The sequence below is a fragment of the Telopea speciosissima genome, chromosome 7, assembly GCF_018873765.1.
Source record: "Telopea speciosissima isolate NSW1024214 ecotype Mountain lineage chromosome 7, Tspe_v1, whole genome shotgun sequence".
Lineage (NCBI taxonomy): Eukaryota > Viridiplantae > Streptophyta > Magnoliopsida > Proteales > Proteaceae > Telopea > Telopea speciosissima.
The window spans coordinates 56000156-56141707 of NC_057922.1; the positions used below are offsets into that span (position 1 = coordinate 56000156).

Sequence of the window (141552 nt, forward strand, 5' to 3'; positions counted from 1 at the left end):
CTGAGGTTAGCAAAACCCATTGGAGAAACAGACATGTATCTCTGTTGGACTTTCTTTAGCAACTTGACCCCACGTAGTTGACACGGCGTTAATTGTGAAGCTAATAGAAGTTGCTAGCCACAAATCATTCCACGGTCCTAAAAGTCTGTTAACTATTTGGGATTGGGACGTCGTAGGTGTGATTATACTTTCATAAAAAAAAATAAGGGCGATATTTTTGGGGCGACTTGACCCGTAGTTGTTATTATAAAAAAGAAAAACTTGACCCGTGGTTGACACGATGTTACCTATAAAGCTGTCGACATCAATTATTAGAAATAATTTACCCATTCATGATGTTATCTATCCATCATGACTTGAAAATGGAGACTTAATTGGTACTACCTAGTGGTAGAAGATTCTACATCCATCATATCACTTGTTAAATTTCAGCTTAGAACAAGTAAGGTAATTAATGTCACTAGATTATGATAGCACCCTATTATTTGATTCCCAAATGACATTTATAGGATCAGATGTTCAGATTTATTGCTAGTAAATAAAAATATATATATATATATAATGGGCCATTACATGTAACAGGTCACAAACAAGGCATGCCAAGCCTACTTTGAAGTTTGAAGACCCAAGCAATGAACTTGGAGATGGAAAAGATAATGTTAACCTCACAGGATCAGCAAGCTTTATTTTCCAATCACTTGCTAGGAAAAATAATTTTTATCCTGCTACCCTTCTTGTCCAGAGGATAATATCTTATGTGATTTGCCCTCATTGGGTGGTGGTGACGGGTGAACATACAACGTCTATGAGGTTAGCAAAACCCTTTGGAGAAACAAACATATTTCTCTGTTGGATTTTCATTAAAACGTACCAGTACGACACCTTAGGACTTTCTTTAGCAACTTGGCCCCCCCATAGTTGACACGGCGTTAGTTGTGAAGCTGACAGAAATTGCTAACCACAAACCATTCCACAGTCCTAAAAGTCCTTTTGGGATTGGGGTGTGGTATGAGTGGTTCACTCTCATTAAAAAATAAAGTGGAAATTTACACATACCCCCTGAGGGTTAACGAAAGGATATTTTCAACCCCAAGGTTTGGAAAATTCTGCGTACCCCCCTGAGGTTTGCAAACGGTAACAGATAGGTCCATTCCGTCAATTCATGACTAACACTGTTAAAATTACGATATGAAGTGACCACATTGCCCTTGTAAGAAAACAAAAAAAAAAAAAAAAATCTGCAACTCATCTTCCCCAAATTGTTTGGGGGAAGATGAGTTGCTAGAACAGAAGAAAACACAAATAAAATAAGGGTAAACTCCTCCTCCAGATCTGATGTTTCTGAAATTAAATAATCAAAACAGATAAACAGAAGAAACTTCTACTTTTCATTAAAATTTCGTTTTCATTATCACAATCTATTCAATAATCGTGCCAGAGCACCATCACTTCTCCGTGTTAATTCGATTCGCAAATCCTATCAGATCCATGAAAATGAATTTTAATCCGAAGTGTGGGCATAGGATCTCCGCTGAGTAAGGGGAAATCAATTTTCTTCGCTTCGTCTTCAATCTTCGAACCATGATCGGGTTCACCTAAACCCATCATCACCAGCCATTAATCACAGCCAACTCTTAAATCCCAAATCCATCTCTTAGCCAACGAAATCCACAATCCCAAAACCATTACACCATTTCTTCTTCCCACTTTCTAAATCCACCGAATGAAGTTCTCTTAATTTTCCATTTCCATCCCCACTTACCCATTTTTTTCTTCTTCCCTTTATTTCCTTCTAAAACCCTGACCGAGAATCCCTGTTCCTATTTTCTTTCCCTACCATCAAAACCTACAAGAACTCATCATCCTCGATCTGCTTCTTCTTCTTCGGATCCATGGCCAGATTACGGAATGTGGCTCGGTGTTGGAAAGCAACATAATCCTAGAATGTGGAGTACTACTGGCGATGAACATGAACATCCGATGATGGAGATGGATGGAAATTTCGATTTGGATTTTTCCCCAATTTCAAACCCAAAATTTCTAAACAGTTGAAAAATGTTTTGAAACCCAATTGCCTAGGGTTTTCCAGTTTAAAACCCACTCCTTTTATTTCTTTTAATCATAATTACAGAAACAAAAGAAAAATCCTTATGGTTTTGAAACCTGCATTGCAGGTTTTTTTTCCTTTGTAAGGGTAATTTTATCCATTCACCTCTTATTTTTTTTGGGTTCTTCTTAGAAGGGCAATTCCGTCAGTTCAAGTCTAATTTTTAACAGTGTTAGTCATGAACTAACGGAATGGGCTTATTTGTTACCGTTTGCAAACCTCAGGGGGGGTACGCAGAATTTTCCAAACCTGGGGGATAAAAATATCCTTTTGTCAAACCTCAGGGGGGTATGTGTAAATTTCCCAAAAATAAAAATAAAAATTTAAGGGCGATATTTTGGGGTGACTTGACTCGTAGTTGACACGATGCTTACTTGTAAAGCTTTCGACATCAATTATTAGAAATAATTTATGCAATCAACATCATGATGAATTATTGAATATGAAATTATACATTAGAGATCATGCTACCCTTTTTGTCCAGAGGATCAGATCTCATGTGATTTGCCCTCGTTGGGTGGTGGTGACTGGTGAACACACAACATCTGTGAGGTTAGCAAAACCCATTGGAGAAACAGACATGTATCTCTGTTGGACTTCATTAAAACTTACCAGTACGGCACCTTAGGACTTTCTTTAGCAACTTGACCCCCCGTAGTTGATATGGCGTTAGTTGTGAAGCCGACAGAAATTGCTAGGCACAAACCATTCCGTGGTCCTAAAAGTCCTTTTGGGACTGGGGTATGGTATGTGTGGTTCACTTTCATAAAAAAAAAAAAAAAAAAATTGAGGGCGATATTTTGGGGGCGATTTGACCCGTAGTTGATGTTAGAAAAATACACCTTATACACTCCAAAGCCATGTTTTGATGATAACAAATAAAGCCTCTTGGACTAACATTTATTTAAAGTGTTTAGATAAGAGCATAGCACCAAGTGAGGGGGAGCATATACAAGAATAAACACAAGAGTGTATACAAGATGATTCTAAAGATATGGAAGTCAACAAGTCAAACTTTGAAGACTAAAGAAGCCTATTGAAGATTGAAAATTATTGAAGTTTTGTAATCTTGTATTTGTAATTTTAAGTCACAAATTGATGTAACGCACACACGCACGAATACATCCATTTAGAATGCCCTTAGGAGGTATTTTGACCCCTTAGACATGTGACTATTTAGGTTTGAAAACCCCAAACCTAACCCTTAATGGAATTGAGGTATTTCCACTGAAATTACCCAATCCGGCATACCGGTTCTTAATCTGACATACCGGATTAATGGGAATCTCAGGAAATCACTCACAGTAGCTCTCCTAAGTAAGTTGGATAAGGATCCAACATACCGGATCCAGCTTTGGCTGAGTTTTGCCCTGATCTGGCATACTGGATTCCCATCCAGCATACCGGATCAGTTTTTTACTGTTACTTTCTAACCATTATTCCCCTGTTCATATGAAAATTAGGTGATCCGGCATACCGGATTATATATGGCTTGTAGAATCCGATCCTTACTTGAATTCCTAATCAATTCAAGTCACCTAGCGTATAAATACCCACTTGTTTAAGGCTCTAAACACTACTATTAATCACAATCAAGAGCCTCCATAAACAAGTTAATCTCAAGTGAGAATTCAAGCACCAATCCAAGGCATTTAATCTCACTTAGCTCCTTTCATTCATATTTGCATCAAAGCTTCTTAGTGTGAAAGGTAGCACTTCTCTACTAAAGGTTTGAGGTAACTCTAAACCCCGTAGTACCACTTTTATTTTAGATAAGTTGGTTGAGTTCTCTTGCTCGGAATCAAGAATAGGTCAAGTCCTCTTGCTCATTTAAACAAGAGTTGTTGTTGAGTCCTCTTGCTCTTTGTTTCAAGATTTGTACGAGTCCTCTTGTTCTTACTCAAGATTCGAATTAGTGAAATTCTCTCTAAGGTGAGAGGAGTGATCGTAGGCAAGTATTGGCCAAACCACTATAAATCTCTTGTGTCACTTGTTACTTATTGCTTATATTTGCTTGTCTTTACATTGGTTATTTGGCTATTTCCGCATAAGTTTTTATTTTTCTATCATTCACCTATTCAACCCCCCTCTAGGTGAATTCACAGTTGACACGATGGTTAACTGTAAAGCTTTCAACATCAATTATTAGAAATAATTTACGCAATCAACATCATGATGAATTATTGAACATGAAATTATACATTAGAGATCCTGCTACCCTTCTTGTCCAGAGGATCAGATCCCATGTGATTTGCCCTCGTTGGGTGGTGGTGACTGGTGAACATACAACGTCTGTGAGGTTAGCAAAACCCATTGGAGAAACAGACATGCATCTCTTTAGACTTTCATTAAAACTTACCAATATGGCACCTTAGGACTTTCTTTTGCAACTTGACCCCCCATAGTTGACACCGGGTTAGTTGTGAAGCCGACGAAAATTGCTAGGCACGAACCATTCCACAGTCCTAATTAAAAGTCCTTTTGGGATTGGGGTGTGGTATGTGTGGTTCACTTTCATTTAAAAAAAAAAAAATTTAAGGGAGATATTTTGGGGGCGACTTGACCCGTAGTTGACACGATGGTTACCTGTAAAGCTTTCGACATCAATTATTAGAAATAATTTACGCAATCAACATCATGATGAATTATTGAACATGAAATTATACATTAGAGATCTTGTTACCCTTCTTGTCCAGAGGATCAGATCCCATGTGATTTGCCCTCGTTGGGTGGTGGTGACTGGTGAACATACATTGTCTGTGAGGTTAGCAAAACCCATTGGAGAAACAAACATGCATCTTTGTTGGATTTTCATTAAAACTTACCAGTACGGCACCTTAGGACTTTCTTTAGCAACTTGACCCCCCGTAGTTGACACGGCGTTAGTTGTGAAGCCGACGGAAATTGCTAGGCACAAATCATTCCACGGTCCTAAAAGTCCTTTTGGGATTAGGGTGTGGTATGTGTGGTTCACTTTCTTAAAAAAAAATAAAAATTTAAGGGTGATATTTTGGGGGCGACTTGACCCGTAGTTGACACGATGGTTACCTGTAAAGCTCTCGACATCAATTATTAGAAATAATTTACGCAATCAACATCATGATGAATTATTGAACATGAAATTATACATAAGAGATCCTGCTACCCTTCTTGTCCAAAGGATTAGATCCCATGTGATTTGCCCTCGTTGGGTGGTGGTGACTGGTGAACATACAACGTTTGTGAGGTTAGCAAAACCCATTGGAGAAACAACATGTATATCTGTTGGACTTTCATTAAAACTTACCACTATGGCACCTTAGGACTTTCTTTAACAACTTGACCCCCCGTAATTGACACGGCGTTAGTTGTGAAGCTGACAGAAATTGCAAGGAACAAACCATTCCACGGTCCTACAAGTCCTCTTGTGATTGGGGTGTGGTATGTGTGGTTCACTTTCATTAAAAAAATAATTTAAGGGTGATATTTTGGGGGCGACTTGACCCGTAGTTGACACGATGCTTACCTGTAAAGCTTTCGACATCAATTATTAGAAATAATTTATGCAATCAACATCATGATGAATTATTGAACATGAAATTATACATAAGAGAGTAACTAAAACTCCGAATCAAGAATGGAATCAATCAAGTTGATTTTGATCCAAATCGGTTCAGAAATCAAGAATCTAAGCTATTTTATAATAAAACTTCAATTGATTCGGTAATCAAGAATCTAAGCTATTCTATGATGAAAATCGAATCGGTTTAGGAATCAAGAATTGACTCATGAATCGGTCTAATTCAAGGTGGATTATAAAGAAAATGACTAGGAATCGGCCTATTCGGATTTGATTTGGCTGATCCGATTCTGATTCAGGAAGCAACAATTAGGAGCGATGGAAATCAAGATCGGTGTTAGCCGTTTGCAATCTAAATCAAACAATTCACCGATCCAATTCTTGAATTTTAAAACCATGTCAAGAACAAAACCTTGTACTTGAATCCATAATGTTTGATGAAGAATTCTAAATTGCCGCTTCCTCTCCTTTTGTTGATCTTATCTACTCTCTTCTCCGTACAGTAATTAGGGTTAGCAACTAATTGGCATTGCTACCATAATGGGCACAGTTGTTAATAGGCCAACACATAATAAAACAAGCTTTATACTTTTACAATTGGTTAATTGAAACCTCTACTTATTAAGGAGACCGCCTCCCATATAGGACTTCATCCATTATTCCATGCACAATCAACGACTAGATGCTAACCCCACACATTGTGAAAACATTACACCAATGACTAAGGATACCCCCTGCATTTTTTTATTTTTTTTTTGGTAGGAAAGGATACCCCCTACCTACATCATACACTACCTAGAGTACAACTCTTCCTTTTGGGTCCGGCTAAGTGTCACCTACCTGGTGACAAAATGGCTTGAAATCTAATTCAATTGCCCACTGATTTTTGTCATGTTGTAGGTGATTTTTGGGTTAAAATTTCACTTTCTGTGACAAAAGTGGTTGAAAAATAAATTCTATCGCCTCTTTATTCTTGCCACGTTTTAGGTGATTTTTAGGTTAAAAGGGACATTTCCTCTAACTTTTGAATCCCCCTTGAGATCCTAAACAATTCGATCAATCTAGTGGTATGGAACGGAATTTTATGCTCTAGCATTCTACTGACCATTGGATGGAATAGGAAACATCTTAACCATTCAATCCATTCATAGTTATATCTGTCTTCCTCCACCTCCACTGTATCATACATCTCCCCCTTCTCTCGATTTCTCTCTTTCCCACCCACCGCTGCAACCACTGCCTCTCTCTCTCCTAGACTCACCCCACGCCTGCCCCCACCGCCTCCCCTTGTCCCTGCCTCGCTCTTCCATACCAACCGCCCTGACCCCCCACACACACCCCTGCTGCCCCTACCTTGTTCGAATGAACATTAGATTTCCATTCCAGTGCCCATCCCTGCCCTCTGTCCCCTCATCTCCCTCCCCTCTCTTGGTAGGCGCCCCCCCCCCCCCCCCCATAAAGGAAAGGATGAAAAGATTGGCATTTGGAGGGAAAAATCAAAAAGAAGGTGAGGAGAAAACTCATGTTGGGGAATTGAAAGAGTAGAAAACCTCAAAAGGAAAGAAAAAGAGAGTAATTTACTCGTATCTCCCTTGAGGTTTGCTTTAATTACATTTTCACCTCTCAGGTTTGGCAATTTTTCCTGTTTTTCAAACTAATTAATAACTAAAACCACTCTGTTAACTTGTGACTGAAAATATTAGAATTATATACTAGATTCCCAAAATGCCCTTCTTGCTAGTGATTGGATCGTTAACAGGAATGTTGGGGGCAAAGAAAAGCAAATGTGGATCATTTGAACAACATTTGGTTGGCGGGGTATTATTCTTATTCCTTTTCATATTTAGATGGAATGGAATGCCTCTAGGCTTGAGAATCAGTGAACACATCACAGATTTGTGTTCATACAAGTTCAAAGAGATTTAGCTGATGCGCCTACCATGATGAAATGCAAAATTAAATATGTGATGGATCTTATGATTTCTAAAAAACTAGGAATCAACTTCCTCGATGCATCTGCAATGTATATCAGGGATTTGTATTGGAGCAAACCATTGGAGGCGTGGATTAAGATCAGCATTGATGGGTGCTCCGTAGGAAATCCAGGTCATTATGGTTCGGGTGGAATTTTCAAAAGTTATGATCGACAGTACTCCAATTGGAATTTTCTCTTACTATGTGGGTATCAAACCTAATTTTATTGTTGAATTTCGAACCTTCTTCTATGCAGTGAAATGATCGATTTAAAGCAGCTGGATATACTCACATATGGTTTGAAAATGATTCTCAAGGTTGTATCTTCTATTTCAAATGCATTAATCCCTTGGGAATTACAGCAATATTGGAGGAACTCAAGTGCCTTTCTATCATCATTCAGGTGGAAATTTTCCCATTGTTATAGAGAGGTGAATCAAGGAGATCCTAATTTTGGATGAGGTGTCCTAATTATGTGAAAGAAGACATTGTATATGATGCAAATGAAAGACCTAGATACCGATTTGGGTAGTCTATGGATCAGATTCACTTTTATCCTTGAGGGTTTTTTTGTACAGGGTATTGGATATCCTTATGTCATTTATTGTTGAGTTGGGATTTTTGCTGATGGCCTTGCTGATGATGGATCCCCAGTTTGATCCTGGGACTCTCCTCTCTGTTGATGGCTATGTTGAAGGTGGAGTTGAGGGGTTTCTAATGTATTTTATCCCGTCCAAGTATGTCTGGACGTTAATCATATGCTTTTTGCCTCCTTTGTTAATATACTCAGTGTTGACCTTATAGCAGGAAAGAAAAAAAAATTCGTAAATAGGATAATTGGTTTAGACGTCGTCGAGGTAAGTGGAACTTGGCATAATCACATCTATATACATTTGTGTAACTTTACATGTTTTGGTATGTGTGTATCATTATTGCTACGTTTAATGAGTTTTCATTCATGGAGTATTTGAGCATATGAATTATGTGTATGGTGTGATATGTTGGAATGTGGGACTGTTTTGCATGGTATTGGACTTAACTGCAACCCTATCCAATAGGGGATTATGTGTATAAGCCCTGTGTGTAGGATACCTGAGATGTGTCATATACTCTCGCCTAACCCATGAGATGCCTCGCTTGACCAACAGGATGCTCCACTTGGGGTGGAAGTTGTGTAGCCTCCGGAGATGCATATCCGACATTGGTTAAAGCTTGTTTTGACCTTAGATTTTGTTTGCAGGAAAGTTTTAATTTTTAGCATTTTTTTTGCTTGGCATCTTAAGGTGTGATTAATTTTTTTTTTGGGTTGGGGGTGGTTTGGCATTGAGATTGTACAATAATTGGGTTGAATCTTCCATCTCTCTCATAATCTTTGATAATTATGTTCTGTTTTGTTTATTTAAGCAGGTGGAAAATTTTGTTAAAGCCATATTTACAGATTCACCATTGAGAAAGGAATGTTTATGGAGGATAGATAATGTGAGTTTTTAGAAGTCAATATCCAGGAGATCGTCGGAGTATCTGTGACATCAGTATTTTGTACTGACCCAACCCATGTTGCCAATGAAAATTGTCGAAAAGAACTTGTAATTTTCCAATTCTAGTTTGTTGTATTTAGTCCATAACCAGGATACCTTTCGTCTCTTAAGCGTTTTTTTCGGTAGAACTGTCTTTTAAGCTTTAAGATAGCTTCTTTTGAAGGGTAAATTCTTGTTCCACTTAACAATGCTTCTTTCTTCTTTTTTTTGGAGAAGAAAAGAAGAGAAAAGATCGGTTGAAATGATATTCAGTAGTGGTTACAACAGCTTCTAATTTGAGATTAGCTTTACTATGAGTTAAGCTATCAAAAGTCATAAACAATCATAAAAAAGGCATTAGATGCATTTGTGAGAATTAAGAGAATGATAGTATAGTTGTAATGTTTATACCGATATAGAATAGAAATTAATTTCGGTGCACCGATGGCAATGTAGCATGAAGAGTATGTGAGATTTATGTATCCCATGTCTGATAAAGGCAATTCAAGTTTGACAAATTTAACGAAATTATCCTAATTTAATCAATATCATTATGAATTAATGTTCACAAGTTTAACCAAGGTGTATAAACTCTACCTAATTATACCTTGTTAGGAAATCATGGGATCATCTCTTGATTCAACCCATTCTATGTAGATGGGAGAAACTCGAAGTTGAATTTTTTGATATAATAAAAATTATCAAAAACATCTCTTTCCATCACATGAAAAGAGGAAAACTTTCTATACCTGAATGCGTAGCGGTAAGAGATCGATGTGGGTTTTCTTTTGCATCTCATTGATAACAAACAAAAATATAATTAACCGTCAAGGAACTAATTAGATTTGCTAATCTGTTGTGTCTCAAGTGTTGCTCTTTCTTCGATAGTGGTTTTTCCTCCAATGAGAACGTTAGGTAAAACAAACTTGAACCTTCTTTGGTGCAGCCAAGATTTTCCAAGTCAAGCCAATGATCTCTTCAAGTCTTCAAGCAAATATCAAGGTTTTACAAAACCTTAGCTCTCAAAAAGCAAGAGAGTAAGAAGGAGAGAGAAGAGATCACTAGGAGAGAGATAGTCTGGAGTTTGGCTAGGTGTGGGAGAGAGAATTCGGCTAGCATTCTTGGCCGGCTCCCCTTCCCTCCACTTGGTGTTTATACCTATGAGGCTCTAAAGAGACCCACTTAATATTCCCAATGAGTCTGACTGTCTCTCACCTCCTTGACTTGAATCTGTTTAAACTCAGTGTGTTTCTAATTGGTGAAGAAACAAAATCTAAAGAGAATAATAACACGACATCCATTAAATTAAATAAACTAACTAATTAATTAATTAATAAATTCTAAAATTATCATTATATAATAACAACTTATTATGTATCAACCCTCCACTAATCAACATCATCATTATGAAATCTAGGGTATGTACACATATACTGTCAAACCCCATTCGATAGTACATGTCTAAATCAAAGCATCTGTGTATGTAATCAGAATCGACAAAACAGAATCAAACATTTTTAATCAAAATATACATATAATCTATCATTTTATGTGAAAATAAGTTTTGGAAAAACCATTTTCAAAACGGTATTGGATCCAGATTCTGATATGACCATCCACAGATAATTTCTATCTTGATGTTCCCCAATCGGGCAGTGGAGACCATGTTGAGTGATTCTTTCACTCACAAAATATTTGCACATTCCCAGAACATCGGCTTTGGTTCTAAGAACCTCAATTATTGATGATCCAAAGAATGTGTTCACACTTTACAGTGACAAGTCCCTTTCTATCCCAAACCTATATCTGGCAGTAATACATGAGGGAATTGACATATATAGATTATTCATCAAAGTACATCATTAAGTGCACACGCATTCTTACCATGACATTAACATGTCTAGGAATATCCAATGCAACGATCATATGATAAGTGTGTCCAACCCAAACCCTAGTCGTGACTACCATTTTTAAGTTAAATTTACGGACACATAATGCTCAAAAATTTTATATCTCATGTGATAATATTAAACAAAAATGTATAAACGGTTCAATACAAAGTAAACTAGAATGAACCGGAACAAACCGGGTTTGGTGGATACATAAATCCAACATTCCCAACTTTACATCTATTCCCAATTTGATCTAAATATCCCTATTAATAGCACAATTATCATTTCTATGACTTAATTACCATAATCTTTCAACAAAGTCACTAAAATTTGTCAAAATTGAGAGCAATATCCTAATTCAATCAAAATGTCTATTAGTTTGACCTAATTTTTGCAAGTTCGACAAAAACAAACTTTATCGAAAGGGATTATCTTATAGACGCCCCTTAATTTGTACTTTTTTTGTCATTTAGGAATATCACATTTTGTATTGAGGGTAAATTTAGTCATTTAATATGTGTACTTGATAAGTGTGCAATACAATGACACTTTTTAATAATGACAAAATAATACATCACTTTCAAATCATTTTTGAAAATTCATTTTTAACCCCGACTTAAAAGAACTTTTGAAGATAAGATAAGGGGCAATTAAATGGTGCCAAGTTCTAAATACTCCTACAAAAGGTGTCATTTAGGGAATCATTTATCTAAATATCCAACTATGACATTTTCTATTTGATGCTGATAGATGGCTTATAAAAGGGTTGGCGCATTAAACTTATAACCACCCGTTTTGTTCGCATGTTGGCCCAGGAACTTTTTATACTAACAAATAGGGAAAATGTTATGTGGAGACAGTGGTGGGCAAAATGATCGTCCCATCCCCATGAAAAGCCAAAATCCCACCCACACAGATGCCACAACGCGTGCTCATTGGTTGTCGTGCGCACGTGACCCTTGTACTCCCCCTGACAAATATTGCCCTAATTCATTTTTTTTGTGGGAATTTCTATATTATCCATACTGCAATATTAGTGCCAACTATAGCAAGAAGTAGAAATGCACCACTAAGAGAAAATGAGAAGAGAAGAATTGTATGTATGTTATTTCCCAACTTAAATAAAAAGATAGGCAATATGTTGTTATAATATGACTACCGTTGAGTCCTCTTAGTCCTATTGATAGAACCCCTAAGTTTTATCAAGAAAACATCAAAATAAATAAAAGAAAAAGAAGCAGAAAGACAGCTTCAAGGGTGATCACCTCCCAAGTCACACAAGGCAAAATCTTATTGATCTCCAAGATAGGCAATACAACATCTACAAGTCTTTGATTTATATCTAACTTCATTACGAAAATCAGAAATCAAGGAAGAAATTAAAACATTCAATTAGCACCATCAAAGGTTGAGCGGTAATAAACTCTGGAAACTTGTCTTGCAACGACTAATATAACTTCTAAGTTGCATCTTCAACTGGCAAATTAACCCTTTTGGATGAGAACTTCTACAATAGCCCTATTATTGCGCTTGATAATCTTGGGGTCCAAACTTCCTTTGGAATAGGGAATGGCTGAAGAAGGTCTGGGCTTGCCACAGTTTCTCCTTTATGCTGCTAATAAATATCACTTTCTGCTATATTTTTTTTGGGAAGCAGTTTTTTGTACGGGAGTGTGGCCTATGTCAGCACTGCCATGAGCCTATCTCTCTCCTCCTGAAAAGAAGGTGGTAGAGGTGTCTTGTCACATGGGGAGGAGAGAGATAGATTCATAGGAGTGTTGGCGTGGGCCACACTCTCGGACAGAGATCTTTTTCCTATTTTTTTTTTTTATTTCATTCTTCATTCCTCTCCAATAAAATTCTTGAGATATAACGCTTATAAGTCCGAAGGAAACCAGAATGGTCCAGTATAGGAGATGCACGTAGCGCTTGTAAAATTTTGATTTTGTGAACAGAATTAACCACTAATACTATTCGCCCCTTATAACACAAAGTGATAGAATCCCAAGTGTAGTGAGGAACTGAAGAGGGATCTTCTTGCAACTTTAGAATTATACATTGAATTACTGAATCCCCAAACCATTAGTTCCGAATTTGCTCAAGGTTGCATCTGTTAGGGTTTAGGGTTTAAGCACAAGCTAAGGTTGCTTAAAGCATTACACCCTGAGAATCTAGCTAGTTTGGAATACCCAGACTGCTGCCTCCGGCTAGTATATATAGGGAAATTAGGGTTTAGGTCAGATAGACTAATTACTAGATTGCCCCTCACAACTTGAGTATTAATACAAGTAGGATTATATTAGAACATATGAAGGGATATTACATAAATACCCTTACAGCATCTACTACCACATTTTTGGTCATCTTCTTATACAATCTCGTAATCTTAACCCAACAGCTTCCTGACCCACTTTTGTTGTTCGATTAAAGAAATCCGTTGTTCCAAGAAATACTTCAAGCTCTTATAATAGATTCATATCTAAAAATGTCAACAATTAAATATAAGCACCATTTTGTAACGGTGTGAACAATGGTTAACATCTCCTTGTCATCTATAGCTAGCCATATTCAAATGAGATTGAGACAAAGCCTTGCCAATAAAATCTAAAGAGACGCCTTCTTGTATCAATATTGTGCCAATACCCACTCCAGAAGCATCAAATTCAATAATGAAAAGCTTATTGAAATCAGGCAAGTGGAAGACTGGCTTGGTTGTCATGGCAAGTTTGAGTCTGATAAATGCTTTCTTCCATTCCTTACTCCACTTAGAATGTATGCTTCTTCAACAAAGCCGATTGATTGGCCCAAAAGGCATCACCAAAAATTTATAGTGACCATCATTTTTCACACCAGTAAAATGAGAGAAGAATATGGGCTAACACTAAGCCAAAAAATTCTGTTATGTAGTATCTCTTGTACTATCTTCCCAATCCCTGCCTTTTGGACATAACGATATGGTCGAACACTAGTTGGTGCACTTCCAAGCAATAGAGGGATGCGATGATCATTTGAGCAATGAGGAGGTAATCCCTTAGGCTCCGCAAAAATATCAGAAAATTCTAAAAGAATCAAATTGATCTCGTGGTCTTGGATTGGTTGGGGTACTGAATCTTCTTTACCCCGAAACTGAACCAGGTATCCATGTCATTCCTTTTGGTCTATCTTCTCAATACGATACAATTCTTAATTTATACCAAGAACACAACAAAATAGAGAAAGAGAGAACGAAGCCGAAAGGCCACTTCGAGGGCCGAAAAGCTCCTGTCCAGCACTCTGGCTGGGCTGCATGTGCAGCGTCGGACTGAGGTATGAAAAGATCGCCTCACCCCTACTTGGGCAAGGCACTTGGGTAAGGATGAGGCAATCTTTTCACGCCTCACTCGATTCAGCGTAGCATGTGCAGCCCAGGCAGAGTGCTCCAGGGTGATCACCTCCCAAGCCATGTACGGCAAAATCTTATTGATCTCCAAGGTAGGCCATATGGCATATATTTATATATATAAGGCTTTGATTTATAGCTAAGTTCATTATGGAAATCAGAAATTAAGGGATAAATTTATCCAAAAAAATCAGTCACAAATTATGGGTAGCACCTAAATAGGGCTTAAATGAGCCATAAGAAACATATTGTGGCTCAGGTTTTGGTAGCCACTAAATGAGATGTAATAACTTGGACAAAATGGAAAACAGTGTATACCCAATGCATGAGGTTCCTGTCACTGGAGGGTATGGTCTAAGGAGGTTCCTAATGTATTCAGCCTCTCCCACTTCATGGATATGTTGTTTTGCGATTCGAACCTGCAACCACTAGGTCGTAATGGAGCAACCTTATCATTGCATTGAGGTCCACGTTATATACAAACATTTGTCAAAAATTACTATTACACCCATGTCGTTAGCGTCGGTCTATTTAGTGGTGACATGTTTTAGTAATATTTTAAGTAATCCCCAAACTAACATTGGGTCCTTGTGAGATGAACCTTTTACCCTTTTGATTAAAAACGAACATAGAGGCACTTTCCCTTTCTTTTTTCTCCAACTTCATCTTCCACCTCTGTCCCTTGATATCGTCGGCGACTAAACTCACTCCATTGCCTGATTAAACACTACGTGTAGACCTTGAATTTTGTCATCCCCTCGGCAATGATGACAACCGGACATGGATTGACGAAGTTTCTCTCTCCAGAAGGGCTCAATCACCTAACCTTTTTTTTTATTTTTACGCCGATATGGTTTAGACAAATGTTTTTAAGTGCAAAATACTCAATGATAGCCAAGGATGCAGAAGCAGTGATCGGAAACACTATCGGCAATTTTGTCGGCACCAAATTAGGGATAAACATTTTATTAAAAATTAAAATACTTTTTCCTTATCTTGGGTGAAAAATTATAACTTTAGATAGTGCTCGGAAAAACGAATCCAACGTTATATTTTGTGTCAAAATCCGACACCTGGGCGTGAAGTAGGGTCCAAAACTGGCTGAAGATTCCATTTCGGACCATATGGATCAGCCCGGAGCATCCCATCGAACTTTCCAGGGATCCTTGTAAGCTCCACGGATCCGTGGAACCCAAGGGTGGTTCCTTGGACCCGTGGAAGCCTTGGATAAGGTTTAAATAAAAAAAATCAAAATATTAAAAATCCTATCTATAAATATTTCCCTCACGCATAACTTGAGATCAGTTTTCAAAAAGGAGATTTTGAGATTAGATTTCAAAAAAAGACTTTGGATCAGATTTCAAAAGGCATGAGTTTTCAAAGGGATTGAATCAGATTTTGAAAAAGCTTTTGAGAAGATTGAAAATCCAGAGGATTGAATTCAAGAATTCGGAGAGAATTGAAGAGAAGGTTTGAGTTTTGAAAAGCCATGGTTTTGTCCTCTGCTTTGAGCTTTTGAAAGAGAAAGAAGTTTTACAGAGAGGTTTTCAAAGAAGTTTTTTTTTTTTAAATCTGATATCCCTCCTCATCTTTTTTTTTTTTTTTTTTTTTCCCTTTCTTCTTAGATGCTTTGAGTAAGTAAGGTTTGTTCCTCTACTTCTCATTCTTCATCCTCTTTTGCCGACATGGCTTTGTCCCCCCGATGCTCCATTACTTTGCGAAAAGTCACTCGATAAGTCCCTCGAAGTCCCGAATCCGCAGATGATAGGGATTTTTTCAAACCCTACCCTGTCGGAGGTATAGCCCTTCTAGTAAGAGAGAAGAAGTCTTTTCCCCTCCACTGAGCCGAGGTTGTCTAATTTTTGTCGATAAATGTTTGTTTGATACGCCAGGGTTCTGCCCGCATTTCATCGACAAACCCTGATATAGAGCGGAAGCATTGCCAAAAGTTCTTGTACGAAGGTCGTGTCCAAGTATTTTCACCTTCTTGCTTCATTCCAACTTTGGCATAAAGTAGACCGGTAAAGTGACCAGGTTATGGCATATACTAGTGGGTATTTTATGTTATTTCCATGCATGTGGTATGCTCATTGTGCATCATAAAATCACATAAAATATCATTTCAGCCTTTCAAGGGCATTCCGATAATTATCCAAAAGAGCCCAAAATAGCCATCCACCATCACTAAATTGGCTTATTTAGTCGTTTTAGGATATTTGTCATCGGGCATTTAATTGCTTTTCAGAGTTTTGGTAATGTGTGTGTGCATTATTTTTACTAACGATTTGATTGACGACATTTTGGAACACACCTACCCTCATTCATTAATTGCTTTTCGGAGTTTTAGTGATGTGTGTGTGTGTTATTTTACTAATGATTTGATCGATACTGTGAGGCTGGTACCTATCGTGTCGGTCATTACTGCTTTCTAGAATAAATGATTCTGGCATTTGACAGAATCTTACTGCTTTACTATGGTCATTCCCAAATTTCAGCTTTCCAGTCATTAATGCTTTCTAAAATAAATGACTTTGGAATTTGACAGAATCTTACTGCTTTATTCTAGTCTTTCCAGAATTTCAGTTTTTTTTTACCCTTACGTTGTCATGTTTTCTAAAAAGACCTGTCGATCCCTATATCGTCACGGTACCAACTTTTTCTAAAAATACATCTGATCCCCCCCCCCATTAGGCTCGAAACGTTATGCCATACTTATAATGCATTCTAACCATGGTTTTTAATCAATGGAGATGCCCAAATATGATATGATTTTATTCGCACTTGTTGCATTTATGCCCTGCGGAGGGAATTTTGGTGATTACTATCCAGTATATTTGGTCATCTTAAGTTGATCAATATCACGTTTGATCTTTGCAACCCCTCAGAGTGTCTCTTTTGACACCCTTTTACCATTATGCCCTCGGGGGCATTTTGGCATTTTACAGCCAAATTTTGTTTAGGACCCTGGATGGACTCCTAATAATTGTAACATATGCTTTGACATTAATAAACATGTTTCGGGACATAAGGCATCATTTCCATGCATCTTTCTACCTTTATGCCCTCCAGTGGCATTTTATAATTATTGTCACTTCATGTTGGATTGCACTTTTAGATATTTAGAATATTTCATATATGTTTTTTTGACATATCTAATCATATTTAATATCATTGGTGATGCTTAAACATGCATTTTCTACAATCTTGCCCTCTAGTGGCATTTTGGTAATTATTATTATTTTTTGTTGGATTGCACTTTAGGCGTTAGGAATATCTCTTATATGTGTTGTTATCATATCTGGTCATGTTTGATATCATTGGTGATGTTTAACTATGGTTTTATGCCCTCTAGTGGCATTTTGGTAATTATTGTCATTTTGAGCTAGTTTGCCTTTCTGATATTTGGAATGTCTCACATTTAGTGCATTTAGTCATATTTAGATCAGTGGTGATGTTCAAATATGACATTGTTTTCATCTTATGCCTTTATCCCCTCTAAGGGAATTTTGGTAATTTTCATTACTTTATGTTGGTTTGCATGTTTAATGTCCTATGATTTACGATCATGATATTTTGACTTTAGATTATTAACTTTGAATATTGTTATATGAGATCTTATTTAGAGAGAATTTGTGAATCCCAACATCCAACACAAAGGACCAATTCCTTTAGGCGGAATGGGGTGCGGAAAATCTTCCCATCTCCGTAACTTGACCTCTTACCCATTCTCTGGCCAGATCATATGGAATCAATCGTAGCTCTATCCTCTAATCAGGATTTCGGCTACCTATTTAGGGTTTTAGGCCCTTCACAACCTAGGTGGCGACTCCCTTCTGTTATTGTGCTTTCCCCACACCCACATCATCGGTTTATAAGAGTGAACCACAACACGCCTTTCATTCAATTTGAGTCGTTAAGGGAAAAATGAACTGCATCCAATGCCATGAGGCATCATCATGACGACGGCAACCCCCGCGAGAAAAAGGGGTGTTTGTCATCGGTCAACGATCGTTGTGAAAGAGATTAATCTGATCTGGAATTCTCAATACCGTTTTGGTATATGAGGATGTGTATTTATACTTGAAGTTTACATGAGTTTACAATGCACATAACTTGAGGATTACGCAAAATAAAGATAAGTGCAAGAGCCATGGCTATACTTTAGGAGTTATCCAGAGATAACCGTTTAGAGTTTGTATCCTTTGAGGATTCCTCTTGTGGCGTGGATGACCTATCTTGTAACGACCGAGTTGTTACTCTATCACACCCCCTCAAGCGTAACAGGAGTTCTTGAACTGTGAGCTTGTCCCTGATGTGCTTGAACCGTGAGTGTGAGAGCGGCTTAGACATAATATCTGTCGTTTGATCTTGCGTATTGATGTATCGAACATCCAGGACCTTGTTGGAGACTTGATCACGTACAAAGTGATAGTCGATTTCAACATGCTTTGTCCTGGCATGAAGAACCAGATTGGCTGCCAAGCATGTGGCCCCTATATTGTCACACCAAATCAACGGTGGATATTGCAGCTTGAACCCACAAATGGAAAATGCTTTTCGTTGAAGATGACATGGCGTGAAACATATATTCAGTTGGTGGGTATGTGTAGACATTGATAACTAACTCCATGTTGAATGGAGTAACCCAGAAACACACATTGCAAGGATCTGTTATCAAATTTGTGCTTTTGATAGGGTCGCAGCCAAGGATAACAAGCACATCCAAAATCCCTCATGTCATTATAAATGGGTATCTTTTGAAAAAGAACCTCAAAAGGGAATTTATGTTGCAGCAGTGGTGTGGGTTGCACTTGAGCAATCGGATTAGTAGCATCAATGGTGGCAGCAAGGTTGGAGATGGACATGGAAACGAGCCATCAACGTACTTGAGATAGTCGTGAAGGCGAAACAGCGGCAGAAACTGGGAGCGCCAGAGTAAGTAGTTGCTATGATCCAATTTGATTTGGAGAATATGTGATATATTTCCTCCAAATCCAAATGGAGTTGAAGCCGATACAGTAACAAGAGCAGTGGTGAGTGAGGAAGATGCAGAAGAGGCCATTGCAGCAACGTGAAGAGAGAAAAGGGCTTGGGGACTTGGATCGAACGGCTAAGAACCCTAGCAGGCAACTGATATCATGAAAGAGATTAATCTGATCTGGAATTCTCAATACCGTTTTGGTATATGAGGATGTGTATTTATACTTGAAGTTTACATGAGTTTACAATGTACATAACTTGAGGATTACTCAAAATAAAGATAAGTGCAAGAGCCGTGGCTATACTTTAGGAGTTATCCAGAGATAACCCTTTAAAGTTTGTATCCTTTGAGGATTCTTCTTGTGACATGGATGACCTATCTTGTAACGACCTATGAGAAACACTGGAGATGACGAATGGATTCTCCCTTGAATGAGAGAAACCCTAAGGAATGTTATTTATACATAGATGAGATAGGTTATAATACAGCCCTTGGATATACTACTATTTACAATCAATGCCATGATATCTACGTCACACTTGATACATGTGAGTCCCTAATATCCCCCCTCAAACTGAGCCAGGAACACATGCCTAGTTTGGCACAAATACGAGCTAGCTCCTGGCGCCCAAGGGGCTTAGTAAATATATCTGCAAGTTGGCGATTAGAGGGAATATAACAGGTGATGAGATTCCCCAGAGCCACCTTCTCACGAACAAAATGGTAATCAACTTCTATGTGCTTAGTGCGCGCATGGAGAACGGGGTTAACCATCATATGGAGGGCACTAATGTTCTCACAAAAAAGGAGAGCAGGGCGAGATTGAGGAATGCCAATGTCTCAAAGTAGAAACAACAATCAAGTCAACTCAACCGTTGTGGATGCCAGGGCATGGTATTCAGTCTCCGTGCTAGAACGGGCAATGATAGGTTGCTTCTTTGTGCTCCATGAGATACAATTTGAGCCAAGGAATGTACAAAACCCGATCGTCGAACGTCAGGTTTGATGACACCCTGCCCAATCCGAATCGAAAAAGGCATACAAATCAAGTGTGCTATGCCGAACAATACATAGGCCTTGATCAAGAGTACCCCGGACATACTGGAGGATGCGTTTTACCATGCCAAAATGCCCCTCTATGGGAGAGTGCATAAATTGGCATACGAACTTGACAACATATGAAAGATCAGGTCGTGTCATGGTCAAATACTGTAGGGCCCCCACAACACTCCGATATAAAGTAACATTCGCAAAGGGGGCATCCGAGCCCATATCAGGACGAACCGCCATAGGTGTAGAGGTAGACTTGATATCTACCATGTGAACCTTGCGCAAGATGTCAGTGGCATACTTGGCCTGAGACAATAAGAGACCCTATGGAGTCGAGGATACCTCAATGCCAAGGAAATAGTGGAGGGCACCTAAATTTTTCATAGCAAACTGGGAGCCCAACTCAATGATGAACTTCTCCAAGAAGGCTGAATTATTGCCCGTAAGAACAATATCGTTGACGTATAATAGAAAAACCAACACATGGCCATCGCAGCGATACACAAACATAGAGGAATCCAAGGTGCTACAAAAGAACCCATACTCAATGAGGAACGAACTAAAACAATCGAACCAGGCCCCTGGGGCCTATCGAAGACCATAAAGAGCCCGCTCCAAGCGACACACAGCTTGAGGCTGTGACTGATCAATGAACCCCGGAGGTTGGCTCATGTAAACTGGTGTCGTTAAGTAACCATAGAGAAACGCGTTCTTGACATCAAGCTGGTGAATAAGCTAGCCAAGAACAGTCGCAATAGACAAGACCAACCGAATAGAACCAGGTTTGATGACAGGGCTAAAAGTCTCGATGAAATCAACACCTTCTTGTTGATTGAAGCCCGTAGCCACCAATCGAGCCTTCAAGCATTCGAGGGAGCCATCAGATTTGAGTTTGGATTTAAAAATCCATTTGTAACCCACAATATTCATGGTAGGAGTGCGAGGCACCAACGCCCAAGTCTGGTTTTGGGCTAAGGCCCGCATTTCTTCTAACATTACGGCTTTCCAACCCGGATGACACAGTGCTGCCTTTACACTTGTTGGTTCAGTAGGAATGGAAGAAAGGGTAAGGGCATATTTAGGGTTGGGCTTTCGAATACCAGCTTTGCCACGGGTTAACATTGAATGAGAACCAGAAAGAGAAGTGGGATGGGCCAGTGCATCAATTGAGTTAGATGGGCTAGATGAATGAGATGAGCCGGAGTCCAGTAAGCTAGATGGATTAGAGAGCAGTGAACCAGAAGGACTTGATGAGCTAGATGGGCTGGAGACAGCGCCTAAAGAAGAGGAAGTGGCCTGGCCTGTAACAGCCTGCGTTGCAGCAGCAGGTGAAGTAACAACAGAAGGCCCTTGTTCGTCATTGAACCAAAGGGTTGTGCGAGGAAACTGTGTTGCCGATGGAGTAGGACCATTTGCAGGCTCAGATGGAGAACTGGCCCAGTGCTCAAATGTGCTAATATCAGAGAGCAAAGGTACTGCAGAAGGCGGCGAAGATGTACATTGTTGAAATGGGAAGCAGTGTTCATCAAATACCACATGTCGAGAGATGTAAACACGCCCAGTGAACTGGTGAAGGTAGCGATAGCCTTTATGTTTATCATTGTAACCCAAGAACACACAGGGCAAGGATCTCAGAGTGAACTTGTGAGCAGCACAGTCTCTCAGATAAGGATAACATTATGCACCAAAAACCCGTAAGGAGGAGTAAACAGGTTGCCTGTCAAATAGAACATGAAGAGGACAGTCCATTCCTAAAACCTTTGAGGGTAATCAGCTTATTAAAAACACTGCCGAGGAAAATGCCTCCACCCAATACACAAAGGGAAAAGAGGTTGTGTACATCATAGCTAAGCCCAGCTCAACAATGTGTCTGTGCTTCCTTTCAGCCACACTATTCTGCTGGGGAGTACCAAGACAAGAGACATGATGTATGATGCCACACTCATGAAGATGAGCTAAGAAAGCCTTATCAGAAAACTCACCCCCACCATCACTCTGAAATTCTTTAATTTTTGTATCAAACTGCCGCTCAACAAGAGATTGAAACTCCAAAAATACAGCAAAAAAATCAGATTTCCTCTTAAGAGGATACATCCAGGTATACCGAGAGAAGTCATCTATTAGAACAGCATAATTTTGAAAATGTTGTAAACTTGCTACAGGGGCCTTACCCCACAGATCACAGTGAATGCGTGCTAAAGGCGCAGTGCTTCGTGGAAAAGAACTAATGAAGGGGAGCTTTTTGCTCTTGCTAAGGTGACAACTAGAACATAATTGTGTAGACTATTTAGTAACATAAATGAGTCCCTTATTACACAAAAAACTAGTAACTCGGCCTTGAGGATGGCTAAGTATCCGCAGTAGCAGACTGGGAATGAGATGAAAAGAATGCCTGATTAAGGTAAGATGGTGCTCCAGATTGGGCATCAAATGTGTGAAGACCTCCACAATTACTCCCCGATGCCAAAATCCTCTTGGTTTGGAGATCCTTAACCACAAAACCAGAGTTATCAAACTCAAAAGAGCAGGGAAAATCATGTGTTAGCTTTGACACAGATGATAGGTTCTTCTTGATAGATGGAACAACAAGAACATTCTGAAGAGGTAAGGCAGTATTATCAGTAGTAATGCTACTATTTCCAATATGAGTTATAGGAAGCCAAAGACCATTTCCTACCATTACAGCATTGGATCCCAAATAAGGAGAGAGAGATTGAAGATTACCTGCAGAGGCAATCACATGAGCAGTTGCGCCGGTGTCTGGAAACCACTCAGAGTCTTGAGAACTACGGTGATGCTGAGCAGTGAGAGCAGGACCATCATTAGCCTGGTAGCTGTTGTCAAAGCGGTTGTAGCACTTCAATGCGCCATAGCCAAGCTTATGACAAATCTGGCAACGAATGGTTGGCCAAGAGGTGTTGCCATAAGTCTCGGAACCAGAACTGTTGGAATTTTGCTGAGATGAACCTCTATTTTCTTTATCATCCGAGACAGAGAACCTGAAATTCTATACAAAACCTCTACCGTGAGAGGTAAAAGAGGCACAACGCCCACGGCCTCGAGATGAGCTACCAGATCTGGTCTTCTCCCCAACGAAGGCAACATGAGGATTAGCAGCCGCAGGTTGATTGTCTCTATTGCGCAATTCATGAATCTGAAGGAGAGGGACCAATTCCTGGTAACTTGGAACCAAAGGCTTCAACATTGTGGTGGCAAAATTCTCATAAAATGAACCAAGATTGGTGAGCAGCAAGAACACCTTGCGTTGATTAGGTACTGGCTTTTCGAAGGAGCTGAGCTGATCACATATATTCTTGAACTCAATCAAGAAGAAAGAAAGATCAGCAGAATCAGATTTCTTCAAGAAGTGTAGCTTCGACAGTAATTCAAATTCTCTGGCTTCAGATGCCTGGCAGAATGCAACGGCAAGGATCGTCCACAGATCTAATATCGTTTTAACACCCACGGCAAGACCAAGAACATCTTCGAAAAGTATTCCTGTAATCCATGCTTTGACTAACCGATCCATTCGAATCCACGACAAGTAGTCTGGATTCAAGACCAGCTTTCCATCGGAGTTCTCTACCTCACGATCTGGAGGGAGAAGCTCACCATTGATGAACCCTAGCAGGTCCTGACTCTCAATGAGCGACAGGATTTGAGTTTCCTAGAGGAGGAAATTACTCTGTGTGAGCTTGATGGTGACAAAATTTGCCACATTAAGAGAGCTAGGATATGGAAATGCCATTGATGAACTTGAGAGATCTGCCATTATCGTCTCAGTAGAGTGAGAAGTTTGCTCTGAGCAGCTCTGATACCATATAAGAACTACTGGAGATGACGAATGGATTCTCCCTTGAATGAGAGAAACCCTAAGGAATGTTATTTATACATAGATGAGATAGGTTATAATACAGCCCTTGGATATACTACTATTTATAACCAATGCCATGATATCTATGTCACACCTGATACATGTGAGTCCCTAATAACTCTATCGCGTTATACCTACACTACGGCTAGAGAAGAAAGGATACATTGCGCCGAGAAAAGGTATTCACTTAAACTCCATATTCTTCCTCTGTTTTCAACATTTTCCTCTTTCGAACTCCATCTTCTTCCTTCTTAACCTAAAAATCGCTTCAATATACGGGTATCCATTGTCAGCTAATTGTGTTCACTATCAATCCTTTGATCAATTTGTAGTTCTAGTATCATTGGGGACAGAGAGAGAACTGTAGAAGGCAGCTCTTTAATCACTGTACATATCAAGGAATGAGAAAGAAGAGAAGAGTGCCCTGTAATTAACAAAATTTGTTTATTGAAGCAATGTGGTTGTTCGAACTCGCTCGTAGATGTTTTTTGCCTGAGACATGCAGCAAAATAACTTATATTTCACGTGGAGAAGAAAGAGAAATATGCAGTTTGCAAGTGCAAAACTTCAAAGCATGTGAGCTACATGAACTCAATGTACTCCAAGAGTCCAGGTAACGAAGCTAAAGAAGCGGCATCAAGCACCAATTATTTTCCACTCCATTGCATTATAGCTATTTTTTTTTCTTTCATCTAAGCTGCTAATTTCTTTAGCTCGGTGTATGTATCTTTATCTCTTCTTTGCATAATCCCTTGAGTTGTATTCTTATGAGACATTCTTGGATGAATTCATGAACTTCGTCTCACTGTTCAGAATCGTGCTTTGGAGAGTTGGGGTAGAATCTGTGTTGATGTGGAGACATGGCTTTCCTAGGAAGATTTGATTAGATCGATTTTTAAAATTGAAAATCTGGTCTGTAATAACACTTTCACTCAGTGATGAAGTGGAACAGGAAAGAGGAATCCTTTCTTTGGGTCTGTCACCATGGTTAGCCCTTTACTCTGCAAGTGAGTTGCAGATTTTCGTGACATGAATTGATCTCCCATGGACATTTGGAGCTATTATAGATTCTTGTTTTGTTGGTGTTGCTACACAATATGGAAATGGGCATAAACGCTCCAACTTGCAGGATCAGCTGCTATCATACTCATTTTCTCTGGGTAAAACTAAAACTAAAATGTATTGCCAAGGAGAACCAACCCCTATTACATCAGAGAGTAGACAACAGAAGAAATGAGAAGGCCTAAGAAGAAGGGGGGGATCTTGAGTTCCATGAACAAAGTTTTTAAAAATCAACCTAATTTTAATGTGGGAAGCATATTACACGAAGGAGAGGCCGAAGTGAACAAAGATTGCAATACTTACCTTCGCCGGAGATGAAGACTTCGTTTTGACCAAAGTTTGCAAGAGGATTGGTTTGGTGTTCGATAGAGATGCTTGGAGGTAGAAGGAGATGATTCAATTTGATTCGTTTTCTTCTGTTATGGTGTTTTAAGTTGAAGATGATGAAAAGGGTAGAATTGTAATTCACTTTTTAATGTTTTAGTACAATGGTAAAATTTTCTTTTCCAACCAATAACTAACAACAGACTAACATCGTCAATCAAAGGGAGTCTAAGTGTAATTGGGAAAAATTCAAGGGGAGAATGTATAATTAAGCCTAATACATGGGAGGGGCATTTAATTTTCCCAAAAAATAATAATAATGCATTGCCCCCATCCTTTGTTTTATCATTTCCTTCAATAGAGACTATCAAAAATGAATGACATCCGGCCCTGACTCTATTATGAAAAGTCATTTAGGACCTATATGGCAACGAGGCCGGTGAATCTTCACGTATGTAAGCGTACGTGAACGATTCATAGCCGTTCAGATGAATATTCTCACAGATTGGATTTCATCTGAACGATTATGAGTCGTTCACATACGCTCACATACGTGAAGATTCCCCGCTCGGTATGGCAATGGTCTAATACTTTTACTTGCCATTTGAGAAACAAAAAAGAAGCTTTTTAAAAATGGAAGTAAAAAACTTTAAACAAAACCCTACGCTCGATGGTACTCGACTGTCTCTGCTCACTCAATATTACCTCAACAGAAAGAGAACACACAGGACCTCCACTACGAAACTCCATTGAAGCTCGCTCTACAACTCCTACTATCTCTTTATCCCCACTACTTGCCTAGAGCCAACTGAAGGTCTCATGTTACCTCTTCTTCCTCAAGCCGAGCGAAGGATTAAGATGATATAAGTGTGGTAGTTCTTGTTGGGGTCCTCCTCACATGGAGGGGCCCATGTAGTTACTCTCTTCACCATGTCTCTCTACCGTCCAAAAGATTGAAAGAGAAAATGTCAAAACAAAGTAAATGAAATGAAGGAAGAGAGAGAGAGAGAGAGAAGAATAAAGTCAAAGCATAATAAATGCAAAGATAGAAAAAAGAAGAGAAAAAAAAAACATTGCAGAAGGCCAAATACGGATTTGGCTATTGAATGCAAGAAGAAGAAAATGGAAGGGGGCGGTGCCTACCCCTTGATCATTTGTCAACACACCTACCTGTTTGACGCACATATGGGATGGAGAAACCAAAGTTTTCTACACGTTTTCTCCTCCTCTTTGTTATCTATAAATAGGAATGAGGGGGAGAGGGGTGATGGGTGTGGAAGTTTAGAGAGAAATGCCTTCTCTCAGTAAGAGAGTATGTGATCGCAAGAACGAGAGAACTAGGTTCCAACGGTTCTTGTATGAGTGTTGTACTCTTATAGTTTCACCCATTTGGTGAGTTTTGTGCTTATCCAAAAGGGTCTTTTCTTGATGTTGTAATCCTCAAGTAGTAACTGGAGAAGTTGTAATCTCATTTATTGATAGTGGAAGTTTTGACCGGACAAGGTCCCGTGGTTTTTTCCTTCAGTGGTAGAAGGGTTTTCCACGTAAAAATTCTGGTGTATTTTTTACTTTCTGTGACTTTGTATTTTAGTGGGACCCGCATAGTTACTATTCATAGGGTACTATTTATGTGAATAGTGTTGGAAGTGTATTTTCTCCTGTAACCTACACACAAGTGGAAAATCGGTTCAGCCTTTTTTCTTCCCAACAAGTGGTATCAGAGCCTGGTTCATGTGATCGTGTGTAATGGCGATGGAGGGAACTACTTCAACAAGGATGGTCAGCTTGAATGGAGGCAATTGGATGATATGGAAAGCGAAGATGGAGGACTTGCTTTACTGCAAGGACTTGTACGCACCCGTACAGGGTGTTGCGGAGAAACCCGAAAATATGTCCGATGCTAATTGGAAAATCTTGGATCGGAAAGCCGTTGGATTTATGCGACAATTTTTGGACGATACCGTTTTCCACCACGTATCCACAGAGACGTCAACCCATTTACAGTGGAAGAAACTTGAAGACCTGTACGGAAGGAAGATAGCCGGCAACAAAGCTTTCTTGATAAGGAAGCTTGTGAACCTGAAGTACAAAGAAGGAAGCTCAGTTGTAGAACATTTGAACGAGGCTCAAAGCGTTGTGAACCAACTTTCCTCGATGAAAATGGTGCTTGACGATGAATTGCAAGCCCTGTTACTTCTCAGTTCGTTACGTGATAGCTGGGAGAGACTAGTGGTGTCTCTTAGCAATTTGGCCCCAGACGGGAAACTCACAGTGAGTCAAGTAACAGGAAGTCTCTTGAATGAAGAGACAAGAAGGGGATCCTTGAACAAGCCCCATGAGGAAGCACTTGTTACAGAGAACCGGGGGAGAAGCAAAAGCCAACCGAGGAAAAGGATTACATGCCACTACTGTAAAAAGGAGGGGCATATGAAGAGGGAATGCAGAAAGCTAAAAAGAGATAAAGAAAGAGAGGACCAGGAGGAGAAGACAGATGAAAATACAACCACCGCTGCCGTCTACTCAGACGACGATATTATCTAGTGTCTGTCAAACCTCAAGTGTTCGTACTGATGCCTCATTAGTCTTGTTCCAGATCCTCACCCATAATACTAATGATGGGGGAGATGTACAACAAGATGATGAGATGTAGATGATGTCAATGGCGATGATGATACCCGCCTACTAGAGTTCCACCACATCAGTATATGAAGGTAAATCGGAATATCGATGAATGTTGAAGCCGTGCAATTAGAGTAATTGCATGATGAAGGACAAGTGATCTGTCACGCCCCTATTCCAGACAAGGAATATAATATCATATAAAGGGTGACTAGGACGACGCGTGTCATCCTACTAAACCGCCCGGATCACGACACGGTGTCCCAACGCTGATCATAACCAATATTAACACAATATAATATTAGAATGCGGAAAAGAGGAATATTACATTCCAAGGATCGTAGTATTGCGGAGCGTATAAATCGAATAGTTACAAGATGTTCAAAGCTAGATGATAAATACGGAATTAGTTACATTTCCAATGACCATCTAATAACTATCAAAAATGGTATTACAAGAAGTATTTCACCATAGGCCTTAGCCTCAAAAGTAATCAAAAGGGATCGAGTCCCGAATATCCTCATGGCCCGTAGGCACAATCATCGCAAGGACACCCGTCGCCATGTTCCTCAAACACGGCCTCTGGTTCCTCCTCACCGATCTCATCGTATCCCGAGGGCTGAACTCCAAGTCCGCGAGATATCCGTCACTGCATCATAATCTAAAAAAAGTGTGCGCACGAGGGGTTAGCTCCACGAGCCGGTGAGGGGATGGGGATGCACAAACACGCAATTCACATAGTCCAATGATGCATGCACATGTTAAGTCCATTTTTCCACCTAACAAACAACTAAGTCCATGGCATATGCTCGCGTGACAACTCGAGAGACACGTGGGTCACTTAACTTATCGCCACAATGAAACCTCAATTGTCACGTGGGACCTACGCCGATTGAAGCCTCCAAGACCACTCGTGGCGAGACCCACGATAACCAATACTACCATGATGGCCTCTCCCACCTCCACAGAATCCGGTGTACGATTACCCAACACCTAAACCCTTGTTGGTAAGGGTCGTAGCATAAGGGTGTGAAATCCTAGCCACAATATACTACATGCAAGTCCTATCGTCCCGAGAGGTAATCCGGCGCATCAACTTTTCATCCGGTTTAGTGCCCGGTTAGCACAAAGACGGCAGCGCATCAAGCTTCAACATGACATTCAACATAATTTCTTCATAAATGTATATAGTGTTCGGGGTTCCACACGGTACCCACCGCACGAGACCCATCAAGGTACAACATTACCAATCAACATTATAACAAATAGATATAAAATTATGCAATATGCGCAAACATGCTTATTAATTATAATGAGTACATAATATATAGTGCAATAATAATAACAAGCCCAAACAACCAAACCCACTCACTACGTATACGCCAAGCACCAAGATTATCGGTTGTCGCCTCGATCAAGCAATAAGCCACAAAAGTGAATATATTAACCTATACAAAGAGTGAAATAAGGTTAAACGAGCGAAGGAAAGGATCCCCAAAGGTCTCCCATAATCACTTAAGTATAAGGTTTGAAACAAAGTGGTTGCGGGAGTGGTTTCATGCCCAAATTCTCGCAACCACATGTAAATCCTAGGAAACCGGGGTTCGGGATGACTTTAGTCAAGGTCGGATGCAGATGTGGTTTCAGGCTGAACGGAGTGTAAATCCGAGCTTTACGGGGCTCGGGACAATTTTAGTCAAGGTCGGATGCGAGATGTGATTTAAAGCCAAACCGAGTGTAAATCCGACCTTCACGTAATCCTTCTCGGGAAGGTAATTTCAGGTGGTTTCTTGCGGTCTGAACCCACATGTAAACCCTCACACCTTCGGGTCCAAAATCCGAAGGATTCCTCCAAGGACCCCATTTCAAGTGGTTTTAAAGCACAAGGACTTCTAGGAAACTCCATCCTAAGCTCATTAGGGTCCAACCTTAAATCTCTCAAATGGCAATGAGAACCCTCACATTAGAGCTCATAATGGAGTGAAATAACTCCACCATAGCTTGGCTTTAAAGCTCCATCGACTCCCTAGGTTCCAAGAGAGATCTAGGTCAATCTCTCCCATTACCCAACCCCTTTAAAATCCAAAATAGAAGAAGGAAGAAGGTTCAATAGCTTACCTACCCCCAAGATGAGAGAGCTCCACGATTTATGGCCCAAGAGATGGGGTCTCCACCTTCCTCCAAGCCTCTCTCTCCTTCCTCTTTCTCTTCCTCTCCTCTTTCTCTCCTCTTTCTCTCCTCCACGATTTAGGGTAGAAGAGAATGATGAAGGAGAAGTAATGTTCTCTCTCTCCTCATGGACTCATTTATAATAAATGGGTATTTGGGTACCTCTAGTCAAATGGGTCATGAGGCTTAATGGGTCAACCCATTAGTTCTATGTGGGTAAGTGGATGGAATAACCCATCATTGGGTCAATAGGTTAAATGGGCCTGCCCACAACCTCAATGAGGGAAAAGCCCATTCTTAGATGGGTTCATATGAGATGGGTATAAGTCCCCAATGTACTTCCTAAAGGCAGCTGGGACCCGAACTTAAATTATTCCCTTCTCTCATGAAATAGCTCGGCGGTTCAAGCCCGGACCCGCACTTCGAGGTTACCAGGGAAGAATAATTAATAAGTCTTGAGGCTAGAACTTACTTTTCCCCCTGTCATGGTTTATTACCCATGACCCGAACAACTTCGCCACGCAGCAATGCTAAGCTCATCACCGAACGAATTATCCAAGCGAGGTGACGGTCCAGGATGCTCTCTCCGAACTCCTCGCTTCCCGGGCTGGTACTTGGAGGGTAATCGACGAAGTCGCCGTCAACGAACTTTCCCCAGCGGCGGTTGAGGAATCTTTCCTCCACAGGCAAACCCGTCTTGTGGTCAACGATTTTGTAGCTAGGTTTGACCATCATGGAGAAGGTCACCACGATACATGGCGCGGTATCTACACGTCACGAGAAGAAATGATATTTAATTATATCCCGGCACGGGTATAACATGATCGGTGTGAAGTTGGATCCATACCACGATCGAGTGATGTTCATTCGAGAGACAAGCACTGCACAGAATGGTACACGGACTGTGTACACAGAATTGCAAACAAGTGGTGTATACAAAATGGTACACGCATTGACGATGGTGTATACAGAATGATACACGCACTGCGGATGAGCAGGGTGAAGAATGAAGCAAATGAATCATGTTGTAGGATTGACGAAATGCGGTGAGAACTCCTTCAAAATGAGAAGATTGGTGATCTTCATGATGAAGAGCCTGTGTATGGATACACAGATATCGACATGACAAGTTTTGAGAGATTTCTCCTTGTGAGTCGGAGGGAGAGTTTGTTGGGGTCCTCCTCACATGGAGGGGCCCTTGTAGTTACTCTCTGCACCATTTCTCTCTACTGTCCAAAAGATTGAAAGAGAAAATGTCAAAACAAAGTAAATGAAATGAAGGAAGAGAGAGAGAGAGAGAGAGAGGGAGAAGAATAAAGTCAAAGCATAATAAATGCAAAGATAGAAAAAAGAAGAGGAAAAAAAAACATTGCAGAAGGCCAAATACGGATTTGGCTATTGAATGCAAGAAGAAGAAAATGGAAGGGGGCGGTGCCCACCCCTTGATCATTTGTCAACACACCTACCTGTTTGACGCACACATGGGATGGAGAAACCAAAGTTTTCTACACGTTTTCTCCTCCTCTTTGTTTTCTATAAATAGGAATGAGGGGGAGAGGGGTGATGGGTGGAGAAGTTTAGAGAGAAAAGCCTTCTCTCAGTAAGAGAGTACGTGATCGCAAGAACGAGAGAACTAGGTTCCAACGGTTCTTGTACGAGTGTTGTACTCTTATAGTTCCACCCATTTGGTGAGTTTTGTGCTTATCCAAAAGGGTCTTTTCTTGATGTTGTAATCCTCAAGTAGTAACTGGAGAAGTTGTAATCTCATTTATTGATAGTGGAAGTTTTGACCGAACAAGGTCCCGTGATTTTTCCCTTCAATGGCAGAAGGGTTTTCCACGTAAAAATTCTGGTGTATTTTTTACTTTCTATGATTTTGTATTTTAGTGGGACTCATATAGTTACTATTCACAGGGTACTATTTACGTGAATAGTGTTGGAAGTGTATTTTCTCCAGTAACCTACACACAAGTGAAAAACCGGTTCAGCCATTTTCTTCCCAACAGTTCTGTCCCATCTAAGTGAATCAATCTTACAGCTTTTCCATATAGGATTTCTACTATCATGAATGGATCACTCCAATTAGGCTTGAATTTGCCATTTGGATCATATTTGGGAGCCCTTTGCAGCACTAGATCACCACCTTTAGTGGATGAAAAATTGCTTTCTTGTTGTAGTGTGCTTGTTTCCCGCATCCTCAGATAGTGCTCTGACCGAATTTTTCTACAATATATCACGCATCAAAATCAAATCAACGGATTAAAAGATATCAACCATGTTGAATCTTGAAAAATTGGGACTGTGATTCTATTTCATACCGACAATTCGACGATTCTGAATCTTGAAATCTTGGTTTAAAAAGGTAATGATGATAAATTTTCCAAAGTATTCAATCATACACCTGGTCCATCTTGATCTTCTTGCTGCTCATTGATAGATCGCTCACAGATACTTTTACTTGAACCAGGGTTTTAGTAATCATTATTGGATCGGCCGAATCAGTCCATTCGTATCAGTATCAACGGAGATTGATACCAATTTTTACCATTTTTATTATTTTGTAATCCTTTTTAGAATCAGCAATCACATGTCACTATGCTAGTGCTTGTACCACCAATCTGAATCGATATCGACAGAAAACTGATAAGAGTATCCGATACGGATTACTAAATTGTTGACTTGCATAGCTGATTTCTGGGGACCAGGGGTAGGGTGGGGCACTCTTTTTCGGGTAAAAGGGCTGGCTTACTAGAAACAGAAAATTATCTCCTCTAGTTCCTGCCTGGCCCAGTTCCCCAGTGCCTCTAATAAGGGGGGAGTGGACCTCACCCGAGCAGAGTGTTCGAACAGGGATAGGGTGGTCATTGCACCTCCCTTGTTAGAGGCACTAGGTAACTGGGCCAGGAAGAGAACTGAATGGTATAAAGATCCACTAGAAATGGAGAATTTGTGAGGCACCCATGATCTTTATTTTTAGATCATAGCTTTTGTTATTCTCATTGAATTAGTATTTTCCATAAAATACTATATGGTAGGCCTTCATGCTGGATCTAGATTCGCATTGAGGTGGTAACATTTTCTGAGGACAAGCCCGTTATTGAAGAGTTAATGAAGCTAGTCATGCAGACATTAGAAATTACTAAATAAAGTTTCTACATTTGATTAGCTTTCAAAAGGATTCAGATAGTTTTTCGATATGAATTCTCCTAAAATGGATAATGGATTGTACCCGGAAAAAAAAGGGATAATAAATTGCAACCCATTAGAATAGATTTGTGCCTATAAAATATATGAGGGAGCGTGAGTTAAAATTAGCTTTCAGCATTCACAGAGCTCCAGGATTTCTGTTTATATGATGTTGAGAAGAGGTTTTCATGAAAGAATCAATATTGTATCGGCCAATCCACGTCGGCTAACACCAATATCAAGTCAGTTTACAAAAATATTGAAGCAAAATAGTAAAAGACAGTAGTATCAGAATCTTTCTTACAAAAAAATAGGTATTATCAGAATCTTTAGGGGGCAAGATCATTCAATCTAACCCAATACCGTGAATTAAATCCCTGGAGGTTTTCCTGGCTTGTGGTATTTTTATGAGTATCTTGATGGGAACTTGATTTAAGTGGAGAAGAAGACTTCAAAATTTCATTTTCTATTGTTGAGCTATTTAGCCCAATTAAAGTTCGTGACAAAATAATGCATTACAAGACCTTGGTCTTGTCAACTAATTATTTACCTGGTTCTCAACCAAAAAAAAAAATCCTTAAGAACGCAAGCCCAAGGCAGCCTCAGTTATTGGAAGAGCCTAGGTTTAAAATGGAGAACTTGTTCTTTTCCTGAGAATGTGAGCCCCAAGCCAGCCTTAATTATGAGCAAAGTAAGTCAGCAAGCATTTTTAGGGTACAAGGTAATTTAGTCTCCATTTGTTTCCACATAAAAAAAAAAATTCTATAAATGAATTTTATTTACCGTTTGTTTTTGACAGAGAATGTAAAAAAACGATATTTAACTTTATCCAATCCAACGGTTAAAAGTGACATCATCAATCCAAATAGATGTTTTATGACATCTAAAAAATAACAAACCTTTATGACAACAATAATTCATCTTATTTTAAAATTCCATTTTATATTTTTCACTATATACCTTTTTGTTTAATTAATCATGACTAATAATGGTTCATGATTAAATGAGGGAAACATTCCAGCCATATAATAGGGGCATGGATTCATCCATGAATGCCACCACCTGAAAACAAAAAAACCAAAACAGATGCCAAGAACAAAAACCCTCGGATATGTAATAAGTCTTGAACTACTATTTCTAAAAACATCCTGAATTTTGAAGTGATGGTTTTCCAAATTCTTGTATTGCATATCAGTAAAATACTGTTCCCCCTTTTTGAACCATTGTACAATTTTGTATTGTTGTTCAATAAATCTTATAAAAAATTTTATGACAAAACAAACACAGCATTAATCAACACTTTTTCCAGCTAAAATTCATGGGGAAAAAAATATTTCCATCAAAACTAAATACATAAGATTCACCCACTGCTATTACTGAGGCTATTCATGTGAACCATAAAAGCAAATAATTGCTGGAAAACAAATAAAAACATTGACAGATTCTACAAATCATATAATCCACTGCCACAGTGAATCAGTAATTGAATAATGGCAGCGCACTTGGGCACACTGCTTCTGATGTACAATACTACCATTCAAATGACTCATTTTTGCATCCTTAAAACAACAAGACACAGAGAACATAAAAAAATCCAGAATGAAACTAAAAATCAGGAGAACCTACAACTTACATTAAGTCATGATGATGCTATAGAGAAACAAAAAATTTCTTCCCAACCCACCAAAAAAACAAAAAACAAAGCTCATTGGAAACTAAATATGGGTGGAAAACCTGCCACTAGGGAAGGGCAATACATTTTTTCTTATCATGCAAAAGGATAAAATCCAACATATGCTAAGAGAAAAGATTATAATTTCTAAGAGTAGAAGCCAATTGGATGGCAACCACTCACCTCAGATGCCAAACATCAAATCCATGACTTTGGACATGACAGATTTGGCAGGAGCGGCAATGGTACCAACTGAACGTTGGGTACTAGAATTACCCTTATTCTGAACAAAATAGGGGCGAGGAGAGACTCTCGACGGGATAAGCTCGGAGTTTCTATTGGCTGGAGCGGGCAGAGTCATGAACCCCTGGTTGTTGGACCTTTCATTCAGGGCCTGGCGTTGGATTGGATCCAAGGTCTTCACGCCAACAATCAGCACTCCATTGATTTGCATCCCATTCTTGTTGAGAGCCTTCAGAGCATCAGAACGATTCTGCATGAATCAAGAAGTGAACAATTAATAAAAAAATATTATTCAAACTAATGACCCAGATTTTGCATTCCAACACATGTCCTCACTCTAAATAAGGCTTTCCAAATAAAGGAATAAAATATTAGATGCAAGTTCGTATCTTTAACTTGAACCATCCAGCAGCTAGACATACAACCACTATTTGTACCATTGATCCATACTAACTTAATGACCAGCCTGTTGTTACGGATTCAACATATCATTAAACATTTTATTCTCCGTTATTTATACCATTTTTAGAAAGCTGTATGGAAATAATCCATATGGCAATACAATTTCCAAACAACTCATCTATGCAAAGTGTGAAGAACCACTAATTATTACAGAAAAATATAAACATGCAAATAGGATGAGCCTTATCTTGGAAATGCCCAATTGTAAACAAAAGGGCACACGATCACAAGGGAGCCTTTATTGCCATTGGATCACAATTCACTTGACTACAAGTAACCCCTACCACTGGTAAATATTCCCTTGTGTACATTCCAACTGTAAACAAAAGGACACACAAACACAAGAGCCTTTATTGCTGTTGGATCACAATTCACTTGACTACTAGTAACCCCGACTACTGGTAAATATTCCCTTAGTGTACATTCCAACTGCTATGAGTACCATCATCATCATATATGATCATAAAACAGTGTACTTGCATTGGCATAGATTCCACCATACAAAATCCCATGTGTTATGCCATCAGGATTTCACTGTAGACCTCATAAACCCACTGTACCCGTCCCTCATGTAGTCCAGGCATCAAATGGCAACTCAACTCATCATTTAAAGAACATGGTTTTAGACTTCAGTATCCTGGATTGGATAGGCCAATACACCTGGGACCAATCCCGTCTAAACATGCACATAGCAGGAAAAACGTTATAGGATTATATTGGCATTGGCATCGGATCCACTAGAAAGACCACTGGAGATCCCAATCTCGATCAGTCGATCCAGTTGATCTAATCTTAATTAAAGAAAGTCCAAAATTGTGAATAAAAGCCACCTCTGATTGCCCTTTATGGATTTATCAGCTTGATATGTATCACAAGGCCAGCAACATCCATTCATTCATGCAGGAACATCATCGCACAGCATCATCCATTGTTCAATTTGACATGGAATTAAGGCAACCACAGAGTAACAGAATCCCCAACAAAGGAAAAGAGTTCCATCCAATTTAAGGAATTTTTTTTTGGTGTTAATATTTAAATGTGATATTTATACTAATAAATTACATTTTACTATATGGCAATGTATAATTTTACGTATATCCTGATTCTAACATTTATGGTGAGTCTGCTTTACTTTTTCTGGAAAAACATTGTTTCCTTCATTAGCAGGCCTTATTTTGGTTGTTTACAGGATTCAGTTAGCTTGGGTATTTTATTGTAATTGACTAATTATAGCCGGAGTTTGAGTTTTCATTGAAATCTTACATATAGAGCATAAGCCAGAAACATGGACACGATTGAGAATTAATGGAAGAGAAAGAGAATGCTCCCTGGTCGCATGAGGCGCACAGCTCCTGCACTTAGACACAGGGCCGCGCAAAATGACCGCCGTGCCCTCATGGAAAGGCGGAAATCCCCGAGTGCATGGCGGTTATTTCGCACAGCCCTGCCTCTAGGTGCAGGAGCCGCGCGCAGCATACAACCCAGTAGAGTTATTTTCCCTTTAATGTAATATTTTGGTAAAATCCTGATTTTTTATTTATGGTAAATTTTAAAATCAGTACACATAGTGAGTCTGATTTCAACATTGTTATAAAGGACCAGTTCCCTGCATTAGTACGCTTATATTGGTTATTCATAGGCGTCAGACTTCAGTAATTTATTGTAACTTTGTGATTGACCTTCTAACTTTTGTTGGAGTTTTGAGTTTTCATTGAAATCTATGTTGCGATCTTCTTCCACCTTATTTTCACATTATTAGTAATTCCATTTTCTTCGTTAGTTCTTGATTTTTGGTTTTTATTTGGAAACAAATAAGACCATATACTCCTCAGACATCTCAGCCCCTTGTGCATTTAAATGCTCTCTCCTCCCTACACTTCTTTCTTATGTGCAGTATAAGATGAAAGAATTGTCATTTGAATCTATCTTTGATTATATTATCGGACTTTCTCTCTCCCCTTATATGGATGGCACATTTATCCAAACATGTCTTGGCCAACCACTGTTTGAACAGCAAGAGAGTAGTCTTCATGGGGCTACTAATGAAGGCCCAATCCAAAAATTGATCGTATTTTAATACCAATGGGCTACAAGCTTTAATACTTTGGGTTTTATTTGTAATGGCTGAATCAAGGCCCAAAGTGGGATTGAATGGGGTAATTGTAAATAGACATTTAATTCGTAGTGGGGTCCATTAGGTAATGAATTGGTTTAGTCAGAAAAAGGTCCCATTTTGATTAGTTGTGTGGGGCCTAGTTATCTAGAAGACATAGGCTTCAACAATTCTAATTAGTGAAGTATTTTGGAGTCCTTGTTAATTAAGTTAATCTAGCTACTTACGAGTTTTAGATTTAGGCAACTTTCTTTTGTATTCTTATAAATATTTAATAACCCCCCCCCCCCCATAATGATGATTAATGGAACAGAATACAGAATTTGGATTTGAATTGTGTAGCCAAGAAGGCTTCCTAGAGGATGGGCCATGGTGCAACGGTAAGGTTGCTCCATTGTGACCAAGTGGTCACGGGTGAAAGTCTGCAAACAGTCTCTCTGCGAAAGCAGGGGTAAGGCTGCGTACATTATGACCCTCCCCAGACCCCACAGTGGCGGGAGCCTCGTGCACTGGGTACGCCCTTTAGCCAAGAAGGCTTCCTCTGTTCTTTCTCTTCTCCCTTATCCTTCTCTTCCCTCTCTTCTTTCACGGGTATTGTTCACAATTATTATTAATAGTTCCATAACAGCCCCTATCACTTCTCTTCTTCTCTCTTTACCCAATGCAAGCTACTAAAACCAGCAAATCAGCAAGCCATTTTCAACAATGTACAGAAAATAATTTAGATATGGGTCTGGAGCAGAGCTGGTCTTTAATTCTTAATCTGGAATCTAGGCGGGTGGCTGCATCAGCTACCCAACAATGAACTTCTTAGATCAAGGACAACCATGTCCAAACTCTAAAGAGCAGCTACAAGGGGAGCAGCAAGAAGAAAAGCCAGAGGATGACAGTGCTATCCATAATTACATATCAACCATCCATTTGAAGAATCATTTCCTGCCATTTAGGTACAATGCTCATTTAGGGACTGTAGGGGTACTCTTGGTATTCATTTACTTAGTAGGATTGTATTTGTCTATTATATGTTGATATTGTAAATAAGAGCAGTACTGTAAGTTCTTATTTTTTTCACTTAATAAAAGCCCTAATACTACCAGTAGAGAGATCATTCCATTTTCTCCATTCTCTAATCTCTATCTTCTTCTTCTCTCTTCCATTGATCTTTGCGCAGGGCTGGTTATTCTTCTCAGTTTTGTCACATGGTATCGGAGCTAGGAGGTTGGGTGTTCAATCCGTGCCAAGTGCGAGGGGTTTATTTTATGTGTTGTGCCCTTACATGTTGTACCCCCTTGGTGCCACATGTAGAGCCATGTGTCTGTGCTGTAGGGGGGGGAGTCGTGGTCCCTTGATGGAGGGATAGGTAGGAACAACTCTAAACCCTCCAGAATAGGATCCCAAGTCAAAAAACCCACTCAGATAGAACCTGAAAATTGACTGAAAACTCTAACCTCCCAGAATAACCCCAAACTCTAGGAAACAATAGTCAATAGGAAGAATAAGAACCGTTCAAAAGATGGGAATGATCCGATGAGCGCTTTGGGAGTAATTTAGGAAACAATGATCTCATGGGCAGAGATCCCAGAAAACAGTGAAACTGAAATTGAGCCCAATCCAACCAACAGATTGGTCTGAATTCTGAAATTCGGATCAGACCTCAAGTTCAATAGTTTAAATAAAAGCCCTAAGGTTCCAATACAAACCAAAGGCTGGATTAAAACTAATTTTGAAAACTCAAATTCTGAAAGAGAGAATTTTAGGTAACTCACAAACCAGCAACCAGATAGCCACCAAACCAGGGTTGAGTTTAGGTCCATAGAGGGGCTAGATTAACACAAAGTTGCAGGGTCAACAAGGCTCAGGTTAGGGTTTTACGAGATGAACACTATTGACTGTTAAGGGTTTAAAAACAGAGCATAAGATGGAGGCTTTAAACTGAAATTAAACTCAGAAAACTAGTTACCCGTATTGGGGGATTGTTTGGCTAGTTGAAGGATAATGTTCCTTGATAAAACCAGGTACCAGATCTTCCCAATCAGTACTGATATCGAGCAGCAACCCAAAATAACAAGTAGTTGACGGTAGAACAGAGGAAGAAAAGGAAGAATAGAAGAACTAAGGCTTCCCAAATCCCACCTGTGGATCAGAATCTCTCTCCTCTTGGCTTCACACCAATGTTGAATCACTTAGTAATGTAGTTCTAGATTGGTAGGAGTCCAACTAGGAGTCAATTCAACTAGGATCTGATCTGAACAGGTAGTTCGAATAGGTCAAAATTGGGTTTTTGGTGAAATTAGGGTCAGGGTTCAATGTGTGGGTTATGTCAAGTTGAGGTAGGGGAGTCTATCAGTGAAGGTCCTGAGATGTTTTGATGGAATTAGGTACGTAAACTTGAATGGGCAGGCAAAGTTAGGGTTAGGGTTTTGGATTTTTGAAAAGAGGAAAATATGGATTTTTAGGGTTTATGGTCAGATTAGGGAGCAACTTGGATTGAATTTTCCTTATAGTGAGAGGAGAGTTTGATCCAAAAAAGAAGGGATTTTGCTGGCTGGTTTGGTCTGGCAAGAATTTAGATATTGGGAAAAGTGAAAACAAAAGGGGGAATCTTAGGATTTGAGCTGTGAGAGGATTAGAAGAAGAATTGTAGGGGATGGGGATGATTCAAACTCACTGTTGTTGCAGAATTTCCTTGGCAGCAGCTTGGATTGTAGATCTTGAATAAAAATTGAATCTTTAACTAGAACTTGAAGGAGAACTTCAAAGAACTTGAAGGAGAGCTTCAAAAGAACCACCCAGGCTTCACACCGCAAGGTTTCGATTGGATCAAACATCAATCCCACCAACGAACCACCACGGCTTCCCATCGCAAGGTGTCAATCGGATCAAACACCGATCCCACCAGACTTGATCAAACACAAGACAAAAATCTTCAATGGAGAAGAAGAGCAGAAACAAAAGTATTCATTAATATAAAATTCGTGTTCAATACTTAACCCCTCCCCCTTACAACCTTATATAAAAACTCGAAAATAGACTCCTACACTAAAAAGGAAAAACCTAACTCAATCCTGAACTTATTAGGAATAACCTAAATTGACTAGGAAAGTGATATAACAAAGGCAATAGACTCAAAATATGGGTGGACTTGTTCATCCAAAAAATAAAAAATGGGAGGACTTAAAGAGTCCTAATCCAGCCCAACTTAATAACATTTAAATAGTCACATGACTACTTAACCAAGTACCACTAATTACATAGAAATAAAACTAAGTAAGGAATCTCGTATGCAACCTAATTACCCATATTTTAGTCCCATAAAAGTGGCCTATTCATAGAAAACCCATGGCATCAAAGGACCAACATGTATAGAGCCCAACCCTAGACTTTTATTCCTAATAAAACAAGCCTATTTCGGTGATGAATCTACTTACATCACTCAGGTTGAATCTCTCAAGATGCAGAGCAAAGTCCATACTTTATTACAATGCTATTTATAATAACTTAACCAAAATCCTACTCTGAAAAGGAAAATAAATCCTAATCTAACTATGTTAACTTATTCGCTTATTACAACTTAACTAATAAAACTTAAATAAACAAACTCCTTGAAAATATACTGAAGCAAATAAAACTCTAAAGACTAAGCTTCTGTGAGCTGGCTGGTCCACCCACGAATGGTTGCTTGATCTCCATGAATCTGGTCCACATTAAGGTCTGGTTCAAGTTGGGTCAAGTGGTCCAAGCTACATCATCCCTTACTTAACAGCTCGAGCTTTTGGGATAAGTTGTTGTAGTGTTATAACAAGGACAACAAGATTGAAATTGAAGATACAAAGTGCACATCAATATACTGAAAGACCTTTGTTTTATTAATTTCAAACTTCCCAGATCTGATTTCTTTGTACTACATCTTAAAGCTTTTATGCTCTCATCCTTATTCAACATTGATGGGCAAGGTCTTTCAAACAAGAGGACATAACAGGACAATTCTCAATCAGTGTCATGTAGGATTCAGTCCAATACGGACCTGATAATCTACTTATGCATATCTCTGTCACCATATATATCATAGATGCAGCCCATTGATTGGACAATTTGGTTATTCAGCATGCGCTTATGAATGCTTTGGATGCTATCGCATCACAACCAATAATTCAGAGGAAGGCTTAAATTATAGTAACATAAAATTCAGTCCCATCAAAGTTCCACCTCAAGCCTTGTTATATCAGCCAACAACACAATAAGTCCTACCCTGGAGGAGAATAACAACTAAAATAAGCTATTAAAGCTACTGCAGACAAATGAGTTCAAAAAGGGAGGGTAGCAAAATTCCCTTGTATATTTCTAGAAGCTTTCTTTTAACTTTATTTCTTTCACTTACTTTCCAACCTGAACAACTTGTTAGCAAATCAGACACCTATTTTCACGGATCAAATAAAGATGCCCTAAATAAGAAAAATAAATAAATAAAGTAAAATAGTATTGTAAAATACTGGATTAGTACATGGGAAGCACAATAAATTACGAACAAGAAAGTACAAGTTGATGAAAAGAAGAAAAACCTCATAAAGAATATGCATCCAGTTAGCCTCTCTTGGACCCGGCACATGTCTCAATATCACACCACATTTTTCAAACTCCCGCAACACTAAATTGGTATCACCTGGGGAAAATCTGAATGGCACAATTAAAATCAGATTATTTAAGGTTGAAATGTGTAGAACAAAACATGCAGCTTATCACAAGGCCAGGTATTCCCTAGGGAAATCTGGAAAAGAGCAAAAAAAAAGAGTAGACAAGGTAGAGATTGAATATGTAAAACAAAGCATGCTACCAATTACAAAGACAGTTGACCTTAACAAAAAAGCGTGACAAATTAAGCATCCAACAAATCTCCCAATTAAACCTTCGCAGGAGCAACACCTTCAACTGCAAAGATCTCATTAGATTTTTCAAGAATTTTCAAAGCTAAATAGAAGAATAACAAGTTTCTAATAAGGATATTTAAAGAATCAAAGGCACACACAATTATAACAAAACTCCATCACTATCCCAGCGATAACCTGATAATATTCCAGGTGAGGTTTAGTAATTGTTGAAGAATCCTCCAATCTGAAACTTCAGAATTTGAAGGGTCAATAAAAGATTACTAATGGGGGGGGGAGAAAGGAAGAAAGAGAATCCAGGAAGGAAATCAGAATTGCAGGGGGGAATAGAGAAGAAACCGTAAGAAGAAGCAGTAGAAGAAGACGACGAGGGGGGGATCAGAGTTGCAGGGAGAAAAGAGAAGAATAAGGAGGGGGGAAAGAAGGGTGCACACGCACACAGCCAGAAACTCAATTCATTCTTTGGTTATTCAATTCTGTTCCATATTCCTCACAAAATACAGTCTTTTAAAAACTCAAAATCAAAAAAAAAAATGAAGAAAATAACTCCTTAACAACTACTTCTACAGCAATAACTGCCCCCTAATAACTTCTTCTACAGCAATAACTGCCAAATAACTCTAAAAATAAAAGATAAAACATAAATAAACTAAATGCAGGGCTGGTAAGGCTTGGGCTTGGGCCTGAGATGGTTATCCCTTGGAGTATCCAATTCGGCCTGGGCTAGGGCTAGTAGGAGCAACCCCCAAATGTCCTGCATCAACTACTTTCTAATACCATTTAGGATATGGAAGATAATGATGAATTCCATCCGAATAAATTATCAATAGAAATACACTGACAAACTTAAAAAGAGTCGCCTGAGGTGGTATGGCCATGTTCAACGAAGGCCTCTGGATGCCCCAGTTGGGAGGAGTGACCTAATTCAGATTGAAGGAGTCAAAAGAGCCAGGGACAGACCTAAGTTAATCATAGGAGAAGTGGTGAAGAAGGACATGCTTACCTTAGGCCTTGCTCTTGGTATGACTTTAAATAGAGCTGATTGGAGAGCTAAGATCCATGTGGTCGACCCCATTTAGTTGAACCATGATGTTGTGATGCTGTTGTTGTATTCTCCCCCCCCCCCTTTTGATGCCTAGAGCAGAATGTCAGGCTGTTAAGAAGCGGTACGTAGCTAAACAGGGTCAATGACGACGTTGTTTGCCACTTCCCTTTACTTCTATATTTTTAATATTTTGTCTCTACTTGCCATGTAGTCAACCCCATTAAGTTGGGATAAGGCTGTTGTTGTTGTAGAAATAAACTGACAATTGTATTTTTATGAAAAGCAGAGGCATGGACTCGTATATTGTCATAGTGTGGCATGATTTCATCAAGGCATGCTCACATGAGGATATTGAAAATATCTTATGATTTCTAGTACTATATGTTTGAAGCAGCATGGAATACTTGAGTGCCACCCACGGCTCAGCCCTAGCAATTTTGGCGGATTGGATTCTAAAAAAGGAAAATTTAGAGAGAAGAAACACAGAATCACCATCGAGAACCAACACTTTCTTCCTGCCACTCTAAAAGAAAATCCAAAATTGGACAACTTTCTTAGTTAACAATGGCAACACATGCAGAACAAAAATAGATGGAGAATGAGTCTTGGTGGTAACTGCGGTGGCGAGTAGTGGGCTCCTATGGAAAAATCGCTCAACCCCATGATGATAAAAAGCTTAACACCTCTATCAGAGTCAGCGGTATCTAATAAGTTTTTCTACCCACTCTTTTTTATTGATTTTTTTATCCTTTCCGTCCTACCCTACTACTCATATCTCTTCCGATAAGAATAGATAATTGAATCCAATGGAATATATTAGGGCTTAGAGACCAAAATATATCTGACCATTTCCCCATTAAGAGCTATTTAATATGCAGAAATGGAGGAGGTTCATTCGGATAAAAGTTACAAATATGTGATCACAATTTGGTGGTGCAGTACATGGATCGCACTACTGGGGTCAGAATAAAAATAAGGCAGACTCTCAAGAGAAAGGGTACAAGGACATTATTTCCTTGAATTACTGCAAGACTCAAAGGTTACTTGTCGAGACTAAAATGCAAAAAGTAACATGCCCTTAGTCTGTTCTTTATAAAAAAAACAATTAAGTTACAACTCCTAACAAATTTCAGAATCAAGTCGAGCCAGACAAAATGAACAAATAAAATAGCATAAATAGCACAACGTTATATAGACAACAAATGGGAAACAAAGACAAATTCCGGTGAAGTGGAACAATACCCATAAACTGTAACCCATTCCTCCTCGTCAAGGTCGCTGGCTGGTAAGTTATTCCTCTGCAACTCCGGTCTGGCAACTTCCCTTGGTGGGGGTAACAGAATTAATGCACCGGGCTGAACCACACCCTCAACTGGTGAACCCTTCCCTTTATCATCATGATCACTCGCACTCTTTCCGGGGGACCACCAGCTCGAGCTTGCAGGGGTTTGTTGTATTTGCTGTGCCCCCATTGCAGCATAAGAAGTGCTCGCCTCAGACTTGCTTTTCAAGGGAGAAAGAGAATCCCGGCGAGAATCCCGAACAGGTGTCCTCATCTCCGACTTTGTTTCTGGAGACATCGGATAATCCACAATCCCGGATTCCGGAGAGAAATCAGCACGGTCTTCCAAGGTGAAAATAGGAGGCGGTGGAGGATCGGCACCCCCAAAATTCTCTCGCCATAGAGCAGACACTGCAGCTGCCTGACCTGGGCTCATGAATTTCCCTCTATGTGCGGAAACTGGTGATGCTAAATCATTAAAAAAAACCGATTGCCTTCCGCCTTTTGAGGTTCTCTGCACTGTGGTGCCCATCCCTTTACCTTTGCTAACTTCGAGCAACCAACGACTAAAGTGCCTAAAGATTAAAAACAAACAAATTATCGTAGAATCTAAGCTTATGACATCAAAATGCCTATAGAAAACTATAAAGCATAACGAATCGTAAGAGATGGAGTTTTCAATCTACTTCAATTCATGTTGGTTTGATTGAATTTATGAGAGAAATCATGAGGTTTTCTATTCCAAAAAACAAAAAGAAGAAGTTCAAATAATGGAGAATGCCTGATTGGAGTGATCTCGTTTTTGACCTGTTAGGGTTTTGAAATCAAGGCTTATTTCTTTTTCCCTCGCAGGTCACAGCGGTCGAGAGCTGCGCTCCGTTCCAGAATGAGACCCCAATGGCACTGTGGTATAACAAATGTGTAAACCCTAGTGGAACGTTGTCTACCTGACCAGTAACTTAAATTAAAACCGGTCTTTTTTTACGGTTTGAGTGACGGGTTTCAAAATTTGAAGTGCAATGCTGCCGCCAGCCACTAGCCAGGCGGGATTTCTTTTTTCCTTTTATTACATCTTAATTTAAAATCCTCGAAGTCGCTCCTCTTATATGCGGTTCACAGAACGCAACTTTTATAAATGTACAACCTTAGGGCAAGACGACACTAACCTCTACAATGAGAGTGCGTACAGATGCATTGATTTAGATAGGATTTTCGATTTCAGCGAGAGCTGAAAGGTCTTTTTGTGTGCTCTTATGTCTGGGCATATAGAAGAATGAGATAGAAAAGATAATGGAGGAGATGCTGCAATCTGGAGTTGTAAGAAAGAGTTTCAGCCTCTTTTCCTCGCTGGTACTGCTAGTAAAGAAGAAATATGGATCCTAACGATTTTGTGTAGACTATGGGGCACTCAACCAAGCCACCATCAAGCATAAGTTTCCAATTCCAGCCATCGATGAACTTCTAGATGAACGGAATAGAGCCCAAATTTTCTCTAAACTGGACCTCAAATCAGGATATCACCAAATCCGAGTTCATGAAAACGACATTCCTAAGACAGCTTTCTGGACTCACCAAGGTCATTATGAGTTTGTGGTTATGTCATTTGGCGTAACCAATGCTCCGACGACATTCCAAAGTCTCATGAATGAGATTTTTCAGCCTTACTTGAGGAATTTATTTTGGCTTTTTTTATTACGATATCCTTGTGTACAATTCGACTTGGGAAGAGCATGTTCAGCACCTCTAGTCAACTCTCACCATCCTCATAACCAAAAAGCTGCACACCAAGCTTAGCAAGTGCGCCTTTGGTCAAAGGGAGATTGATTATTTAGGCCATATCGTCTCCAGCCAAAGCGTGGCGGCCGATGGATCCAAGATTGCAGCCATGCAATATGATTCAATAGCCCATCCCGAAATCTGTTAGGCATGCAGGAGCTTCTTGGGTCTAACTAAGTAATATAGGAAGTTTGTCAAAGGGTATGGACCTATTAGTAAGCCTCTTACACAGCTACTTCAAAAGGACTTCACATGGAACCCCGAGGCAGAAGAAGCTTTTATCCACTTGAAACAGGCCATGAGTAGCACTCCAGTATTAGCCCTTCCATACTTCACTAAAACCTTTGTGGTGGAATGTGACGCCAATGGAGAAGGGCTTGGGGCTGTCCTTATGCAAGAAAATCGACCCATTGCCTTTCTTAGCAAAGCTTTGTCTCCCAAGCATTTGAGTCTATCAACCTATGAGAAGGAGATGCTTGCCATACTACACGCCGTCTCTAAATGGCATCACTACTTGATGGGGCAACATTTTGTGATAAAGACTGACCATCAAAGCCTGAAATACCTATTGGAACAAAGGGTGAATACTCTCATTCAACAAAAATGGCTCAGCAAGTTCATGGGGTATGATTATGACATCAATTATAAGGCTGGCAAGGAGAACACGGTAGCAGATGCTCTTTCCCGTCTTCCCCAGGCCATTTCGCAAGTTATTCCCACATGGTTGTCCAAAATTCAGCTTAGCTAGGTGGATGATGACGAGATACAACAGGTGATTTCCAAATTATCCATTGATCCAAGGGCTGTTCCCCACTGTGAATGGCACAATGGTTCATTGCGTTACAACGAATGACTCGTCATAGGCAAGACGGGCAACCTCCACCATACCCTGCTTAACAACTTCCACTCAGATGGGTTTGGTGGCCATTCCAGCAGCAGAGGAACCACCAACAAAATTAACCAGTACTTCTACTGGCCCGGGCTTCCACTAGATGTGAAGAAATTTGTTGCGGAATGTGGTACCTGCCAGCGTAATAATACAGAGACAGTACCCTATCCAAGCCTATTACAACCCCTTCCCCCTTCCCAACAGAGGGTGGAGTGATATTTCCATGGACTTTATAGTTGGACTTTCGAAATCGTTTGGGAAAGAGGTAATCTTCGTGGAGGTTGATCGTTTCACGAAGTATGCTTATTTCATGGCCCTTGCCCATCCTTACACAACTGCCACCGTCGTCCAAGCGTTCTTCGACAATGTCTTCAAACTCCATGGATTACCAACTTCCATTGTTAGCGACCGTGACGCCATATTTACAAGTAAAATTTGGGAGGAGTTGTTCAGGTTGTAGGGCACTTTGCTTCACCTAAGTTCTGCCTTTCACCCACAATCTAATGGTCAGATAGAGGTCCTCAATAAGTGCCTTGAGAATTATCTCCGTTGTATGATAAGCGACCGCCCCAAACGCTGGACTCAATGGTTAACTCTTGCTGAATGGTGGTACAACACCATGTTTCATTCTGCCATCAAAATGTCGCCTTTTGAGGCCTTGTATGGCTACAAACCTCAGCCATTAGCTATGGGTACAACAACACCTCCATCTGTTGCCGCAATGGCTACTCATCTACAGGACCGCACAATCATATTACTGGTGCTCAAACACAACTTGGAGTAGGCCCGAAGCAGGATGAAACACTTCACGCGATCACTACCGCTCTGAGCGGGTATTTCAGGTGGGCGACTGGGTCTACCTACGATTGCAGCCTTACCGCCAAACCACCCTCACCTTGCGCTGGGATTTCAAGTTGGCCCCACGTTTCTATGGGCCCTATCAAATCATAGCGAAGCTCAACACAGTCGCCTACAAGCTCCAATGACCGCCTAACTCCAGAATTCACCCTGTATTCCATGTCTCCCTTCTCAAGTGCAAACTAGGCCACGCCACAGTTCCATCTTCCACCCTTCCATATGTAGGTGACGAGAGCCAACTTCTTCTGGAGCCCGTGGCAATATTGGATAGACACATGGTTAATCGTGGCAACAAGGCAATATCCCAGGTGCCAGTGCAGTGGTCCAGCGCTATTCCGGAGGATGCCACTTGGATCGATTGGCATCAGCTGCAACCTAATTTTCCTCAGTTCAACTCTTGAGACAAGGGTTTCGAAGGGGAGGGGAATGTCAGGATCCCTACCAAGGGGAGGGGCTTAATGGACTTTTCACCACCAAATAGTTTATCTTCTTCCTTCCCGCGCCTTTTTTTCGTAACGGCTTATGTTTCTGTTAGATTGGTCTCGGCTGAAACCACACCTCTATAAAATGGGGGGAAATGTTGTAGTTCAGGCATCGATTAGAAATACAAAATTCGTTTCGGAGGACTCTTCCTTGGAAGGAAGACCACCAATTGTTTGAAATCCCTGGACTCCTAACAGATTTTAGGGTCGAGAGCACGCAAAGTTCAGTAAAATTGTGGCATCGAACAATAACCAAACCGTTAGTAAGAGATTTTTATTTCAGTTCTGAATGTTAGAGACACTAACGTCACGGGTAAGGCTGAACTTATTAGATTTGTTGTTCTTTCGGCAGAGATGATGCTTCTTTCCGAATCGAACCATGCATCACCGGGGGCCATTCTTCAAAGCAAATCAGGTCCTCAGCTAGTTTCAATGCTCATGGGGTAATCGACCAGGCTGTAATGTTTCTCGCCTTCTATCTCTGTAGCACGTTCCTTCACCCTTTCTTTTGCTAGTTGTGATTTATGGAAGGATGTTGATTTCTCACATTACATGTTCGATGTTTTACCTCTAAGGCATTATACTTTAATCAAGAACGGAAGATGATGGCTCTTGTTCTGTCGTTTTCTGGCAACTCCTTTGTCGGATGTCAAACTAGTGCCTGCAAAAATTTTAGTGATGTTTACCCTACATTTTACCTAAAGGTTTTAACTTATTATTTGACGATTCCAATTTACCGCTCTAATTAAGTACTCAGAAACATTTCATTGTGGACGATTTTTGAATCAATGCCAACGAGGCAGTACAGAAGAATGAGTGGGTGTCTAGATTTTTGTGGGAAAGCAAAGGATAAGTTTGAACTGAGTGTCCTTCCTTTTGCCTCAATGGCTCGATGCAGAGGCTCAATTTCTCTACAAGAACCAAGATCAATCCGTTCTTCCACATTAAGGACATCCGAGAGGCATGCCCTTCATTCGCTTGCAGTAGCTGAAAAATTTGGCAACAAAATCCTTGAGAATGATGTGGTATCTTGGACCTCGATGATATCGATGAAGGCACAACAGGGGTTCATCGACCTGGCATTATCTTACTTTTCATGGATGAGGAGACTTGGGATTGAGCCCAATGAGACAACATTTTCTACAACAATTGGAGTATGTTGCCAATTGAGGAGGATTGATAGTGGAATGAGCCTGCACTGTTTGATTTTGAAGAAAGGGTTCTTGACACAACTATTTGTTGCCAGTGGTTTGGTCACCATTTATTCTAAATGTGGTTATGTTGAAGAAGCACGCCAGATATTTGATAAGATGCTCTACAAGGATGCAGTTGCATGGAACTCTATGATTGCTGCATACGCGCAGAATTTCTTAAATTGGGAAGCCATTTGTTTGTTCTGCTTTATGCTACAAAGCAGAAATGATGGGAAACTGTTGGTTAATAATTTTACATTTGCCAGCGTTTTCAGGGCTTGTGCTGGTCTGGGATGCAATAGAATGGGCAAATCAATGCATGGCTGTGCAATTAAATTGGGGTTTAGTTCAGATATTTTTGTTGGCGGATCCATAATTGATATGTATTCAAAGTGTGGTAATTTAGATATGAGCCAGTGTGTCTTTAATCAGATGGGAAAACGAGATCTTGTAGCTTGGAACACTATGATTACTGCTTACTCTCAAAATTATAATGGAGAAGAGGCTATTGCATTATTTTATCAGCTGCAATCGGAAGGCTTTCTTCCTAATGAGACAACATTTTCTTGTGTTCTCAAAGCTTCAGCTACGATGTCAGACATTGCCATTGGCAGATGCTTCCATGCTAAAACACTGAAGTGTGGTTATTCATCAGATGTGTTTGTGGGGACTGCACTTGTTGATATGTATTCAAAATACTTTGCTATGGAAGATGCTGAGAAAGTATTTGGTGTCATGTCAAGGAGTGTTGTATCCTTTAATGCACTAATCACAGGTTACAGTCTGTCTGGGAGGTATGAGGAAGCCTTAAGAGCTTATGTGGGCTTGTGTACTGAAAACATGAGACCTGACTTGTTTACTTTCACAGGACTATTCTCCTCATGCTCTGTATTGGGTGCTTTGCATGAAGGAGCTCAAGTTCATGCTCACTCAATCAAGTTTGGTCTGGATTCACATGTCACTGTTGGGAACTCTCTAATGAACTTCTATGCTAAATGTGGCCTTATGGACAGTGCATTAAAGGCTTTCGAATTTATAACGAAACCAAATTCCATATCCTGGGCGGGAATGATCTCGGGCTTTGCACAAAATGGTGAGGGAGAGAAGGCGTTTGAGTATTTCTGCAAAATGCACAGGTCATCAGAAGAACCAGATGAATTTGCCATCTCAAGCATTCTTGCAACACTTGCCAACTGGGCTGCCATTGAACAAGGAAGGCACTTGCATGGCTACATGATAAAGACAGGGCTTGAGTCCACTGTGTTAGTAGGTACTGCACTGGTTGACATGTACTCTAAAAGTGGGATGGCTGAAGATTCATTTAAGGTGTTCTCTGAGATGCCTGAGAAGAATGTAGTCTCTTGGAATTCAATGATAATTGGATATGCTCAAAATGGGTTCAGTGACAAGGCTCTTCTTCTGTTCCAAGAAATGATGGATGCCGGTGTGATCCCAACATGCGTTACCTTTGTTGGGGTTCTCTCTGCTTGTAGTCATGCAGGTTTAATTGAAGAGGGAAGAAACTATTACAACATGATGGTTTATGACTATGGAATTCTGCCCTCAGTAGAACACTGCACGTGTATGGTCGACCTCCTTGGACGTGCAGGATATCTCAATGAGGCAGAAACATTTCTTCACAAATCTCCATTCCCACAAGAACCTGGGATGTGGAGGACCCTCCTTGCAGCTTGCGGAGTTCACAAAAACTCTGATGTTGGTGTTAGAGCTTCACAGCACTGCTTGTGGTTAGAGCCTCAAGATTCTGCCGCATATGTTATCTTATCTAATATTTATGCATCCAAACAGTTATGGTGTGAGGTCACTAGAATAAGGGATATGATGAAGGATATGGGCGTGGAGAAGGAGCCAGGATGCAGCTGGATCGAGGTCAGGAACCTAGTGCATGTATTTGTCGCAAATGACAGGTCATGCTTTCTGGATGAGGTTTTTGAGACACTAAAAAGTTTGTTCATGCACTCGAAAGTGAATGGTTATGATCTTGACCTTGGGTGATACTATATTCTTTGTGGATCTTTCAGCCTTTCGCATGATCAACTATGTTCGCGTGAATGCTTTTGTCCTATTGATCAGTAAGAGGTAGTAGTAAAAAGAAGAGTTCTAGATTCTGTTTTTAATTTACTGTATAGAACTTCAGCTTGTAACCAAATTAATGAATTTTCTTAATATTTTGGGGAGAAAGAACATATTATTTATCAACATAATGGGAAACGAGCGCAGGCCTCCAAAGTCTGAGGTAAATGTTCTTTCTTCCTAAATCCTAAGAGATTTGGTTCAGCAAATCTGATGGTTGACTTATGGTCAAGTATTTTATTTGTTTTTTGATTATGTATGGGCTCATTTTAATATTTCTTGAGTTCATAATATCATAATTATTTTCAGTATGTATCTGGGTAGTTAGAATCATTGGTTACAACAATTACATGACCATTTTATATGGTAGCCCTAGGTTTTGGGGACAACAGCCTTGACATGTAGTAATATTATTTGCTTTTGACCTCCATGTTGGATATATTGACATTAGATGTGTGTCCATTGGATCCTATTTAACGAGATTGAATAAATTAATTACAATTTAATATTATGTGGTTGTTATAATTGTTCTTTTATGTGCAAGTACCCATCAATACCACTTGTTCACAACTATAGATAGACTTGGGCACATTGCTACATTGTATATTTCCCCAGTAGGGATTGAAAGGGAATAAAGATATGAACACTTTTGTTTGTTGAACATTGATCCATAGAAATTCCTGAATGGTTACCACCAGTTGTGTATGACAATGAGAATCTTTGGTAGTTATTATCAGGGATTAAAGTATTGGTCCATCTCGTATTGTATCGGTTGATACGTCTCGGTATCGGTCGATGTCAAGACGAGAAAGGCCGATACGTCTCTATTTTTTTAAAAAATTAATTGTCTCTACTATATCGGTATGTATCGACCGATACGATACGATACGATACGATATACATATACAGCAGAGACGTCCTTTTGACCCTTTTTTTAATATTTTTTAGCGTATCGGTACATATCGAGACGTCTTAACCCACTTAAAAAAACACATGGCAATGTTCATTCTTAGCAACAGAAACTCAAGACAGGAGTTTCCAGGCGGAAAAAATGCAGGTCCAGCCTTGAGAAAACCCTCAAAATCCATGTTCAAACCCAATTTTTCGAGCAGATTTTCTTAGGGCTTCAATTCCTTAGTAAAAAATGACCCTAAAGGAGCTGGAATCTGAGCATTTGCTGCATCCAACAACCCACATTTGAAATCAAAAGGTGTTCTTGAATGGAAAGGTAGGTTTTTTGAAAAAAACTTTATTTTTTTGTTAAAATCTTTGATTTTTGGTCTTTTTTTTGCTATGATTCAAAGGGAATATGTTAAACTAACAGACATGACTTTGATCCACCCTGGCATTCTTCATGGCAATAGAGTGACTCTACATGTAAGAAATCTCATCTTTTAATCTTTTATAACAATTTTAAAGTGCTGCACTTGTCTGGTTATTTATTATTTACAATTTTTAGTGTATATGCATGATACATGACATAAATTGCTTGTTTATATTGTTTTTTGTGTCCAAAAGTGTATTTTCATGTGTATTTTGATAATTTTCATGCGTTTCTATACCGATCGATACGTATCTCTGATACGATACGATACGTCTCTTAAAATCACCCGACCGATACAATACCCGATACCGATACTTTAAACCTTGGTTATTATCCCTTACCTGAGCTGAGAGACACTTACTGTTACATTTATGTCTTATTGTCTCTACACTTGAGAGAGTCTCATCGTCTTCAAGCTTGGGTTATGGCCATTGGAGAAGGAGCAATCGACAGAGACGTCACCAAGTGCTACATTCCTTTGGAGGAACATACCCTCAGTGTGTTTAATGTAACAATTGCTCCCAGTTGTTCATTTTAATGGCTATATTCATCAAAATTTGTTTGCTAGAATTTTTTGTTGTGTGTTCTTCGTGCGTCGCTTCCACTGCACCTATCAATCCAATGAGACAATCCTAATCAACAATTAATTGTTTCAGCCATTCTAGTTTATTTAAGTAAACACTTCTGTGTCTCAGCAGCAATCTTCATTATCATATTGTTCCCGTTATAAGAAAAGGTTTAATTTCATTATGAAACTTGTCATCTCTATTTTTGAGTGATCATTTTCATGAATATGGTTTCCGAAGGATGGGTTTATTACAGGAGCAAGAGTGTTTCAACATAAGTAGCTCATATTTATGTGTATTGATCGTCTTTCTTCGTTAGGAGAAACTGTTCTTCCTTCAATTGATGGAACAATTCTACTGGTTTGCAGCTGCAAAGCATTTTGAAAGATTGAATATCTTGTGACTGCATGAAATTATTCAACTCTTTCTTTTCCTTGACCTGTTCATACTGTGCTTTAAGCAAGTCTTTGCAAAGTACAACTGTTAAAGACACTACTGAGTGTTAAGTATCATGCAAGTTGGTGGAGATCATCCAAACTGTCTTCTTTGCCTTATCTATACGTGAGTTCTTCCTACCACACTTGTTTTCTTTGTTTTCATTTTAAAACCTATGCTTTACTTGACTCTAATGCTATGCTTGATCTTGTAGGCAATGGGTATAGTGCATGTAGCAATGACCAGGTTGGAGGTTCAATACGAGCTTGGTTATGGAACTCAACTGTCAGTAACCCATAAAATATTTCTTGGGGTTTAACAAGAGTCTGGAGGTCATGAATTTGATTATACACATGCCAGTGGTGGGATTATAAACACTATGGTATGGATCTGACCTGGATTTGTGTGCCATGCTTCTGTTTGTAAGGCATGCATGAAATTATTGTCAGCAGTCAAGACGCATCAGATTAGGATCTTAACATTACTCTTTTTTTGTGATAATAAAAATTTCATTATCAAAAGGATAGAGAGATACAAGGAGGCCCAGAAAGCTGGGGAAAAGCAAAGGCTATACAAGAAACACAACCAAAAAAGGATCAGACCCAAAGCCTCCGATAGGGGGAGGGGGGCTGAAGCAAGGAGAGAGGGAGACCCCAAGAGACATCAATGAGCCTGTTCCTTGGGGTATTAACACACCAAGAGGAGAACATCGAGGCTCACTGTCCAAACCCATGGTCAGACGTACAAAGTATTGGAGAGTTTTTCTCTATTTTTTCCTCTCTTTTTTTAAATTGTTGGGGAAGTCGTTATAGTCGCCGAAATGGAAAATGTTAGGCCTAGAAATTTTGGCAAATAAGGAAGCCTCGGGGCTTGAACTGCCTGAACAGCTTTTACAAAATTATCCGTATTTAGACGTAGTGGTATTTAATCTATGATCTCTTCTTAAATTCCTCTAGTCATTATTTTTTTGTTTTTTGTCATTTCAAGGTTCTTTTAATTTTTAGAGATGGTCTCATCCTTTGGGAAATCAAAGAAAGTAAAGTCATTTTTGTAATGGGTGGAAGCATACTCCAGTCATTATGTAATGAATCGAATGATCAAGGAAGTAACTTTTACATGCTGGGTATGCTCCTTTGGAAGTAAAGTAGTCGGATTCAACAATGGAGAGATTTTAGTTTGTAAACTGACAAAGACCTTATGCTGCTCAAAATGTTCCTATTTGTAAACTCAATCTTTGTTATAAGAAGGACCAAATCCCCATAGTTTCATTGGTCTTATGCAGATGGAAAGGCTAGTCAAATTATATGCTAACAGTGCATCTAGTTCTGTTACTATATTATATTTTTCTAAACGATTTTATGCTTCAGATATGATTTATGGGGATGCTGTGTACTACATTATATTTTGCTAGTTAAAATAGACATTCCACCAAATGGTCTTGCTTCATAAACATAAGTTTTCTCATGACGATTGATTTCATTGCCATCCATCTATTATTTTTACCATTGGTCTTGTTTTCTCAAAATATTTGGATAATTACATCATCAGTGTCGATGGTTAGCCTATCAAGGTTGTCTCAAACAGGGATCCTCTCCAGTTACCATGGGCAGATATTCCTTTTCTTTCTCTTAACTGCTACAAAACTTCTCTCATTAGCTTCCGTAGCGTTTAAACTTAACCTGGTTGGTTTATTAATTAATTAGTTGCTTAAACCAATTCTACGGATAGTCATAACAGCTAGAGAGAAATCTTTCCCTTCCTTTTCTTTGGTGCATATTGAATGATTTAATTGTGAATTACAGGGAACAGGAGTGTTTGTAGATGGCCCAGGTGCAGTAAAGCACATACTGATACGGATAGGCCATCATAGCACTCCATTCACTGTGACTCATGCTATCATTTCATTACTAACAGACTCTGTAACCTACATGTGCTTACCTCAGCTGTCTGTTAATATTCCTTCTTGCCACTTGATGGCTCTGTTCACAACTGTTAATTAATGAAAAGCACTTCTATCATGGTATCAAGAGCCTTTCTACTCTAATGAGTTCTCTGTTTTCTTTCTCTTTTTCGAGCTTTTTTTTTCTTCCAAGCTTCCTTGCTGAACAATGGCGTCTTCTCCAGAGGACTCCAGTTCTGTGTCTGATGTTACCTCATCATCTTCAATAGTTGCTCCGAACGTGTCTCCACAGCTCTCTCTGAAACTAACTTCTATGAATTATATGTTGTGGAGGGCGCAGTTCCTCCCACTTTTGAAAGGATACAGTCTGCTTGGGTACGTTGACGGTACCTTTGTTTGGCCATCTCCAGCGACCTCTGCAACTGCAGATCCTTCGACTACTTCAGCTTCTGTCCTGTGTGATTGACAGGATCAACTGATCCTCAGTTGGATAATTTCCTCTTTATCTGAGGCCGCCATCTTTTGTGTTGTGAGCGCGGCCACCTCTCCTGAAGCCTGGGTTACTCTCGCTCGTGTGTTTGCCCCCATCCTCTCACTCGTGTGTTCTTGATCTGAAAGACTGACTTTCACGGCTACAGTGAGGTACAGATTCTATTACCGATTATCTTCTTCAGATCCGTTCTGCTGCAGACACTTTGCGGAATTTGATCAGCCCTTGAGTGATGAGGATCTGGTTCTTGCAGCACTTCGTGGTTTGGGTTCCGATCACAGAGATTTTGCTACCTCTGTTCGGCTTCGTGCTGAGCCTATTTCCTTTGTTGAACTGACTGGTGGCTTATTGTTGAGTCATGAGAGCTTCTTGAAGACTTCTATTGAAAGCTCATCTATCACCGACTGCCAATGTTACTTCTACTACATCTCAGCATTCGAACAGTTCTTTTGGTTACTCTGGTCCTCGTGGTGCTAGCTGGAATGGTTATCATGGTCGTTTCAACAACTCTCGTGGCTCTCATCGGGGTTATCCCAACCAGAACCATATTAATCAGAATTATCGTGACTCTGGTTCTCGTTCGCAGAATTATGGATCTCAGAATTCTGGAAATCAGAATTATCATCGTCATTTTTATGGCAATCAAGGTTCTGGAAATCAATACTATGCTAATCAGGGGAATCAGAATTATGGCTCCAACTCACCTTCTAGTGATCGATCCACCTCTCCATCATTTACCAATCAGCCATGAACTTGCTGTCAGATCTGTAATACTAATGGCCACATAGCTTCTCATTGCCCGCAGCGTTTTAGTCACGCTTTTCTTTGTATCACTTCTCCCTCCTCTTTCTCTTCATGGTTGTTAGATTCTGGTTCTAATAATCACTTGACTGCAGATTTAACAAATCTTACTCTAAGCACACCTTACAATGGTCCTGATCACGTCATATTCGGAAATGGCCAAGGTTTGCCGATCACTCACTCTGGTTCTTCTACCTTTGTTACTCCCAACTGTTCCTTTAATGTCTCAAATGTTCTTTGTGTTCCCAACATTCATAAGAATTTAACTTCTGTGCACAAGTTTGCTTTGGAAAATGATGTTTTTTTGAATTCCATTCTTCTTACTTTCTGATTAAGGACTGGCAGACGGCGAAGATTTTATACAAAGGCCCGAGTGACAACAGGTTGTATCCTCTTACATTTTCTTCATCTCCTAATCAGTCGGTAGCTTTGGCAGCAACTCGTTCTCCGGCCATTGCTTGGCACAATCGCCTTGGTCATCCCTGCTATAGAACAGTATGCATTCTTCTTCAGAAGCTTAGTGTTTCAGCTTCTACTAAGCACATTTCTCTTTGTGATGCTTGTCAGAGGTCTAAGAGCCATCATTTACCTTTTGAATCTTCTCCTTCAATTAGTTCTGCTCCTTTAGAACTATTGCACTGTGACGTTTGGGGTGCTGCCCTTGTAACATCTCTGGATAACTACAAATACTATGTTCTTTTCTTAGATGATTACAGTAAATACTCATGGATTTTTCCTATTTCTTTGAAGTCTGATGTGCTTTTTATCTTTGTCTCCTTTAAATCTCTTGTGGAAAATTATTTTCTGTGCAAAATTAAGTCATTGCAAACTGATGAAGGGGGTGAATTTCAAAAATTGAATTCTTTTCTTCGCCAACATGGGATCACTCATAGACTTTCATGTCCTAATACACAAGCCCAAAATGGCGCTGCCGATCGCAAACACCAGTACATTATAGAAACCAGTTTTGCCTTACTGTTTCACTTTCATTTACCATCACATTTCTGGTCTTATGCCTTTCAAACTGCCGTATATTTGATTAACCGCTTACCATCTCCTTTGATAGGAAATATGAGTCCAATACAGCATCTATTTCATACTCCTCCGGATTACTCTTTTTACGCACCTTTGGATGTTTGTGCTACCCTTGTTTATGTCCTTATTCCTGTCACAAACTTGATCAACGCTCAAAGCCATGTATTTTCCTCGGATATTCTTACTCATAAAGGGTATAAGTGTTTTGATGCCACTGCTAATAAAGTTTATATCTCCAGGCATGTTTCATTTGATGAAGCAGTTTTTCCATACTCCTCTCTTCCATCATCTGCTTCATTACATACTCCTGAGATTCTTCTTGGCATACTCAACCTCCACCTGTAATCTTCCGCTGCTCCTGTGACTCACGTTCTCATTCTCTTGTGGACCACAATGTAAATCCATCACCTACTGCCCTAACTGAAACTTCTCTTCCTCCAGTTTCTTATCCCCGAGAACTTGGTTCTGGTTCTATATCTACTGCAGAGACACCAATCCAGCTGATCCAGTATCTGCTGCTCCATTGTCTTCACCCGCCAATCTCCCTGCTTTACCTACCACACATACCCGCACTCTTGACTCATCCAATGCATACATGCTCTCGAACTGTTTCTTTGCGACCCCCTGCTCAACTCAATCTCACTGCTACACGGTATCCTATTGTTGACACTTTGGAGCCAACCTGCTACACGCAGGCTTTGAAATCAGAACCATGACGTGTTGCGATGCAGGAAGAATTCAATGCTCTTTTATGGAATGGAACGTGGGTTCATGTTCCTTATTCCTCCACTATGAATGTCATCCATCTCATGGCTTTCAGTCCTCAAAAACAGGTTCGTCCTTGTTCATATATTGCTTGGGTGATATCACAATCTACTTTCTCATTTACGTTGATGATCTTCTGGTCACTGGGAACAACATGGCAGCTATTTGTTCTCTCATTCAAGCTCTGTCCAAGTTGTTTGCCATAAAAGACCTCAGTGATCTTCACTATTTTCTTGGCATTGCTGTAACCTCTGTTAATGGTGGTTTATTTCTTAGTCAGAGGAATTACATTGCTGACTTACTAAATACTTCTCATATGGCTGGTGCCAAGCCAATCTCGACTCCAATCTCATCTATACCAGGCACAGCAACATCTGGTGTTCCACTACACGATGGTACTGAGTATAGGAAGGTTGTCGCTGCTCTTCAGTATCTAAACATGACCAGACCTGATATTTGCTTTGAGGTGAACCGTGTGGCACAATTTATGTACTCTCCGACGGATGTACACTGGTCAGCAGTGAAGCGCATATTATGCTATTCAGGTTTTGATATGTTTCTTGATGCTCATCTGGTATCCTAGTCTTCCCGCAACCAGCGGACTGTCTCTTGCTCTTCCAAAGAAGCGGAGTATCGTGCTGTTGCTGCTGCTATAGAACTCATCTGGCTTCGTTCTCTTCTTCATGAAGTAGGAGTATTTTTACCACCACCTCCTACTATTTGGTGTGATATGTAGGAGTGACCTACTTGACAGCTAATCTGATTTTTCATTCACGAACAAAGCATATCGAAATCGCTTTCCACTTCGTTCATGATATGGTTGCTTCCCGGAAATTGATTGTTTGATTTCTCTCTACAATTGGTCAAGTAGCAGATATATTTACCAAAGGCCTATCTCGTCTTTGTTATCACTTTCTATGGACCAAGCTCACTGTTGCTTCACCCCCGCTGAGCTTGCGGGGGCCTGATATGGATAGGCCATCATAGCATTTCATACACTGTGACTCATGCTATCATTTCATTTCTAACAAACTCTGTAACCTGCATGTGCTTACCTAGCTCTGTTAATATTCCTTCTTCCACTTGATGGCTCTATATATATGTAACTCTGTTCACAAATGTTAATAAATGAAAAGCATTTCTATCACATACAAGCTGGTGCTAAGAAGGTTATTTAACAGCTCCAGCCAAAGAAATATGAAATTAACCAGTGTTAAGCTCCCTGACTATACTATTTGATTTCATCATTTGTGAATGAGGAAATATTATACATTCAAACCTCGGGGGGGGGGGGGGGGGAGAGGGGGGATGCAGGTGCACATGTTTTTTGCTGCACCTGACAACGGGATCCATAAAGCTCAACTTCAGTGGCTGTATGATAAGGGGATTTTGGGCTTTTGTGTAGGTGACACCCTTAGAAACTTCCATGTTATAGAATTCTTGAATATTTTGGGCCAGTGGGTAAGGAAACTTTGTTTTGGCTGAGTTTAGGTCCATTTTCTTGACTTGTGTTCATTAGCATTGAAGGAATTTAGCAGCTTTTTGTGTGTGTGACACTGGCTATGTCATGAATTTTCATGAGGCCTTGTGACTTGTGTTCATTAGCATTGAATTTTCTTTGATCTTTGAATTTCCATATATAAAAAATTAATTCAAAAGAAGGTTCCATTCTTATCCTTGCATCTCAGAAACAGTTATTTTGACTTGGTTCCATGACTGAAGCAATTAAGTGTGAGAGAGAACGTAATGCAAGGTTTCTATCCCCTTTTGGATAATCAGCAGTCACTGTTGCTGCAGCAGTAAATGTTATCTGCTCAATGGAGGTCAATGAACATTTAGACAATGTGGCTGGTTTGTATGCATGAAATAATCATCTTGCTTGTTAATGTGATTCCTAGCATTAATTTCTGGCTGTGGACATATCTTGTGATTCAACTCCAGTTACATTCACTGACTGTTCAGCGACTTACTGTGGCAGTTGTATTGGCTTAAGGCTTTGAAAAGCCAAATAAGCAGTGAAGATATTCTATTAGGATATGGAGATGGAATGGCTATACCATTCAGCTATTTCATTTCACAATGTTTCATGAAATTGATTTATGGTGTCTGCATCTTAAGTCCATTTGTCTCTTAACTTAGAGATGGCTTATTAAGTCTCTAACAGGTTCAGAGTATTCTATGTCATTTGTAAGTGCTCAATCTTAGGATAAGTATTCAGTTTGTGTGACTGTGAATGATATTATTGGTTCTCTTGGACACTCTGCACCTGCATTTTACTGTTATTGGTTAATGTGTTTTTAATAGCATGTGTTTTCTAGACATATTGTCCTGCTAAGGAATCTAGATAGCCAGGAATCCTATATCTCTGCTGCATGTTAGCCAAATTACCCTCCAAAAATAATCCATTTGCTGAGCAATTTTTCTGGTGAAGGATAAGAATAAATTCTCATCAGAAAAAAAAAAGGATAAATAAATAATCAGGAGGATAAAACTCTTTGGGATGTCTATGAATAGTATATCCTATATAGACTACATCATAAATCTCGGTAAAGAGTTATAGAGATCTTAAAGAGTTATTGACTTAGCTGATGTATGTGAAGCTACACATAGGAAGGATGTGAGTCACACTTTTCCAAATCCAAGATTCATTTTTGGCCCGAACCCGTCCTGGCCCGAACAGGGCCTAAGATACCTGACCCTGAGGGTGGGTCAGGGTTGGAAATTTCTAGCCCTGAGTCAGGGTCGTGTTGGTATATATATAAACTTTAAATGTCACACATATTTTTTTATATAATATATTATATATGAAGATAATAAGTGATAATATATTTTATTATAGTATTATTTTATATAAAATTGATAATTTTCTCCCCAACCTAGCCCAACTCAGTCCAATCCAAGCATCTCTCCCTTCTGCCACTCTATGATTACGGCCAATTAGGCTGGTCAGCCTTGGCCCGACGCTGAAGGCGGGTTAGGGTTGGGCCGGCCGCCAAACTTGGGCCCAGCTAAGCTAAGGGGACTCAAGATTGGGCTAGGGTTTTAAAAAGCTTGACCCAACCAGACCCTTGCAGCCCTAGGTCAGGGTCTAAAATCGAACTAATTTCAACTCTTAAGAATTCGAACTCATAAAGAATCAATTGAGTGCAATATACGCCACGCTAGCTTAATCAATAAAGAATAATTATGAACTAAGTGTGTACGGAATCCCAAGCCCCTAATTCTTTTTGGAGTACTAATGAAACCTACGAAACAGTCATAAATTTTCTTTCCTCCACTTTCTTTCCAACCCAAAAAGCAGAGCCAACAACATCCAATTGCTTCCAATATCATACAAGAAAAAAGAAAACATAACATTAAATACGTAACACAGATTTAATCAAAACTGTCCTCTCAACTTGTGATAAAAACAGGATTTTCCAAGATGCTAATCTATTTTTGACTCTATTCACAGCAAAAGAAAAACAACTAACCATAGATTCTGGAATAAAAATGGGAGTACCCGATCTGCTTGACACAGATCTAGATCTATCTAAATCCCGAGATCAACCTTTGTTAGGTATTTGATTGATACATAAAAAATTCCAGAGTTGATGAAATGTGTTAATTCAAGCTCTATAACCTATCTCATACTAGGCTGGTCCAATCTAGTGTCCATACACTAGATGAAGCCTTGTTAAGCACATAACAACCTCAGTTGATTCTGATTCACCAATCCTATTTCGATTTTAAAAATCCTGTAGCATTTACTAGCACAATTAAAGGGACCTACGTCTAGTTGCTTCATACATTTTGTGTCATATGGGCTGATCATTTGGTCTTTCTGATCGTGGCAGTTGGGGGAATCTTTTCTATAAGACTATAAGCCACTTGAGTTCAGTTCCTCTGGTGCACGTACGTGTGAGAGGCAACCACATGTTTCAATTTTGTTATTTACAAGGAAAAGAGGGGGATTTATGAAAACAAAAGAGACATGTGGTTGCCTCTCAAATGTTCATTCACTAGCATGTATGTGTAGATGATCCATTCCCAAGCGACTTTTAACTTAAAATTAAATGAGTTCAATTCCTTTGCACGAATGTTCACCTTTTTGTACATGTTAGATGCAAGTATGTCTGCTTACCAAAAAAAAAAAGAAAAAAAGATGCAAGTACGTAAGTCTCTTTTGCTTCCATAAATACCCTACTTCATCCTGTAAATGGCAGTAAGTGGGACATGTGTTGGCGTCTAATACTTACATGCAAATGAAGGTAAAGGACCTATTTAGCGCCCAATCTCAACCATAGTTTGAGGAATTAGTATTGGATTGGTCGATTCGTATCGATATCGGTGGAGATCGATACCAATTCCTGATCGATCCCGTATCATTGAATACGTACAAACAAAGGTAAAAATGTAAAAAAAATCAAGTTTTATGAAGAAAACATGACCGATCCAAATTGGTATTGAAACGGTAGATACCGATACTGATACAGATACCGAACTAAAACCCTGATCTCAATCCAATGGGCAATCCTAGGTGGCCCTTTCTACCTTATTTTCTATGAGAAAAAATTGGTTTTTTTCCATTTCAATTAATTTCTACCATAATTGTTTAAGAAATGACTCAGATTGTTTGAAAAAAATGACATTATTTAGAAAAAAAAATGAACTTTACATTTCAATTAATTTCTACTTGATTGTCTAAGATATGTATGTACATGTAAAAAAAATAACAAACAAACGGGCCATTAGATGTGTTAATCATCAAACAGGAGGCTTCCATGGTTATCAATTAAGCATCAACGTCGTCGTCGTCGTCCTCGCTAACATACGCCGCCAGGTTCAGATACCTATCCTGCTCTTCGGTGTCCCTCCACCTTTCCCTGCAAATTACGCAGGTGGCAATACTCCTCCTCCTGATCCTCTTCCATTTCTTCAAGCATTCTTCGTGCAATGAGTTCCGACACGAACCACAAGCCGCTACCCTATCTTCCTTCCTCATCTCTTCCAGACAAATTGGACACGTGGCACCTTCTTCCACCTCAGCCTCTCGTGAGAGAACCCCACTTGATGTTGACTGAGCCATGAGCTGATGATACCTCTCACGAACGCGAACTCCAGCCAACGAGTCAGGTGAGGTGGGTGAAACAAGTAGGTTGCTGAGTTGGCACGGCCTGAGGGTTGTCGCTTGGAGACACGTGTCGTCAAGGGATACGCAGAGGACACGTAGATAGACAAAGAGGATGTGTTTGCAAGGGATTGTACGGTCGGGACAGGTACAGAAAGGGGTGGTGGACAGGGTAACGGTGTAGACATTGCCGGAGGCTCCGAGGACGAAGAAATTGGGGTCTGAACGGTGGAGGAGTCGAAGGCGGTGGAAGGCTCGGACGATCCGATTCGCGATGGGCTGTTCGAAGGGCTTGAATTGGAAGACCGAGTAATAATCTGGTGGTGGTGGATTTGAATTGGAGGGGACTGAATTAGAATCATCCATCCTCATCTGTGTCTTTGTGTTTGTGTTTGTGAGAGAGCAAAATATACTAACGGTAATGAGAATAAGAGATACGTTTAAGTTATTTAGAGAGGAGAGAAACTTCATACTTGATTTTTTGATTGGTTGCTTTTTGTAGGGGAATTTGTCTTTGGGGAATTGGGATAAGTTTGAGTAGCTTTGAGGGTACGTTAGCGATGGTCCTTGGAAATGGGAAAACGTGGCCTTATTGTCCGAGGTATTCACAACCTTGACGCCTGTGTGGTGGTGTGCCGTGTCCAGGGAGATCAAACCAAAAAAAAAAAACAAATAATAACCAGGATTCCTAGAATAGGGATTGTGAGGAATCCGGATCAGCTATCCATGGGGACGGAAGGGGACTGATCTGAACCCTGCCTTGTGCGTGTGAGACCCACATCCTATGGAGGGGTCAGATCTATCCCCACCCGTCCCCATGTGGATAGCAGATCTGAACTCGATTGTGAGAACATTGCTTGATTAATTGATTGTTTTTCTAAGGTGAATTTGTGCTTAGGGAATTGGGATTTCATTGATCAGTAGAGTTAGTTGAGTGCACGGTAGGGATAGCAATTGGAAGTGGGAACCGTGCCTTGAGAGGCCGAGGTATTCTAAAGCTTGACGTTTGTGTGGTGTGTGGTGTGTCATGTGCAAATAGGAGGAGAAGACTAAAATCCATCTATCCATCGTTGATTGGTTAATTGTTTAGTTGTAAGAGAATTTGTTTAATTGATTAATTGTCACATGGGTAAAGTAGAGATAATTAGGCTTTTATAATCTGAATAGAAAAACAGTATTTGGGTCACATGGATAAATGGAGAGGTACGTCGGAAGACTCTTTCTGATCTCTTCAGATTTCTCATACGTGCTCTTCTTTCATGACGGGAATTCTTAGCATTCGGGATAGAGTTATCATGCATGTTCAACACAACCCTGATCCTCTATTGTCGAGCTGCCCAGCAGGATCGATCCTACCGTCAAGACATAGCGGGAGATAGTAAATTACCGCTTTACCCCAGCCCGAGCGTCTTGCTCGAATGGGATGAAACAGGGATTCCACTGGTTCTGAAATCAAGGATTAAAGATGTTGATGATAGCAAGGCGCCAATAGTAAGCGTGACTTGCACTGGGTAATGGCCCTTTTTATTAACTGCTGGATGCACTTGTGATGAATCACTATCATTGGGGGCATTCTTGCATGGTTTAGCTTGAATTGGTTCACTCAACTGGTCCAGATGGGACATAAGAGACACTAACACAGTAGCTACAAAGTTCAGCCGGGCTCCTATTCTAGCAACAAATTCTAATTGCCAATTCTCCTCTGTTTTCAATCTCTGGAAAGGGCAGACCAGGCCTATCCTCTCTCTCATGTACATTGACCATCTCTCTCTCTCTCTACATAACATCTCAGTTTGACAAACATATCTGTTTCCAGCCTCATGGCCAGATAACGAGGGCTATGGGGGCCCACTTGGGAGGGTTATGTAGAACATCTCAACCAAGAAGGAGGAATATGGCGGCACTCGTGAGAGTTATGTAGAACTCGATGCTATGCTCCACCATTTATTGTGCTTTAACAGTATCCTCCTTCAAAATTTTAAATTTTCTAAGGGAGAGGCTTCTTTGAGCAAGCGGCATAAAAGAGTAGACCAATGAGGTGCGGCAAAATGGTATTCTTTATTGGAGCGCAACAAAGTCATTTTAAATGAGGAGGAGAGAGATAGACATGGAAGTGTTAGCATACCCTACCCTAGCAGCTCAGAGAACCTTTTCGCATTGTCCACCTAGAAATACACCAGACTAAATTTTGCAAAAGAAGATTATCTTTGACGCGATTGTCCTTTCTACTGTCTCTCTAATTCGATGTGAGTGTCCATTCTGTTATCTCTTAGAGGAGAACTTTTCTTTCTCTCCAACCATGTTTTAATGGATAGGAATATGGATGCACTCAATGTGATTCAGGGTAGCATTGTATAGTGAATCATAATTGACCTACATCAGATTAAATTTTATGATTGAATACAAGTGTAAACAGGTGAACTGAAACTGCAATTTATAAATGTTCGATGTTGGAAGTTTCAGATAACAGATAATGAGAATTCTACTATCTTTGTTTCTGTGGGGATAGTGGATGTCACTCCTCATCATGCAACTTCTCCAATTTAAGATCTCTTATGTGAAGAAAAAGGACCCAAAATTCTTTTATCTGTATCAGTATACTGGAAAAGTTCAAAAAGGAGCTGAAAGGGGCTCCCTAAGTTTAGATTTCTCAGGGGATTCGATGAAGTTGATAGAACTGCAAGAGCATTCACATGATCTTTCAATGGCTAGAACACGCCCTCTGCCATCTACAATGGTTTGAAGTTTCTTTCTTTTTTTGACCATCTCTTCCCTCCTGTTTATTGGGACTACTGGTCTGAGTCCCTGTATAACCAATTTGTAATCAGTTCACCAAAGCTAAAATTTTCAACTAAGATATTGCCTTCAGAATATTATATTAGCAATAGAGAATACCTCAATGAACACATTTGAAGCCTTGTGAAGCTTCGTTTTTTGAACTATATCTGCCGCTGCTTCCTGCTTCAAAAAGGCTAATCAACTTTCAGTAACAGTAAGTACTTATGGCAGCTAGGAGTTAAAAATTTGCAATCAGCCTTAAGTTACATACCAAGATTCTGTATTCAGTGATGCAGAGGAGTTTAAATTATATTCTCTTAATTGTATAAAGATATAATGCTTATATTGTTATTAGGCCACCCATTCTGTACCATACTGTCCTGTTTGCAATTTTTTTTTTGAGACCTCGGCCGGAGCCTACAACAACAACATCATAGCCTTATCCCAACTTAATGGGGCAGGCTACATGGATCCTAGAAGAGTCAGCAAAATAATAATAAAGAAGAGGGGGGGGGGGGGGAATACAACATCGACACAAACTCTGGGGCATCGTCCCTTCTTAGCTATGAACTGCTTCTTAACTACCCAATATTCCGCTCTAGGTCTTGAGATGGGGTGAAAAACAACAATAGCATCACATCATATTATGGTCCAGCTAAATGGGTTCGACCACATGGATCTTTGCTCTCCAATCAGCTCTATTTAAGGTCATACCAGGAACAAGGCCTAAGCTAAGCATGTACTTCTTTACCATTTCTCCTATGGATCTTCCTGAGCCTAACAGTTATTTTATTTTTCGTGGGGGATGGGGGGGGGGGGGAAGTGAAGATCAGTTCTTTAGATATAGTTTCTGTGACAACTTCAATTGCAGAGGTTTGCTCATTATAAAGTGAAAAGAAGCAAAATTCAAGTAAAAATCTATTGAAGGAAATCAAGCAATAATAGTTAAAAAGCATTGGAGACTATTGGTCATGGTGTGTTAAAGGATGACAAAAGTTTACCATGGCATTGTTGAGTTGTCCTTGATTCAAGGTCCTGGGCTCCATTTCAATGGAGCAAGAAAGATAAGCCATGAAATCATCAGAAATTGCAGACTAACAATGCAAGATGGATTCTTTCCCTTTCTTTGTATTTCATTAGATTGTCATCGTTTCTTAATATTTATAGACTTGTGAATCCTGTTATGATCATTCAGTTTCATTGAAAATAATGTGAGGTCAGGGTTTGAGAGCAAAGCAAAATCTTTGTTTTCTGTCATTGAGTTCTCGTGTGTGTTTCTGTACCTTCTGCCCCTTCTCAAAGCCCCCTTCACGGATTCTCTAAAACTGATTATTACAAGTTTATGTGTGGTTGACACTTTGGTGGTTCTGATGATTCCTAACTTCTTGCTACATATTTTGGGGGTGTAGAATCCGTCTCTAGGGTGTGGGACCCACATCCCATGGAGGAGTCAGATCTGTCACACCCGTCCCCATGTGGGTAGCTGATCCGGATTTGCATCATAATTCATACAACACTTGAGGCTGGAATTGCTTTGACCATCTAGTAAACGGATGTTGCAGTAGACCGGCATCTCTCGGGGCCCGCCGCCACCTTACGTGGTGCTGTTTAGTACCATATATTTGGTCTTGTAAAAGAGTGGTGGAAGATTGCTACAGGTTGGAAAATCATAGTAATTTTGCATTTAATAAGAGAACCTTCCATTACAATAATGAAAAATAAAAGAGGGGGAGGGGGGTGTTAATTGGGTAACCTTGACTTAGTCCTCTCAAGGGATGCCGAGATCACAGCATCCACCATTAAAGCGTAGTAATTCCATAACACCTCTTAAGAACCCCATTCTACTCTATCATACGCCTTTGACATGTTCATCTTTGTTGCCATATTTGCTTTTCTACCTTTTTCATTCTTTTTCAGCCTTATCTTTTTCATCCTTATATAGTTTGTGCCTTCAACGAATGCTGTCTAATATGGATCCTTATCCCCTGTAATTCCCTGCCCGGTCCAATTCCCTAGTGCCCCTAACAGGGGGGTGCAATGACCATTCCACCCCTACCCAGGTGGAATCCATCCCCCTCTTATTACAGGCACTAGGGAATTGGACCAGGCAGGGAACTGCCGGGTATAATTTTCCGTTTGACAATATCTTTGACATAAACTTCTATACTACATTACAAAGGCATATTGGTCTGTAAGCATAAGTTGATGGTACAACTCCTATTTTCAGACTTAGGACAATCAAGGGGCAGATAGAGATCACTGAACAAGGTTTGAACAAGGTTGTCTATATCACAGTCAAGAAGGATGCCAGAATCTATGATAGAAAACTGGTTGCAAACCTATCAAGGTCTGGAGTCTTGTGTGGTGAGTGTAGTAGATCAAAGATAACAAGGGAATGAGGGTAATCAGTAATGGTCCCTATTGTCAAATATATATATTTTTTAATTTTGTTTTTTCAAGTTTTGAATTTTTTTAAAGGTTCAATTGAGTGGGGCTACAAATTCTATTTTGGTTGAGGTCCAAGCCATTGTCTTCCATCTTTGATTTAGCATCTTAAATGGTTTTCATTTGGAGGTTAAAGATATATAGTTCCACCCTTGCTTATCAATGAGGTCTCTTCACATCAAAGAGGATTGGATAATTTCTTGTATCAGGAGAGTTATGGTGTTTGCTTAAGAAAAAATCCTCTGCAATGCCCTAATCTTGCGGTGCAGATTAGGGCACTGCAGTGTGGCCCTAAGAGCTTGACATGTGGAAGAAGCTTCATCCAACGGTGCGAGCTTGATGCGAGACATTTTTTTCCTTTTCTTTCTTCTCGAGCTCGGTACCAGTGGATGTCACATCTTCCATATGTCGAGCTCTCAGGGCTGCACCATAGTGCACCGCCAGATGCCCACACTGCAGAGGATTTTAACCCGTTTGCTTACTCTTGTGTATCTCATTGGCTTGGAAGCATTGACAAGCAATTTTAATAAATATACTATTAGGTAGGGGTGGGGTTCCTTTCATGGTCCTCACGAGTCAAAACTTTATCTACCATTGTCATGTGTCATATATAGCCTGTGTATATAGACATAATATGTGCCACAGAGGAGAAGGGGTTTCGTGGGTTACAAACCATAACACCCACACATCAAATGAGGAGAAAGGATTGTAGGAGGCGTGTATAAGACGATCCCCTTTTTCCTAAAATTGAGAGGTAAAATAAAAGATCATGAAAGTTTCTTGGGTCCTCTAAAAGAGTGTTTGTAAAGGATCATTGGACCGGGAAATTAGATCAGGGTCTTATAGGTCTAGACCATCCACCTCAAAAGTCCATGGTCCATTAGTATATATTACTCTTACTCTAGAGTCAAAGTTGAACCCTATAGAGACCTCACATCAAAAACTTGAATCAAACGTCAAGGCCCATGAGATCTATCTTGGAACCCTAGGGTCACCCATATAATGTTTGTTTTTTTGGTAACTAAAATTTCATTCAAATAAAAAGCATGAAATACACAAGGTTTGGGTAAGATGTATTCAAAACCAAGGAGTGGGAAATGATCAATCTATCGTACATGCAATTGACAGGGTCTCCTAGGCTAGGGTATGGGCACGCCCAACAGTAACCCTAGAGAAAAAGTTATAAACACAGCAACCAACACCACTCAATACATGACACATGTTCTTGTGAGTATAGTACTAAATCTTGTTTCGTTTCGGTGTTTCGGTCTGACCAAAATTTTCGAGATACCAAAATTTCGTCGAAATATGGTATTTTTTCTGTGGGTGTAAAATGCCAAAAATGATCGAGATTTTCAAAACGAGATGACCGAAATTTTTGAAATTTCGCCGAAATATTCGAAATATTGCATTTTTCAATTTGTTGTTGCATTCGTTTTGACTCGACTGAGATACTTGAAATCTCGACTGAGACGAAACGAGTTTTAGTACTATGCTTGTGAGGAGGGATAGACATGGCAGATAGAGCCATGTGAATACCTAACAAGTTGACCCACAGACTGTATGGTCCCCACTTTCCCCGATGCCAGCCTAGTAAACAGAACCTAAAGTATTACCCACATAGACTATATGGTCCCCACTTTCCCTGATGCCAGCCTGGTAAACAGAACCTATCGTATTCCGGTCAATTGTCGATTGTGGAGTTGGAGAGCCAGTTGTAGGTGGCGGATTATTTGAGCAGAACCGGCATGAGCCCAGAAGCCTCCCAACTCCAGTGTTCGGTGTTGATCCTCTCAACAGTGAAGGGGTCGACCACTAAGATACCCTTATTGTAGGCGTTGATGACGCGAAAGCCACTACGATTGACGGTGAGGTCCTGGCTCCCGCCTACTTTCGAGCTAGGATCTCATTCTCGTACGGGAATTATGAGAATGGGTGTGAGCTACCTAGATAGCATCCACCATTTGGGGTCTCGTTGCGAGAATGGGATCCTAGCTCAAAAGACTGACCCCTTAAATGGGAAAAAAAAAAAGCCAAGGAAAAATGGGAGTGTGGCATACAGCAGCACTCCTGATAGAGTTCTTTTTCCTAAAAATTAAAGGGTTTTTATAAATACCCCCCTCAAAATGCCCATTTGTCCAAATGCACCCTTATAATTTTACAATTTACATGTGCCCCTTACTTTCAAAACATTGTAACACTTTAGTCCAATCTGTTAGTCTAGGACATTAAACGTTAGTTTCAGGGAATCTAATGACCAAAATGCCCTTGTGACAAAAACCACCAAAAGTAAAGAGTTAAGTGATCAAATCGCCCTCATCTTCCCCAAATCGTTTAGAGTTTGAAACTAAAGATCAAACCCTAAACCATTTGGGGAAGATGAACCCTAAAATCAAACATTGGGGTGTGAATTTCTTGGATATCTCTGTGGTGCACATCATAAAGAATTTGATCTTTCTTATCAAGATTTGTAGCAGTTGGTTTCGAACAGATTGTTACTAGTGTCATCACAAATCAATCTCTTCGTTATCTCAGATTTCGTTTCCTTTGGCTTTTCCTTTAATAATGTGATGGGTTGCATAAATTCAACGGGGTGTATATTCATAATTTGCTTAAGAAGAAATTTCATGGACCTATATATTGATTGGGAAAAAGATCTTTGTCTGGGAGTGTGGCTTACGTCATCACCCCCGTGAGTCTATCTTTCTCCTCTTTATGTGAAAAGATATCTATGCCCCCTTGTTTTAAGGAGGAGAGAAATAGACACATGGGAGTGCTGGCGTAGGCCACACTCCCGTACAGAAAACTGCTTCCCTGATTGGGAAAAACCGAAAAAAATATCTGTCTAGGAGTGTGGATTTCCCACTGAAACAACTTTTCCCGTACTGGAGGAAAAGATTTTGTTCTCCTACTATACCCTAGAAGCTGGCCGATGTTGGAAATGCTTGGAATGTTCTTCACTTCATTTCCCTCGGTTGTGGGTGAAGTGGTTGAACATGTGTTTTATAAAGACGCCATTGAAAATGCAATCTTGCGCAGTTGGTTTGTTTTTGAATGTTTACATCTCTGGGCCTTTGGCCTTGACTTGAAAACCATATCCTCCCATTAATCCAGCTTTTGTCATTGTGTATTTAATCTGATTATAGCTTATCACACCTTCAATATTCTGATTAAAAATCAGTTGCATTTGTTCCATTTGGTAAAGACCGGAACAAACTCTATTTGGGGAAGATGAGGGCAATTTGATCACTGTATTCTTTAATTTTGGTTGGTTTTTATCATAAGGGCATAACGGATTGGACCAAAGTGTTACAGTGTTTTGAAAGTGGAGGGAGTTTACAATTTGAAAAGTTGTAGAGGTGCATTTGGATAAATGGGCATTTTCAGGGGGTGTTTGTATAGTTCGTTTGGATATTACAAAGAAGAGCAAATTACATGCACCCCCTTTAGTTTGAAACAATAATAAAACACCCCCTCTAGTTTCACTTTTATAAATAACCCTCTAATGGTTCACGGTGTTAGTAAACTATTAGTTTTGAAACTAAAAAGACCATTTTACCCTTTTAGTTCAGTGACCTATTTTAAATTCCCCATTTTACCTTTATTTACCTTCTTCTCCAACAACCGAGAAATTCCTAAATCGATTTATGGTTTTGCCCTTGTAAAGCTCCAGCTCTGACGAAGGTAGCCATAGCTTCCGTCTGGCATCATGATTCTCCACCTCCATGAAATGGGTTTGCTTGTCGACGAAATCGGAGAGGATCGTCGTCCCCTGCACTGCTGATGACTGGAGCGATGGAAAAGATGAATGATGTGAAGAAGGGGAGAAGGCAGACTATAGTGGCCTGGTGTTTGCCTTTGGGCCTGACCACATGGGTCCTTCCAAATTCGAATGCCCTTCTTGCAGTCCTACTACCTGAAACTTTGCCTCAATTGAGTTAATCACAGTGAGCACAAATGGACCAAGGACGGAGAAGAACAAAATATATCATCAAAGAGACAGAGTCACCATTCGTCCATCTCTGTTACGAATACACTCTGCGAACAACATTCAGATGAAGAAAAAGGCATTAAAAAAAAAAGGGAAAAGAAAAACAATTAAGAAAGCATGAAAGGTCACCCATTTCAAGGACAAACCACACTTAAATACAAAATCCAGATGAATATTGATAAGGCATAAAACACCACACCAATCAGAAGCTGCCACATAGCCGAACCGAGCTCGGCAGAAGATCGGGCCGACCCGATCTTCGACGAACCTTACTGCTTGGCCGAGCTCGTTGGACACATCCAAGTCAACCGGACGCTGAGCCGAACTCGTACGGGTCGGACGAGGCCGACCTGGTAGGCCGAGCTCTTCGGCCGATCTCTGGCCGCACGGCACGGTAGACCAGTACCAACCCAAAGATCCCCCATCGCGGCTGAGCAACACGCCCGCTGACCCCACGGTCCGAGCCTACGCAGGTCGGTCTTGATTGGAACACTATAGCGCGGCCAAGCTCACACAACTAGTGATGATCCTCAGGTCATACAGGCCGGGGCCGAGCTCCTAAGCCGAGCTATGAGGCCGACCTCCCAGGCCGAGCCCTCCTCCACAGAAGCTACCATAACTTCCCACCAGGGATCGCGGGGCCACGTCAGCACATCCTGGGAATCAAGGGATAAGGATCGAGCCACGATCCCGGCGCAATGCGAAATCATATTTTACATGGACTCTTACCTTAATAAGAGCCCGACCCCGAAAATAGCTCTCCACTCCGCTCTATGCGAGAGAGCCTTCCAAAAGAAGGACTCCTACCATACCAGGACTCTCCCAACCGCCTCATCTCATCTTCACTCTATAAATACCCAGGTATGGAGCACCATTCATCATCTGGTTTTGACTAGCTGTTACGCTATTGCACTGGTGATCTAACTTGAGCATCGGAGAGTCCTAGGCCAGAGCCACACCGGCTCTCTTGTGCTCATCACTTGGTCTTTGCAGGCTCATCTGTGGGCGAACCAAGCATCAGAGGTTTCCACACGCAACAGATATATTGACAAACCCGCCTATTGTAGCAATGATTGAGAAGAAGTCTTGCAATGAAGAAAAAGCCCAAATTGCAATCTCAATTTATAACTAGCTGGGCAGTTGAAAAAAGAGAATAATATCCATGAATCTGCATCAACCAAGCGCCGAAACGGCCTCCAAATGCCTTGGTTGCAAGGCCAGTGAAGCTCACCTCATGAACCCCATCTTCTTCCATGGCTGGAAAGCTAAGCTCTGCAACAAGGAGTACGGAGGAAATTACATAGACCCCATGAGAGAAGGATTGTAATGGTTGAAGGAAGTGGACCTGATCTAATGGTTGCAGAGGGCAAGCCTAGTAGCATACCAGGCCCGACAGCAGTGCCTATAATGAAAGACATAAGGGTAAAATGGTGCATGAGAAAAATTGAAGGGTAATATAGGATTTTTCAAAAGTTTAACTACAACTAACAGTTTAAATTTGATGGTAAGGGTTTATTTATAAACCTTCCAATAATTCAGGGAGGTGCACATAAAAGGTGGAGGTGCTTTGTAATTATATCAAACTACAGGGGATGCATGTAATTTGCTCTAGAAAGAATTTAAACTAGGGCTTACGAGTTACGAGTTACGAGTTAAGAGTTAAGGACTCGCAGGGTGACGAGGCAGTTGAAGTTAAAACCCCTCTAAAACCCTTTCAACGTTTGTCTACTCGGACCACTTTCTGTCTTCTAATGGCGTCTGGGTGTCGATCGATCTCAAGACCTGCTCTCAATTTCCTGAAATCTGCCATGAATAAACCCAGCAGCAAGTCCCTTCCTTCAACGCGAAGTCGTTTCTTGTCTACTACCATTTCAAGGCAATTCTTCCTCTCTTCCCGAACATCCGTTTGTGTTTCATATCGGTGGAAGTTACAACAGTTTCATTTTTGCTTTCAGGTCACCTTCTGAGTTGGGTTGTGTCCAATCACTCCTTCCGTTACACAGCGCAGTTTCTTCGGCGCGTCTCACGTCGTGTCTCGGCATTGACTCGAGGAGCTCGAGATCGCTGTCTCAGGGTATGCTCTGCCGTGCAAACCCTGGAATTTGAGTTTCATTTTTTATTCGTATCTGTAAGCAACTTTTCTCTAATTATTATTATTTTTCGATATGTTATTGATTAAAAAAAAACAGAAAAGGCAATAATTCCTTCAGTTGAGAAAAACCATCTGAAAGCAATACAGACAAACCACAAGATTGAGAAAAACCAAACTTGTGACATCAACACCAAAAGCTCGCCATGTACAATCTGCAGCATCATTGGTTGTGCAAAATGCCTCAGAAATGAACTCTGATTTGAGACCTGTTTAAATTCATCCAACACCAGATTGCCTCTCTCAGTTAGATGCCAATATTTTTACATATCAATTACTCCGCCTTTTTCTTATTCTCAAATACTATTCTGTTTCTGTCTTTCCAAAGAGTCCAAACCACTGAGAAAGGAACAATATTCTGCAGAGTCTTCCCTTTGGTAGAGAATTTGCAGACTGGTCATTCAAAGATCAGAAATTTAATCTTCATGCCCATCCTCCACTCTAACCATAGTTGTCAATGCGTCACTTGGTGCCTTGTTGGTTTCGCCTTGCGTCTAGGCCCCCTCCAATGCCTTGGGTCTTCTAGATGACTATGACTAAAACTGAAATAGATCAATGAAAACCATCTTAGCTTCCTTAGCCTCTGCATCCCTGTAAATAGCATTAAGTTGTTCCCTGTAATCTCTATCAATTATATTAAGAAAACCCATCTCTTCTTCTCTCAAGCACCTGATGATGCAGAATTACCACCAAACTGGGCTTCTTTTATTAGGAATAAGTCTAGGGTTGGGATATATATATGTTGGGCCTTTGATCCCAAAGGTTTTCTATGTAATAAGCCACTTTAATGAGCCTAAACTAGGGGTATATAGGTTGCATATGGGATTAGCCCAATACTTAGTTTATTTTTATGTTTTTAATTGAACCGGTTCAAATTGGTTGCATCCAATTGGTTAAATTTAAGTGATCATATGACTTGGTTAAGTGGTCATGTGATGTAAGTTGAGCTGGATTAAGACTCTATAAGTCCAGCCATGTTTTTGATTCTATTTCCTTTAGTATTTCAGTTTCTTAGTCAGTTTAAGTTAGGCCTTTCCTTTTTAATGTCTAAGTCTATTTTTGAGTCTTCTATATAAGTTTGTAAGGGAGGCCAGCATGGAACACGAATTTGATTAATGAAAAGCTTTTGTTTGTTGCCATTGCTGCTGCCATGCTCTGTTGAGTGTTGCTCCTTGTGAGTGTGCATCCTTGTGGTTCTATCAAGGTGGAAAGGGGTTGGTGGAATCCGGTTGACTCCTTACGCCGTGACGGCTGGGAGGATCTTCTTCAATTCGAAGGCGGTTCTATCCTTCACATCTGTTCAAGCTACTGCCAGTGGTATCTCCAGTAAGTTTGACACCCAATTTCTTCTTCTCACCCTCTAATCCTTTCCCCCAATCGATCCCCTTTATTTTTGGTTTGAATCCCATAAACCCTAACTCCATTAAACCCTAGATCTTGCTGCCCAACCATATTTAACCATTAGAATTACTTCAAATTCAAACCACAGCCTCTCCTTAACACCCCCTACATTCGACCCAAGCTGCTGCCCATATTTGTCTTTCAAAACCCTAAATTTGACCTAATTTCTAAAACCCAAAACTTGAAACCCTAACCCTAATTTCTGGAATTTTGAATTCTCATCTAAACCTAACCAAATCTAGCTTTCTAAACTCCCCAAAACCTGCCCAGTTTAATCGTATAAACTATATTCCTATTATCCTACCCTAACCCTAGGAATTGACCTAAATCCTAGTGCTGTCCATTCAAACCAGTAGCCCCTTTTGTTATTTGATCCTGTTGTTTGGCTCGTAGTAGGTCTCCTACCTATCTAGGACTACATTACCTGATCTTAGCCTCTACCTCCTCCATTGTTTCCCTCTTCTTTTTGTTCTTTTCCTACTTCAACTGCTGCTCTAACTGATTCAACCTCCACATGGCTTCCTTCTTATGCTGCAACCAACTCTGCCTCCCTTCCTCAAGCTCCTTACAATACTAAACAACGTGGCCAACTAATGAACCGAGAGGAGTCGCTTCTTATTCAGCCCGATTTCCGACGGAATTGAGTCAACATTGGTTAGGTCCGCTGGAGTAAGTGAGAGACTCACTGATGGAGAAGCCGTTGTGGAAGAGGAAGAAAACCGGGATGAATTGGATGAGTTAACAGTCATCCAGGGGAGAAGCATCGACGGCGAAGAAGTGGTGGTGGTGGCGCCGCCGCAGAGTAAAAGCATAGGAGGGGCGTCGAAGAGGGAGAGGTTAGGTATTAGTAGAGAAGGACTCTAGTTTGGTCGTCGTTCATGTAGAGGAGAGAAGTTGAATGGAGGGAAAATCTGATATTTTGGATTTGAGTCTTTTTAGGTTAATTCGTGGGATTTTAATTTGGATCGTCGGATTCAAATTATCCACGTGTCGAGCAACCAGGGGTACACTAGAGGTGCAATGGGGGATCGTGTACTGGGGGCGATAAAAATCCTTTCTGGTGTCGCCTTGTCTTTTTTACCCCCTCGATCGCCTTGGTTCGCCTAGACGCCTTGCCAACTATAGTCCCCACCAATTTAAGGCCTTGCACAGTTAACGTACAGTATAGTTAATTGGGCCTCATAGGGCAGTCATAGACATGTTTATATTTGGTCACTTTGTTTCTGGTCCATAATCAGGCTATAATCAGACTTTAAACAAGCTTATCGGGCTTTGAACGGGCCATAAATTGGTTACTCAAGCTATAAAAATGGTCTATAAGTAGTCAGTCCCGGTTTGGTGCCCGTTGAGCTACGACCAAGCGTCATGAACAATCCAATAATAATCGGTCTAAGCCCAGTTCTCGGCTGTTTACTAACCGATTGGTCTGGTTTTGGGATTTAACCGGTTAGGCCTACCGGTGTGGGCCAACTTTTGATGCCCCTAGTTCCATAAATCCTTCAGCTAGACTTTTATGAGATCCAAAAGTTGCCCACCTAAAGACATTACATCATTATGATAAGCTTTAACAGAAAAAGACTCATTAGCTTTATCTATTTTCTTTGGTCTTCCCAGTCCTTTACCACTCTTAAATCACCCATCACCTGTACAAGCTTGGCAAACTCCTAAACGTCGCTATCAGAAAATCTTCTCCTAGAAAATTGCCTCTCCCACTCTCCAACCTCCCCTCATATCTCCAAACAATCCTGAACTGCCCTACCTTTACAGTTTGAAATCTAATAAAGATTAGGGTAGATCTTACTCAACCTCCCTCCCCACTCCAATCATCTTCCCATATCCTCATTCTATTCCCATTCCCACCACCTCACTCTTTTAACATACCCCGCATAACCCTTCAGTACTCCCCTTAAAGATCCCACCCCATATGTTAAATCACTTTACTTGGATCCTCACTCCCACTAACCTTCCCATACTTGCACCCACACTACATCCTTCCACATCTTTTTTTTCGGTGAATAAAAAATATATATTACCAAAGCCCGAGGTGGGCGAAAGGGAAAAGCGGGGGGAGGGGAAAGTACAAGGGGGAAAGAAATAGGGGGGGGAGAGCTCCGGGCCCCTTTAACGGGAGCGCAACAGAGTGCTATCTAGGCCCCAGGAAACAACAATATGCCTGTTCCTTGGGGAGTCCAAAAAGGCCTTAAGCGGCAGAAGATTGAGCTTAGAGGAGATCTCCCAAGAGATGGCTTTCCAAATCAGGTCAAAAGAACGAGAGTTGGAAGTCCATCTCCCAAGGTTCCTCTCCATCCAAATGTGGTAGAGGGTAGCGCCGAAAACAAGCTTTCCGATGGTGTCGCAGGTGGTGCCGCTTATGAAAGTCATAACCATCCAAAGCCACTCTTGATCGAATGGAAGGATTCTCCTGCTGCGAGGCCAAATGAACGACAGGGCTTTTTTCCAGATGGTGGAGTTGAAAGGGCATTTGAAAAAAAGGTGGTCAATGTCCTCAGAGCCATTCCAACAGAAAATGCAAGAGGGGGGGGCAGGAATTCTTCGGTGGGAAAGGAAGGCTTGGGTTGGGAGGCAAAGGCTCAGGGTTCTCCAAGCAAGGAAGCTGTGACGGGGGATGTGGCCTTTGAACCAGACAAGCTTGTGCCAAAGGACAGAAGGGGGATGGTGCCTAACTAGGTGCCAGGCTGATTTAAAGCTAAAGATGCCATTGTTGGAGGGAAGCCAACAGACCTTGTCCACAAGACCGGGGGGGGGGGGGGAAGGGGGAAGGGGGGGGGAGGGACCAATTGCCGTGAGAGATGATGGAAGAAAAAGGGGCGGATTTTAGTATTCTGGAGGAGTAGATTTCTCTAGGACTAAAGAAGTTATAGAGGACTCCAAAATGGTGCCAGGGATCGAGCCATAAGGAGGTGGAAGAGCCATCCCTGATGGTGGAGGAGATGGCTGAGAGGGCCAGAGGTCGAAGGTGGAGAATTTTGCGCTAGATCCAGGAGGAATCTTTAGGGATGGAGACAGTCCAGATGGAGTCATTTTTGAGGAGGTGAGAGTAAACCCACTGAACCCAAATCTACAGATCCTTCCACATCTTATCTTCTTCTTCTGGGAAAAAAATCTACAGATTCACTTAAAAAGTGTTAGGAATCCTGAGAAGAAAAGGAAAAACTAGAGAAGAAACAATAGAAGAAGAAGAGATGGGGAAGAAAAGAAGAGAACTCGATGCTCTGAGTTCCTCTCCCACAGTTTGTATTTATAATAATAACAAATTACATCAAAATAGGAAACTCATTCCTTGTCAACCAAGAAACTAAAAATAATAAGAAACTAACGCTAACAAGGGAACTAACATAAAACGGTGGAAACAAACTAAGATATCAAGATAGGGATAATCCCCTTATTCATGGTAAATTACCCAAACTACGCTTGTACCACCACGGCACAAGGGCCCATTCTCAACACTCCCCCTCAAGTTGGAGTACACATATAGAAAAAAGAAATCTTCAGCTTGAAACAAAAGCATAAGGTAACAATTATAACATAAAACGGTGGAAACAAACTAAGATACCAAGATAGGGACAATCCCCCTATTCATGGTAAATTACCCAAACTACCCTTGTACCACCATGGCACAAGGGCCCATTCTCAACACTCCCTCTCAAGCTGGAGTACACATATAGAAAAAAGAAATCTCCAGCTTGAAACAAAAGCATAAGGTAACAATTATAGCACCACCCAACAGCCCATCACCAGCTTAAGCACAATGGCCACCAATCAGCAACAGTAAGTAAAAGAAACCGTGTCGAATAGAACCAAACAACAATGAGCAATAATAAGCGGTAGAGAACCCCCAACCGTGATCAAAAGGTCATATAACAGCAACAACAACATCACAAAATCTTCCCAAGGAAGACAGGTAGTAGATAGGCACTGCGGTACTTGTACATCAGCTCGGTGCTTGTAGAATGCGGACCCAAATAAAAAAGACAGCATATGGTTGCTAACGAACCACACAAAGACAGCATATGGTTGCTGACGAACCACACAAAGACAGCATATGGTTGCTGACGAACCACATAAAGACAACATATGGTTGCTGACGAACCACTCGGCATAAGGCAGCCGTGGACCAAGTAGATAAAAGCTGTACTGTTGCTGAGCCAAACACATAAACTCTTAATTAGGGATGTAAACGGATCGAATTCGGATCAGATACGGATCAGATGTGATCGGAGCTGGCCGGATATTCCGTGGCCGGATACGGATACCTCTAAACGGATTCGGATGTGGATCGGATTCGGATTTTTGACCATCCGTTTACATCTTTGCCTTGTGTAACCCGGACCTTCCTCCCCCTAACAGATACAATTCACTCTCAATCCATATCTCTTAGATCATGATTCTCTTTTCATCATATTCTAGAACATGTTGAATCTTCAAAACCCTCAAAATCATCATTTACTTAATTTTTTATTATTAAGTATTCGGATTTTTTTTTTGGAAGGATTTTTATCTGAGTATTCGGATTTTTTTCGGGATAGCTCTAAACGAATATGGATGTCCCTAAACGGATACAGATGCGGATTCGGATTCGGATTCGGATTCGGATTCGGATTTCGGTTATCCATTTACATCCCTACTCTTAATGTTGCTGTGGATACGAGCAGATGACATGTATAGATAAAAATAATCTTCAAGAATGAATGACTGAAGCAAATAAGTCTTCAATCATGTAGAAACGTACCATGCTGATGGCCAAATAAATCAGACAATTTCCAAAATAATTTACGCAATAGCACCAATAATCACCAAGAGAATCTCCAATCTCCCCCTCACGTGTAGCATTACACGTGGAAAAATAAGGTAAAGCCAATGGGAGACAGCCAGGGTGTGCCAACAATGCCAATCTTTAAAAAAATTGGAACTCCAAATTGAGATGACCGGGTCCACCATTTAATTTGTAAGTCCAATGGCAATTCTGTAAATAATTAATATGCAATCTCCAAGTGATGCAAAAACCAGGTCAAAATACCCAATTGGGTTTGGTGTGGACCATAGTTGTCATGGCGTCGCCATGGCACTGCCATGGCGTCCTGGCGCTGGAGAAGGTTGCATGGCGACCTACGCCATGGCGTCCCTCTTTGATTTCTTCTTCGATTTCTTCTTCCTGTCTTCGATTTTTTCTTCCCTCTTCGATTTCATCTTTCCCTCTTCGATTTCTTTCGATTTCTTCTTTCCCTCTTCGATTCCTTCTTTGATTTCTTCTTCCTGTCTTCTTTCCCTCTTCGATTTCTTCTTTCCCTCTTCGATATCTTTTGATTTCTTCTTTCCCTCTTCAATTTCTTCTTCGATTTCTGAATTTTCTTCTTAAAACTTGAGAAACAATAGAGAAAAAATAAAACATGGCTTGAGTATACATCTATTAAAACATTAAAAATAGAGAAAATAAAAAATAAAACATGGTCGACATGCTCGCCATGGCAACGCCATGGCGGGCGACATGTCGATATATCGACGTGACACCCCTCCACCGACTTGGATCGCCGTGACAACTATGGTGTGGACCCACCCAAGTACACAATAGACAATGTCACAATAGCAAGGGTTAATGGCAGAACCATAATTATTTCAATGTGAAAAGGGAAGGGCATGGCTATAATTTAGATGAAATCCAAGTAAAGCAAACGCAAGGCGAAGGGTAAATAGTAAACTGTAGGGGCAAACCTGGGAAGTAGGATTTAAAAAAGGATAAAATTCTGTCACGCAACATTGGAATTAATGAGGATATGATACAAATACAAACTATGATTTGATACTTCACCTTTGGCATAGCTATCAGAAAAGCAATCTAATCATACAAACGAAAATCAGATTACTGATGAAACCTGAATCTAGGTCTCCCTTGAGTGTCCCATGATATGTCATTCATAACAGAAGGTGAGGACGAGGAAGAAGATGAACTAGCTCTTTGTTTGGCAGCTATTTTTTATTAAGAAGCCGCTCTGACATTTACCTTTCTAAAACAGTGAGTGATTTTCCATGAAATCGAATTGATAAAAGGCTTGAAATATCCTTCCTCTTTAAGCATTATTCTGCAGCAAACGGAAGGAGGTTCCATTAAATACATTCTTTAAACAGATATGACTGGGATAGGTGACAAAAATTTAGCAGATCTGGTCTTGCTAATGTAAAGCTAGGTTAGGGTTAACCCAGCCCGAATTAAACCCGCAATAATTCACAGCAGTCAACTAACATAACCCCAACAGAAGGGTTTAAGCAAGGGTTGAAACTCAGATGTAAGGCCTAGGTTGTAGTCCAAAATCCAGCCACTCAAAAGGGCTGATAGCAAGGTCGAGTGCAGGTCCAAGGGTATTCAGCAAAACCTCCAAACAAGAACAGAAAAGGATGCCCAGATCACAAGTTATCAACAGATCACAAAAATAGAAAGTATGGATCAGTGTGTAGAAACCAAACCAGTTAATAGAACAGAACCAAACTCCGGTCGAGTGGTGTTTGTATAGAGGAGAAACTATGCTGAAAATTTCATTCAATTTTGATAGTGAGGTTGAGAGTTATGGCAGCAACACCAAATTAGAAGGTTATGAGTTATCTCACAAACCAGCACATTTTTTGGGCTCCAATGAGGATCGACTGGAGGCCTTGAAGGGGTGATGTCTTACTGCAAGTTTGGTGTAATTCTGATGGACAGAAGTGGAGCTATGAGTTGGGGATGAAAATTGAAGGTTGGTGTTGTAGAACAATCCAGCCAATAGATTAGGCCAGAACTTGGATCGAGTGGGGTGGTTAGTGGTGTGGATCTATGCTCCAAAACCCAGCAGATTTCGATGGAGGAATGTGGAGATATGCAGCCTTGAAGTTGCAGCAGGAACTAGGGGCAGAACTGAATTCGCAAGGTGTGAATAACCTCCTTATGTTGATGAGCAACAGCAGCAGCACTTCAATTGATGGTAGGTTGACACAAGTCTTCAAAGGGTATCTTCACAATAGTTTATTGCACGCACAGCTGTGTATATCGAACAGGGAAGGGAGGAGAAGAGAAGATAGAAGAAGAAGGGGGTAGGGGATGGGCTTTCTCAGCCCTGGGTCTCTCACCCACAGCTATCTCAGCTGTTGAACAGGGGTTTTACTCCCATAATCAAGTGCAAAAATGCCTCAAAACTTCAGTCATGAATTCTCTGTCAATCAATTACAATAGCTGCCTTTATATAGACTGAGGCTAGGCTACAAAAATAGAAAATAAAACTTAGCAACTGTTCGGAAAATAGAAACTAATGAAAATAGTAACTAAAGGAAATAGAAACTAAGTGAAATTAGAAACTACTAAAGGCTTTATAACTCAGCCTTCTATACATGCAAAGATAATCAAAGAATCATATATAAATTAGAAACTACCTAATATAAACTGAAAATAGAAACTAAACTATGGCAGCATTAGGATAGCATCTTCCTCCACTTGTTGGGCCCACAAGATCTTCTAAAAATCAATCCCAAACAAGGCAAATTGTGGCTTTGACACTGTTCACGTGAACAGTCTTCAACTTGGGTTTTCTAGAAGGATTCCATCAAGGCAATATGGGCTGTGACACCGTTCATGTGAACAGTAATTCCTGACTCTTCTCTTCTTCATGCTTCGATCTACATCAATTGCAGCTAGGCATTCCACAGCACTGTTTCAATATATATGTATCAGATGAGATTTGATATCCAAAGTTGCACAACATGGATACAAGGAAAATTGCTCTAGGAACATAATTGACATAGAATACACAAGTTCCAGCTATGGAGCTTAATGTTGGGCTGTGAAGAAACGACATACAAACAAACTTAGTGCAGCTGAAATGATGATTTTGAGATGGATGAGTGGTAAAACTAAAGATAAAATAATGAATGAATAAATTAAGGCTAATTTAGGAGTAGCTCCAATACATGATAAGTTGAGAGAATGTTTTTGAGGTGCCACAAACATGTACAACAGAGGCTTTTGAATGCCTCCAGTAAGGAGCACTGATATGATACAGTTTAGAGGAGCTAAAAGAGTCGGGGGTATGACTAAAATGACCTAGGAGAAGAAGTGAGGAAAAACATGCATAGCTTAGGCCTAGGAACAAGTATGTCTTTGAATAGAGCTGATTGGAGAAAGAAGATCCATGTAGCCAACCCCATTTCATTGGGATAAGGCTGAGGTGAGTTGAGAATACACAATTTCCAGAGTCAGCCAGCTCAAGGAACATTTTATGATTGTATTTTCATGATCTATATATTAACCAATGTAGACACCTGGGTCTGTAACCTCGGTAAAGAAATTCTAGTTTTCAATACTTGACTTTACCTATAGATGTTGCAATCATCTAGTGGTCATTCTACTTGTTTCTTCACCCCCCCCCCTCTTTTTGTTAGTTGTCTTCAAAATCTTTTGTTTTTTGCATTAAATTTCTTTATGTTGTGGAACAAAACCTTATGCTACTAGAACAACCCCACCCTAGAAACAAAAGCAACAACACCAACCACACTTGCAGAAACAGAAAATAGGAAGAACACTGAAGCCTAAAACTGCTGAGAGAGAAGTCAGAAATGTTGTGAAACATTAAGAATTTGCACTCTTTTTACTAGTTTGGAGTGGTTGTGCTTGCCAATGTGATACCTGTGTGTCTATTCCTAGGGATAAACATGGTTAATCCAATTTGGGGTCAGTATTGTGTAGCTGCGAAGATTGAGATATCACTAATCCAATTTCATAATACATTAGTGATTTGAGCCCCGTTATAAATGCCATGTACAGCTTCTAGGCCATGTTGCAAATTCATGTCTCTTTAGAGACAATGAAAATGGTGCTTCCACAAAAGATTCAATTGCATAGATTTGAACTGTTGGCTGGAAGTCGCTCTTCTATGTGATATTTAACATTTTGATGATTGAACTTGACTGCTTAAATGAGGGCGGGCCTTGGTGCAACGGTAAGGTTGCTCCATAGTGACCAAGCAGTCACAGGTTCGAGTCTGGAAACAGCTTCTCTGCGTAAGCAGGGTTAAGGCTGCGTACATTTATGACCCTCCCAGACCCTGCAGTGGCGGGAGCCTCATGCACTGGGTATGCCTTTTTTATTGGAAATCAATCCAGCAGTTAAAAAAGCTGTTCTTCATGTGTGACAACTCCCGTTTAATCAGGATTTTTTCTGTTTTCATAATGAAAAGATGACACATGTAAATTAGCATTGTCTAGAATTTATTGCATGTTTGTTGGTGTACCATTTTTTCCCTCTACTATTGTTTTATTTCCTGTGGGGGGGGGGGGTTCCAGTTGGTCTTTTACATGGACGATCAGTTTTTTTGAGTTTGTCATAGGAGAGCTGTACTCGTAAGTTTGAGAGTCAAACACAAGGTAGTATCAAGGGATTGTTCGTGTGGCTTTTCTATGCCCATGTGCCTAGTTAGTGCAGGTGGAGTGGGTCAAGCACATACTTATCCTCTTGCACTTGCTATCAGTGTCCATAATTAATACATTATCAGTTTCTTGGTCAAAGAATTCAATGCTATACTAATACTGGTCAAACCGCTGCTAATTGAGTGCCCAAACATAGCCAAGGAAGATGTATTTCTTGTTCATAACTTCATATTATATGTAAATATTCTCTAGCCTGTAATTGGTATCATTGCTCAACTTTTCCACATGGTCACAGAATTCTAGGAGTAGTGTTTATATTATATTTGCCAAGTCCATGTTGGTCCTGATATTTACTCTCATCCCATTTTTTCTTCATGAAGAATTAGGTATCAGCATGCCTCGATAAAGAGATTGAAGTTATAGAAAACGTCGATGCTTAGAATGGAGATTGGTCCACTGTAGGAGGAGAATGAGGAGAAACACATGGAATCTTTGCCTGAATTAACAACTCTGGTAGAGAGAATACTTTGCAGCATATGGAGTTTTGGATTTTTAAAGAATACTGTTCTCATGCCATTAATGAATCTCCCATCGGATTCATAATTTTTGTTCTCTCCTTTTTCTGATTGATTTTCCTTTTTATGTTTTCTATGGAATTGATTGATTTTTCTTACTGTTTTGGATGAATAGATTCTCAATAGTGTGTACGGATGTAACCTAATCATGTCTACAGAACAGAAAATAAAGATTCAATTGGCCCTGAAGCTTAATTTATCTTCCAGGCAACTGGAAAGCACGTGACAATGTGGGATGACTTTTGGAGGGGGGTGGGAGAAGGTGATGAAAGAGAGGCAATATATCCTTTCAATCCTGAAGGAAGGGGAACCCATTTCCTCTGGGTTTAGCTTTCTTGATATAATATTAGCTGTTGAAATAATAATGTAATGTATCTGTGCATGTGGGTCTCTTTGAAGTCGCATATGGTGGGGATTCTGTTTGTCTGTATTTCTGTACTGCTTAGGACCCTGCCGTGGTAGTTGCCCAACTGGGTGGACAAGTTGGGCTCTGTAGTCCCTCCCACTGGAAAAGAGATCGTAGTTCATGAGCTAACTTGCTTGATTGTCCTTTAAGCAGTCTTACGAAGTTCCATTGGACCAGATATTCGGCTGCAACTCCTCGACATTTTCGGTGAATGTAGGAAGGATTTATGGGAATATTTTGTGTCCAACCGTTGGGCCAGGTAATTGGGCCATTCGGATCACCATTTCTCGAAATTGAAACCTTTAACGATGCGCGAAAAAAAAAAAAAAAAGAATGAATAGTGCAAACAAACAATCACACAACGATAACATATAAATTTATGTGGTTCGGTAAGATTGTCTACGACCACAGTGAGATGAAAGTTGCTTCACTATGGCGAATAGATTACGATACAGAGATTTCCCTTGCTACAAATTTATTATTAAACATATATAGACACATTCACAAAAAACCCATGTAACCCTTTTATTTTTTGTTGCCATTGATAACTAATCAGTCTATAAAATCCAAACCAAAACTGATAGCTATCAGTTTGGTTGGCTTCAGTCCTTTATTGGTTTCTCTTAACAGTCTATTATTGATCGTTCTTTATATATGTAAAAAGGGAGAGGGTTTCCTACATAGATAGTGTGCAATTTCATACCTTGGAAGAGGGGTATTATGGGAAAATATAAAAAACAAGGGGAATATATGAGACATTTTGTAAGGAGGGGTGCTACAGTAATCTACGTCTTATGAGGGGTGCTCATATGCAATTTTGAAATTAAGCTGGCGTTATGCAAATATTTTATCCATATAAAATTATTTTTTTTAGGATTTTTTTGTTTGTTCGGCTTGATTGATCTTTTCGATTTGGCCTCCACTTTGACACTCCTAATAAGAACTAATATGCATAAAAACCACTCACTAATGGGTGAACAACACGTGGTAGAAGAGATTAAACCAAAACCACAAACCACAATAAAAGCCATCGCGATACATTGGGATCCTAATTTCCCATAACAAGAACATTCTTACTAGGTATCGGATTCCCCTTTTAAGGAAAGGAAATCGTATGCATGGAAATCTTTCATAGCAGAACTGTCTACATGTATCTCCTACCGTTCAGGACTCCTATTGGGATTCACGTTCCTTCCTAGAACCTTCAACTAGGAATCGGACTACTCCACCATCCATTTTATAAATACGAATTAAGGTAAAACATAACGTACATTACGTTCAATCCTATGTATAAACTCTCAAGTTACTGTTCTTCCAACATCCTTGTTATTGCTCTGAGGACTTAAACATCGAAAAGTCCCCACCGAAGTCCGCTCTGCCCTCTCTGTTGTCTACATTTTGGTCTAGCATGTGCAGGTGCTCTCCATCAAAATAGATTTCAGTGGCCACAAGAACAATGCTCCATCAAAAGAATGTAACTCTGGGTTTTTCCTCATTATGCTTTTGTAGCTTTTATAATAATTTTTTAATTTAACCATACAGGATAAATAGATCAATTAGCTAGTGATGCTGCAATATACTCTCGGGATTTGTAATGAGCATGGTTTTAGTGTACGGTATCAGAACGGATATCGGCAACATGTAAAACTGATATGATACCGATACGGTATCGGCATGGATCGATTGTATCGGATAAAATTAATCTTGAAATTCTTTAAAAAATAAGTTTTCTGACCATTCTATCCCTTATCCGTACCGATATAGTATCGACACGATATCGGTATCGGTGACTGGCTAAACCGATACGTATCACCTGATACGGGCGATACGATACCGATACTTAGAACCATGGTAATGAGGTATTATTAGTTAAGTAAGATGGAAGCAAGTTGGACCTAAATCAATGGATAAATATGAAATAAGAAAGGGAAACAGCAGCAGCTTTGAATTGTTATAACTTGTAACTAAGGAGCCAAGTACACATCAGGTTGGGCAGAGACAGCAACCCATGGAGCTGGTGTAGCCAGTCATTAATAAAGCCACACAACGGTTGTTCAGACTTTGCTTGTTTAGCACAGGTTCTTCATGATACCATGTTGGGGCTGTATATAAAAAAGGAAAAGTTGATTAAAAGGAGCACCGAACCCAAGTCACACTCACTCACTAAAGCTTTTAGTGGGTGCAAGCGTGGGCTGAGGTTGGAACATGGTTTCAAGAATTGGGAATTGGATTGGTGAATTGTCTAATTAATTAGTATTAGAATTGATTGATTCCAGCTGATTTCCATCAATTTTAATTTGTTTCCAATCAATTCCGCCGAATCAGATTGAAACCGGCACTCGATTCCTGATTCCACTTTTTAAAACCATGGGTTGGAGAGATGAGACAATTAATGGATCTTTATCTTCTCAGTTCCTGTCCGGTATAGTTGTCCGATTCCTCTCATAGGAGATGAAAATGATGACCTAATCCTTTGTCTGAACACACTGCTCAGGTGGGGTCCACCGCCCTCTTATTAGAGGCATCAGACAACTATACCAGACAGAAAACCTAGACGATAAAAATTGGCCAATCAATCCCTTATTCAAAACATGAAAGGAAAACATGATTTAAGTGCATAGTATCAAATCAAGTAATATTGATACGATATTAGCATGGATCGGTTGTATCGGACAAATTTGCACCTGATTTCCTTTAAAACAGAATTTTAATACCCTTTGTCCATTTCATTTCACCGATACGATATCAGCATGATATCGAGATTGGCAACTAGCAAAATTGCTATGTATCGCAAGCGATACCATAACGATACCTCAAACCCTTTATTTTTAAGGTAGAAAAACCTCAAACCATGAAGGAACATGAAGGATACCAAACAACCATAACCAACAGTTTCTGAAATTTTTTGGGATTTATTATATTAAACAAGCACGTCACGTGCATGCATGCATGTGCTCGTCTCATGCACAATTACATACATGCATACATACAAGTCATGTGATCACTGTTTTATTGGCTCTTCTTTCTCTCTCTCTCTCTCTCTCTCTCTCTCTCTCTCCCCCTCTCTCTCTCCCTCCCTTAATAAGGTAGCGATGTATCGAAGTGAAATAATATTATCGGTAATTAATGTCAGGTGTAAATTAAGAGACAATGGATCCCCTACGTATTAGCGATGTCTAGGATCGCGCGTACAGTAATTTCGATAAATATTTGATTCTTGAACCCAAGAGATATAAATAAATGGGCGAGAAAAAGTTGTCTGAGCCTCTAAAATAGTCCTCTTCAATTCTCTTAAATAAATAGGCGAGAGAACGTTGTCTAGGCCTTTGGAGGGAAAATAATCTTCTCCAATTCTCTATAGCTTGGCAATGTGGCAGTGCAAGGTGGAGATGCTGACATGTTGTAGTTCGGACATTCAACAGGCCAAACTCAACATAGTCAATGGGTTTGGACTATTGGATGTCTAAACTACCACGTGTCAGCATCTCCACCTAGCATTACCGCACTAGTGACCTTTAGAAATTATAGAGGATTAAAATCCCCTCTAGAGTTTGCACACACTCTGGTCCAGTCACTTCAGACATGCATCCCTGCACCCTTACACAGGGGTATGTAAAATGATCGCAGCACCCTTGATTATTTCCAGGATTCCAAGGGGTATGGTGGTCATTACACGCCTCTTGTCAAGGCGTAGGAGCGGCGTGTGCTGCGCATCCGGACGAGTTCTCTTTCGAATAAAAAAATAATAAATGATAAATATGACCCCGTGTAGCTGGGACCATTGGACACATTCTCATCCACTCTTTTCTCGAACTCCTAAACTGGGGAAGTCCGTGCAAAAGATATCAACGTATACCTGATTTCAATAAAGTGGCACCACTGTACATATAAAAACGGAAAACGATGCATTTCCCTCAGACTCTCTGTCCACATAATTTCAGCCACCTTCCGTCTTCCCTGAAATCCACGTTAACTATTAATATTCCTTCTTAGTTAATCCCCATGATTTTTGGCTTTTTCTTCCTCTTTTTTTTTTTTTTTAATTTTTTTAATTTTTAAATTAAGTTTTAATCTCGAAAGTAAAATCCTTTAATCCCTCCCCATTATTCGATGCTTAAGATCATCGTAAGTCTTGGTTAATTTGATTTTTAACCATCATTAATTAATTAATTAAAACTTTCGAAAAACAGGAGAGGGAAAAAAAGAACAGTTCCCTAGATTACGAAAATTTGCTTCCACAATTTGCCGAATTCGGCTCAAAGAAGAACTGATGATCAGAGAAAAAATAAAAATAAAAAAAAGCTGACAACATTAAAGACACTGAAGAAAGTGAATCGACTACCATTGATGATCCATCTTCTTGTATTTTTTGTTTTTTTAAAGAAAAGTTAGGGGGGAACAAAATGAGAACTCTTACACTGAATTAGGAAAATTAAGGAATTCTTTCTCTCTGGAAAGAATTCCACTCATTCGCCGGAATTTTGCTACTAACTGATCAGATTAGCTGCCTGAAATCGGGTCCTGTATGATGATGGATCAAATACTCATCACTGCTCGACATGTCAAAGACCGTATTTGGATGCAGGAACTGTTGCTGTTGCTGCATCTCTTTCTGACGTCGAAGCTCAATCACCTTTCGGTGTGAGTTTGAGTGCTTGGTGAGTACAAAAGTTGGGCTAGCAGCAGGTCGGTACTCTGGCACTAGCCGCCCTGATTTGTACCGAACTCCACAAGCGTTACACAGTGTCTTCGGACCCATAGGCCCTGTCCGCCACTGAGGTGTCTTGTCCGTTGCGCAATGCAGGCATTTCCTCCCCTCCCCTGCATTTTCTAAGCTCTCTTTCTTCTTCGTTGTTTTCTTGCCCGAACTCGATGCAATGTCCGATTCTGAAGACGAAGTTGTTGGGGTTAAGACGAGCAACCGTGATGACCAGTTAATTGGAGCACCGCGTGACCGCTTGCTTCTCGCTTTTCCCGGAACGGACAGCTCTGGCCGAAATATCGGGTTCTCATTGTTGTTGTTGTTGTTGTTGTTCATGTTGGTTTCTGGTTGGTGGAATTCGTGTGTTTCGGATTCCTCGTTGGTTCGTGCTTTCATCCCTGATATCAGTTGCAGTTTCTGCAAATCCTCGCTGGAGAATGACTCTTCCACGAAATTTGATAGCCATTCCAGCTCAGCTAAGTCGTCGTACTGTAATTACGAATTAATCAAATCAGAAACTATTTGATATAAAAAATTTTGAAAAGAAAAGAAGGAATTTAGAAGTAAATTTGGTGTCCACAATGGGAATTACCGGAACGCAGAGGTCACCGGAGAACTGAGCGTCGGTAAAGTTGCGACAACCAAGGTTACCGGAGAAATGTAGGTCACCACCTGAGAAAGAAGAGTTGCAACTGTCGACGGCGGTGACAGTTGAAGAATCGGTTGAATTTCCGGCGACGGAATCGAAAGTTCCGTCGTTGAGGATAGCATCTTCGTTTGAGAAGTCGAGAAGGTCATCAATGGTGAAGTGATCACCAGATTTAGGGTCGTTATGACGTATTTCTGTTGTGAATTGGGAATTCCCTGCACGACAGTAACCGCTGTAGATGAATTCTGGTGCTTCCATTGGTATCTGTTGAGTCACAACCACGAGAAGTTATGGAAGAGAAGAAGTTAGTGAGAGAGAGAGAGAGAGAAGGAGAGGAGAGGAGAGGAGAGAAAGAGTAGGGTTTATTTGTGTTTGAAGGTGACAGCCAGACAGCTAAAAGAGGGGGATTTTGACGAGTAAAAAGAATCAAATTACAAAAGTGTTTTAATATAAATAAACAAATTAATTAAACTAAAAACCCAAAAAAATAAAAATTTAAAAGAGCATCTTTACCTGCCGTGTAAATTTTTAATAAAATCGGTGATTTATTTTACTTTTTCCCAAATACTCCTTTTCTTCGTACATAATCACATTACTACCCCTATACTATCTTAATTCCATATTCTAATGACTATCATACCCTCAATTGTTATCAACGGAAAGGGATCAAAAGAAGGATAAAGAAGTAATTGAACAAGGAAAAGTCCTAAAGTGTTCGATTCAACTCCTTAGGAACCGATCTAGCTGGTTTGTCGCTGCGACTCGTGCATTAGCGTCCAAGTTTACAGCCGGATACCTCTGCTTTATTTTTCCTCGGGAGTTGCGTTTCTTTTTCTTTCTTTTTTTCTTTTGTCTGAATTTTCCTTTTTTTTTTTAATAAAAAAATAGATTAATTTTTGCTGACTCTATTTATCCTATATTAAATTCATAAGCCACGTTTAAGCACGACGGTTACAGCTCAACTCTGTAAACCTCTCGACGTCTCCGTTTCGCCACGTGGGTACTGTCTGTAGACTTTCCGGTTAGGTTTTTCACTTTTTATCCTCTATCTTTGCCACGTAGGACTGAGAACTGGTCTACCGTTGGATGTCGGCTTGGTGTGGAGCCCACGTCCGACGAACTCTAATCCCCAAGTGAATCGACAACGAGATAAGGTAGCGTGAGATATTTCCGCCTTGGTTTATCTTTTTTGTTTTTTTCACTTTAATGCTTGAATTATAAGGAAAGACTGAAAAAGAGAAAGAGGGTACCGGGGTCGTTGCTTGGCGTGGAGGTTTATTTTTTTCAGAGATTATTCTGTCTTTTTTTTTTTTTTTTTTTTTAATATTTTTCTACTGGTTTATGTTATTGTTTGTGGAGGCATCATGGCACGTGATAGAGGTGGAGATGGTGTCAGGGGACCATGTGAGAGGTCTTCGCTCGTGTCAAAAAGCCCATGGAGACGGTGTCAATGCCGCGTGGCAAGAATCCGTCGGTCATACCCTTTTCGCGGATGCTTCTCGCACGTGCTACTGTGGGTTCTGCCTTCTACGTTATATGATGATAACATCTGCCGGGAGGTCATTTGGGTTTCAAGCACCACACGTGCGTTTCTCGTGTGACTATTATGCTTTTGCTTTCGTAGATATTTCTTTTTCCTTTTTTTTTTTTTGTTAAGTATATTCAAGAAAATATAAAAGATATTTTATATGTAACCCGAATTTTTATCACCTCCAATTCGTTGCCTGCTCCAATTCCCTCCAATCCCTCACATAGGAGCAAAAATGACCACCCTACCCCACCTTGGGCAGTGTGTTGGGGCAGTGGGTAAGGTGGTCATTTCTGCTCCTATGTGAGGAATTGGAGGGAATTGGAGGTGATAACGATTCAATACCCCATCCCTTAATCTCCCATTAATCGATCTCATTGCCTCGCGGGAATCTCCAACCTATTGGTATAGTCACTACAATCAAAAGATGGTAAAGTCTGTGGTTTTAGTTAAATGGTATGCTACGATTTAGGGGTGCAAGTTTAGCCTTGTCGGCCCGAACTTGCACTGATCAGCTAGCGCACCTGAGCTCGAACAGGATCTGGGCTGAGATACCTAGCCTTGAGGGCGGGTTAGGATTAGGAATTTTTGGCCCTGAGTTTAGACTGGGCCGAGCCAAGGTTGAGGTCTTGGTATAAGCCCAGCCCTATCCTGTCTCCTTTTTCTTCTCGGTCAGGTCCAACTCTTGCATCTGCTTTCTCCCTTCCCTGAAAGAGTTGGAACAAAAATTCATATTTCATCTTCTACTTGTGTCATGCATAATGCTTCTAAAAGTTAAGATGGCGAACCATATTCCACCCACAAAAAAAAAAAAAAAAAAAAAGACAAGGAGCTATATCATGGGTATGGGTATCCACTATTCAATGGATTTTAATTTCAATTTCAACTGTTCCTATTGAATTTCGATATGAACATCATATATTTGAGTGCCAATGTTTTTTCATTTGTAATTGGTAAATCCCTAAGTTAGTGAATTCTAATCAACCAACAAATCTGGCAGAGCTTAATCAGTTAAGAAGACCGAGATCAATACTCCTCATGCCTAAGGTTGTTTAGTGTCAAGGCAAATAAGGGTCAGCCCAGCCTTGAGGGTGGTCAGGGTTGGATTTTTTGAGCCCTGAGTCAGGGTCGGACCGAGGCCCAACTAAGGGGATTCAGGGTTGGGCTAAGGTTTTAAAAAACCCGACCCATAGTTTGGTTCATGGTGTCAGAGGTAGAAATCAAGATCAATCTGTTTATTAAACTATTTCATATAATGAAATCAAAACCAAATTGTTTATTATGTGGTTATACAGTTCCTAAACGATTTCATAGAAAATGCAACACCTAAAAACTTATTTTCATTACAAAAGAATCATAAGAAATTAGTTAATATAAACCTACTATCATAGAAAAAGGTATAAACAATTGTTTAATATAAATTTTTCTATCCTTCTAAATTTTGAATAACTATTTTAAGAAAAAACGTAAACTTTTCATCAATGTAGAGTGAGGCCATGAGGATGTCAAAGATTATAAAGGGTGTTGTTTATTTAATTAATGGGTAAGACATCACTAGTGGCTTGGTTGTGTAGGCCTTGCATCAGCGGGGGGTTTAGAGGGTGTGCGCACAAGGCATCAACAAAGATGGGATTTTTTATTTCACAGAGCCAAGAAGGTAATTTTGCACGCTCTATTTGGATGCAGGGGCCACGCGACCATGCATTGCTCTTTTTTCCTTATTAATACATAAATACAAATTAGTAAAAAGAACCTTTAGTGAATGGGGTAATCAGGTTTACTGTTCTTAAACCTAACAGACTAGCTAACCAAATTCGTTTGGAAAATGGACAAGAAAAAATAACATGCCAGATGATTTCTTTGTGCTTACCACAAAAACACAAGAATCCTCAACTGAAAGAAAACTACACAATTTATCTTTAGTGAACCGGCCTTCATGCAAAAGTTTTCACAAAAACAACTTGAATTTTTGGATGATGTTTTGCAAAATCATTGAAGTTTCCAAAGAAATTTGAAATCATGGGTTCCATCACTATTGGTGGTATCATTGTGTAATGGAGAATGGAAAATAAAAAAGTCAGCAATTTTGGTGGTCAAAATTCTATTCTTTGCACAGGGACAAAAAAGAAAATCAATATATATGCCCAATTAATAATTCAGAGACAGAGATGCAATGGAAGGTAAACAACCCCCCCCCCCCCCCAAAGCCGAATGTATACCTCTGACCACTTTGGCAGTCATGGGTCAGTCCAGATATTGATTAAGGAGCCAATACCGATTTTTCAATAGACAAGTCTCCTTAGAGAAGGAAAAATGCAAGAAAACACATTCTAAAACCGGGAACCTCTATTGGTAGTAAAGTTAGAACTCAAGAAATTCTCCCTAGAAAAATATCAGACTTGAAGAATTCTGACCCAAAGAGTAGAGGGATTTGTAGGTAGTCGCCATCCCAAATTGAGTAAGAGACTTCATTGTGAACCCTATGTAGGCAAAATCCCAATCCTCCCATGGAACAAGGGTTACAACACTCTTTCCAAAGGATTAAAGTCAGTTTCTTCTTGTTCGTGTATTCACCACGCCAAAACTTAGCATTAATGGTATCCAATTTATGACAAATATTTTTAGGGAAGAGGAAACAAGACATGAAATAAGTGGGGACAAAACTCAAAACAGATTTAATGGGGATGGACGGACTAGCTTGGGAGAGCAAAGGTAGTTTCCAATTTGCAAGCTTAGATTGGACTCTATTAACAACAGAAGAGAAAAATCTACTCTTGCTCCTACCACCTAATAAGGGAGATCCTAAATAAAGGGAGGAAGATGACATTTCCTTCATACTTATTACAAGTCTACTCTTTCCCTTGACTATCCGTTCCCTTCTCAACCTAACCTGCTCGGACAAACCATACGTAATTTTCTTTATGGAAACTAAATGTTGTTCGAATAAAACCCGAAGTCTTCAAAATCAACTTTGTATGCATGCTCACTTCTGTTGATGCAAATGTCGGTCTGGGGGGCTCTCGGCAACAAGATATTAATATGCAAATTCTGAAAGCGGATCCTAATATCATTGATGCCCAAGTATCTTCAAATAACTCCCAACCTATCTTCCTAACATGTTTGTATGGTGTTTCTATCTTCAGCCGTTGTCAACAGGTTGGGTATCAATTACTAATCTGGGAAACAACGTAATGAATAGGGGTATCAATGGACCGTGCTTGGTCTTAACCCTAGCCCAACCTTAGAAGCCTTAACCTAAACCAAAGCCCAGTCCGACCCTACCACAGCCAAGTATACTCTCAACCCAACCCAACCCTGACAGAGTTTTCTCAAGCCCGACCCAGTCCTGATTGGTCCTGATGGCCCATTGAATAGTCAAAATAACAAAGCCCATCATGGCATCACAACTCACTTAACAAAGCCCCAACCCACTTTTTGATGTATTATATTAATATATATATATCAATAAAGGGTTGGGCTGGCCCTGCCAGGGCTGAGGCCTCAACCCAAGGGTGAGGCCTTAGCCCGACCCTGCTGGGGTCTAGCAATTGTGAAACTTAGCCCGACCATTCCTTGACCCCAGGCTCAGCCCTGCCTTGTTCGGGGTCAAGGCGGGTTATGGCCAGATATTTTTGACACCCCTAGTAATGAAGAATGGAGTTGCCTTGGTGATTTCAACTCTTTTCTTGCTTGGTATGAAAAGAAAAATGGGAATTGTGTGGGTTCCCATGATGTCTGAGCTTTCAGGAAAATGGTGGATGATTGTCATCTCTCAGATTTGGTAACCATGGTTCTCTATTCAGCTGGAATAACAAATGTATGGGAGAATCGAATATCTGAATCCAATGGACAGAAGACTTGTAAACTAGTTTTTTGTGCTCTGAAGTGTTCTGTTGAAGTTTTACATGATCGCCGATATTGATTTGCCAGTGACCAACGATGTTGTGACTCCCATCATTGTGGATCCAGATGCTGATCAAGGTGGTGAGTCACAGCGGTCGTGGGTGAGTTTGTTTCTTGGAGGAAAGGTTAAAGATGAAGCAAGTGGAATACCCTTTTTTGAACCAGTGGTGGTTGCTGGAAAGAAAGTTGCAGTATGTCGTAAGGAAGACTTGGATGAGGAGTCTAGTAGATGGGAGGCTGCCTTGGTTGGGTATGTGTTTGGTCCCAAGCCATCTTTCTCCTTCATGAAGAAGTTTGTCAAAGATAAATGGAGTCCTGTTGGTGAGGTTGAGGTATATGGTCTAGTGAGTGGAATTTTTATCTTTGACTTCCAAGAAACTATTTTGTGCCATCAAATTCTTGATGAAGGCCCTTGGACTCTCGGCAACAGACCGTTGATCCTAAGGCCCTGGTCTCCTGATGTTTCACTCTCTAAGAGAGAGGAGACAAAGTTACCATTGTGGGTGCGACTCTATGGACTGAATCTCCATTATTGGGGAAGTCGAACTTTGGGACGCATTGCTAGTGTTTTGGGACGTCCAATATGTACTGAGAAGAGGATATTGCAACGCGAGCGCCTATTTTTGCGAGATTTTGTGTTTCAATAAAAGTTGCTGATGGATTACCTACTATTATACCCATTGCTATGGAGGATGGGAGTTTAGTAGAACAATATGTGTATTACGATTGGGTTCCTCCATTATGTAGTACTTGTAAGATCTGTGGTCATGTGGACAAGACTTGTCCAATTGCTGTTGCGAATCAGATGCCATCAGAAGCCACCAAACATCAAGGTGAAATGCAAGTTGAAGAAACTTGGCAGCCTGCAGGTAGACGACGGGCTCGTGGGAAAAGGACAATGCTGCCGGAGAATATTCCAGCACCGGCGACAAAGTCCACGACGCAACCGTCTTCTAAGGTCGACGATAGCAATGCTGGCCGGTAGAATGCAGTTGTAACTGCTAGAATGGAGGTTGAACTGCCACCTAGCAAATCTACTGGAAAGAAACCAACTGTTCCTTCTCGTGGAAAGTCTGCTCCGGTGGTAATTTGTGATGTGGCAGGAACTATACCAAATAAGAAAGAGATTCCATCTACAATTAAGGAAAAAGGTGGTGAACGTGGGAAAGGTTTGTTGGTTGGTAATAACCATATTTCTGAGAAGGTTATTCCATCTAACCCGTGGTCCATTATGATACCCTACTAATATAAGCTCCTTTTAACCAAAAAAAGAATATCTGAATCCACCAGGATAGAGCTCTAGCTAATTTATCTTGGAGAACTTGATTTGAAAGTGTTGTTATCTATACTGGAACTACTATTGGCTCAAACCACTGTCCCCTACCATGTGCATTCTCATATTAAAAATCTCAAAGCCGAGCTTGCTTTGCTCCAAGAAAGCCTCCCAACTCCAGCTCTCCGAGCAAGAGAAATTTAGATCACAAAGCTTTTATCAGCAATTGACCCGTGAAAAGGATCTATGGCACCAAAAATCTCAGGTCATGTGGATTCAAAGTGGAGATTAGAAAACAAAGTTATTTCACACCTCAACCCTCCAAAGGCTCTAGTTGAATAGAATCTTAAAGCTAAGATTGAGCAATGGTGAATGGATGACTAATGATACTGAGCTCAACCAGGAATGAACATCTCACTTTCTAACAACATTTACCTCAGAAAGGTAGACCAAGAAACTCCCCAAAGCACGATTGATTGTAGCACCATTAATTCAAGATGAAATGAACAAGTCTCTTTGTCAGACACCAAACTTGATTTTAAGAAGCCCTCTGATCATAGAGCCGTTGAAATCACCAAGACTAGATAGATTTCCTCCCGCCTTTTATAAAAAAAAATTGGGACTTCATGCACTCACATCTCTTGGCCTCTATTTTAGAATTTTTTTGTTTTTTAATAGGCATGCTACCTCCTTCAGTTAACAGAACTTATCTGTATCTTATCCCAAAGGGGGACAATCTAAAATCGACGGAGAAGTTTCGGTCAATAAGCCTATGCAATGTTGCAACTGTTGGAATTTAACCACCAACCTAACTACCTGAATGCGCAATGGAATTTGGATTAGGTATTTCACCCTAGCATTCAAGTTTTAGATCTCTTCGGATGGTCAAAAATTAATATGGGAAACATAAGTTACCTGAAAACCACAAGTGTAGTTCCTCCTCCAAATAATAGCTTTTCCACACTTGAGCAACGAATGGATCTGAAAATATTCAACTCTTGAATATCCAAATCAAAGCAAGCAATGGACTCGAATTATCACCAACAACTTGAGATTCAAAATCTCAATGCACCACACCACAATCATATTTGAAGAGAGAGAAGGAGAAGGGAACAGAAAATTTGGCCAAAACTATTCTTCACCTCCCCTTGGTGCTACTATATATAATCACAACCTCTTAGTGTTATGTTGAATTTTTTTATTCACTTTAGAAAAATGAATAGGAAACTGTTGGTGAAGATAAGTTTGACTTGCACTGCAACTTGTTTCTAAAGTGGGACGATGTAGAATCTAAAAGAGACTTTGTGATATTTTAATTATAATCAATTATATTTATCAAATAAATTAATAACCGTAAATAAAATATCACCAACCTATTTTTAATTTCTCAATTAAATGACATGCATCATTAAACTCTTTAATTTGTACATAAGATCCTCTACTAAACAATGTTTCATGATTTGACGATAGGGCATATAATTAAATACTGTCAAATCCTTTGTTAGCAAAAACATGTTTAAAACTCCTTTGCAAATGCCTTCTCGTTTTTTACCATTTTAAACACATTTTTCCCTATATTTTTCAAACATATGGAAAAAAACGGAAAACGACAAGCAACAAGTGGCTAGCATTCCCGTTTAAAACACTTTCCCATTTTATGGCATTTTTTAAGACCTTGGACTTATTGAACAATGGTTTACTTAACTAACCGTATCTCTCTCCCAAACTTTGATCGACCTAATTCTTTCACCGACGTAAAGATGAATCGAAAGGCTACATTTTTCATGATATCACATTCAACTCAAAGTCAATGCACGGTCACCGAAATTAGAAGCATGTATTTCGAATAAAAATTCCTCAATTTATATGAGAATAATGCCCTTTTTTTAAATATAAACATTTAAAATCCGAATCGATTGTTTTCCATTTTTTACCGTTCTTGATTTTTTTAACCGTTTTATTTGACCGTCCGTTTGTAATTTTTAATCGTTTAAAACCCGTACCGTAAGACTTCATTTTTTTGGCTGTTCCTATTTTTGCTAACATTGGTCAAACCCCAATCCATCGTACATGTCTTTTATTAGAGATCATGTGATTATAATTGAACGACAAAAAAATGCGATAAAACATTATTTGAAATAATATACTAATATGTTTAATAAATAGAAAATAAAATTTGTAAACTATTTACAAAAATGCCTCTAGATCTAGATTTCTGTTCGATTAATCACATGTATTCTCTTTATTTGATATTCCCTGATCAAAGGTAGTGGATTCTATGTTGAGCATCTCTTTCATTCACGATGCGCAATCACGGATCCAACAGATTGATATATAGTCCATGTGATATCAACCATTGCCATTGGTGTACTAAAACCCGAAATATAACATCATAACGATAAGGATTTCTTAGGTCAAAGGATCACTGGTGACAGGTACACATCTCTCCTTAATGCAACAAACAGTAACACACGTGAAAATTTGTACCAGATTCTTTTCTATACACATTATGTGTACTTACATTTATGCCCCTGAAAAAAACTTTTTTGGTAATGTACAATGTAACGACCATATGAATAAAATGTCCAAACCTATCCCTAATCGAGAACTATTTTGGGTAAAATACCCATGGAACAAACTTATAAGCTCGTAAAAGAATTCATGCAATAATAATAAAATTTAACTTATTTATTTCAAATTAATCAAGTTGATGGACACAATCCAACAACAACTAAGGTAATTACAAAAATTATGAATTCCCATCTGAAAATCATCATTCTTAATATCATTACTGCATCTCAATCGGCATTCATCTCGGATAAAATCATTTCGGGTAATATATATACTACCCACGAAGTCTTTCATTATATAAAGAAGAGGAAGAAAGGGAAGATAGCAAAATGGGTAGAACAAATGGAGAAAAAAAAAATGGTAGGTGAAGGCGTAGGAAAAATACAATCATAGGAATAGAAAACTATCTATTGTTACTTTAATGAGTCAATTCCAATGCTGTAAAGAATGAATATTAATGTTCGGAAGTCTTCATTTAGACTTGATAGAGAATATAATTATTATTAACTTTCTCATTTTTAGTCCCACATCGGAAACTCTTTAGAAGTTTTCCTCTTAATAAAATCCTTGTTTGGATATATTGACTGCCGAGCTCAGTAGCGAGAGCTTGTAACCAAGCGGGGCATTAAAGTGACAGGATGTTGGTTCAGTTCTTGTTGGGTCGGGTTTAATGGATCAATTTTCCGGCTTGCCCATTCCAAGTGGGGAGTTGAGCCATGTGGTTTGGGCGAAGGCCTGGGCTTCTTGGTTCTTAGAGTGGAGGGCATTGCGCCAGGCTGGCTTCACAGCGCAGCGATAACCTTCCGCTCTCGACAGTGGAAGGATAACAAGTTGGTGGTCCTTGAACCCACTGTGCCCCAAGAGGTGTTCCAAATCGGACGGTCATTTTTTATTTTTGATTTTCCTTAAATGACCAGTATTTGACAGTTTTTTTTTTTGTTCCCAATCGGATGGTCGCTTATTATTTTTTATTTTCCTTAAATGATAATCTCTGTTGGTTGACAAAGGGATTAAAATCCTCTGCCAGTGCGGGCATCTAGCGGCGCACTATAGTGCAGCCCTGAGAGCTTGACACATGGAAGAAGAAGCTTTATACAACGATGTGAGCTCGATGCAAGGCAGTTTTTTTTTTCTTTCTTTTTGAGCTCAACATCGTTGGATGTCGCATCTTTCACACATCGATCTCTCAGGCCCACACCACAGTGCACCACCAAATTAGGGCACTGCGGAGGATTTTTTTCTTTGACGAAGTTCTTGTAGTCTGTTCGGCCCTTCTCTACACCATTTTAGAAAGTTATGATAGAGTTCAAGTGGAGTCGGATTGCAAATATCTCGTTTTATATATCAGCAATCCCTCAAAGGCTCCTCCTTCCATCATATCCCTAGTCATTACGGACATCCATCAATCTACTCACTTCGAGGATTGTTAGTTCTACCACATTCCTAGCTAGGGAGGTAAACAATACAGCATGGTTGACTTCCCTAACCTGGAAGGGCCTGTCTCTAGCAAGCAAGACAATTTGACTTACTTCCACTCTTTGGCTTCAGAATTTATGTAAATCGAATGCCTTGGCTTTGCCGCTTTCTCCTCAAGAAGAAAATTATCTTTAAAAAAAAAACTTTGATTACAACAAGATTTTCCTTTTATATATAATGCATATGGGAAAAGGCTCTTTGAGCCGCGTATAGTACACCTCCTCACATTTATTATTATTAAAAAAAACAATAATTAAAATAACAGAAAAGAACCTTGACCCCTGCACCAAACACAGGCACAAAATGTACTGCCCAGCACCCCATGAAAAGCAGAAGATGCCAAACGATGTGTTGTTGCATTGCCTTCCCATAAATTATGGTAGAAAGATATCCGATCAAAGTCCTTCAAGAATAACATCTGTAAATCCTCTTGAGACTGCGATACTTAAGACCTGAAGAGCCACTAGAGCTTCAGCCACATAGAAGAAAGTACAACCCACGAATTCAGAGAAACCCAATAGGAATTGGCCCATGTTATTATGAAGCACTCCACCTGAACCTGCAAAGACTAGGGGCACCCAAAGAATATCCATCAAAGTTGATTTTTGTTTTTTATTTATGTTGTTTTTTCGCTTTTGTGTAAGAGAAGGCTAACGGATTGTGTAGCCCCTGCACAATGAGAGTGCACCTAGAGGTATTGGTTTGGATAGAATTTTTTATTTCACAAGGGACTAAACGGTCTTTTAGCATGCTCCTGTGCCTGGGCACTGGAACCACACTACTAGTTAGCGTTCTTTTTCCTTTCGATTTTTTAGTAGAAACCTCTACATGGTAGTGCATGAATTGATCAATGTAGCTTTCCATGTTCAATGTAGTAAACTGTTTATTTATTCTTTGGGCAAAAGATTGTTGCTTGATCATGTAAACCTTGCACAAGCCTAAGGGCCAATAAGAGTACGCTTGGAGGTATCAACATGAATGGAATTTTTTATTTCATAGATAGTAGACGCGCGGTAATTTCGTGTGTGTATGGACCATGCAACCACAACTAGGTAGCATTCTTTTCCTCCCTTTTTTATGTTAATTGTTGATTTATTTATGGGGGAGAAAAAGAGAAAAAACAATCCACAGGTTAGAGTTTGCTAGAAATTCAAACTGCCTTATTTTTCAATTGGACATCTCCGAGCTTAAAATCCATAAGCAGTCAAAACATTAGAGTTCCTTTATAGCATCATGAACTTCCAATGCCTTGTTTGTCGAATGAATGGATCACAACATTAGAGTTCCTTTATAGCATCATGAACTTCCAATGTCTTGTTTGTCGAATGAATGGATCTTTATCCCCTCAATTTGTCTGCTCCTCAATTTCCTCAGTTTCATCTAATAGGGGGTAGAAATGACCACTCTACCCCCTGCCCGAACACACTGCTCGGATGGGGTCCACCTCCCTCTATTAGAGGAATTGAGGGGCAGGCAAATTGAGGTGATAATTTTCCTCAAATGAATGCCCTATCAATTACTTAAATAGAATAAAATAAAATAAAAATTACAATCAAGGTTACCATCATTATTATTTTCTCTTGAAGGAATAAAACTCTTGGAACACTAATTAAGGTCAATTATGTCATTTGGAGGGGATTAACAAATATATTTAAAACATGATAATGCGATACATAAAATCACATAAAAGTATCTTATAATAATATAATTTATTATTTAAAAAAATATTATTATATAAATAAAAAGGTAATAAAAATTTTCATAGGTTAGGCCAAAGCTAATCCATATGCATTTAAAACATAATTTTGAGATGCATAAAATTACATAAAGAGTGTCATATACTCATAGTAATGTGTCATCTAGATTCTAAACACATGGTTGACTATTGACCAGGACATGTCTTCTTCCTCTTTGCATTTAGGAGAGCAATTCTTTGTGAAGGAGTGCAGGGACCATGCGTGTGGCAGCCAATGAGAGCACGCGCTGGCATCTCGGGGGACAGGATTTCTACTTTTTATTGGGATGGGGAGGTCATTTCGCCACCTACTATGTCTGGACGTGGCTTGCGCCCCCTTCCCCCACAACATTTTCCCTTGCATTTAATAGTAAGAATCGTCACACTTGACATGCCATATGGCAGAAAATTGTTGCCACTATACTAAAAAAATAAAACTAGGTTTTCAAAGGTTTTAAAATTTCAAATTGAAGCCAAGTGCCACAATTTGTAGCTCCTTTTAATCAGGGAAAGGATTTCCCACATCACTAGTATGGAAAGTCATCTCAACACCAAATTGCAATTTGGAAGTTTATGGTGGGCTTAAATTTTATGGACATGTTATCTACATAATTACTTATTAATGAGTTAATTTTTGGATGATTAACCTTATTTTTTTTATCGATCAAATATAATTTTCTTAAAATATTTAAGAAAATTGAGTCTATTTAAAAAATTAGTGATTGCCAAAACAATAAAGAAAAAAGACCCAAATGGTTGAATATGATGCACAAAATTTAAAATGTGGCTTGTCCAAGAAATTTTCCACCAATCTAAAGATGAGAATAATACTATTATTTCTTCAAATGGTAGAACAAGTCGATCTTGTGGGAATATCTCCTCACTAATAAGAAGTATTAAAAATTCCCTTGAGACACTAAACTTAAATAAGGAAAGTGGTAGTAGAATGCACCTGTTGATAGACTTGGCAAATGGTCCCATCTTTATACACACGGTGGTAATCCACTTACTGCACATGTTGGTTCAATTACCCACTGTCTTTAAAAAATTTCATCCTAACCCTAGTTTTGTGTATACAAAAATAAAACTATAAAAATGTTAAAATTTTAAATGGTTTTAAATTTAAATATTCAAAATAATATTTTTATATTAAAGTTTATGCATTGGAGAGGTTTGTCTTTTCCTAAATAAACAACTAAGGCTGCTGTTGCGTCAAGAAATCGTCGAGCGGTCCTGCGAGTGCCGTCACCTGCAAGTGGACCAAAGGGGTCAATCGGAGAGAACCGGTGTGGTCCCGGCCTAGGGCTCTCCGATGCCAAAGTTAGATCTCCTGGCGCAAATAGATGAATAGTGATTATTCAAGATGAGTTTTGATGTCCCCTATGGGGTTGTGTACCTTGCCTTTTATAGTAGCATATGGCGGTGTGGAGAGTCCCCGTTTGATTGACGATTGTGCCGTTGAGTGGATAGAGGCCCCGGGCACGGGGCTCTATCCTCGATTGGCCATCTCCCCGCGGGAGGGAGTGTCCTGGTGGCATCGGGATCCTTGGTGGATAGATATCCGCATGTGGTGATAACGTCCCTGGTGCTTGAATCCGTCCTGGATGACGTGACCTCTAAGGGTCTAGAGTCCTGGTAGTGACATGAGTCTTAGCGATACGATCGGGGTCGTAGATGGGTGGCCCCCACCTCGGGTGCCCATGAGGCGCGCTGGGTGAGGCCGCGCTGGGTGAGGCTGTAGGAGGAGGCCGCGCCTGGTGAGGCCGTGAGAGGCCGCGCCGGGTGAGGCCGCCCCGGTGAGGAGGCCGCGCTGGGTGAGGCCGCCCCTGGTGAGGAGGCCGCGCTGGTGAGGGTGTGAGGAGGCCGCGCTCGGGTGAGGCCGCGCCTAGGTGAGGCCGTGAGGAGGCCGCGCTGGGTGAGGCCGCGCCCGGGTGAGGCCGTGAGGAGGCCGCGCTCGGGTGAGGCCGCGCCACCGGTGAGGAGGCGCGCTGGGTGAGGCCGCGCCTAGGTGAGGCCGCGCGGGTGAGGTGTGAGGAGGCCGCGCCCTGGTGAGGAGGCCGCGCCCTGTGTGGCCGCGCCGAGTAGTGGCCACCCTCGAATGGTCTTGGGACTCGGTTCGTTCCCCTTGGCTATGGGGCGGTCGTCTATGACACGTGGCGGTCGTTGATTGGCCCCGTGAATATTGGATGTATCATTTGCCCCCACTCTCTTGGGATAGGATGTCCAAGAGAGTAGGTGTCTTTGCATAGTGAGGGGTCCGCGCGAATAAACTTTCCCGTGGGGTTTGCCCGTAAATCCACTAATGAGGTAGGAGAGGTTGGGGGTTCAAACCTTACCTCCTACACTTTTTCTTTTTGTTTTTTGTGGGTATATGTTCCTTCCTCTCCCTTCTTCTTTCACTTCTCATTTCTCTTTCTTACTTTTTGTTTCCCCTTTTGTTCTCCTTTAGTTCCCCCTTTTTGTCTTTTGTCCTCTTTTTGGTGCCCACCATGTGCTTGTTTTTGGGTCACCCGCACTAGTATCCACTTTGCTTGATTTTGGGTCCTTGTGTTTGGGTTGTGTTCTCTTGGTGCCCTTGGTGCCTTGGTTTGCTTGGAAAGCTTCGAGTGGTGCTTGGCTTGAGTGCCTTGCCTCTTGTGACCTCTATCCCTTGATTGTGCCTCGTGGTGTGGCTACGCCATCGCCGTGTGCTTGTCCTTCCGCGCGATCACCTTTTTTTCCGAGGTAAATCGATCCCCACCTTTTTTTTTTTTTTTTTTGTATGGTGTCTCCTCGGTCTCGGTGAGGCGCGCTGCGTGGTGTGGCCGCGGTGAGGCCGCGCCCTGTGGATGTAGCCGCGGTGAGGCCGCGCGCGTTGGTGTGGCGCGCCTGTTGGTGTGGCCGCGGTGAGGCCGCGCCTCGCGAATGTGGCCGCAAGGGGTGGCCGCACCCACTGGCCGCGCCTAGGTGGTCGCGCTTCTTGGTGATGCCCCACCTATGGTGGCCGTGGCGTGGGTGTGATGGACCCTCGCTCTTCTTCCTGTTCTTCCTCTTGTATGTGATGGATCTCTTGTTTATATTTTGTAGGTGGCATTCTTTTCATTTTTCTTGCCGCGTCTGGGAGATGCTTTCTTGAGTAAGTAGTTCGTTCCCCTCTTGTCCTTCATGTCGCTCCCGGGTGACCTTGGCCTGCCGTCGGGGTTGGATCTTCGGAGGAGCGTTCCCGGATCGCCTTCTTCGTGGGTACTCCCTCCTCTATACCCTCCCTAGTGATACTCGATGGAGGAGTGGGACCTTCTAGTGTCTCCGGTCCCTGTAGGGATCGTCGGCCCTCGGGGTGGCATCTCGCCCGCCCGGTCCCCGCGATAGGTTAGGCCTGTTGTTAGCATCTTGTCACCTTCGACTTGGTTTCCCTCCGTGAGGAGTTCCATATTCCCGCCGAGGTCATGTTGCGTGCTCCTGGGCCTAGCGAGTATGCCTTCTCTCATCGTGCGGGGAGATCTGTCTCTATCATTCATTTTTCCTCCAGGGCCTTCGCCTTCCTATCCTCGCTTCGTCGAGTTAGTGTTAGAGCATTAGCACCTCACCCCTGGGCGAGTGTTGCCCAACTCTTGGAGGGTGATCTTGGGTTTCTATGTCTTCTTCGCCCTCCTGGGCGTGCCGCCTGTTCCCCTTTTCTCCCACTTTTATCTGTTGAAGAAGGGGAACCATGGATGCTATCACTTTGCTCGCCGCGTGCTCAAGGGGTCCTATGCCTCGTGGAGCTTCTCACGGGGATCACTAGTCACGTGAAGTATTGGAGGGATCGCTTCTTTTTTGCCACGGTCCCCCGATGCCCATTACGACTGTTAGGGAAGTTATTGACCTCAAGAGGGTCAATCGGGGCTTGAGCGAGTGATTTTGAGGGTGACTCCCTCAAGGCCGTGCCTGGGTCGCGATCCGTTCCACGTCCAGGAGTTGGACTCGGAGGCCTTCCTATCTCTCCGGGAAGCCGAGTCCTGGTAAGAGTATTGTCTTTTGTACTTGATTGGCATGTTGGTATTTGAATGTATGTGTCATCCGATTGGTGGTCGATCTATGCGAGTGGATACGCGTCCGGACTTCAGGAGGCGCCGTGGGTGTGGCGCTTGGGTGTAGCTGTGGTGGAGAGCGCTCCGGTGTTAGAGGTGGAGGCTGCCTGCCGAGGGGTCTTCTGCTGCGCGTCCTCCCGAGGCGGACATGATGTCTTTAGCTGGGTCGGAGGTGACCCACCACTCGTGATCCCTTGACCTTACGGTCGTCCCGATCCTGTAGACGTCTCAACCTTTTTCTTTTTTTTTTGAACTTGAGTTGTAACTACTATGACTTTTCTATGTGATCGCTTTTGCTTTTCTTTGATTACCTTGTCTCTTGGTGATTGTTTGCGCGTTGATGCTCTCGACCCTTGATAGTCCTCGGATTTTGGTAGTGACGTCGTGCCTTGGTGATCCTCGACCTTGGGGGTTAACGCCTTAGGCGTAGAGCCTCGCCGGTGGCATGGCGCCTTAGGCATGAAGCCTCAATGTTGGCATGTCGCCTTAGGCATAAAGCCTCGGTGTTGGCATGTTGCCTTAGGCATAAAGCCTCAATGTTGGCATATCGCCTTAGGCATGAAGCCTCGTGTTGGCATATCGCCTTAGGCATAAAGCCTCAATGTTGGCATGTTGCCTTAGGCATAAAGCCTCAATATTGGCATGTCGCTTTAGGCACGAAGCCTCGGTGTTGGCATATCGCCTTAGGCATAAAGCCTCAATATTGGCATGTCGCCTTAGGCACGAAGCCTCGGTGTTGGCATATCGCCTTAGGCATGAAGCCTCGGTGTTGGCATGTCGCCTTAGGCACGAAGCCTCAGTGTTGGCATGTCGCCTTAGGCACGAAGCCTCAGTGTTGGCATATCGCCTTAGGCATGAAGCCTCGGTGTTGGCATGTCGCCTTAGGCACGAAGCCTCGTGTTGGCATATCGCCTTAGGCATAAAGCTTCAATATTGGCATGTCGCCTTAGGCACGAAGCCTCGGTGTTGGCATATCGCCTTAGGCACGAAGCCTCGGTGTTGGCATATCGCCTTAGGCATGAAGCCTCAATATTGGCATGTCGCCTTAGGCATGAAGCCTCAATATTGGCATGTCGCCTTAGGCACGAAGCCTCGATGTTGGCATATCGCCTTAGGCATGAAGCCTCGGTGTTGGCATATCGCCTTAGGCATAAAGCCTCGGTGTTGGCATATCGCCTTAGGCATAAAGCCTCAATATTGGCATATCGCCTTAGGCACGAAGCCCGTGTTGGCATAAAGCCTCGGTGTTGGCATGTCGCCTTAGGCACGAAGCCTCAGTGTTGGCATATCGCCTTAGGCATGAAGCCTCAGTGTTGGCATATCGCCTTAGGCATAAAGCCTCAATATTGGCATGTCGCCTTAGGCACGAAGCCTCGATGTTGGCATATCGCCTTAGGCATAAAGCCTCAGTGTTGGCATATCGCCTTAAGCATAAAGCCTCAATATTGGCATATGTCGCCTTAGGCACGAAGCCTCAATGTTGGCATATCGCCTTAGGCATGAAGCCTCGTGTTGGCATATCGCCTTAGGCATAAAGCCTCGTGTTGGCATATCGCCTTAGGCACGAAGCCTCGGTGTTGGCATATCGCCTTAGGCATGAAGCCTCGTTGAGTAGTAGAAGAAGCCGAAGTATTCCCGAATTTTTTCAATTCATCTTTGAAACCGTAATGCCATCTACTGCTTTGTTGGTGGTGCCAAACTCGCACGTTGTTACTTCGCGATAGTACTTCTTCAAGTATAGTGAGTTCCAGTACGGTCTACCTTCTTGCCCCCGGAGTCTTCAGCGGTAAGTCCACGGGCGTATGCTTGGAAACTATGTAGGGTCCTTCCCGGTTGGGTGACAGACTTCCCGCCTTCGTGGCTGCGATACACTTGCCCTCCGTAGTACTAAATCTCCCTGGTGGAATAGCCTTTCCTTGACCCTGGCGTTATAGTACCGGCAGACGCTTGGTAGGCGACGTTCCTTAGTAGTGCTCTTTCGCGGATCTCATCTATAAAGTCTAGGTTTGCCCGCATCCGTCGACATAGGTGCGTTCATTGAAGTGCAGAACCCTATGGGACATAGCGCAGACCTCTACGCGCCAATGCTTGAGTGCCATATGCTAGGCGGAATGGGCTCTCTCCTGTGGGCGTCCGTTTGTAGTTCGGTATGCCCACGGGACGCTTGGTAGTTCTTCTACCCACTTGCCTTTGGCTCCTTCTAGCCTTTTCTTGACTCCTTCCAGTAGCGTTCGTTGGTGACCTCCACCGACCATTGGCTGTGGGTATGCTACCGACACAGGTCGATAGTCGATGTTGTAGCGGTGACAGAATGCTTGGAATTTAGGATTGTTGAATTGTTTTCCATTGTCTCGAGACGAGGATCCGTGGTACCCCGAACCTATAGATGACGCCGTCGCAGACGAACTTCTCCATCTCTGTCTCTGTTATCTTGGCCAAGGGTTTAGCTTCAACCCACTTGGTGAAGTAGTCGATCGCGACGACCGGTACTTTCTGTTTCCTGGTGCTGCGGTGAAGTTGCCTAAGATGTCTAGTCCCCACATGGCAAAAGGTATGGGGTTGAGGATTGATGTCGGCTTGGTGGCGGGTAGATGGGGTACTGGGGCGAACAACCGACATTGCTCGCACTTCTTGGCATATTGGATGGCCTCCTCTTGCATTTGTGGCCGTATAGTCCCCGGCGGAGGATTTTGTAGGCTAGGGCTCGTCCCCCATGTGGCTTCCACATATCCCCTCATGGACTTGGCTAAGGCGTACTCCGCCCCCTTGGGTCCTAGGCACCGGAGTAGTGGTGTCGTTGTTGCCCCGCTTGTATAGTACCCCGTCTAGGACGTGTACTTTGCAGCTCTCATCCCGATCTTCCTTGCTTCGGCCTTGTCTTACGGTAAGACATCGTTCCGGGAGGTAGTTGAGTAGAGGGTCCATCCACTAGGTCCCTCCGTGATCTCGTTAACTGCTTTTCCTTATACGTTGGCTCGTGCAGGATCTCCACATAGATCGCGCTAGCCAAATTTCGGAGTTCCTCATTGGCTAGCCTGGATAGGGCATCGGCGGCGTTCTCCTCCGGGAACTCGAACCATCTCAAACTTCTCGAAACCCTCGATCAATGCTTGACGCGTGCTAGGCATGATGCCATCCTCTCATCTTTTGCCTCATACTCCCCATTCACCCGATTCACCACGAGCCGGGAGTCGCTCCGGGTGGATAGGTGTGTGACTTGGATGGCTTTGGCCACCCGGAGTCCACTAGTAATGCCTCGTACTCGCTTCATTATTGGATGCTTGGAAGGTGAACCGGAGAGCATATTGATACGAAATCCCTCGGGGCTGGTTAATATGAGCCCAGGCGCCGCTTCTGCCGCATTGCTCGACCCATCCACGAACATGTCCCACGATCCGTGATCCTTCTCTTGGGCTCCCCTGTTTGTGACTCGATCTCGATCGGGTACACTCGCAATGAAATCGCAAGAGCCTGGCCTTTGATGGCTGTCCTTGGTTGGAACTCGATGTCATGCTCACTTAACTCCACCGCCCATGCTATCAATCGTCCGAGACGCCCGGCTTGTGCAATATCTTCTTCAAGGGTAGGTCTGTGAGGACTGTGATGGTATGGGCTTGGAAGTATGGTCGTAGCCTCCTGGCTGCCATTACCAATGCATAGGCTACCTTCTCGATCCTAGTGTACCGGTCTCTGATCGATCGTGACATGGCCGACGTAGTAGATCGGCCTCTGGACTTTGTCTTCTTCCTTTAGCAGATCTGCGCTGACCGCTGGGTGGCGGCCGAGTAGAGCTGCAACTCTTCGTTAGGTTCGGTCGCCCAAGCAAGGGTGGGCTCTCTAGGTACTCCTTCAATTCTCCGAACGCCTTTTGGCACTCTTCCGTCCATGTGAAGTCCTTAGGGCTTCGGAGGTTCTTCAAAGTTTTGAAGAATGGTAAGCCCTTATCACCGATCGTGACACGAACCTGGAAAGGGCGGCAACCCTTCCATTCAACCTCTGCACTTCCCCGACCGTTCGAGGAGGTGCCATCTCTTGGATGGCCTTGATCTTGGATGGGTTGGCTTCTATTCCACGGTGAGACTATGAACCCCAGGAATTTTCCTGACGTTACACCGAAGGCGCACTTTGCGGGGTTTAGCTTCATCTGGTTCCTCCTCGATCTGTGAATGCTTCCTCTAGGTCGGTCGGTGTTGGTTGGTGTGGACGCTTTTCACGAGCATGTCATCCACATATACCTCCATGTTGCGCCGATCTGCTCCTCGAACATCTTGTTGACCATTCTTCGATAGGTGGCCCTGCGTTCTTCAACCCGAACGGCATGACGTTGTAGCAATAGTTCTCTTTGTCCGTCCAAAATGCGGTGTAAGACTCATCATCCTCATACATGAGGATCTGGTTGTATCCGAGTAGGCGTCCATGAAACTCAGCATCTCATGGCGGCGGTGGCGTCGATCGAGGGTCGATCCGGGCAAGTGGGTACTCATCTTTTGGGCATGCCTTGTTCAGGTCGGTGTAGTCGACACACATCCTCCACTTCCCACTTGGCTTTGGTACCATGACCACGTTGGTGAGCCAGGTTGGGAACTTCTCCTTTCTCGATGAACCCGATCGGCTTAACTTCTCGACCTCCTCCTTGATTGCGCTTGTCGGTCGAGGGCGAGTTACGCCGCTACGTTGAACGGGCTTCCTGGTAGGGTCGACATGTAGTCGGTGTTCCGCTATGGAACGTGGTATTCCTAGCATGTCGGAGGTCGACCATGCGAAGACATCCATGTTCGCTTGGAGGAGGTGTCCAAGCCCTTCTTTCGCTCCTCGCTTAGCAACGAGCCGACCGAACGACCTTGGAGGGGTCGTCTGGGTGAGGGGCCATGGGATGAGGTCTTCCACGCTTTCCCCTTCTCTCTGTCGGTTCATCTCTCCGTCACTGATCATGCTCTCTAGGCAGAGTGCCATTCCACGGGTGTTGCCATTATTCTTTTTTATGAAGGTGGCGTAGCACTCCTTGCTTTCTTCCGATCTCCTCGGACTTCGCCTACCCCGTTCTCGGTGGGAAACTTCATCTCGAGTGAAGTGGTGATATGACTCCTCTAAGGGCGTCGGTGATGGTCGCCCTAAGAGGCCGTTGAAGGACACCACGGACTTGACTACCATGAAATTTACCATGATGGTTACTTGTTGAGGGTGTACCCGAAGGTGACGGGTAGCTCTATGGTACCTCCGATGGAGGCGGTGGCACTGAGAATCCATGGAGATAAGTGGGCTCTGGTTTGAGCTGGTCGTCCCGAACCCGAAGCGCCGATAGGCGTCCAAGGAGAGTACGTCAACAGACGCCCCTGTGTCTATCGTACCACTCGTGTACGGTCGATTGGCTACCTCCACTTGTACTACCAGGGCATCTTCATGCGGGAAGTTTAGTCCTTCCAGGTCTTCATCCAGAAGGAGATCACCGCCTCGGTCCTGGCTATCTTGCTGGGCTTCTCCGCCACTCCCACGAACCTGGCATGAGCTTTAGCTTTTCGGTGGACTCTTGCCCTGGTCCTCCAAGTATGGTGAGGATAGGAGGTCCCTTGGTGCCACTAGGTTCTCGTGGCATCTCTCCGCTTCTTCGGGCGGTCTCTCTCTCGATCTGTTCTTCTTTCTTCTCGTCTCGGCTCCACTCTGTCTCCGTCGCGACCTCTATCTCCTTGGCCTGAGCGGTTGTCACGTCTCCCTTCACATACTTGTTCAAGCTTCCTGCTTTTACCAGTTGTTCTATCTCTCTCTTCAATTGATAGCACTCCTCATGTCGTGCCCATTCTCTTTGTGGAAGAGACAATATTTGTTAGGGTTTCGCTTCTCACGGCGCCGCTAGCATGGGTCGTGGCCAATGGAGTAGGTCACGGTCCTGGATCTGCATGAGTATCCGGGACTGGTGGTGTTCAGTGGTGTGAACTCGGGGTGCTTGCCCTCTCGCTTCTCTCGGGCGACGGCCTGTCCTCCTAGATGGGCGGTCGGTCTTCTCTTGTCGGCGCTCTGTCCTCGACCTCTTATTCTCGTTGCGGTCATCAGTGCGACCTCTTGTTGTCCGTGGCTTGGCCTCGATTATTTTTGTTCTAGCTTGTAGTACCTCGGCCATATTTGCAAACTCGTTGCACCGCTCCGGGAGCTCTTTCATAGTCCTGGTCTCATGACGTGCCAGTCCTTGATCAAGTCCAGGTCCCTAATACCTCCCTGCTAGGGCTGCATGCGTGTCCTGGTCATCCAAGTCTCGAACCTCCGGGGACTCCTTGGTGAAACTGGTAACGTATTCCCGAGAGATTCCCGGGGTTCGTACCACGTTCGATAGATTGACGGTGGTCTTCTTCGCTTGACGCTACTTTGGAAGCGGGTGACGAATCTGTTCGCATAGCTCGCGAACGAGCCTATAGATCTCGGTCGTAGCCTCGGAGAACCATGATGTGGCTGCTCCCTTGAGGGACGCAGGGAATGCCCGACAGGATACCACGTCCGACCCCATACAGCGTCATCATGCCATTAAAGTAGTTGATGTGGTCATTAGGGTCGGTGGTACCACCGTAGAGTTCAAAGGTGGGTAGTCGAAACCACGAAAGGTAGTGTGGTCGACATGACCTCTGCGAGAATGGGTGTTGTCCGAGGTATGGAATGTGTCTTGCCTTTGGTATGCTTCTTCAACCCTTCCGCCTTCTCATCCAGGTCGCGGAGTCTTTGATCGAGCTCCTCATCCCGTGTCTCCCCCCACGCCTAGCCGGACCTTTGCTGCGACCCGTTCACGCTCTTTCTGGATGTCCCCTCCCGCCTTGAGTGTTGGCGGGATGGTGAATGGTCATGCCGTGATGAACCCTGTCGTGAAGGTGAGGGCTTTCTTCTCTCGCAGTCGGCCTTCGTGGTATGTGACCTTCTTCCGGTCGTCGTCGAACACGGACCTCCGGATCGATCTCTGCGGGCTAGACACCTCGCCTGGGTGTTGGCGTCCTCCCACGTTCGACCGTGGCGAGAGGTCTCTTGTTCTCCTGGGATACTGGGAAGGCTCCCCCTTGCGGAGTGCGGGTTGCCTGTCGCGCAAGTCTCTCGATCTCGCTCCCCGGGAGATGATCTCCTAGGGTTTGGCTCTTGTTGAGGTATGGACTCCACCCTTCTTTCGCTGGTGAAGTCCTCCGACGGTGAGATGTCGCACGCTGCGTCGGGTATTCTCGAAAGAGTCGTTGTTCATCGAGGATTTGTCGTTGCGGGTCGTTGATCGACCCACGATTGGCTGGAGCATTGGGGTCGGTGTCACCTCCACCACCACATCGTCGGCCTCGTCATTGTTGGGCTCGGTGATCACGAACTGGTCATTAAAGGGGATCTCCTCCTCCAGGAGGGACATGGTCTGGTTGTTGGCTCTGCGCGAGAGCACTCGGGGGTGGTGATCCATTCCTTGCTCCGTTGTTGGTGGTGGTAGTCTTCCTTCGTGCCATTGAATGAGTATGGAAGCGAGCTAGTAGTTGTAATGGCTAGCTCCTTCCCACGACGGCGCTAATCATTGCGTCGCCAAGAAATCATCGAGCGGTCCTGCGAGTGTCGTCACCGCAAGTGGACCAAAGGGGTCAATCGAGAGAGAACCGGTGTGGTCCCGGCCTAGGGCTCTCCGATGCCAAAGTTAGATCTCCTGGCGCAACCGATGAATAGTGATTATTCAAGATGAGTTTTGATGTCCCCTATGGGGTTGTGTACCTTTGCCTTTTATAGTAGCATATGGCGGTGTGGAGAGTCCCCGTTTGATTGACGATTGTGCCGTTGAGTGGATAGAGGCCCTGGGTAACGGGGCTCTATCTCGATTGGCCATCTCCCGCGGGAGGGAGTGTCTGGTGGCATCGGGATCCTTGGTGGATAGATATCCGCGTGTGGTGATAACGTCCTTGGTGCTTGAATCCGTGCGGATGACGTGACCTCTAAGGGTCTAGAGTCCTGGTAGTGACATGAGTCTTAGCGATACGATCGGGGTCGTAGATGGGTGGCCCCCACCTCGGTGCCCATGAGGCGCGCGGTGAGGCCGCGCTCGGGTGAGGCGTGAGGAGGCCGCGCCCGGTGAGGCTGTGAGGAGGCCGCGGGTGAGGCGCGCCCTGGTGAGGAGGCCGCGCCTGGTGAGGCTGTGAGGAGGCCGCGCTGGGTGAGGCCGCGCCCTGGTGAGGAGGCGCGCCCTGGTGAGGAGGCGCGCTCGGGTGAGGCCGCGCCTAGGTGAGGCCGTGAGGAGGCCGCGCACGGGTGAGGCTGTGAGGAGGCCGCGCCGAGTAGTGGCCGCCCGAATGGTGCTGGGACTCGGTTCGTTCCCCTTGGCTATGGGGCGGGTCGTCTATGACACGTGGCGGTCGTTGATTGGCCCTGTGAATATTGGATGTATCAGCTGCGTTTGGTTGGATAAAAATGGATAAAAAAGAAGAAAAAAAATCTAGAAAAGAAAGAATAGAAGAAAATTTTTCTTTTTCTTTTTTTTTTTCTTTTCTTGTTGGTTGTTTGACATTGAAAAGAATGGAAAAGAAAAAACAATTTCTTAGCGTTTGAATGACATATAAAAGAATAGAAAATGTTTTCTTTTCCTATGGATTGCTGAGAAGCTTCTAAACATGATGGACCACATCAACATGAGCAAAGAGGCCACCAATCGTAGCTTGATCTGCAAACTTATTTGATTCTTTTTGAAACCTATATTGCACAAAAAAGATCATGATGAGGAACTTGAAATGCGACAATTAATTTACACTCAAATCATATGCTTAGGGTGAAAAGTAAGCAATGAATAGTACAATGATCCCTATTGAGGCCATGGCTCTGATCATTTATTATTTGATGGAATTTTTTAAGTAGTCCTATTTATATTACTTTGAGGTTGCGTTTGGTATGCCTTCAGGTAAATTTCGTATTCTCAGATGATAAAAATAGTTGTTTTCATCTTTTGAAAATAAAAAACTGACCTAGAATGCATACCAAACACAGCTTAAGAGGACAATACTCGGCGCAATGGCAAGGTTGCTCCATTGCAAAGCGGAGGTAAAGTTGCATGTGACAGATAAAACTTGCCTACCACTTCTACCTAGAAAAATTGTAGGTAAATTTTACATTCTTGGATGATAAAAATAGTTGTTTTTATTATCTGAAAATGAAAAATCGACCTAGAATGCATTCTAAAGGCCTTTTTTTTTTATCAGTTTTTATTTTCATTTTTTGACAATTTTTCATTTTTTCATATATTTGGTCACTTTTGAAACTTGTTTTAAATTAAAATAAATGAAAACGCTCTAAAAATGATAACAGACTCTCTTTAGTCTATTATGGATTTTGGCCAAAATCTGTTTTTCCTCCATATTTTTGCTCCTTAATATGTGTTCATATGACCTAAATTTGAAGGGTAAAATAGATATTTTCATTTGTTTTTAGAAAGACAAGCCCCCTCCTTCTTCTTCCCTTCTTTTTCTTTTTCTCTGGCGTTCAACCCAAGGTGAAGATCCCCACATTGAGACCGCCAGGGTTTTCAAAAAACCAGAGAAAACAAAAGAAACGAAGAAGCTTGAGACAGCCATGGTCGTAGCTCCTTGAGCCAGGGAAAAAACCGAAGAAAAGAAGCCCTGAATCCCCTATTTCCTTTCACCCCCCTCGATTGCAGGAACACAAAACCCCATTTTCGTTTTCCTTCTGATTTGATTTCTTTCTTTCCTCCTTCTGTTTCTTCTATTCTTCACCTTTGCTTCTTCCTTTCATCAACCGATGCCACTTCTCCATCTTCTTCTAGATTTCTAAGTCCTAACCCTCCATAACTGCCACCACCACACATTACCTTTGTTCCCATTTTTTTTTCTGTAACCATATAACCATCTTCTCCCTCCTTTCTACTTTTATTTTCATTTTATTATTACTATATATTATATATATAAAAGCTAATCTGAAATCCCATATTTCACCCATTCCATTTGAATCGGCACAGATTGATGTTGTATTTGGGGAGATTTATGGTTTAGAGTTGACTTGGGAAAGAAGATGGGTGATGGGAGAATTTCTACCACTAAAATATATATGGACTTTTGGCCAATTTATCTAAAAAAACCTGATTTGGGCCCATTTGTTTAAAAATGTTACAAAAATTATTTACACATAGGTAGTTACCAAACTTATTTTTCATTCTACAATCGATTGTGTTTAGTAGTTACCAAACAGTTGTTTTTTTTTATTTTTTATTTTTTTTTTATTATTTTTTTTTATTTTATCAAAATGGATTTTTAGTAATGATTTTTTTTAATTAGGCCAAAATGAAAATGTAAAATGATACCAAAGAGAGTCTAAGAATGCATACCGAACACAGCTTGAGAGGATAGTACTTGGCGCAATGGTAAGGTTGGTCCATTGCAAAGCGGAGGTAAAGCTGCATATGACAGAGAAAACTTGCCTACCACTTCCACTTAGAAAAATTGTAAGTCAATTTCGCATTCTCGGATGATGAAAAGGTTTCTTGTTCTAGGCATTGCATATCGGTTGTACCACGTGCAACAGTGAGGTATTTCCAACCAATTTTTATATAAAAGGCATTTCTAACCATTGGATGTCTAGGAATTTATTTGGATTAGTGATGTGCCAAATTTTGGACCTATGTTCGATTATATACCTTTCCATGTTCTGTATACTGGCTCCATACTCTTAATTTTTAAATGTTCTATTTAAGGGAAAATTGCCTAGATCTACTAGATAATAAAAAGATTTACAAAATTGGTAGATGTAAATTACGTTTTACAATCACAAGTTACAATGTTGAAAAGATTTACCAAATTCCCATATAAGGAAAAAAACTAAATGAATATCCTAAACTACCCCTAGCATCCTTCTCTTTCAATTTTTTCCTTTATTTAACCTTTTAACTTTTTAGTTTTTTATTGATCCTACCCTTCGTTCTTTTTCTCCTTCCTCCGGTGAACATTTCTGTAACCATTCCCTTCTTCCTCCGCTACAACTCCGCACCACCACTGCCATCCACCTCCTCCCTCCCTCCCGTTCTTGACCCTTCTCTTCCCTATAACCCCACTCCCGCCCATTCCTGTGAAACCATTTCTTGCTGTCTGTGGAGATCTGCTTCTCTTTCCTTGTTGATGAGGGTGCAAGCCTGTTTAAGATGATAGGCTGCAAATACTGCATATTGAACTAGATGCTTTTTCGGGAAAAAAAAAAACTACATTTTTAACCTTCTTTGGTTCTTCCCTACATGTGCCCCTCACAATGCCCTATGGAAAAACAATAGAATAAACTGATCAATTCTAAATCACCCTACCTAAAAAAAAAAAAACAAAGGATAAATAGAAACTTTGGAGAAGTGATAAAGTCCTTCTCAAATGCTCATAAAGAGAGGGTTTTGGATATTTTCAAGCAAATTGGGAAAATTCAGAACGGATTGGGGATTAGATGTGAAACCGACAAGAAACGTCTAGATTAGAAGAATAATTTCAATGACTCTAAGTATGCGTTTGTTGCGTCAAGAAATCGTTGAGCGGTCCTGCGAGTGCCGTCACCTGCAAGTGGACCAAGGGGTCAACAGAGAGAACCGGTGTGATTCCGGCCTAGGGCTCTCCGATGCCAAAGTTAGATCTCCTGAGCAAACAGATGAATGGTGATTATTCAGTATGAGTTTAGATGTCCCCCAATGGGGTTGTGTACCTTGCCTTTTATAGTAGTGTATGGCGGTGTGGAGAGTCCCAGTTTGATGGCGATTGTGTCGTTGAGTGGATAGAGGCCCTGGTAGTACAGGTGGAGGTGGTCTCCTTCTCGAATGAAAACCTGGAAGGACTAAACTTCCCACATGAAGATGCCCTGGTAGTACAGGTGGACGTAGCCAACCGACCTGTACACAGGGTACTGATAGACACAGGGGCGTCTGTTGACGTACTCTCTTTGGACGCCTATCGACAATTCGGGTTCGGGGACGATCAGCTCAAACCAGAGCCCACGTACCTCCATGGATTCTCAGGTGCCACCGCCTCCATCAGAGGTACCATAGAACTACCCGTCACCTTCAGGGTACACCCTCGACAAGTGACCATCATGGTGAATTTCATGGTCGTCAAGTCCGTGGTGTCCTTCAACGACCTCCTAGGGCGACCATCTCTGACAGCCCTTAGAGGAGTCATATCGCCACTTCACCTGAAGATGAAGTTCCCCACCGAGAATGGGGTAGGCGAAGTCCGAGGAGATCAGAAGAAAGCAAGGGAGTGCTACGCCACCTTCATGAAAAAGAACAATGGTAACACCCGTAGAATGGCACTCTGCCTAGAGAACATGGTCAGTGACCAAAGAGATGAACTGACAGAGAGAAGAGGAAGACCAGTGGAAGACCTCATCCCATGGCCCCTCAGCCGGAACAACCTCTCCAAGGTCGTATAGGTTGGCTCGCTACTAAGCAAGGAACAGAAAGAAGGGCTTGGACACCTCCTCCAAGCGAACATGGATGTCTTTGCATGGTCGACCTCTGACATGCCGAGAATACCACGTTCCATAGCAGAGCACCGACTACATGTCGACCCAACTAGGAAGCCCATTCAACAGAAGCGGCATAACTTTGCCCTCGACCGACAAGCAGCAATCAAGGAAGAGGTCGAGAATTTAAGCCAATCAGGGTTCATCAGAAAGGAGAAGTTCCCAACCTGGATCGCAAACGTGGTCATGGTACCAAAGCCAAGTGGGAAGTGGAGGATGTGTGTTGACTACACCGACCTGAATAAGGCATGCCCAAAAGATGAGTACCCACTGCCCAGGATCGACCTACTAATCGACGCCACCGCCGACTATGAGATGTTGAGTTTTATGGATGCCTACTCCGGGTACAACCAGATCCTCATGCATGAGGGTGATGAGTCCTACACCGCATTCCGGACGGACAAAGAGAACTACTGCTACAACGTCATGCCGTTCGGGTTGAAGAATGCAGGGGCCACCTATCAGAGGATGGTCAACAAGATGTTCGAGGAGCAGATCGGGCGCAACATGGAGGTATATGTGGATGACATGCTTGTGAAAAGCATCCACGCCAACCAACACCTGACCGACTTAGAGGAAGCATTCACAGTACTGAGGAGGAACCAGATGAAGCTAAACCCTGCAAAGTGCGCCTTCGGGGTAACGTCAGGAAAATTCCTGGGGTTCATGGTCTCAGTACGTGGAATAGAAGCCAACCCATCCAAGATCAAGGCCATCCAAGAGATGACACCTCCTCGGACGGTCAGGGAAGTGCAGAGGTTGAATGGAAGGGTCGCCACCCTTTCCAGGTTCGTGTCACGATCAGGTGATAAGCGCTTACCATTCTTCAAAACATTGAAGAACCTCCAAAGCCCTAAAGATTTCACATGGATAGAAGAGTGCCAGAAGGCGTTCAAAGAATTGAAGGAGTACCTAGAGAGCCCACCACTGCTTGGGCGACCAGAACCTAACGAAGAGTTACAGCTCTACCTGGCCGCCACCCCTGTCGCGGTCAGCGCAGTACTGCTAAAGGAAGAAGACAAAGTCCAAAGGCCTATCTACTACGTCAGCCATGTTCTGATCGATGCAGAGACCAGGTACACTAGGATCGAGAAGGTAGCCTATGCATTGGTAATCGCAGCTAAGAAGCTACGACCATACTTCCAAGCCCATACCATCACGGTCCTCACAGACCTACCTCTGAAGAAGATACTCCACAAGTCAGACGTCTCCAGACGATTAATAGCATGGGCGGTGGAGTTAAGTGAACATGACATCGGGTTCCAACCAAGGACAGCCATCAAAGGCCAGGCTGTTGCAGATTTTATTGTAGAGTGTACCCTGTCTGAGATCGAACCAGAGATAGGGGAGCCCAACGAGAAGGATCACAGATCATGAGACATGTTCGTGGACGGGTCGAGTAACATAGCGGGAAGCGGCGCTGGTCTCATATTGACCAGCCCTGAAAGATTTCGTATCCAATATGCTATCCGATTCACCTTCCAAGCATCTAATAATGAAGCAGAATGTGAAGCACTACTAGTTGGACTCCGGGTGGCCAGAGCCATCCAAGTCACACACCTATCCACCCGGAGTGACTCCGAGCTTGTGATGAATCAGGTGAATGGAGAGTACGAGGTGAAAGTTGATAGGATGGCATCATACCTAGCTCGTGCTCAAGCATTAATCGAGGGTTTCGTGAAGTTTGAGATGGTTCAAGTTCCCAGGGACGAGAACGTCGTCGCCAACCCCTATCCAGGCTAGCCAATGAGGAACTCCGAAATCTAGCTAGCGTAGTCTATGTTGAGATCCTACATGAGCCAATGTATAAGGAAAAGCAGGTTAACGAAATCGAGGAGGGACCTAGCTGGATGGACCATCTACTCAACTACCTCCAGAACGACGTCTTACTAGAAGACAAGGCCGAGGCAAGGAAGATCAGGATGAGAGCTGCAAAGTACACCGTTCTAGATGGAGTACTGTACAAGCGGGGGGCAACAACACCACTACTCCGGTGCCTAGGACCCAAGGGGGCAGAGTACGCCCTAGCAGAAGTCCATGAGGGGATATGTGGAAGCCACATGGGGGGACGAGCCCTAGCCTACAAAATCCTCCTCCAGGGACTATACTGGCCACGAATGCAAGAGGAGGCCATCCAATATGCCAAGAAGTGCGAGCAATGTCAGTTGTTCGCCCCAGTACTCCATCTACCCGCCACTAAGCTGACATCAATCCTCAACCCAATACCTTTTGCCATGTGGGGACTGGACATCTTAGGCAACTTCACCGCAGCACCGGGAAACAGAAAGTACCTGGTCGTCGTGATTGACTACTTCACCAAGTGGGTCAAAGCTAAACCCTTGGCCAAGATAACAGAGACAGAGATGGAGAAGTTCGTCCGCAATGATGTCATCTATAGGTTTGGGGTACCACAGATCCTCATCTTAGACAATGGCAAACAATTCAACAACCCCAAATTCCAAGCATTCTGTCACAGCTACAACATCGACTATCGGCCTGTATCGGTAGCATACCCATAGGCCAATAGTCAGGTGGAGGTCACCAACAGAACACTACTGGACGGAGTCAAGAAAAGGCTAAAGGGAGCCAAAGGGAAATGGGTCGAAGAGCTACCAAGCTTTCTGTGGGCGTACCGAACTACAGTACGGACACCCACAGGAGAAAGCCCATTCTGCCTAGCATATGGCACTAAAGCATTGGTGCCAATAGAGGTTTGCGCCATGTCCCATAGGGTTCTGCACTTCAACGAATGTACCTATATCGACGGACTACGGGCGAACCTAGACTTTATAGATGAGGTCCGTGAGAGAGCACTACTAAGGAACGACGCCTACCAACAACGTACTGTCAGGTACTATATTGCCAGGGTCAAGGAAAGGCTATTCCACCAGGGAGATCTAGTCCTACGGAGGGCAAGTGCATCACAGCCACAGAAGGCAGGGAAGCTGTCAGCCAACTGGGAAGGACCCTACATAGTCTCCAAGCAGATACGTCCAGGGACCTACTGCTTGAAGACTCCGGGGGGCATGAAGGTAGACCGTACCTGGAACTCAAAACACATGAAGAAGTATTACCAGTAGAAGCAAACAGCTCCATCAATAGTAGCAGTCAAGTAGTAGCAGTAGTGGTAGTGGTAACAGCAGTAGTAGCAGCAGCAGTAGCAGTAGACGACATCACTGTTTCAAAGGCTAAAATTCAAAGTAAAGAGGTGTTTCAAGAATACTTGTCTTCTTCTACCACTCAATCGAATCACTGCCACTACACCAAGGCGTTATGCCACCATTGAGGCTTTATGCCTAAGGCAACATGCCACCACTGAGGCTTTATGCCTAAGGCAACATGCCACCACTGAGACTTTATGCCTAAGGCGTCATGCCACCACTGAGGCTTTATGCCTAAGGTATCATGTCACCATCGAGGCTTTATGCCTAAGGCGTCATGCCACCATCGAGGCTTTATGCCTAAGGTGTTAATGCCACTACTGAGGCTTCATGCCTAAGGCGATATGCCACCACTGAGGTTTCTTGCCTAAGGTATCATGCCACCACTGAGGCTCTATGCCTAAGGCGTCATCCCACCACCGAGGGTTTATGCCTAAGGCGTCATGCCACCACTGAGGCTCTACGCCTAAGGTGTTAAGCCAACAAAGTCCGATGACCACCAAGGCGAAACGCCACTACCAAAATCCCATGACTATCAAGGGTCATAGGGCATCAATGCGCAATCAACCACCAAGAGACAATGCAATCAAAGAAAAGCAACAACGATCACATAGAGAAGTCATAATAGTTACAACTCAAGTTCAAAAAGGAAAAAGTTCAAGACGTCTACAAGATCGATACGGCTATAGGGTCAAAGGACCACAGAGGGGTGGGTCACCTCCGACCCAGTAGGAGACATCATGTCCACCTTGAGAAGGCGCGCAACAGCACCCCCCTCAGGTAGGGCAGCCTCCACCTCTGACACTGGAACACTCTCCACCACCGCTACACCAGGAAGCACCGCAGCAAACTCAGAGAACCCCAAGACAGAGAAGTCATAATCGGGGGTCACCTCCAGGACACAAGCGACTAAGTCCCAGACCCCTCCCTCATAGGCAGGCTGAAGCTGCGCCTGATACAACATCGAGAACACCGAGGATGCCTGAATCTTAGCTACAGCTCGCTCGCTTGCAGATGCCAGCTCCGCCTCATGACTCCCCCTCAACGAATGAAGCTCCTCCTCCAAGGCAAGAACCCTGGCCGAGCTCTTGGCCGCACCAGCAGAGGTCACACGAAGCTCCTCAGACACCTCCAGGAACTTCTCGGACGCCACCGCGAGCTCCTCCGACGCCCTCTGCGCGTTAGCCTCGGCCCTCTCACGGGCATCGATCTGTCCCTGCAGCTCCCTCTCCACATCACGCAGGGTGCACTGTATCTGCACCTCGCGAGAAGCATGACTCTCTAATCGAAGCACCGCCTCAGCAACACGGTGATGGACCTACAATCAACATGGCAAGCGATAAAACACTCTAAGTATAAGTGGAGCAGCGAACATGACGAGACAAAAAAGGGATAACTCACCGAAGCCATATCATGGTAGAGAGTCTGGGCCAGACACGCATCGCTAAGCCTCTGCAAGGCCACCCTTGCAGTAGGGAGCCTACCCATGTCCACCCATTCCTGCGACACTCCGGCTCCAGCCAAGGTCGAGCCCTCCGGTATGCCCAAGGTTATCACCAGGGACTCATCCATCATGGGAAGATCAGTGGCAGTACCACCAGAGGAACTCACCCCTTTCTCCTTGGAGAGGGGCAATGCAGAAGACCCAGAAGGGGCGACAGATGGAGGCAGAGGCACAGAGCCCGAAGCACCATCATCATCAGGAGAAGTACGGGGAAGGAGGACACGCACACTAGAGCTCGTCACATGGGCATGTCCTGGACCACCCTTTCGCCTCGCTCCAACAGCCACAGACGCAGAAGGACCACCAACATCTGTCACTCCAGCAGACGGACCACCCTGAGAAGCGGCCTTCCTCCGCAGATTGCCATGGAGCAAACTAAAGTCTGGACGCATATCCACTACATAGACCGCCTAACCAGTCAGATGATATATATATTCAAATGCAAACATGCCAATCAAGTACAAAAGACAGTGCTCTTACCAGGACTCAGCTTTCAGACGGACAGGAAAGCCTCCGAGTCCAACTCCTAGATGTGGAACGGATCACGACCCAGGCACAGCTTGAGGGAGTCACCCTCAAAATCACTCAGCTCAAGCCCCTGGTTGACCCTCTTGAGGTCAATGACTTCCCTAACAGTCCGTAGTGAGCATCAGGGGACCATGGCAAAAAAGAAGCGATCCCTCCAATACTTCACGTTGCTAGTGATCCCCGTGAGAAGCTCCACAGAGGCATAGGGCCCCTTGAGCATGCGGCGAGCAAAGTGATAACATCCATGATTCCCTTTCTTCAACAGATAAAAGTGGGAGAACAGGGGAACAGTGGCGGCACGCCCCAGGCGGGGAAAAAGATGTAGAAACCCAAGATTACCCTCCAAGAATTGGGCAACACCTGCCCAGGGGTGAGGTGCCAATGCTCTAACACCAACTCGACAAAGCGAGGGATAGGAAGGCAAAGGCCCCGGAGAAAAAAGGAACGATAGGGATAGGTCTCATCCGCACGGTGAGAGAAGGCAAACTCGCCAGGTCCAGGAGTACGCAACATGACCTCAGCGAAAATATGGAACTCCTCACGGAGGGAGACCAGGTCAGAAGGGGACAAGATGCTAGCAACATGGCCCAACCTATTAGCAGGACCGACGACTGAGGACGGCGCCCCAGAGGGCCTACGATCCCTACTGGGCTAGAGACACTAGAAGGTCCCACACCTCCATCAATAGCACTGGGGGAGGGTATAAAGGATGGAGTACCCATAGAAGAAGGCGATCCTGGGGAACGCTCCTCTGAAGATCCAACCCTGACTGAAGCAATGCCAAGGTCACCCGAAAATGACATGAATGACAAGAGAGGAATGGACTACTTACTCGAGAAAGCGATCTCCTAGACGAGGAGCTAGCAAGAAAAATGAAATGAAGGCCACCTGCAAAGTATAAACAGCAGATCTATCACAGACAAGAAGAAGAAAAGTGGAGAAGCATGAGGGTCCATCACACCCACGCCGCGGCCACCACAGGCACGGCCTCGCGCCAGCAGGCACTGCCTCGCGTCAGCAGGCGCGGCCACCCTAGGCACGGCCTCACCTAGGCGCAGCCCTGCATAAAAATAAAAAAAGCAAAAGAAAGAGAAGGGGTTGAATTTACCTTAGGGGGAAGGCGATCGCACAGGGAGGCAGGCACACGGCGATGCGGCCACACCACTGGCACGATCAAGTGACAGAGACCACCAGAGGCAAGGCACTCAAGCCAAGCACCACTCAAGCCCTCCAAGTAAACAAGGCACCAAGTGAGCACAAAGCAAACACAAGGACCCAAAATCAAGTAAAATTGATACTAGTCTAGACCCAAAGATAAGCACATGGTGGGCACCAAAAAGAGGACAAAAGACAAAAAGTAGAATGCAAAGGAGAAATTAAAGAAGACCAAAATGTGAGACAAAAAGTAAGAAAGAGAAATGAGAAGTAAAAGAAGAGAAAGTGAAGGAGAGGAACATGTATCTACAAAAAACAAAAGAAGAAAAAGTGTAGGAGGAAAGGTTTGAACCCCCAACCTCTCCTACCTCACTAATAGATTTATAGGCAAGCCCCGTAAAGAAAGTTTATTCGCAGCGGACCCCTCACTATGTAAAGGCATCTACTCTCTTGGACATCCTATCTCAAGAGAGTGGGGGGCAAATGATACATCCAAGATTCACCGGATCAATCAGCGGCTGCCATGTGTCACCGAGCAACCCGCTCCAGAACCAAGGAGAACCAATCGGGGGTCCCACCCGGGCGCGGCCAACACCTAGGCGTGGCCTGCACTCAGGCGTGGCCTCACCTATGCGCGGCCACAACCAAGCTCGGCCTCTCACCCAAGCGCGGCCTGCACCCAGGCGCGGCATCGTGGACGCAGACGTGATGTACACGGACATCGGGGCTACTCGTCTATGACCCAATCGTGTCACTACAGACTCATGTCACCACCAGGACTCTAGGCCACCACTTAGAAGTCACGCCACCCAGACGGATTCAAGCACCAATGACGTTATCACCACACGCGGGTATCTATCCACCAAGGATCTTGATACCACCAGGACACTCCCTCCCACGGGGAGATGGCCAATCAGGATAGAGCCCCGTTACCAAACTGGGACTCTCCACACCGCCATACACTGCTATAAAAGGCAAGGTACACAACCCCATTGGGGGACATAGGAACTCATATTGAATAATCACTATTCATCTATTTGCTTAGGAGATCTAACTTTGGCATCGGAGAGCCCCAGGCCGGAACCACACCGGTTCTCTCTGTTGACCCCTTGGTCCACTTGCAGGTGACGACACTCGCAGGACCGCTCGACGATTTCTTGATGCAACAGCGTTGATGGATGATGGCGAAGGGTTCACTCAAGCGAGGCAAAACATAAGAACATTACGGTTTTGAGTGCGAGAGAGGGATGAAGGGGTGGATGGAAGTGGCCGTGGCGGTGGTAGAGGTAGTGGGGACCGATTTGCAGGGAGGAGGATGGGAAGGGAGTTGCAGGGGACGGTGGAGGGAGAAGGGGGGTGGGACTAGTGGCGGAGGTGTTCTTTCGTCGGAGGCGGAGGAGAAAGAAGAAGGAGAAGAAGAAATAAAAAATAAAAAACAAAAAATAGAAAAGTTAAATGAAAATAAAGAGGGAAGAAAGAAGCATGTTAGGGGTATTTTAGGTTATTCCTCAAACTTCTTTTACTCATATGGGGATTTGGAAAATCTTTTCAACATTACAACTTATGATTGTAAAATATAATTAACATCTACCGTTTTTGTAAATCTTTTTTATATATAGTAGATCTAGGCAATTTTAATTACTTGGAAAATAATTTTTGAGCTTAAACTTGACAAATGAGTCGGACCATGGTTATAACTTTCCACAAAATTTCAATTTCATCTTACTTGCCAAGTGGTCATAAATGTTTGAAGACCAAAGTAAATATCAAAAAACCTTTAGAATTTGCATGGCCAAATAACGCCGTATAAGAAATGCATGGAATAATTTACAATTTCAAGTATCTTTAGTGAGAATTTGAATAAGTAAGTTTATGCTACTAGATGAGAAGGAAAATTAACAGTGTGGCTGACTCCTTGGATTGGAGGGCATTGTTCATAGCATATAGGACATCTTGGCCCATATCTATTCCTTGGGTATCTGATTTATGTAGCTCGGTTAGTCACGCTTCAATAAATAGTGCTATTTCCACCCTCCAAACAAAAAAAGGATGAGAAGGGGAAAAGGGGATATGGCCTATGAAAAGCCTCACCCGTATTGGTTTAATGGCAGCCACATGGTAAAGTTTGAGGAAATACCATAGGATAGAAATATTGAGTGCTCAAAATGCAATTTGGATCGTCTACGACGCAGCTGCCCGTCCTGCCTGTGTTGTGCAAATATAGGGCCGCGCGCAAAGATCGCCTTACCCCTGCTCGAGCGCCTTGCATGAGTGGGGGTAAGGTGGTCTTTGCGTGCGGCCCTATGTCTGCGCAGCACAGGCAGGACGGGCAGCTACGCCGTAGACGATCTGGATTCCTCAAAATGAGTGGTGTTGCCCAATTCTTATTGACAAATGGCATTAATGTAGATGGGAGCAAATTCTAGACTCCTTGGAGTTTTATGTAGGAAAGAGAACACCATCTGGTCGCGCAGAATAAGCCGTCCCTGTGCCCTGACACAAGGGCATGTGAAATGACCGCTGCACCCCCACTGAACTCCAGAAATGACCAGGGGTATGGAGATAATTTTCGCAGCCTGTATCAAGGCACAGGGGTGGCATGTCTAGTGCAACTGGGTGGCATTCTTTCTCCCTTTTTATATATATACAATAAGATTTCATATACTTTGACGCTCTCTATCCTCGGATCCATGCTTTCAGAGTAAGAACAACTATAGTCCTTGAGTTCCATTGCTTAACACTGCCTTTTCAAGAAAATAATTCATTGGAGGTGATGAAATCCATTTTTTTTTTTTTTTTGGTAAGGATGAAATCCATTTGAACACATGGAAAGGATAGAAACAAATTTTAATTTGAAGTTTAATGGTGACATTAGGTAAAACCATGTATAAGGAGAATAATGTTCAAGTAGAAATCTCATGTGAAATCATCATAGCTCCATAGCATTATAATGGCCACAGTAGGAAGGATCAATTGCTCTTCTGGCCTTTCTCTGTCCATTGCCCATACCCGCTGTAATCAAAGATGGCAGAATGGCTAGAACACAAAAACTAAACCTTTAATTGGAGAAAAAGAAAAATGGTAAGTTGAAGGCGTAGGAAAAATACCATCTTAGGAATAGAAAACTAACTATTGTTTACTTAAATGAGTCAATTCCAATGCTGTAAAGAATGAATATTAATGTTCAGAAGTCTTCATTTAGACCTGATAGAGAATATAGTTATTGTTAACTTTCCCATGTTTAGTCCCACATCGGAAACTTTTTAGAAGTTTTCCTCTTAATAAAATCCTTGTTTGGATATTTTGTATGCCGAGTTCAGTAGCGTGAGCTTATAACCAAGTGGGGGCATTAGGGTGGCCGGACGGTGGTTCAGCTCTTGTTGGGTCGGGTTTAATGAAGCAGTATTCTGGCTTGTCCATTCCAAGTGGGGAGTTGAGCCATGTAACTTGGGCGAAGGCCTGAGTTTCGTGGTTCTTAGGGTGGAGGGCATTGCGCCAGGCTGGCTTCACAGGGCAGCGATAACCTCCTGCTTCCAACGGTGGAAGGATAACAAGCCGGTGCTACTTGAGCCCATTGTGCCCCAAGAAATGTTTCCAATCGGACGGTCACTTTTTATTTTTTATTTATGAAGGGATTAAAATCCTCTGCTGCTAGTGCAGGCATCTGGTGGTGCACTGTAAATTTTTTATTTATGAAGGGATTAAAATCCTCTGCTGCTAGTGCAGGCATCTGGTGGTGCACTACAGTGCGCCCCTAAGAGCTTGACACATAGAAGAAGCTTTATCCAACGGTACGGGCATTTGGCGGTGCACTACACTGTGCCCCTGAGAGCTTTCACATGGAAGAAGCTTTATCTAACAATGCGAGCTCGATGCAAGGTAGTTTTCTTTCACATGGAAGAAGCTTTATCTAACAATGCGAGCTCGATGCAAGGTAGTTTTTTTTCTTTCTTCTCGAGCTCGACATTGTTGGATGTCGCATCTTCCACGTGTCGAGCTCTCAGGCCCACACTACAGTGCACCGCCAGATTAGAACACTGCAAAGGATAATTTTCCTTGACGAAGCTCTTGTAGTTTGTTTGGCCCATCTCTAAGCAAGTTTAGAAAGTTATGATATAAAGTTCAAGTGGAGTCGGATTGCAAATATCTCGTTTTATAACTCGGCAATCCCTCAAAGGCTCCTCCTTCCATCATTTCCCTAGTCGTTATGGACATCCATCTATCTATTCACTTCGAGGATTGTTAGTTCTACCACATTCTTAGGGAGGTAAATAGCATGGCTGATTTACCTGGCCTGGAAGGCCCTGTCTCTAGCAAGCAAGACAATCTGACGTACTTCCACTCTTTGGTTTCAAAATTTATGTAAATCGAATGCCTTGGCTTTGCTGCTTTCTTCTCATGAAGAAAATTATCTTAAAAAAAAAAACTTTGATTACAACAAGATTTTCCTTTTATATATAATACATATGGGAAAACACTCTTTGAGCCGCATATATTACACCTCCTCACATTCATTATTATTTAAAAAAAAACCAATAATTAAAATAAGGGAAAAGAACCTTGACCCCTGCGCCAAACACAAAGGTGCATAAAATGACTATTCAGCGTCCCATGAAAGGCAGCAATCCCACCCTTATTGATGCTTCTATGCCTGCTCCCATTGGCACACACTCTTTTCATAGAGTAATCTTTTTTTTTTAATTCTCCCTATTCCAAAAAAATATCTTTTTTTAATAATAGATATGTTATTAGCTAGACAAAGAATGTACAAAAGTGGAATTTAGCTCTCCTAAAGTCATTCACAACGGTGGGATACTAATAAAGAGTGGGGGAGGGAGGGAGGGAGGGGGGAGCAATATTCCGTATAACAAAACACCTTGTGTTAAAGGCAGAAAATGCCAACCGTGTTAAAACCAGAATCGCACAAGATGGCCAAGTATGGGATTGAAGAAAGCAACAATCAAGACAATCGCAAACACAAGGAGATTTATGTGGTTCGGTTTCGTGAGAAACCTACATCCACGAGAAGAGCAGCGGCAAAAGTTTTCACTAAGCAAAAACAAAGATACAAGTTATTTCGTCTAACCCTAGAATAAGAGAAAAGTGCCTTATCAGCTACAAAAAAATTTCTTGGAGACTACGCCCCCGAATCCCCAAAGAGATTTGTTCACTTGCTACAAGCTAACGGCCCAACCCTCCGTGTCACGAACTAAAGCTCAACTTTTTCTCCCTTTGGATTGTGCCACAAAATATATCAGATCGGATCGGATCCTTGGAGTACAAGTCATACTCAACAGCAACCAATCTGTCATTGCATTGCCTTCCCATCAAGCATGGTAGAAAGATATCCGACCAAAGTCCTTCAAGAATAAAATCTGTAAATCCTCTAGAGACTGCGATACTTAAGGCCTGAAGTGCCACTAGAGCTTCAGCCACATAGAAGAAAGTATAACCCACGAATTCAAAGAAACCTAATTGGAATTGGCCCATGTTATTATGAAACACTCCACCTGAACCTGCAAAGATTAGGGGCACCCAAAGAATATCCATCAAAGTTGATTTTTTTTAATTTATTTATGGTGTTTTTCGCTTTTGGGTACGAGAACGCTAACCAGTCGTGGAGCCCCTGCACAATGAGAGTGTACATAGAAGCATTAGTTTGGAAGGAATTTTTTATTTCACAAGAGACTAAATGGTCATTTCGTACGTTCCTGTGCTTGGACGCAGGAACCACGCGACCAGTTAGCGTTCTTTTTCCCTTTCGCTTTTTTAGTAGAAACCTCTATATAGTAGTGCATGAATTGATCAATGTAGCTTTCCATGTTCATTGTAGTAATCTATTTATTTATTTTTTGGGCAGAAGGTTGTTGCTTGATTGATCATGTAAACCCTGCACTAGCGCAGGGGCCAATAAGAGAACCCTTAGAGGTATCAACATGAATGGAATTTTTTATTTCACAGACAGTTGACGGTAATTTCGTGTACTCTTATGTTGGGTACAGGGACCACGCAATCAGGTAGCATCTTTCCCTCTCTTTTTTATTTTAATTGTTGATTTATCCATGGGAGAGAAAAAGATAAAAAAGAGAGAGAGCAATCCACAGGTTAGAGTTTGCTAAATTTTTTATTTTTATTTTTTGGTAAATGCTCGAAATTCAAACTGCCATATTTTTTAATTGGACATTTCCGAGCTTAAAATCCATAATCAGTCAAAACATTAGAGTTCCTTTATTGTTTAGCATTATACACTTCCAATGCCCTGTTTGTTGAATGAATGCCCTATCAGGTATTTATGCACACAATACCACTTGAATGGGATAGATTTAAACTAAATAAAATATAGGGAAGCACGTGGGATGCAGGGGCCACGCCACATGCGCCAGCCAATTAGAGCGCGCGCGATAGCACAATGGGCGACAAAATTTCTATCATACATGGGGGGCATGACAGTCATTTCATCACCCACTATACATGAGCATGGCCCATGCGTCCCACACAGTGAACTTTTTCCCTAAAATAAAAGAAAAATTATAATCAAGGATACCATTATCATTATTTTCTCTTGAAGGAATAAAACTCTTGGAACACTAATTAAGGTCAATTATGTCATTTGGAGGGTATTAACAAATATATTTAAAACATGATAATGCAATACATAAAATCACATAAAGTATCTTATAATAATATAAATTATTATTTTAAAATATTATGGGAAAAGTTTTCATACACGGTCATGTAAACCGTGTATGTGAAAGGGTCTCTCACAAAAAGTTGGAAAAGTCATAAATCTCCATCCATTAATTAACGCCTTGAAACTCCCACCCTCTCACATACACGGTTTACATGACCGTGTATGAAAACTTTCTCCAAATATTATTATATAAATAAAAAGGTAATACAAAATTTTCATAGGTTACGCCAAAGCTAAACCATATGCATTTAAAAAATAAATTTTTTTTGGTAATAATTTAAAACGTAATTTGAGATGCATAAAATTACATAAAGAGCATCATATACTCATAATAATGTGTCATCTAGATTCTAGACACCTGGTTGCATGATTTTGGACTGAAAAGAAAAAAAAAACAGATTACAGCTTTGAAATACCTGTTGGATCATCCAATCTAGTTAGGGCTTAAAATTTGACTATTGACTAGTACATGTCTTCTTCCTCTTTGCATTTCAGAGAGCAGTTCTTTGTGGGGGAGCGCAGGGGCCATGCGTGTGACAGCTAATGAGAGCACGCGTTGGCATTTCAGGGGATAAGATTTTCGCTTTTCATAGGGGTGGGGCGGTCATTTCGCCCCCTAATGTGTTTCCGAGGGACAATTGAGGCTATATTTTTTGATACACTGATCTAAATGGATATGCGACGTGCATCGAGGGACATTGAAGGGACAAATAGAATTCTTCCCTTGATTGATATTATGTATTAATGAGAAGGTATATTGCTGAGATTTCCACTTTTGACCTCGAAAAGCTACGAGGTTAGTTTGTGGTGTATCCTAATAGTATATGGTCTAATTTCCTAGATGATGAATGCAATAGGTAGGCTGATAGGACAAAACAAGGTCACCCTTGACCTTAGTTAGTAAGTACGCATATAATACGCGTATTATACGCGTACCCAAATTTTGAACGAATAATACTCCCGTCCCCGCACTTTCCCGTATTTTTATAAAAAATGCGTTTTTAACCGATCGCGTATTATACTCGTATAATTCGGGTATTATACGTTTATACTTTTTAAGTTTTACTCTAATGTTTTAAAAAAAAAAAAAAAAAAAAACCCCCAAAGATTAGAATTTTTCACGATTTCACTTTCCCTTCTTTTGTGATTTGCGTTTTCACTCCAAAGTCCAACCCTAGAAGGCAAGACTCAAGAGCAAGCGGCAACCCCCTCCATCTCCGTTCAACACCGCTATTGTCAAAGCTTCGAAAGATAGCAGACATGAAGCGAATGACAGGCGGCCAGAGGATGCGCGGCTGCGGCGGAAATGGCGGCAATGCGCGATGGCAGCAGCGGAATGCGGCAGCAGCAGCGGCGGCAGCGAAGCGACGCAGCAGCGGCAGCGGCAGCAAGCGACAGCGGCAGCGGCGCAGCGGCACGGCGGCGTTTCTCCTTGTTTATTTCTTCTTCCCTTCGTTGTTCTTGGAAGAACTTCTTCCATCGTGGTTAGTATCCCTTTCTCTATTTCGTATGAAAGAATGGAAGATGATGCGATTGGCTTCATAGAGAACTTGGGATTGGAGAATATGCACGAGCAGTGATAGTATTCAAACTCCAACATATGGTGGCACTCTAAAGTCACGCAATCTCTCAGAGACTCCTTTCACACATGGTTCAACTTCGAGACACAAGAACCATTAGATATCAATGATTGATGGTTTCCTTCTTTATGACATGAAGGATTTGTTATTGTTAGAGACTATTTTATGGGACTTGTTCCTATTAGAGACTATTTTATGGGGTTTTCATGGTTCGAATACATTATGTCTTACTTTTTTATGTTTGATGAGATGTAATAGACTATTATATTGATATTTTATCGTTTAGAGACTACTTTATTGATATTTTGATATTTTAAGTGCTAATCTTAGAGATGTAATATAAGATATTATATTATTGTGTTTATTTTAGTTTATAAAATCATGATATTATTTTGTTTATTAGGTGGTGAATGCATGTTATATAATGAATATATGCCCGTTTTTTAAAAGTATTATTGCCGTCTATGCCGTATTATACACGTATTAAACGCGTATCGTATTATTACCGTATGCGTTTTATGAAGCCGAATTTTTAAAAAGTATTATTACCGTCTAGTCCGTTTAATTGCCGTGACGTATCCGTTCCCGTTCAATTGCCGTTCCCGAACTTACTAACTAAGCCCTTGACAGGACTGATATTCCTATCGTTCGTGATAGCGAATTGTAGGTACGTGGTTCTTTTGATATACCTGGGGAATAGATCACGCGATCTCAGAGTAATCAAATAGTGCCCTTTTTGAGTAGCGATGTACCCCACGACACACTAGCGAATACCCTTGTCGATAATTCTAGATCCGTACAGTAAATATCAAGGGTTGTGGCTTCGATCGCGAATTATCCATTACTACACATGGGGTTCAACGACTAACCATGTGGCTGTATGTTCCCATGAAGTGTTGTATGTGCAAGATAGTGGTGCAGGAAGCATGTATCATCTAATCTCAGAGTACTTAGTATGATGTGTCCCACCTCCCCGGGGGTAGAAGCACAAGGGCAGTACCCTCGTCGTTTGATTTCACTTCGAACATGATGCATGATGCAGTTAGTACAACAAAACGGATTAGCCAAACATGTTTCAATCAATCAATGCAGAAGGGAGAAAATTCTTGCGTTCAACGATAGCATCTAGTATTGAAAGCTTGACCATCGTCCCCAGTAGAGTTGCCATTGTGAATATCCGTTCCCATTTTTTGGGGCGCTCGAATGGCGCGTGGAGAGTGGGTTTTATGTGTGCTCCTCGATTTGAGGGAGAAGGAAAGCGTCTTCTCGGGGGTATGGTATCAATTTATCAGGAGATGAGGGTCATACAATAAAAGGAAATGGAATCGCCACCTAGGATTAGGGTCTAGGACCCAGTGGTGTAGCCCTAGAGGGGCTACGAGACTTTGGTTGGTCTGATCAGAGATTCAGGGTAAGTGGTCAGATTACGAGAGTGGGAAGGTGTTAGGCACCCACATCGCCCGGATAAACCGATCTTTCTACTAAATACTTGTTTTTGAATATTCTCCCTTTTATGAATGTCCTATTCAGCCATATATGGCTAAATAATGATGCACAAACTATTTATTTAAATTCAGCTATGTTACACTAACTACTGTACACTACACGAGAATATTTGAAAGGACTACATTCTACTGAAATTAAAAGTTAACAGAAGAAATGTATATCTGTACGCTTTAAATAAATGCAATTATGCAAAATGGACAGCGTCTCCCAGCTCAGGTGGAGGCAAAAGACTGACTTTGTCCCTTCATCGAACAAAGTAATGGCTTGCGAATGTCAGATCTTACGATTTCGGACAGAATCACGGTGCTCCAAGGTTTTGGAAACTAGGGGCTCAAAGGCTGGACAAAGTGGCTATGCCATGGGAGGTTTCTCAGATGTGGGTAAAAAAAGGGTTGGGGAAGTTGGACTCGGATAGCCCGAATTTTGGACAGGGGGACGAGGCTCGAAGGCTAGAAATCAGATTGGGGAAGAGCCCCGAAACAAGGAAATAAGGAAAAAACTGAAAAATTGGAGCTCTGGGGGTGCCCCCTCTCCCACAAACTTGGATCATGCAAATGAGGGGGGTGACCCCTTTTTTATAGGCAAATTTTGGGTTCGGCGAGGCTGTGGAAAACATGCGGGGCCGCGACAGAGCAAAATTGAGAAACAAATCAGATTTTGGATGCCTGCGGAGCCGCACGGCAGGGCCGTGTAAATCGCGGTGCCACACGGTAGGGCAGCACATGCCGCGATGTCACGCGGCAGGGCCGCGTAGGCCACGGTGCCACGCAGTAGGGCAGTGCAGGCCATGACGCTGCATGGTGAGGCCGCTCAATGTAGGGCACTGCCTTGCAAGGCTGCGACCGTGATGCTGCCTCATGGGGTTGTCTGAGAGGGGTTGTGCGCATGATGCACGCCTTACGGGACGAGTGGAGAAGTTTTTCTGATACAGTGTTTGGTTTTCGGGGACATTGTCAGTCTTCTGTGTCCGATTGTCGTCATCGTTGGGGGAGTGACAAAATTCAACGTCTACAAGTAGCATTTTCTAAATGTTTTTGAAATTTTTTTAGATATATATTTATAAAACCATTATCTATTTTCTTGAACATTTGGTTTGAAATGTTTTTCCTCCGTCCAATCAATGTAATAGAATCTCTCGTACAGTGTATCGGTTCATTGAGGATTGACAGTCTTGAACACATACCTTATATTGAACCATGCAACATTGTGATTGTGGGGGACTAATGCGTGCCTTAACTACCTTGGGTATTGATTGTTACACTCTAATTGGCATCTTTTGTGTTGAACACCTTAGAAGCAAAGTAGAATGTTATTGCGATCCTATCCCTTTCCTTTCGGTTTCATTTATTTACGCAACACGGTTGATCATGATTTCCTTTTCGTGATCCCCTTGTAAGATTGGATCTTATAGAAGGATGGAGGAGCTTGTTAGAAAATGAAAGATATTGGATCCAATATTGGATATTGGAATCAATATTAGATTCCTCTAGCAATAGGAGTCTTTCCTCTAGCTACTCCTTGCTTATGTGTTCCATCCAATTAGGGATAAGAGAGGGCAATGATATAAAATATATTGGAATGCCAAAAACCTTAGTGACTCTCATATCCAAAAACGTGGAGCACCCCCCAAAACCGTCCTCTCTTCCCTTACCTCTCTTGGTGTTTGATCTTGGAGATAGTCTAGGGTTTTGAGAACCCTAGAGTGTGGAGGAGTTGGCTTGATCATGAGGGAACGCAAAGTTGTGCGTGGAACGACTGCGAAACTCTAGGTAGCAATCGATCCTTCCCTTGTTCCTGTTTATTGAATAACATCTCCCATTGATAACTATTGATCCTGTTATGCCTCCATTGGATCGCACATTGATTACCAATAGAAAGCCCTAAACACCCAAATCAGAATCCCATTACCATGAATGAAAAACCACACTTATGTACGAATCTCCATTTTCATAGCATTGAAAAACTCACAAATCTAATCCAAAATATACTTGTAAAACATGTAAAAGATGAGAAGCAAAAAGAAAAGGAAAAAAATGGGGAAATACTAGGAACTCAGAGGGGAAGCAAGGGCGATACCTTCGAATCAACAACCTCAAAAAGGGCGGGGTACGGTAGAGAAGAGTGGATGTGGAGATAATGCCCACAGTCCTTGGAGGAGACAAGTCACCGACAGGTAGTGAATATGGAGAGGAGGGTTTGGTCGTTAGAACATGTTCTTGCTGAACACGAGGTTGGATTAGGTCTAGGGCTTGGCAGATTCGTCTTCTAAAATGGGAGCATACCTGAAGGTGCACTTGAGACTTTGAATGAAGGGAGCATACTTGAAGGTGTAGAGGGAGATTCTTTCTCTCCTGAAGTTGCAGAAGTCGATCGTGCACTTATGACTTTGAATGGAGGGAATGGATCATCGGAGAGATCTACTTTGGTCGTCGTGAGAGATCAGGGTAGTGTGTTGGCGTGAAATCTGGTATTGTCATCATAGAGATGGTGTGGTCATCATCGTGAGAGAGGAGAGACGGGAGAGATAGAGACGTTGAGTGGAAGGAAAAAATCGATTGTCTGTTGAGGTGAAAAACTCATTTTTCAATTTGAACTGTTGGATCCACATAAGCCACGTATCGTCCACCAGGATATGCACTGGTACTACATTTGTGGGTCGTGCACTTGAGACGATAAAAACCCCCTAGTCCCTATGGATCTTTATCCCCTCAATTTGCTTGCTCCTCAATTTCCTCAATTCCATCTAATAGGGGGCAAAATTGACCACCCTACCCCCTGCCCGGGTGGG

At 41.8% G+C, this 141552-nt stretch overlaps 5 protein-coding genes and 1 long non-coding RNA gene across 8 annotated transcripts; 2 read left to right on the plus strand and 4 right to left on the minus strand.

Annotated features, from left to right (window-relative positions):
* Positions 1-35281: 35281 nt before the first annotated feature.
* LOC122670111 (nuclear pore complex protein NUP35) lies at positions 35282-45986 on the minus strand. The gene is made up of 3 exons (XM_043867077.1): positions 45354-45986; positions 42743-42854; positions 35282-35858 (listed from the first exon to the last, which is right to left on the minus strand). Exons 1-3 carry the CDS (start codon positions 45923-45925, stop codon positions 35550-35552), a joined length of 993 nt encoding a protein of 330 aa, XP_043723012.1. The 5' UTR covers positions 45926-45986; the 3' UTR covers positions 35282-35549.
* A 3906-nt stretch (positions 45987-49892) lies between these two features.
* On the plus strand, positions 49893-52695 carry LOC122666844 (pentatricopeptide repeat-containing protein At2g33680-like). Its single transcript, XM_043862934.1, has one exon. It carries the CDS (start codon positions 50187-50189, stop codon positions 52605-52607), a length of 2421 nt encoding a protein of 806 aa, XP_043718869.1. The 5' UTR covers positions 49893-50186; the 3' UTR covers positions 52608-52695.
* A 4455-nt stretch (positions 52696-57150) lies between these two features.
* On the minus strand, positions 57151-67609 carry LOC122666983. The gene is made up of 3 exons (XR_006333739.1): positions 67441-67609; positions 61150-61156; positions 57151-57162 (listed from the first exon to the last, which is right to left on the minus strand). It is a non-coding gene; the product is annotated as an uncharacterized LOC122666983 (long non-coding RNA).
* An 18-nt stretch (positions 67610-67627) lies between these two features.
* LOC122666982 lies at positions 67628-69006 on the minus strand. Of its 2 annotated transcripts, none has more exons than XM_043863123.1 (3): positions 68891-69006; positions 68007-68069; positions 67628-67916 (listed from the first exon to the last, which is right to left on the minus strand). In XM_043863123.1, exons 1-3 carry the CDS (start codon positions 68960-68962, stop codon positions 67722-67724), a joined length of 330 nt encoding a protein of 109 aa, XP_043719058.1. In that variant the 5' UTR covers positions 68963-69006; the 3' UTR covers positions 67628-67721. The 2 variants fall into 2 exon arrangements, with proteins under 2 accessions (XP_043719058.1, XP_043719056.1); XM_043863121.1 differs by having other exon boundaries at positions 68007-68072.
* A 6986-nt stretch (positions 69007-75992) lies between these two features.
* Positions 75993-88153, plus strand: LOC122666974 (protein NONRESPONDING TO OXYLIPINS 2, mitochondrial-like). Of its 2 annotated transcripts, none has more exons than XM_043863115.1 (3): positions 75993-76201; positions 76281-76399; positions 88066-88153. In XM_043863115.1, exons 1-3 carry the CDS (start codon positions 76077-76079, stop codon positions 88095-88097), a joined length of 276 nt encoding a protein of 91 aa, XP_043719050.1. In that variant the 5' UTR covers positions 75993-76076; the 3' UTR covers positions 88098-88153. The 2 variants fall into 2 exon arrangements, with proteins under 2 accessions (XP_043719050.1, XP_043719051.1); XM_043863116.1 differs by lacking the exon at positions 88066-88153 and adding an exon at positions 87664-87859.
* A 4606-nt stretch (positions 88154-92759) lies between these two features.
* LOC122667031 (GATA transcription factor 12-like) lies at positions 92760-93997 on the minus strand. Its single transcript, XM_043863192.1, has 2 exons — positions 93559-93997; positions 92760-93455 (listed from the first exon to the last, which is right to left on the minus strand). The coding sequence occupies exons 1-2, from the start codon at positions 93871-93873 to the stop codon at positions 92760-92762; spliced, it is 1011 nt and encodes a 336-aa protein (XP_043719127.1). The 5' UTR covers positions 93874-93997.
* Positions 93998-141552: the final 47555 nt, after the last annotated feature.

Coding starts and splice junctions, on each gene's coding strand:
- LOC122670111 (XM_043867077.1), bottom strand. CDS start 45,925: ATGGGCACCACAGTGCAGAGAACCTCAAAAGGCGGAAGGCAATCGGTT. Junction 42,855..45,353: donor GAATGGGTTACAGTTTATGG/GTATTGTTCCAC, acceptor TGTGCCATTCAG/ATTTTCCCCAGGTGATACCA. Junction 35,859..42,742: donor GGATGCATATTCTTTATGAG/GTTTTTCTTCTT, acceptor TGATTCATGCAG/AATCGTTCTGATGCTCTGAA.
- LOC122666844 (XM_043862934.1), top strand. CDS start 50,187: ATGCCAACGAGGCAGTACAGAAGAATGAGTGGGTGTCTAGATTTTTGT.
- LOC122666982 (XM_043863121.1), bottom strand. CDS start 68,962: ATGGCTTATCTTTCTTGCTCCATTGAAATGGAGCCCAGGACCTTGAAT. Junction 68,073..68,890: donor GACAACTCAACAATGCCATG/GTAAACTTTTGT, acceptor GCCTTTTTGAAG/CAGGAAGCAGCGGCAGATAT. Junction 67,917..68,006: donor CTTCAAATGTGTTCATTGAG/GTATTCTCTATT, acceptor TTGGTTATACAG/GGACTCAGACCAGTAGTCCC.
- LOC122666974 (XM_043863115.1), top strand. CDS start 76,077: ATGGCGTCTGGGTGTCGATCGATCTCAAGACCTGCTCTCAATTTCCTG. Junction 76,202..76,280: donor TTGTCTACTACCATTTCAAG/GCAATTCTTCCT, acceptor TTTTGCTTTCAG/GTCACCTTCTGAGTTGGGTT. Junction 76,400..88,065: donor CTCGAGATCGCTGTCTCAGG/GTATGCTCTGCC, acceptor TTTATCTTCCAG/GCAACTGGAAAGCACGTGAC.
- LOC122667031 (XM_043863192.1), bottom strand. CDS start 93,873: ATGGAAGCACCAGAATTCATCTACAGCGGTTACTGTCGTGCAGGGAAT. Junction 93,456..93,558: donor CCGGTGACCTCTGCGTTCCG/GTAATTCCCATT, acceptor TCGTAATTACAG/TACGACGACTTAGCTGAGCT.